The sequence below is a fragment of the Corapipo altera genome, unplaced genomic scaffold (assembly GCF_003945725.1).
Source record: "Corapipo altera isolate COAL_440 unplaced genomic scaffold, ASM394572v1 2, whole genome shotgun sequence".
In the NCBI taxonomy this organism is placed as follows: domain Eukaryota; kingdom Metazoa; phylum Chordata; class Aves; order Passeriformes; family Pipridae; genus Corapipo; species Corapipo altera.
Window position 1 is genome coordinate 1 of NW_020884890.1, and position 141,230 is coordinate 141,230.

The window sequence follows — 141,230 nt, forward strand, 5'->3', positions numbered from 1 at the left end:
TGTTACAGTACAGGGCTCTCTCCTTCAGGTCCTTCCCGTAGAGGTTGTACTTCATTGCTATGTAATTGGCAATGGCTCTGCTCTGCACCATCTTCATGCCATCAATCTCCACCATTGGCACTTGCTGAAAGAGCAGGGATCCATCTAGGGAAAAGGAGATAAGACAAGGAGACACTCAGTCTCAGAATGAGAACCATTGGGGGGGGGGGGTCAGGCAAAGTAACCACACATATTAACTTTTATTTAGAATCATTGAATCATTTAGGCTGGAAAAGACCCTTAAGATCGAGTCCAACTGTAAACCTAACACTGCCAAACTCCACAACTAAACCGTGTCCCCAGGTGCCACATTTACACACGGTGACTCAACCACTTCCCTGGCAAGCCTGTTCCCATGCTTGACAACTCTTTTGGTGGCAATCTTCCTCATTCCTACAAGAAGACAGGGAAAATGCTTACCATGAAACAACCATTTCTTAGCAGTATGTGACTAACTGAATATTACAGCAATCAACTTCTTGAAGATTCTTCAGATTTGAGCAAGCACCCAAATCCAGAACTTTTAGTTTTCATGCACTGAAAAAGACATGTGCGGCATGGCCCTAACTCAAATGATTTTTGTAGAGATTAATACAGATGAGAAGGACTGAAGGAGGTGATCCAGCAGTTTCTCTCATGCGTTGGTAAGTATTATGAAAATCTGGACAATTTAAGGACTTTTCAGCATATAATGCAAATATAAAAGCATACAATATCTTTGTCACTTCTATGCTGACTTTGCACAATGGCATCTCATCTGTACAGGCATGAGGTGGGGAATCACGAGGGTGTTCCATGAGATTCCTGCAAGACCCAAGTATCACTTGATGTGAGTCTGCAGAAGCCTTGACCTAGCAAAGAAGAAGCAAAAATACCTCCAGAAAGAGATCACCAGATCACAGGAGTGAGCGAGAATTTTTGCTTTATGGAATACTATTTCAGATCAGATAACTGAACAGCTCTGTCTGTCTTTGCATCAACTGTAAGGCAATCATGCAGAGAAACTCTCTGCTTTCCAGGGCGTATTTACATTTATGTTTGTGTCTCAAAATACTTTTTCAAAGGCAGCAGGTGTCAGCCATTATTCCTAAAGGAGAGCAGGACTGCACATGCCAACTCCAGCTCAGCCTTTTTTCAAAAGCCAAGGGAAGAGCCCAGACGTGTAATATGATTTGGAGGAAATGTGAATATCATGTTCACAGAGATGAAAGCTGAAGCTAGAAGATGAGTAGTTGCCTTGGGAAACAGGAATGCATCAGAGCTACAGGTTAAACTCAGAGATCTGGAACTCTGTTTTCATATGGATTATGAAACAACAACATCGTAGGCAACCTAAAATGGTAATGAATTTGAAGATGATGTGATGACAAAAACCTGTATTGTGATAGGACAGGAGGCAATGGACACAAACTGAATCAAAGGAGAGTCAGTCATCTGAACGTACAGAAAGGCTCTTTCACTGTGGGAAGTTACTGTGCATTGGCACAGGTTGCCAGAAAGCCTCCATCCTTGGAGATACTTAGAAGTGAGCTGGACATGGACTGGGCAAATGGTTTGTAGGTGGTGTTGCTTGAAGAGGGGAGGTGGCATAGATGATCTCAAGAGGTGCCTTCTGACCTCAGCCCTTCTGTGATTCAGTGAAGATTGAAGCAACTGGGTGGATGAGGCCACCTAACACACTGCAGTGTGTGTCTGTGATATATCATGCACGATCAAATCTAGATTTTCTTTTTAAGAGACTAAGACTTCTTACGTGTTCTCAGACAAATTATTATTATTATTATTGCTATTGTTGTTGTTGTTATCATTATCATTGTTAGTGTTATTATTAAATAGTGAAGGTATCTTACCCTTCTGTAGCTTTGTCAGATCATCCTTTTTTTCCAGAAAAGATTCTTCAAACTGCAAGAAATAGAGAAGAAAAGTTCAGTTGTTGTTCCATGTTTTAGCTGCTTCTTCATTTAGACAATGAAGGCACAACGAGCTGTGTTTGGGGCATTTTATTTTTTAAAAAATAAATAATATTCAAAAGCCTTCTGGCGCATTGGCCATCACCATGACAAAAACCTCACAGCTCACAAAAACTCACCGATCCCCACACTCCTCTCTGCTTCAATATCAGAAAGTCTTAGTGGCAAAAAAGAAAACTTTGATTTATAATAAAAAGTACCTTCTGGGGTAAGCTACATTGTAGTAGCAAAATTAGTCTTTTGCTATTTTGAACACTGAAATTTAACTGAAGGTCTTCAGAACTGGAAGTGCTCGACCCCTGGGATCAGAAGGTAAGAAGCCAGGTTCTGCTGCTGTCGTTTTAATTTTTTCTTTCACTAGCTACTGGGGATAGGCATTTGTGGTGCTACCAGTAGGCCTGGCACAAGATGCATAGAAGTGAGACTGGAACTTCCCCCTGTTTAGGGTAAGCTCATGGTCATTGTTGGCTTGGTCAGCAATGCACTAAATGCAGACCTTGAAGCTGCAGGTCAGTCACTCACATTTTTCATAGGGAATGTTAAAAGTACATATTTGTCACATGCTCTTGGTATAAGAAAACAGAGACAAACCTCAACCCCGGCTGCTGCCAGCAGCCACCGTATTGGTTCCATTCGGCCTCGTCCATTGAAGTAGTGCAGCTTGGGTTTCCCAGACATGTTTCCACGTGCCTGATAGTTTCTTCCTATTTGGAATAAAAAAATAAGTCTTGCAAACTAAAGATTCAGAATGCTGGTTTTGAGTCTCTCATTGGCTCTCAAAGTTGTCCTGTTTGAAACCAATGATTTATGGTTCAAGACTTTGGACTTACTAAAGGAGGTAGAGGTTAGAGTACATTGAGAGACTGCATTGTATCATCTTGCCTTAAAAATGTCTTTTATCCATGCAGGTTTGTTAAGCAGAACTCTGTAATAAGAGCCATTGTCCCCCTTCAGAGAACAAGCAAACCGAAACCATTTGCATCCAAAGTGTTCTACTCTGAGCAAAAAGCAGACTGTGCTTTCTGTTTATTTTGGCATTATCTCACCATACAGTTTACTGTTTAACCAGATACACAATATTCACTCAGCAATTGCTGTGCTTTCACCAGCAGCCATTATGCTCCATTATAAAGAGGCAGGAAGGAATATTTTTCCCTCTTGTAAGCATTCAATCTCTTTTACAACACTCCCTGCTCCGCTAATTTCTTTAGACAAGCCTCCGAAGACATAGAAATTAATTTTGTCTCTGGTAACATCACATCTGCCTTTACCACAGACAGAGCCAAAGGGCAATGCCTGTTTTGACAATTTCAACTTTGCTAGAATATAAAGCAGCAACAGTTTCTTGGCAGATCACCATCCCCCCCATTCAGAACCACGTGAGCACAGCAGCGGCAAACATGCAGACAGCACCTGGTGTATACCACTCTCACAGTTATTAACACTGTCTCAACAATTAAGCTAAAGCTTTAGCAGCAGCAAAGGGGAAATGGCTAAACCCCCACCATGTTCTCCTTTTAAATAACATATCAGCTTCTCTACAATAGGAAGAAGGAGATATAAGGAAATACTCCATATTTCTGAGATCTACATTTCTTTTTCTTCATTCTGTACACCTAGGAAGCAGCTGACTAATAATTTAACATTTCATGCATATAACCTTCACGTTAGTAAAAAAAGTACAAACAATCTGTAAAACCCATTCATGACTTCGTTTCAAATACAATAATTCCCTATGCTTCCCCAAAATCCAAAAAACTTACCTTGTCCACACTATAACTCACTCTAAGCTCTCAGTAGCTCTGCCTGGAGATTATATAGGTCTGTAGCCCCTCCCACAAAGAGAACTGCAAATGGTTCTCTGGGAATGGGAAATTCCTCTCTCTTAAGGAAGTAAAACCAATTAGGTCTGTTTAGTTACTTCTCACCTACAAAAAATAAATTCCTGACTCATGCTGACTATGTACAAATGTAAGATAGATGAGAGGTCATGATGAATGGGAACATCTGTTCCAGCACAAAATGGTATACTTCCTCTTTTCACCGCTTGGCAACCTGTTAGTTAAAAATAATTGTGATGGCCGAAAAGCTCACAAAGTTTAAAAGAAAACTGTTGTCCCAGTCAGACTTTCATTTTAATATTTCATGGGTTTGTACTTTTAACCAATTGCCGCTTTACAATATCAACTAATTCTGCTTGAATCCTTCATAAGCTTCTGTCCAGTGCTTAGTGATGGGGATATTCCTTCAGGACATTTCCACTGAATTTCACTCCTGCACATAGGAGAGGGTTTTTTTCTTTTTCTGTCCAAAATGTTTCCCAGAATTTGACTTGCTGAAAATGCTCACCAAAGACAACTGTAGGAGGCAGTGAACGAAGTACAGCATGAGAAGGCAAACTGCCCTCTGCACTCCTGATGCTTTTTTGTGACAACTGTATTGATTTCAAAAAGTCAATGCAGCATAAACTCCCGTGAACCATCCAGCCTATCTAGCTGGTTAATGCTGTTGTAGCCATTACCTGCAGTCAAGGTCAGCATCTCTATAAAATTCTGCTGAATTGCCCTGAGTGTAATTGCAAGCTGGGATATTTTTCCCCTGTTACACGTGCAAGTTGTATGAATTATAGTGTGTCAAATAAAAAACCTCAAGTTGTTTATAGTACAGGGGGCTCTCTTCTTCGGATCCTTCCTGTTCATGTACTTGGCTGCTTTGTAGCTGAAAATGATCCTCACCCCATCAGTCTCCACCACTGGTACCTGAGAGACCAATGTTGTCCATGGCTTGATGTAAAAATAAGCTTAACAATTTATTTAGAGCTAGAACCACAGGAGGATAAGGCATCCAAACAGTCACCACTGCAATGGACTGTCTTTCAGGAGATGCCTGGTCCCTGAATGGAACCCTCTGTACCCCATATGGCACAGAAGGAGAGCCAGGCTTCCCAGAAGGGCACTCCTCGCTGACAGCATATCCTGTATCCTCTGCCTTCTTGTTTGGGCTCCTTTCTTTCTTATGGTCCTCTGTCCCCTTCTTACATTTGGGGAGATTCTTCTCTCCAGCCTCCGAAAGCCTGCAGTGTGGCTGAGTCACCTCTGCAGAGGTGTCCATGCCACTGTGCATGTTCCATGGCACCTGCTGGCTTCCAGCTGCTGTTCCACAGAGCCCAGCTCTGCAGCCTGTGCTTTGGCACCATGGCCAGCCCTACAGGGGAGCCAGAGAGAGCCCCAGGCCTCTCTGCTCTGTGCAGCAGAACCCCATTCCTGGTATTGCTATGGAAGCACAAGCTGCACGTATTTTGTTTTCTGTTAACATCCAACTCAAAATAATTTGTTTGTATTTTATAAAGAAGCAGAACTCTGCATAGGAAGGTTTTCTTTGCTTGCTTGAAAAATAAGTGCTTTCCTCTCTAGCCTTCTTGGAGCGCTGAATTTTGCTGTTAGCAAAGTTTTTTTGAAGAGGAGCAGATCAAACTACACTGCTGGAAACAGTGTTTCCTGCGATTTTGGACTGAAATGACTTATGATGCAGAATCTCAGATAATGTGGAAGAAGGAAGCTTTTCCTGCGTAGACGTGTGCACCAAGGTGCATCTGGTAGCATTCCACAAACTCAAACTCACACTTAGGTAGCTTGGCTGGATTAATAATTTGTAGGCCTGGCCATAATGAACTCTAGAAGCAAAAAGTCTAGTACTGTCTGTCTCCTAATTTAGCAGGATTTTTGGAAATGTCCCTTCACTGTGCTTGTAAAGTATTTTGGAAAGCGCTCTTCTTCTGTTTTCTTCCTACCAGGTTCATTTTCCAATTTTTTTTTCTAATTTTCTTTTTTCTATGCTTACATCATGGCAATATTAAGCATCAGATTTGGTTACCAACATTGGTTGGAACAAAGTCTCCTTCTATGCAAATGTTTGTCTGCTGCATGAGGCCTCTTCACGAGGCCTCTTCACAAGGCTGTTATGGTGTGCTGTAAGTGTATGTAAGCCCTAATATTTTATTTGAAAGTCAATGGAACCTGAATTTCCGTTGCTGTCCTAAATGTGCAGAAAGAAACCACCTCTGCCTTACCTGGCTCTGCAAAACAGATTGCGTTGTTTCTTCCATTACACTTTGTTCAAGTGAATTTCTGGTAGAATCATACAAGGGGTTTGAAATAATTAATTTATGTGAAAAATAATCAATTTTGCAAGGAAAACATTGCAGAGATATCTTAAAAAGTCCAATTCACCCCAAGGCTTAAAGAGGTTATCTTTAAACAAGTCTACTTCTTTAAAAGATAAGTGATGCAGTGAGTCTTCTCTTCTTTAGCTCTTATTCTGAAGCTTATTTGCATGCAGAAAATATCTTCTCCAAGTTACATTCTGACAATACTAACACTGCATTGATCTTTTTTTGAAATTAATAAATTCCCTACCCTACAAATAGTTCTTTGCTTCCATATTTTGCCAAGCATTTGATATATCAATAAAGACAAAGCTGCTGTTACATTGCCAGAGTAATAGAATGCTTTATTTCTGGTTGGGGTTGTTTTGCTTTTTTAGCACTGTTTTTCACTACCACAATACTAATTTACTGAGATGGGGTTGATGTTTTGCCTTTCTTTTTCTTCCAGTATTCTGGGTCTCACCAAAGGTGACAAGGCTTTCATCTCTTAAAAACTTTCAACACAGTTTCTACGTAATGATCATCTGGTGGGGGTTTCCTTGGGCTACCAGGCTGCAGGAACTTCTTAATTGTAGGCATATTGCTCATTTTGGTTTTAAATGCCTAAAAATAATAAGAAAAACAGAGTAAGACAGAAATTCCAGCACACAGAAACATGATTTACACAGCACGGGGAGATGATCAGGTCATGATTTCCCTCTAGCTCCTGAATATATTCATGCTCAATAACAAAATTACCTGCAACTGAGGAAACTCAGACAGCACAGCAGGAATTTTCTCCTCCACTGCTAAAATTGCTTCAATTAGCTGAACATCTGCCCAGCTGAATTTGTTGCCCACGAGAAAGTCTTGGCCATGTTGTTTCAAAACCTGGAGAATACAGGAGAATATGGGCTGCAGATGAGAATGGGACATATGTTGCCTAGCAGCTAAGCCTCACAGCACAGCTGTAGACCTGAACAGCAATTATATCTGAAATTTCAGGGTGGAGTTTTCAGCTGGAAGCTGTGAGCCTAAATCAATTCTCTGTTGTTGGGGGGAAAAAATGAACTCTTGTTCTTTTCATGTTCTAGTACACAGACTACAAACTCTGGTCATTCAGTAATGAGGAATGATGATAGGCACTGGGAACAGAGACAAAATCATATGCTTAAGTAGCCTAATAAGAGTCATAGAGTTAGAAACAGGGATAATCGAGAAACTAAGAAGCAACTTAGAGAACTTATAAAACGGCCATTTATTTAATTTAAAGTTATGTCAAATGTTGATACCAGAAAGCAAATTTAGAAATGCAGAATTACAAAGCTAACCAAGAAAAATCCCTGCCTTTGGGAACAGGTTATTATGGTCATAAGAACTTCTATGATGTTAATCTTTTATTACTGTTTTCCATCAAAACTAGATGAATGTTATCAAAGTGGGAAATGTTGCCAGATGCATGAATCATATGGGTTTGGCTTGTTGGTTTTGGAACTGGGATGGGCAGAAATCTATGACTGGTTACTAAAGTACTCCTAATCTCTCTACCTAATTTATTTGCAAGGGATTTTTGCATTCTTCCAATGAAACTGTTCCAAATTAAATTAAGTATAGCAGAGAGATGTGCTCTAAACAACTAAAAGTATGGAACTATTCCTTCAAGGAAAAAAAATCATGCGTGCTTGCTTTTACTTCAGTGAAAAGTTTTGCTGTATAGCTGAGAACATATTGCTTTGTTTCCTTTGTACATGTTCAAATACCACAGCCCTGACAACACAAGCCAACAAACAGAGGAAAACATGCTGCTGTGGTTCCCCTTCTTTGAGATAGCCAAGAAAGCTGAGGATTTGGAACTGACCTGCAATACAGACAAGTTCTTATTTTAAACAAACTGTTTTATAATTTTAAATATAATATAAAAAACCACATCCTTGTTTTCACTTACCTTTTCAAAGACTGGAAAGTATCTGTTAGTTGCCTTCTCCTTAATTGAGTCAAGATTTTTCTCCTTTGCATCAGGTGGAGAGAAAGGAAACATCAAAATCATTTGCATCAGATCTGATATTCCTTCCACATACATGTCAATCCTATTGATCAGGAGAAGACAGTAGAAAAGAGCACAGAAGTTATTTTTTCTGTTTTCCAATTAACTAAGGCAACTTAGAGGAATTTTATACTACCAATATAGTGGCAATTTTCACAGCCAAAACTAAACACAAACTAAACCTAAATATTTTTCAAAAAGAATAAAAGCCTGCTTCTGTTTAGGAGCATTTCAGAAGCAGTTGTTAAAACTTATTGTGTTAGCTTTTCTCATACCTTTATACTGGATTTACAGGATAGAATTTGGTTTATATAATGTAGCTATCAAATAACAGATTGCTCATTAAGGGAAAGGCAGTGTTACATACAGGGCTCTCTCCTTCAAGTCTTTCCCATAGAGATTGTATTTCCCTGCTATGTAGCTGAGGATGGCTCTGGTCTGCACCATCTTCATTCCATCGATCTCAACCAGGGGCACTTGCTGGAACAGCAGGACTCCATCTAGGGTAGAGAGTTAGCCTGTTAGTTTCTCCTAGACTGCAAGCTGGACAGGAGAGCAAGAGACTGAGCACATTTCTCTTGCAGTGTAGGAGACCACTGATGTCTTGCCCTAACTGTAAAACTCCATGCAGTAAACTAACATTGTGGGAAAGATCAAATAGCCTGTATCACGCTTCTGTAGCTAGGTCATTGCACTGCAGCTGGGCCCTGGCTTTACAGCCTTACCAGAGCTTCACTGGCTTCTGGGAGCTGGCAGTGCCTGCTCCTTTGCACTTCTGGACCCTGCCTCATGCTGGCAGACAAAGCCTGAACCAGCATTTCAACCCAAGGAATAAGAGGAGAATAAAGATATATGTTAAATCTGAATTTAAAAAAAAAACAAACAACAATTATTTTGAATGTAGATCAATTCCCTGTCAGGAACAAGTGAGTAGAAAGAATGAGAGGGCTAGTACTGCAGCAACACCAAGCTTCTGGAACAAAGGAAGGGGTCAGGCAACTTTAAATATCATGAAGCTACAGATCTAGGGGCAGAGGCTGTGACAGCTGTTGGTGTTTTAAGTAAGTTTTGCATAGTCACTGCAGGACAAGAATTGGAGTGTCCCCATAGATTTTCATTATAGGTCTGGCCTCAGTGCCATTCCACAATTTAGGCCTATTTGAAAACATCTTTGTAATCCCATTTTCCACTGGTTCTGGTAGGAGCATTTTTCTGAGCCTTCAGTGAGGCATCTCTGAGAGCTAAGTTGACACAGAGATTTAGCATTGCAAAGTCAGTCTATTCTAGACGAGTATTCTGCTGGACTAATTTACTGTCTTTGGAGATACTCCCTCCTCCATGTACATACTAAGGGCATCCAGGGAATAATCCTGCCCTGTTAAAAAAAAAAAAAAAATCACAGCAAAACTCCAAATCCAAAGAGGCAAATGTCAATTTGCATTGCTCAGAGTTAATGACATCTTTTAATTGCTCAATTTTAATCTGTTTGGTGAATTCCTTCAGGTGTAAAGGTTCATTTTAACAGGCACATCTGTTTGATTTTTTCTCCACAGAGCTGTTAAAATACCTCACTAGGCTAGAATTAATAAGCCTTCTTCACTTGTTCTATATTATTAATTTAGAGTTTCAATTCAAAGAGTAGTTCTCTCTGCAGCAACAAATAGCTTGTATTTGTTTCTTGTAAACATTCACTGAAGAATCACGTGTCTTCATGTATTTCCAGAACACACCTCTGCATCTTAAAGAAGAAGCATTACTTGGTATCTATCTAGCAGAAGCAGTAGAATGAGAAAACTAACAGCGCTGCAAGGGTATTTTTCAACAGGAAGATGTGAAGTGAAAAATAAAATTTGACTTTCTGGCCCTTGACAAAAACTGATGCAACAAATGTGACTGAACTGAATACATGGTTTATTTCTTATCTACAGAAAAGAGGAATCCCTCTTAAAACCAGTAGTGGACTGCTTCTCCTCCCTTGTTTTGCAGTGAGGGTGAACCACTCTATATAATCACTGCATAGAATATATATATGCAGGATTAAAAGCAGTTTACCAGTAATTTCAGGGGTTGGATTGTGCTGTCCAAAGGTAGTCTGCGGAGCATACATAAAGAAGCAGTCACCTAGACCTACTATTTGCAACCAACCAGCAGAGCTTGTTGAGATCCAGGTAGCAACCTGGGCAACCTGTGGCTACACAGATTGCACCAGACTTGTCATTCTTCAGGGTACAGGTCTGACCAGGGCAAAGCTATTTAACACTCTCAGCCTCCAAAAGAGCTGTCTGTCTTCAAGCTGCCTGTTAGGGAGAGGTCCTGGCCCAGGCATCTTCCTGATATCGTGGGGACATTGCTTAGAGGATCATCAGCTGGTATGGACCAAAGTCACACCTGAACCAGCCTAATGATGTGGTGACATCTAAACACAGGATACCCTGACAAAAAGCGTGTTGGTAGGAAGAGAAAAAAAGATTAGAGGGAGAAGTAATGTGGAGTTATTTCCACTGAGTCCTGCCCTGCACAACTGGCAACATCCTGATCCCTTTATCAGGATGACTAATTTGTCTCTCGTCAACCCATTGTATTAAACCACACTTTTTTCCTTGTGTTCTCACCCTCTAAAGCTCAATATATAGATATAAAATGCTTGATCTTCTTTATAAAAACTTCCCTATCCATTTCATGACTATTTAATTTTTCTCCCTGGATATGAATAAGCTTGGATGCTGTATCCAGGATTGTATCACTCTGTCTAGATTACTAGTCCTAAGTAAAGTCCTAAGAAGGGCTTTCATTTGGGCTTTCAGTACCTGTGCTATCATATTTAGAGCTATAACTGGTTTCTTTACACTGCACTGCCCTTCCACATTGTCCAAGTCCCAGCCAACTGGACTGGCAAATTAAATTCTGATCTACTTGATACCACTTTTTTATTTTTGTTCATTTTAGCTCTACTGTCAGAATTTCTTTAAACACAGCTAATCCTTTCTGAGCTCAGCCTGAATGCCATCAAGTCCTCTTTTGAGTCTCCTGGTATGTCTTGGCAAGCTCAGCCTGCTGTGAGGTTTCTCTCATGTGTCTTGGGCAGCAGGTAAACTGTGGGGCATGTGCATTCTGTAATGCTCCTCACAGTCCCAACTCCTTCCCTGCCTTGGCAGCAGGGTTCTCTTCCAGGGTGGCTGTGGTGGGGTTCACAGCTGGATTTCATCTTACCAGATATCAAGGGCAGTGTCTGGGTGTATGCACTGGTGTTTAGGAACTGATCTCATCTCTCCCAAGGCTGACATGAAGTCTTTGCTGCTTTGACCATGTCAGGCTTTCCACAGGTCTCTCTGCTGGCTCCATGTTTTTATCTAGGGGAAGCTTCATATCTGAGGCTTGTTCTGCTTACAACTGTCACTAGGGTGTTCACACAGAGCCTACAGAAACAGAAACTGGTTTTCCTGGAGATTTTGGGGCCGTGTCAACCTTTCATTTAGAGGCTTATCTAACTGCATTCAGAATCAACACAGAGGTACATCTATACCCATCAACTCAACAACACCTCAGGCCAGCTGGCTTGCCACATCACTCTACTCCACCCTCTCTGCCTATAGAGTATAATGGTTACCTCTGAATGACATCTTGGAAATGGCCCTTGGTCTGAGACAACTCTCAAATGATGCCAGGAATTGCTTAGCAAGTGCTATTTGCCATGGACCAAAAATGTGCCAGGAACCATGCTAACGTTCAACAGCATAGATAATTAAGATGTATTAAATAGAAATGTTTGCCTGTTTAATGTACTGCAATAAAGACAGTCACAGAAGCTACGGCTTTTAGCTTACAGGAATTATATGGCACTGGAAATAACAGGTTATTCAAAACTAGTATTGCAGTACTCAAGGTGTGCACCTAGAAGTTTGCATTCATTTAAATAAACTATTTTTAAACCACAAATTTAGCTAAATTTGAGAAATATTTTCAGGGACTAAAACTCAGGTCTTGGGATTCTTACCTTTGATTAACTTGTCATATTGTTCTTTTGTTTGCAAAAAAACCTCTTCAAACTAAAAAGGAGAGAGAATAGTGTTACACTGCTGTATTTGAACACTTGTCTTCTCTAAGTGACTGCACATAACCATGCACAGAACACTGAGTCAAATAAAACATAATGGGCCAGATCTTCAACTGCTCTGTTTGAGCCCAGATGTCCTGAAGATCCCACGCACACCCTGACAGCTGATGGGGAGCAGAAGGGCCTGGCCACTTCTGCATCAGGGCACTGATTCAGAAATAACCTAAATGCAGGTAGAAACAGAGAGCAGGCATCTACAGGAACAAGGCAGGTTGGAGCCAATGCCAAGGAAAACACAAGGTAAATCAAATATTTCTAACCCCACCCCAGTCAACAACACTCTTCTATTAGACACACTGCAACTGCAAATTAATAAGACTGAGTTAAGGTAGTTTTGCATAGAAAAATCAGATTAAGCATAATGGGTCAAAATGGGGCTTTATTTAAAGGCCCTTCAGTAATTTCTTAAGGGTATTGATACTAACCCTAATAAACTCTAAGCTCAGCTGAGTTTGCATCCCAAGTATTAACCACCAAACAAAGTAGTTACAAAAATGCAGTCCCACTGGCCAAATGAATTTCACCACCCTCATGGAGCTGTTTATCCTCCACATCCATGTTAAAGTGTTCCTCAGTGAAGCCAGCTGGGAACACCAGTCTTTAACACTGTACCAAATGCAAACCCACCTCCACGCCAGCTGCCGCCAACAGCCATCGTATGGGCTCCATTCGCCCCCTTCCATTCAAGTAGGTAAGCCTGGGCTTCCCCGACATGCTGCTGCCCTCCTAGGTCCCTGAAAAAAATACTAAGCAGAAAGCAGTATCTCTTAAAACTGGTGTAAGCACCATTATTTTGAGGGGAGAGGGCACCTTTTATTCTCACTATGCCTGCTGAAGTTTAAACTTCATCTGCTTTAAAACATAAAATGAGAGATGGACTGATGACACCATACCACCTCTGTTAGGAAAGGAAAGATGCGTGAACCTGTAAAGCTTCCCCAGTGCTACTAGGGAGGTTTATTATGATTATAAGCAAACACAGACATGTTTAAACAAGCAGTATAAGTCCCTAGCTACAGGGGAAATCTTGCTGCATTTTAAGACAATTATACAAAGGCACTGAAAATCCTACTACATCCTCGGGCAGGTTACTCACCCTCATTGACATCATCCTCACTGAAAAGATGAAAAGAAGTTCAAGGAAAACATGTTTTACTGGTGTGCTGAACTTTATCTAGCTTTATTAGCCATATATGCATTTTGCAGCTTCAGTTGCATTCCACTTCTTTCCTCAAATAGGGGAAAATGAACTGTTAATATTCCTGTTATTCCATGAAACAGGATGAGCTTCCTTGGCAATCCAGGCAAGTCTGTCTCCTTGCTGCTTTTGGCAGCCTTGAGATGTCCCTCAAAGCCAAATCTGGAAGCGTTGGCTTCAGGTGCTCCCAAAAGTATTCCCCAGGGCTCGGGGAACCTGCGTGCCCAGGGAGCAGGCACATAGAGGCTGTCTGACACTTGCTGCAGCATCACTTCTCTCAGAGTGTGCAGCAGAGACAGTGTGTTTGTATTGAGCTGTTTCATATGTAGGGACAACCAGCTGGACTATCTGTGCTGACACTTCAGTATAAGTATTTCCAAATTCAGGCCTTCATTTCTCTGTACTTCATTGCCCTAATTACCAAAAGAACAGAACTAGCAGTCCCCTTCACAAAGATGTTTGTATCATACACTAATGTTTGGAAGAAAAAAAACCTTTAAAAGAGATATCCTAATCATGTCCTAATGGCTCAGAGTAGAATGCCTCAATTAAAAAATTAATTTTACAGATGACCCCAGGTTTCTCAGAGCTAAAGGCCAAAGCTGCAACGTTACATCTGCCACACTTTGCACCCACTTGACATTTCTCATTTGAATTGGGCTTGGTACACTCCAGTTTATGTTTTCTTCAAGTCATAGTGCTTTGTAAGTGTACTTAAAATAAAGTACATTTGGAACATATTTTGCCAATACTTGGTTTTAAAGAACAGGATCGAGAGTTCTCGCTTGAGCAATTTCAGTAGAACAGTCATGTTACTAGAATAACTAGGGATATTTTAGGTAATTTAGAAAATATAATCCAAATACACATTAAGGAAAAAAGCATAATGTTCTGTTTTAAAGTGTCAATAGCTGTTTCTAATTACGTTTACCTCTAAGACAGTGTTTTATTAATTTCTGCACGTTCTGTGACAAGCTTTCACTGTAGGGCAGTTTATCTACATAGTTCACAACCGCTAACTAATGCCTCTTTCATTATCATACTTCTCAGATACGCTGCATCCATACCACTTCAACACAAATTGCCCCAACTTGTAATGTGCAGAAACTTAGAGTAAATAAAACTTTTCTTTTAACTAAAAAAGCCAGTTACTGCAATACCAAGCATATGAAACTTAAACATCTTTGAAAAATTACCTATTACTTGCAGAACAAAAGTACAGGGAGTAAAAGGCCTTAGGTATCATTTTACATGAACAAGAAATTCTATGGGGCTTTAAATTATATGAGAAGAGCAAAGACAAACGGAGAATTAAAATCTGTCATCAGATTCTTTTTTCTTTTTTTAATTAAGAGTAACTCTGTTAGCTCCGAGTGGATTTTAGTTGTCTTAAGCTTCCAACACAGGAAAAAAAACCCCTTGTTTTTTGGTTAAAAGTCTCCTCAATCTCTAGATCAACTGAATGTATCTCCATTGACTATACAGGGACCTGACACTGGTAGCTCACATACAGGCAGCTACTTTCAGTTCATGGGTCTGGACCAGAGTATTGCCTGAGAGCTCGGTTTAGTTGCCCATTTCTATGTGACCACTGACTCTTGCGATTTTCTAAAGGTCAGCAGATACAACCCTTGACTTACTGGAAACCATGCAACTTTTTCTACTTTAAATCAGCAAACCTATTCATCCAGACTCTCGATGCCTTTTTGCATCTGGAGAAGTGTTCAGCTGGCATAGCCAAGGCTCCCTCAGGACTTCATTCAGACCTCCACTATTTTTCTAGTTTTAGTAAAAGACTTCCAGGATGAAGTGTTTAAAAAAGCTGATCCATTTTCGATAGAGTATGTTGATGCTTTATTAATAATGAAGCAATCTTGTATAGCTGTCACCCATTCCTTACTGTTTGTCTCAGCTGGAAAGGGTGTTTCCACTTAACTTACAACATTTATAAAAGGTAGAATATCTGGGTTATCTGCTAAATTCTTCAGCAAGAGGAGTAGCATTTATCTGAAAACCATGTTAAAATCATTCAAACTCTTCCAAAACCAGCTACTAAAAACAAACGCTTTTTAGGAGCTGTAGGATTCTGCCACCCCGGGTAAATCTTTCAAGCAAATAGCAAAACCCCTGATACCAATTATTATCCAAGATGATGGAGAACCATTCAATGGACAACTAACAAGGTAAAAACATTCAAGCTGATGAAGCAAGCTGCAATTTTCATAGACTACCAGACTATGCATAAGAAGGGTAAGGAATAGCCTCAAGGATGGTAACTAATGTTGAACCTTGCTACTCTTACTCCTTTCACCTGGGGAAGGAACTGCACATCACAATTGTGTAGTAACCACCCATGAAGCATAAAATGCTCAAGCTAATTGAACAGATGTGTTGTTTCTAAATTCTAATCTGGAACTGTTGGTGGATGGTCATATTATCTGAGTAGCAACTGGGTTATTGAATAACTGCTGTGAATGAAGCAGTGGAGGCTTCACCGCTCAGTCTGAGGCTGAGTGCACAAACAGCTGAATTATTTGCATTAACAAATGTCTATTAGCTGTACAAAGAAAATACTGTAAATGTTTATGGTGATTCTCAATGTGCATTTGGTGTATGCCATGCTACTGGGCAGTTATAGAAGCTGTGTGGGTTTATAACTTCTGATGGAAATAAAATATCAAATGCTTCACAAATTACTCAACTGTTAAAAGCTATAAAATTACCAGAGAAACTTACTATCATTTATCAGCCAGACCATACCAGTAGAAGGACAAAAGAAGATATAGAAAATGGTCTAAGAGATATTGCTGCTAAAGGCACAGCACCACAGCCCTATGAAATACTTGACTTACAAGTGGTCTGAGCTGGTGCTGTTTGCCCTTGAAAAGATATGTCTGACTACTCCTGCTGAAGAAATTGACTCTTGCAAAAGACAGAACCAATCAAAGTTTCACAGGGAATGTGGAGAACAGATGCGGAAAACCTTCCTATTTTACCTAAGCAATACCTGATTCTCACAGCAAAAATGCATCACAATACAGGGCATTCTGGGACTACTGCACTAGCACAGACACTGCTGAAGAATTGGTTCATGTCAGGAATTTGTGCTGCAGCCAAATAAATAACTGCATTTTGTATGCACTACCCTAATATCTAGCAAAGACCTCAACAAAAAATTTGACTATATACAAATGTTTTTATTGTTTTTGTATAAACTCTGTCTTTCTATCCTATTTCCTAGTGAGCCTTAAAAATACGCCTGTCCTGAATTTCTCTGGGCATGCATCTCAGGGATGCAAGAACAGTTTAAGAGGCCATGTCCTTCCAGAAACAGTAGTACCTGCATTCAGCATGAAGTGCCCTTTAGCCCTGGAGATGGGATCAAAGTCCAGTGGGCCATCTTTCCTGCTCAAACCCAGAAGAGATCAACACAGTCTCCTGCAAACTTTCACCCTCCCACACTTTGTCCCATCAGCAGTTTCATGGCTGCCTTGCTCAGCTCTGGACTGCACTGCAGGATTCATTTCCTGGTTAACACATGTCTTTTCTCTGGTATTCTCTCACCTACAGCTTTCAGCTGGTGAGTAACTATCAAGCCATGCTTAGTCTGTCTGGCACACAAACTGAAGAGAGCAGAAAATTTACATTACCCCAGCAAATTTGGAAGTAGCTTCACCTAAAATAATCACTCAAATGCTTTAAGAAAAAGGAATTTCTAAGTCAGTACTTACCTTCTGGCCTTAACTCAGTCTGCACTCAGCACAGGCAGGTTCCCCAGGGCTGTTTAAACTTTGCAGTTTGGGGGAGTTTCTGGTCATACCCAATTAGAGAGAAAAACTCCCAAATGCTTTTAAGCTTAAAGGCATATGGCTCTGAAAATTGACACCCGAGGCACACACTGTCTGTTTGCTGATTTGACTAGACGATAAAGGTAACCTCATAGTTTCTATGGTAGCCATCTGTTTGAACTGCTCTCTTGGAATTTTGGCAGCAGTTTCCCCAAATACAAGAGCAAGATGCTGTAACACTGAGAAAATTATAGATTTTTCTGGGTTATCTTTGGTGTATTTGAAGAAAAACCAGTGAAGTTTCTAGGTTTGTTTCACTACTCAGCAGTAACCCAGGTTTTTTATTTTCCGTGCTGTATGGCACAGAAAAGTTACCCAAAGTATGGGATAACAGTGCTTCATTACTTTGAAATATAGTATCAAGCTTACTTAGTGATAACTTGATATAAGCCATTTTTGTCACAACCTCACCCCATGTCTTAAGGCAATAGCATTAATTTTGGAAATTGCATGTGCATGGCTAATACTCAGAGATGAAATAAACTATAATTTTCTTACCCTGTTTCCATGAGAAGTAACTGTTTCAGCTCTTCTATCCATATTTCAGGTGAAAATACCAAAACTGAAAGTGGATACAAACAGATACAAGGGTGGCAGAGCAGAAGGAAATGGGATTTGGGTGCCAAAGATCAGGGTCTCTCCTCTAGCATAGACCCACATGTGATATTGGGCATCACTTTACACCCCTGCAGCAGACATCAGTGCAGCTAATCTGAAGATCTGTTCCCAGAACCCAGGCTGTTATCAAAATTATATTCATCTGTCTAAAGCCACAGCCCCTCACAATGGGGAATCTCAGGACAAAAGTCTCTAGGTAACTATCTTGGGGAAATCCTTCCAAAGCTGCTACTTTCTTTTTCTTCACAGCTGAAGTTTCCTTATGGTTTCTCTGCCTGGTAATTGCTGGCAGTCTCTTCTAAAGGATGCACTTTCAATAAAGGCTTCTTGCAAATTTGTAATTTATGTGCTTCAGAGGTTGATGGTGTCAGCAAAAAAACCTCTGTATGGTGCTTCTTTACACTTTGCCTAATTTTAACTCCCTCTCAAGTTCGTAATTTAATGAATAAAGCATAACATTAAATGCATGCTTTTGTATTTTCTGTGTCAAACCCACTTACCACCAGGTTACCCCACACAAAATTCCCGAGTACAGGTCAAAAGTCCAGCAGATGTCCAAAACAGTTTCTAGCAGGCAGCATGGGTACAGCACCCTATTTTGGAAGGTCTGAGTGTGGTGTCAATGCATGCCATAACACACTAGCTGGAAGCAGTGCCAGCCAGTGGTCCTTATATGCCTAAACCAGCAGTACAGATGGGGCTAAAGCAGGAATGGGGCCCATACAGGTATAGCTGATTAAGAAAGGAGCATTCATTCATACCTGTCTGTGATGGTAGTATTAAATCAAGATTAATCTATTCCTGCTTTTGAGGTCTTTGGTATCAGCACCTGAGTGAAAGAGCTGGTTCAGGAACAGTGACCACAGCAGAGCATGTGCGTGGCTGTTGTCACTTGGTCCCCTCTGCAGTCTCAGATGCTGACAATGGCAGCAAAAGGCTTGACGGCAAAGAAGAATGGGAGGAAGAGGTCCTTGATTTGAGGTTCAGGGATGAGTGGTCAAGCAAAAGCATTCTGACGCTTTTTGGATTTCCTGAACGTGTCCACACCCATCTTTGACTGTTGTTCCCCTTCTACACATTCCTGTTTGACAGAAAGACTTTCCCTCTTGTTTTTATTTTGCTTCCAGCACAGCCTTTCATAATGTAATTACAAAGCTCCTTTGCCATCTGAAGGTATCGTATCAATGAGGTTACTGCCATCTGCAACTTGAATAGCTGTTCTGAACCTCTAAAGCAGAAAAGAAAATAAGTTTATTTTATACATGATTTGTTAAGCCACACCCATGAGTTTTCAGGCAGCGGGCATGGGGCCCAGGTGTCACTTAAATGATATGGGGTTGGGCACAGCCATATTTGAAATAACCTGTATACCATGCCCTGGCATGTTAGGTTCCCACTGTGCTCTGTGGACACACTTCCTTGTGCTGTAGATGAGACCAGTACAAAGTCTTCTCGAAATGTGCCTACGTGCAACCCTCACAAACCACTAAGCATCTGGCTTGGGGGACCATGCCTGATTACAGCATCGTCTCAGGGGTAAGCACAGGGTACATCACTAACTGCCACTAAAGAATTAAACACAGGAAGGTAGGAGGATCTCCATGCTGCTTATTGCACTCCTAAACTGAAGTACACCACCACTGTGATAAAAGTAATTAGAGTCCACGTGAATAGTTAAAACAAGTCATGCATTACTTAAGCTTGGATTTGCTGCAAACTTGCAGTGAGTGCTCTGGTTCTGTTCAGCAAGTTTTACTGGCTGCCCAAAGACAAGGTTAACCAAGACTTGTCACCCTCACGCATATTTCTGTAAGCTCTTTGGCACTCAGCCAGTCCACTGGCACAGAAAAGTCTGATTTACACCCATTGTGCTGCTGGTGAGGGGAGGTTAAATGGAGAGCTGGTTTACAGAATGTTGTAATTTGGATTGTTTAATCTTTATTGATCGAAGTATCTCGGTATGGTCAAAGGGCTGATTTATCTAGGTACAAGATAGGCAAGAGCAAGGTCTCAAAGCCAATTGAAAAAATAACTTTAGTAGTACAAATTTCATTGTGAAATATTTATCTTAAATAGCTCATGTATTATAATGACTTCATATTTTGATCGAAACTTGTGTATGTTTCCTCTTTCTGGTCTTTGGTATGTTCTGAGAAACTTTCTAAGACTCTCAGTTTATGTGCATTGTTACAACTAAAACTACTACTAATCTAAACTCAGGTTTAAAGAATCTTTTTATTTTCAAAAGAAGATATAAAGAAGTAAAGCAGAAATTTCAGTCCTATTTTTGTCTGATGTTGACCAATTATAAAGCTGGACAACAATTTGGGGTTTTTTTCCAATTAAAAATACTTTTTACAATAAAATAATTACAAAAATTGACCATTTGAACAAATTTAAAATCAGCTTTCATCCTGTAAACTTTTTTTTTTTGCTTGTTCTGGTCCTTTTAAAGTAAAACCAGATTTATTTATACTTCTCAGACAAGAGAAATAGGTTTTATTGACCACAAGTCCATTTCTTCCCTTATAAAACACTTCTGTTTTCACTGAAGTTTTTTTTCCCTGGAATTCCTCAGAATTTTCAAAAGACTCCGTAACCCTAATACAGATTTCAGTATTAATATATCTTCAAAGACAAATATTCTTGCTGACGCCTGAAAATCTGTCTAATGCAGTTTTACACTTTTTTGAATGTCTTTTTAGTTGTTAAGAAAGACAATCTGGCTGCATTATAAGTTTGAGGCTTTATTCTTCGTCCTTGTCATCCCCGGATAAAAGGTGGAAAAAGGTGTGCAATGTTTACATTAACATACTTTTATTACACTTAGCACATTGATTTCTAAGGTACAGAAAAGAAGGCGCACAGGATCTACTTTTTATACTGTTACACACATTTTTTAAATTTACACACTCCTTTCAAACCTTTTAATAACACACTACTATTGTTAAATATATACCAGTATATATTCTATAAGTGGTGTTAGCTTAAAACAGTTTTCTCTATCTTATTTTTATCTTTAAGTGCAGGTACTCATCACAGGTATTCCTCCGCAGGAATTAGCAGTTTCTTTTCTCTCCTTCACAGGCTGCCCAAGGTCTTTTAGTGGATTCCTGTGTTATCTCAGAGGCCTCTGGCTGAGCCACTGCTTCAGGGCCTCTAACTGGAACACCTGTTTGGCTCCCTACATATTCTCTCCTTCCCTTAAACCCTCTTACACAGACCTGTCAGTATAAAAAAGAGTCAATGAAACAAGATTAGTGACACATTATTTATATAGCCTAGAAGTATCCCACCTTTAAGATGGTTTTTATTCACTGTTTGGTAGCATGTTCAAAATTATAAAATGAATGGGCTTTAATGACATTTATAAGTAACGATCTAACTGTGCATTTACCTTTCTTGCAGATAATGTAAAACAGTTTGTGAAATGTAACTTGGCTTCTTCTCTAATGATGTTTTCAGCATGAGACTCATTTGTTCATGTTGTACGTGCAAGACAGTACAAATCCAGAAGAACAAAAATCAAGGTTTAAGTCAGAAAAAGCGTTGAAAAATGACAGCAGATGGAACCTGGTTTCATTTCATGGTAAAAAAATCCGTTAATGCTACAGCTTGTTCATCTGGATTCATCATTGCTTTGTTGGCTGACAAGCTGGAGGAATTTCTTATTTGTGGCAATGTTGCTTACTCTTGCAAAGGGGAATTTGAATCTCCTGAGGAAGGGACTTTCACGAAGATGCCTCTGCATTTCGTGATATACCTGTGGTGACGCGAGTCTGGTCCCTGCTGGCAGTCCACAGGTGAGGCCTTCGCTTGGACCGAAGGAGAACCGAGGGGCTTGGAGACCCCCTTGTGTGTATTGAACAGAGATCCAGCTACAAGATTGAAAACAATGCAACTACTAAGAATAGGGGTGGAAAAAATTCTAATCATAAGCCAACAAAAGCCTGTTAAACCAGCTTCATCTGAAAATCACTCAGGGCTGATGTCAAGGAAGAAGGCGCTCTCCTAGAAGTAGATGGTACAGCCTCAGAGAAAAGTATGTGCAAGTCAGATGGTACAAGCCTACAAGGCAAGGTATAAAACCATACCATGATTAGTAGTGGGATAATCTGCCTTTCAGAATTTAATCTTTCTGCACTAGGGTGAAGTCAAGCTCTTTTTCTGTTACCAGAAAACATAACATTCCATTCCATTTCATCTTCTCTTGCATAATGTTTCCAGGTATGAGATTAAATAGTTCTGCTGCAGTGTAGAAATTGGTCTGAAATGGAAAGTAGTAGTTATAGGGCAAGCAATATAAACAAATCTGCAACATAACTAAATTCTGCATTAGGATTAAGTGATGCCTATAGCTAGGTAGCTCGTGGGTAAATATTAGAGCTGGACATGGAGTTACAACCACGAAAATTTGAAATTTTCACTGTACAGCAAGGTCACATTAGCTTTTTTGGATGCCAGTGCCATGCTGGGAGCTGGTATATGGCTAATATGCACCATGTCCTTCAGTTTCTCCTCCTCTGAGTTTCTGCTTCTCACATCAGTGGGAATTTAGGCAAACTGCATTTAACTAGACTAAATGCATCCTGTTTATTCATTCACAGCATACTGATTCCATTCACTGAATTTCAGCTTTCCTCCCTATAGTCCATTTCTCTCTTATCTTCTGTGAAATGTGCTATTTTTCGTTTTAGCCCTTTCATAAAAATGTGAAATAGTGAAGTGCCATGGATCTAATTGCTGTCTTCACCTACCTAAAACGTAGTTGCAGAGAGGCCAGGACCAGGCTTTCCTCAGAGGACCATAGTGAAAGTAGGAGAGACAACAGACACAGGCTGCAGGACAAGAAAATTCCAAGAGACGGCAACAAGGAAAGTTTCACAGGTCAAAGCCTGGAAGGGGCTGCTGGTGATATGTAAATATATGCCTTTCTCTGCCCTGCACTCCGAGGTGGCTTGCAGACCTGCTTCCAGGCAGAAGCTGAGAGGTTAAACATGCCTTCCAGATAAATTGCCATCTGGTGCTATTATCTATTTCTGCTGACTACAAAAGTAATCACAGTAAAAAAGTGGGCATCTGGTGTTTAGAGGATGGAAGTTACTTTACCAGGCTTCAGGTCCTTCAGGTCCTTCCCACGCAGGTGGTATTTTATGGGCTGTATGGCTGAGAATTGCTCCACGCTGCACCATTTCCATCCCGCCAGTGCCCACAGAGGGCACTTGCCGAAAGAGCAGAGCCCCACCTGGGGGCAGGAAAAGTAAGGTCAGGCTAATTCCATGCCCACAGCTCCTGCGGTGTTGAAATGGAGCCCGGGAACACGCCGAGGAGTAGCCTACGAATGAAAATTTCCCCTGCAGCAAATAGAAGAGTTTTTCTTAGGAGCAAGATTGAGGTTTAATGCAACTCCGAATTTCGGGTTCCGAGTGCAGCCTGCCGAGAACTCCTCTGCACCAGCAGTGCCCAGGCAGGGACCAGGTGTTCAGCTCCTACACACCTCCTCTGGAACGTGAACTTCCCCCTCCTGGACCTCAAAGCTGTGACCACCACACATGAGTAGCTCCAAGGCCACCAGCAGCTCCCAGTGATCACCACGACCCGTTTGGAAACCCGCTGAGAGACTTACAAGCTTATTTGTACCACATAAACCCAGACACTGATGTACGGGGTGTTGGCACCCCGGGGGCTGCAGCAAGGCTCTGTGAGGGAGCTCCGTGCCAGACACTGGTGATTCCACCTGGCTCCAACCCACCCACCGCAGGGCAGGGCTGAGCCCACAGTCGAGGTGGCGGCACCTCGGCAAAATGTGCTTAAGATGGGAGAAAACACTGCACGACAGTGTGAGGGAAAAACAGCCCTGTGAACATCAACAGGAGGTGGAAGCAGGGAGGTAGAAGAGTTGGTAACAAAGGAGGGAAGAAGTCTGGGAAGGAGTGGGAGGAAGGGGTTCAAGTCTTTGTTTCTCACCATGCAACTATATTAATTGGTAATTAATTAATTTTCCCCAGATCAAGTCTATTTTGCTTATGGTGGCAACTGGCAAGTGACAGTAAGCATAGGAATACCTGTCAAATGCCTGCTGTAAGTAGTGTTAGGAGCCCTCCAGTCAGTCAATCTGTCTAGTTTTCCCTGAATTTGGTATCTTGCTTTCTTTTGTTAGTGTTGCTATATGAAGGTGAGAAGAAGAGACACAAGAAGCATGCAGGAGACCTGCAAAATCCCTGTGAATAACTGATATTTCTTTTGCACCTTCAGAGGTGCTTGGATAGTAGAGTTCCATTGGAATTAATTGCAACCTACCAAAATATAAGCAAACACAATGTAGAATAATCTATAAAGATCCCATACAGTCATCAGAAACCATAACTTGTACTAAAGCCTATATCCTGTACTCAGTATTAAATCAATGAGAATTATCTCAGTGTTTTAACTTAAAATTAAGTTGCAACTCCACAGACAGAGAGTGTTTTAAATCAGAACAGGTTGTGTAGGATCACCACCTTTACCCCCACTAAACATAACTTGCCTGACTATCAGAACGATGCTGAAAAATATGTCTTACCTGAGCAAGGGTTGAGAACAAACCCAAGTCCTTCTTGGAAAATATATCAAAACTACCTGTCCAATGCCTAAGTCTTTGTGATAGTGAAAACAATTCCTGAGGTTATCATGCATTCTTAACTAATTTTGAGCCAGGAATTATTGGGCCAGCAACATCAAAAGACATAGGAGAAACAGCAACAAGTGTCTGTATATTTTACTTGCTTATTACTGTCTTGAAGGCTGGTAACAGAACTGAAGTGCTCTGATGTGTCCTGAAAGCATTACTGAAATCAGCTAACAACCTAAATAATTACTTCTAAAATGCTGTATCAGGACTCAAGGATGCTCAGTATGGGCATCTTTTACAAAAGACTTAGATCTAAGCTGATTTTGTCCCTAGTTTGCCCAGAATTTGGAACATCACAATTACAGTCTGTAGACCTGTCCCTCTGTACAGGGTAGAAACTAAACTGACAAACTGGTTTTGGAATATTAAAATAAGAAGTGCTACATTCTCAGACAGGGTCAACCCACAACACTGCATCACACCATGTAACCCTGCCATCATAGCATAAGCATAAATGGCTGTAGATGTTATAATGGAGAAGTACACACTAGCTCACAGACACTTTTAGGTGTCTTCATTTCAATCCAAATCAAGAAGATAAATAAAAAATAACACAATAGAGGTTCTCATCAACAATTTACTGAAATATCAGGAAATGACCCATCAATTGGACCAGACCTGGAGCATTACAGGGTATGTCTACCTCAGTGGTCTGGAACAGGAATATGTTTATAAAATGAGTTTCTTAAACTGTGCTTTGGCTCCCATCACAGTGTGATCTTGGAGTGTACCATCTGGATTCTTTCCAGATGAAATTAGACTGAAAAATGTGCTCCAAGAGTGTAGCATTAAACCTGCATTATATGGGAAAACTGTGGTTTAAACAGGTTTTAAAATGGCTTTTGGTGGTGTCTTTGCAAACACATGCTTCTTCTTCCCAGCACCCCCCTGTGTTATCCATGCAGGAATGTCCTGGGAAGGTGTCCTGAAGTGTCTCCCATTGGCCTTTGTTAACCTCTTCCTGTGATTGGGTGTTCCTGTAAGCCCCTTGAGACTTCTAATTGGTTACTCTGTGAATCCCCCTAAACCCTATAAATGTAACATCCCCCACAATAAACTCTCTCTTGCCTCCTCTCCACGCCCGGTGTCCTGTGACCTGTCTCCCTGCCGGCCATGGGGCCACGTGCGGGGGGGGGAGGGGGGAGCACCTCTCCCCTCCAGGCTCAGGGCCTGAAAAAGCCCTGGGATACCCCTGGAGTTTCCTTTCCCCATCCCTCAAAGCGTCGCAATGGTTCTTCAGATGGAGAAGGAACTAGAACTGGGCCAGCCTCACGCCGTGGATGGGGAAAGGAATCCAGACAAGAGTGCACAAATGCAGTGTAAATGGCATTCAGTCCACACAATCACTCTTGAGCTAGGCTGAAGTTAACCCTGTCCCAAACACATACAGAGCTGATGACAAGGCTTCAGTACCAATTGATCTTCTGCTCACACTCATTGCTGCTGTGCCATACCTTTACTAAAAAGGTATGACCATCAGCTCTTAGGCTTATCACCAGCAAGTACTGGTAGAGTCACTTCCTACAGCTTCTGCATCTTTGCTTGTGGAACTTTTGAACAGCATTTTACCATAACTTTTCTCATATTCTGAAAAAAAGTTTCACTTAGCAAAGGAATTAAGATCAACAACTACAGGGTCTTCCAAACTTTCGTATTAAACTAATCTGAGATTAAACCAAGGACTAAACTGCAATTGCAACTGACATTAGGAAGGCAGGTGACTGATAAGATACTGTAGATCAGTACAAACTTTGTATACCTGGCAATGAGGGAAAAGTGTCTGTAGTGCTGAAAACTTCAGTCACACTGAAGCTGAGGAGACTGATGAGCTTTCAGGTGGGCAACTTGTCCATCAAATATCCAATGAGTGTGCTCACTGCATTACAAAATATCAAGCAGCATCTTATTTCTCAACCCATAGCTAATGCAGGAATAAAATTGTGCCATTCAGGATTTAGCACAAGTCTTTTTATGTAAGTTGTGTCATTAATATAGAACTATAAATAACAGATACAAACCCCCAAGATAACATCCTGCAGAGCAGCTTTTCAAGGCATAAGTGCCATTTATTGAAGTGATTAAAAACACTTTAAATTCCTTTGTCTAGTTGTCTGTGGAAACCACAGACTTGAAAAAAAAAAAGGAAAAGAAACAATATTTTGAGTTTAGCTGGTACTAGGCCTTAGATAGGAACTATATCAGGTTTGTGTGATGGTTTACTACCTCTCCTTTACATCTCCACTCTTTTGTTTATTAACACAAACAAAATACACCTTTGCATGAGGCATTTGTGTTAACATATAAAATATAGAGAATTTATCTTCCAAGAAAAGTAAAAATTATGTTTGCAAGCCCCAACTTTCATTCATGAGACAACAGGACAATGTGACCACATAAAAAGTTTATTTGATTAGAAGAGATCCTCTAGATACAGTGGTTAAACAAAAATACCATTTGGCAATAAATTTATTTCCTAAGATAGTAATAAAATTGCAGCTTAATTATAAAGGCACAAGGCACAGGCAAGGCACTGATGTCCAGTAGAACTGGCAAGAGAAACTCCTCCCATCTCCTCCCTCCTACCTTCTTTAAAAAACACTTGTTTCATTTGCTGACAGTGATATTAAAAACAATAAAGGCATAAATTGGAAGCAATCATCATATAAAAATCTGATCTGGATCTCAGAAATCCTCAGCAGCAGCAGAACATGCTGAAAGCAGTCAGTCACTAGCTCACATTTCTCTCTTCTTCACTGCTACACACACCATGCTTGCTGCCATTTCACTTGCTTAAAATTAGCAGAAAACATCTCAGGATGAAGGAAGGAAAAAGCAGGCTACTATTAAAGTGTTATAAAATATACCTGCCTACTGTATTTTGTATGAGAGCACTAGACACTGCCCATAGAAAGGCCCTTTGCCTTCCTGTGCAGTGTAGCTGTCTGTGTGTGGCCTGGCCACTCTCTGACCCCGAGCACAGCTGTGGCTTGGCCCTGCACACTAATTCGCCTTCACATCATAGTACATGCGCAGAACTCTTCTCACAGTCTCCACGTATTTATCATCAGGAACAGGTTTCCTCTGGCTTCCTGGCTCTAGGAATTTCTTGATTGTGGGGATGCTGCTTATCCTTGCTTTAAATGCCTAGAAGGCAAACAGTAAGTATGTCGTATTTAAAGAACAGAAAGTAACACAAGAAAAAAACAATTTTACTGATTTGTGTAACATCCTTTAACAAGTTGTACATGGAGACAAGACCGGGAATACAGTTCTAGCAGTGGATGGATTTTAGTCCCCCTCACTTCAACCCTGTTATTTTCCACAGTAATAAATCAGCCCTCTCGGGATAAAGCAGAAACAGTTATCTGGGATTTCTGATGTGTATATTACTCAAATCAGTTCTTGTGATCCAGAAAATATTTTCTGCTTAAATGTATCACAGAACTGGTGAGGAGAGGAAAAAAAGGGAGGGTGCATTTCTTCAGATGTGTACAGGGCTTACTCTAGAAAATAACAGATTCTCTAGATGAAATATATTACAAGGCTCTTCCTAAAGCAAGAAGAATGAGACTACAATGAGAAGGTGACAAATGTTTCATGGAATTATCCACACATAACATACTTTGAAATATCATTTATCACATTTACAGACGTATGAGCATATTGTTAGTGCAAGGTACCTGTAACTGAGGAAAGCCTGAGAGCACATCTGACTTCTTCTCTTCTACCATTAAAATGGCTTCAAGAAGATGAACATCTGCCCAGCTAAAACTGTTACCAACAAGAAAGTCATGGTCTTTCAAAACCTAGAAATGTCACAGATGAAAATGTTCAGACCTGGACAGCCAGCTGGGGTTCGTGTTTCCAAAACTCACAGGCACACCTTTTTTGACCTTACTGTCTCCTCTTCTTTTCACCCTTCTGTCCCACTAGGTGGGGGGATGTGGGCCTAGTGCCTGCAATCACTTTTCCTTGTGCAGCTGTAATCTAGGATCCCAGGGTTTTTCTTACCTGTTGTTCCTTCCTATAGCCCTACGTAACCCTGTGTACTGGACTACAAGGTTAGATACCTTCTTGGTATTCACACCTTTCAAGTCTAATAAATCTTGAATTTTTCTGTATGCAGTTACAGCTTCAGTGGAAAAATAGAGAATGTAAGACATGATCAGCCTAAAACACTGGGGCTAAGATTTAACAAGCAGAATCTAGGGCAGAATGCGCTCTGACAGCCACTACAGGAGATGTGGCAAAGTGAAAAACTGTCTTCTTTTTAGTCTTTAAAACAGAGAAGCAGCTATTTCCGCCACATCATCCTGTCTGTGTGTACTAACTATCAGTGAGAGTATCTCTTGAGTCCCATCTCTCGAAGTATCAAACTTAGAAAAAGTATCAAGCTAGAAAAACACCAAGATTCCAGTATGGCTTAATCAGCAGGCTGAAGCAGATTCCAGTATGGCTTGAAGACAGCAGTGATAGCTGTGTATTGCTGTCAAAGTGTTAAACAAAGATGACAATTAGCACTGCTTTTGCAACGTGAGTTACTGAGGTGAGTTGACCCTGGCTGGACACCAGCTGTCCACCAAAGCCGCTCTATTGCTCTCCTCCTCAGCTGGGCATGGGAGAGAAAACATACTGAAAGGTCCCAATTTGTCTCATACTGCTCTGACCACCTCCTCGTCTCACCAGCCTGCAGACAGTATTATGTCCTGCTTTAAAGAACTGACACTTTTGTTTCTTCTGCCTTTTTTAAAATACCCAGTTTCCTATTGCTATCCCCCCCGAAAAATGTAAGAAAATAACCCTCCTACACACCTTTTCATATGCTGGGAAATATCTGCTTGTTGCCTTTTGAACAATAAAAGCACGTTGTTTCTCTTTATCCTCAGCTGATAAGAAAGGGAACATCAAAATGAAGCCCATAAGGTCATCAGTTCCTCCAACATACATATCAATCCTTGAAACCAAAGCATAGAAAATTAGAAGGCACCTCTACAAGAAGAATTTTATTAGATTTGTGTTATGAGAGTAAAAATTGAAATTCCCATTCCCCTCATGAAAATTATTTTGCAATTAAAACAAGTATGTTACAGTCTGAGTCTCACGTGTATTTGTAGTGTTGTTGGTCCTTTACTTGCTTCATTGGGCAGGATTAAGCAGGATTGTACAGAGGTTAAAAAAGAGTAAATCTGGTGTTACAGATCACTTCAGAATCACCGAAGAAATACACAGCACCATAAGAAGTCATCTACAATTGACTTAATCCTCTGGCTTCAGAGTTTCATCCGAAGTCCAAGTGGTGCCAAACAGATTAATAATAGGGTTGGAAGCCTGAAGCGTACCCGGTTCTGCTTCCAGCTAAATTATCAGTACAGTAGTTCTTCGGACTGTCCTTTTAACCCATTTTTCCAGAGCTGTGAGAGCAGTTTTGTACTGTAGACTAGACTCACATTTAAATTAAGTCCTCACGAATATGGATAAAGTATCTGGTAAAACTGTCTGATAAAATCTTTAACCATCCTTTATTGTAAAAGATTTGAGTTCCTGCTGTGTAATAAGGCTAATAATGGTTTTTTTTGTCAAACAACAGCGTCTCAACAAAGCCTCCTTAAGACTGAACAAGCTCTGAGCAATAAGAAGCTATCAGATATTCCTGCCAGGCTTAATGCATGTCAGCTTCTAGCCTGCATTTATCCAATCTTCCAAAACTGCTCTTATTCACTGCACCAGTACTTAAACCTGGAGGTACCCACAGCAAGTCTTCCTTGAAACAATGATGCTTCTTGCCTCCCTCCACCCCCTGCCATGGCCCACCCAAAACCAAATAAACAAATATTTTTCATTTATATTTGCTAATAAGACTCAGGAACAGGCTCCAGCCTAAATCTAAAACTCAATGGAAGAGAACTCTGCTTGAAGAAGGAGGTATATATGGAACGCAACCTACAGGAAATGATGGTTGGTAACAGCACAAAGAAGCTACAAGCTAAGACTGAGATTCTTGTCTGAATACTTATTCTTTTTTGTTACTTGCCAGAACCTGCTTCAGCCAATTCTTCCAATCATTTGCACCATGTAATAGCAGATTACTGTAAAGTTGCTGCTTTACAAGCTGACCTTCAGTTTTCCTTCATTTGAAAACCAGTAGGAAGTGGACATTTAAAATGCTACATATTGAGGTAGCCCAATCACGTTTTTTTTTCTTTACAGTCGCAACATCAAGACCTGGCTTTAATTTCACATGAAACCAATAGTTTTTTAATAGCTTTTAGCTGTTCTCTCCCCAGCTCCTGAGGACCTAAACAACACACTTTTTTAAGTGCAGTGGAACATCACACGGTCACAGATAATGTGAATGACAGATCTTATTTTGCAGCCAAAAGTTAAAAACTGTTTCTTTCCCAAGTTTGCTGTTTACAAAAGTAGTTCAGCATTTACATAGCCGTCACTTCTCGAATATTTGTGTCAGGCTATATTAACCTTTCACTAAAGCACAGTAAAACCCTGACTCAAATATTTTTATGTAAAAATGTTAGAAGAAATCAATGGTTCTGCATCTAACTGTGGCCTCTCAGGCTCACTGCAAGTTTTGTGTCACTGAGGCACACAGATGATTCTCTGTGTGTGCAAGTATGCAATTAATTCTAAATAGATCTGAGCTACTGTACTAAATTGAAGAACTGTTACATACAGGGCTCTTTCCTTCAGGTCCTTCCCGTAGAGGTTGTATTTCCCTGCTATGTAGCTGAGGATGGCTCTGGTCTGCACCATCCTCATCCCATCTATCTCCACCATGGGCACTTGCTGAAACAGCAGGGATCCACCTAAAAGGAAGACACACATTACTCAACTGATCTAGTAACTCCATGTCAGATTTCTTGCTGTCTTCAGAAGATTTGAACTTCTATGGTGAGCTTGCTGTGGGTAGTCATTGTATTAAAATGGAGTTCTTCCATGCACACAATAAATTACAGCGGTGCAGACGAATTAAACTGCAGAAACAATTACTGTGGATTAACATCTTTTCTTTAAAAAAATTTAACTGAATTTGCAGTCAGGTCTGGGTACAGCAGCTTTTATACTGAAATTGAATTACAGTGGAGACAATCATGCTAAACGTATCAGCTGAGTAAAAAGTGTCTGATTCTAAATAATGTAAAAAATTCTGTTCCCTTATTTGAATCCTATTTGACACAAATGTCAGATTCACAAATTTCTGTCTTATGGTGAGTATTTAAAAGTTAAATCAGGACATTCAATGAAATTTTAGGATACATTTTTTAAAGTTAGTTGAGCCCAGGGTAAGTTTGTGGGACCAGGTGGGACAGGTAGACAAATGGAGAACAAAAGAATCCAGAGCTGAGAAACCCTCCATGTTGGAAAGACATTAAATTTTCAATTGCATCTGTCTGCACAGGAAAAAAAATTAGCCTCTGCAGCTGCTTACACCTCTCATCTTTATTGTGGGGAAAAGAAAGTCCCACAAAGTCTTCAAAGACTTCATACATCTCCTCTAATGAAAGTCTGGTCACACTTTCCTTGAGACTCCATGTGGACTCACCTTGCAGGAGCTTCTCATATTGCTCTCGGGTTTCCAAAAACTCTTCTTCGAACTGACCAAAGGGAGTGAGGAAGGAGAAGTAAGTATCTTTTCACATTTCTAGAAAAGATAAGCTTTTAAAGCACCACAAAAGGAAGACATTATACATTATGGTTCCTTCCATTCCAGATATGGCTCTAAGGGAGAAAATACCAAGGACAGAAGTGCTGGTAAAATCTCTTGTGACCGTCATATTTGATAAATGCTGTTGAAGGCAACCCTAGCAGAAGAACAGGCAACAAGAACTGCAGTGAGGATGGTTTGTTTGGTATTGAAAAGGCCATCTGTGAAACTATGAACAGTACAGTCTAAACTATCCTTAAGATGCTCTCTGGAATGTGGAAAAAAAGCTCTGCTGTGGGATATTTAGATTTGGGAGCTAGACAGGAACAAATTCTTAGGAAGTTAAAGCTTTTACAAAATAATGTAATAGTTGTAAGCTCTGCAGGAAGTTTAGTACAGAAGCATGTTTAGTACACCTTAAGATGAATTACTCACAAGATGAGAAACAAAAAGATACAGAATTGCCTGTGATCAGAATGATGCAGTTATATTCAATATGGTTGAAGATGGCTGGTCCAATCAGTGCTACTTAAAGAGAAACTGAGTTCAAGATTAAGACACCAAAGTTAGACATTTAAATATACGTGTCTGCATGCTATGGTCAATGCAGAACATGGAGACTACAAAATTATTGATGTTACCAATCCCTAGATGCCTAGCTCAGTCAGCCTCTCTCATAATACCTGTGCCACTTATGTTAATAACTAAGACTTGCTATACTAGGTAAACCCCAGAAGATTAGGCCTACTAATACACTGCCAGTGTTTAACCATAGCAAGTGTGATCACAGTCTAGAACTCAAAACCCATGTTTCTGCTGATGAGAAGCTGGGAAAAGACTATCCCAAGATAAAATGTAGTAACTGGTACCTATCAACAGCTTTTTTTTAATTTGAAAAAAAAAAAAAACAACAACCAAAAATAAAAAGAGAAGAGAGAGGGACTTAAAACATAGGAACAAACAATGCAGGGAAGCAGCCAGCTGTGTCTTTTTTAAGGCCTTTAAACAAAGACTGGTGGTCTTTTTGAAAAACTTGTATTCCTCAGCTCAGTACAGGAGTAACTGTATGCATTGTAACAGCTTACTGTATAAAAGAGGACAGTCAAGGCAACTACTAGTCCTTTCTGTCCTCAAACTGAATTATCAGTTTATCACCAAGATAGATAGCAAATGAATAAGTAAACTATATGCCATCAAAAAAATATTTTCAAGTGGTGTCTTGCTTCTCTGTTTTACCCAAATATTTTTCTTCCTGCTCTGAGATTTCTAATCTCCCTATACGAGTCAGTTTACTCACTTTGTCCTGTTAAGCTTCATCTAAATGATGCAAGCAAGACACAATGTATTTTGTGCTACAGTTTACTGTTGAGGATGCAGCCAGTGGAGCGGAAAAACAAAATAAAAATCTCTGTGTGAGCATCCAACTGAAAACAGAAAGACTAGACAAAAGTACATTCACTGCTGTTTTACTTGGCACAGACAACACTTGTCAGGTCAGGAACACATCTATCAGCTCAGCAGCTCTGGGCAGTAAACAAATGCTTAATTAATGATTACACATTCTTATGTTAAGCAAGAAACTAGTTTACTGTGCTGCTGCTCAAGCCATGCTTTTGTGTGCCTGAGGTAAGAGTATTTAATTACACTGAATAGCCAATGCTCATTTACTACTGTGTCTTGGGATAGCTTTTCTTTTCTGCTAATAACCTGTGATCTCCCACAAAGGCAATCTTATTGATGTGCAGCTAAGATTTAAAAACACTAAAACAAACCTCGACCCCGGCTGCAGCTAACAACCAACGAATCGACTCCATCTTGCCTCTTCCATTGAAGTAGTAAAGTTTTGGTTTCCCAGACATGACTTCAAACTTCCTGTTACCTAAAAGAGTTATAAAATATAATCAGTTAATAATTACAAGAAAATCTTATGGCAGGTGGAATAATGGTTCACAGGTCACTCACACAACAAAAATTTAAGTTAATTTTTGGCAAAATATTTCAGCAGAGTTTCAGTCTAAAATGATTTGGTTTGACTGCTGTACAGTCAATTCAGACTATTTCATAGACTTTTCATCCTCCTGAAATACAGGAAAAGTAAGCATCAAGTTGCTAAGTAGGAGATAACTGAAAAAAATTAAAAGCCACCACTAAGAAAATCCTTAAAACTTTTAGGAAATATAAGTTTTAGCACTAGAGTTACACAATCACCACTGAAAGCCAAGTCTTGATCAAAGAGGAGAAGGGGCAGCACACAGGTTTTCTAAAACTAGCAGTCCTTGTATCAAAGAATGCTAAAAGTATCTAAACATTAATTCTACACATGCTTAGGGGAGTATGGAACTGTATTTTCAAGCCTCTACCTTTTCTTTCTAGCGGTGGTGATGCAGGGTAAGTACGCGATCCAGAATCAGTAGAAGAATGGCCTGTTTCTTCTGTAATAATCCAGATTAAAATACAGAGATTCAGTGTTGCACTACTGATCCTTCTACAGGTCACATTTCTTTCTATAAATAAACCCTGTTGCTAAGCAAAACTTTACAGATTTTTCAGTTGATTAAATCCACCGTGCTTTGCAAGCAGCATTTTAGTTTCTTTAATGTCTTCATAAATGAGGCTATTAACTGTTATTTTTTTAACAGACTAGTGTTTGGGTCTCAGCAGGAATTAGATTCCCCTGTAGAGCCATAAGCCAAGAGAGCAATCAGATGTTATCATACTGGCATTTCATGTGCAGCACTCCATAACAGCAAGTCCTTGCTGCAACTGAGAGCCTTTTTTCCTCTAGGGAGATTTCTTGTCACTTCAATCCACAGTTCAAGCAACACTGGAAAAGAGCTGGCATGCTAACAATAAACTCCAGTTTCCAATTTTCCAAGAGCTCCTTCATAAGCAGAGGGGAAAAAAAGCCTTGAGCAGGCAGGAGATGCATGTGATCTGCTTGTTAGCCAACAGGCAAGAAAAATATGAGACTGCATCACACCATGGGAATTCAAACAAGCCAGGCTATTTGGCCCATGTCTGTTTAGGGGCCTCCAACTGCTCTTAGGTAAGTCACTGGGAACAAAAACATTGCCAAGCAGTATCTATACTCCTAATAAATATAGTGGTTCATGAGAAACCGACAAAAAGACTGAAGTATCAATGTGAACTACGTGAAATAACAGAATTAAACAGGAGCTGCTTGTAATACAGCTAAATTCACGAAAGTAGAAAAAAAGCCAAAGGCGATTTTTAACTTGTAGTTTAAAAAATTAAATAAACAGAAGAGTCACTTTTCTTCAGTGCACCCTCCTGAGACCTCCTCCTAGCACGCCAGCAGGCAGGTCACAGGACATAAGCAAGTCACATATCGGTGAAGTAAAGGCAAATGGATGGTGAAGGCATAGGGGGTGCTTGTCATGTAAATACCCGGGGATCAACAAGCTTTGGAAAAAAACTGTAGCATTCTGGTTCCTGGGACTGAGCCTGCCCTGCAAAACTGGAAGAGACAGTCCAACTTGTGAACTGAAATCAGATGAAAAGAGCACTCCGGGGATGGGCAAAGCGCTTCTCCCTTCCCCGGTCTTCTCACTACAGGGAGGGAAAGCGACAATTTGCAGCCAGGAGCCACAATCGCAGTTACATTGCTGCCCATTCTCAGCCTTGCTCAACAGCAAAAGGGACTTGGGGAAAAAAGGATCTGAATTTACTCCTTTGTGATTTTTGAAGGCCATCTGGGCTAACAAAGGGAACAAGGGAACATAGATATCAGTGCAAGAAGCAATTGCTCCCACGCTAGCTACGGACCAGAAGGACATCAGTGAAGAGGCTCAGGGGACCAGCTGTTCCTAGCATGTCTCGCGGATTCAAGATCCCAGGGCCCGATTTTCCCTGCCTGCTTTCAGCCCCCGTCAGTCCACAGCGGCCGCTGTTCCACCCCGCACCTCGGAACACCAACCCGGGCCTATCTCTGCTCAGGTGCGACAGGCGGCACCCCCGGGCCATCGGCTCCCCCCCACACTGGGAACTAGCTCTGGGTACACTCGAGATGAAGAGCGGTCCGTGTTGTTACATAGGGAGCCATCGCGCTCCGCGACCGGGACCCGATCCACGGGTCAGGCACCGAGTGCCAACCTGAGCCGGGCACAGCCCCTTCGCCCCCCGCCTCTCCGGAGCCAAGCGAGCCAAGGGCCCCGGGGGATCGGGAGAAGAGAACTCCCAGCCCCACATTATTGACACACAGGACCAGAGCAGCGACCACACGCGAGCGCAGCACCGCGAGCGCACACGGCACCCACCTGCCCCCTCCGCAGCCGCCCGCGCCGGCCCCGCCCAGCGCCGCGTCACGGCCACGACACAAGCGAAAGCCAATTGGAAGCCAATAATCTGCATATTTCGCAAAGGCCTCTAGAAAGAAATATAACCCTCAAAAAAAATCGCTAATACTTTTTCACGCGTCTGTTTTGGAAGGTTTCGTCGATGCACAGCGCTGATTTCGGGGGTTGTGTCAAAGAATTTTCAGCCGCAGTAATACACCGTGACCTTAAGATGATCCGAAGTATTGAGGTATAAATACCGCTGTGCTAGCATACCGTTTCTGGATGTGAGGGCGATCTGGCTGCGACATCTGTCACCCCATTGATCGCCAGGGTTGATTCGGCTGATCTGGCTGGCTAGGCGGGTGTCCCCTTCCTCCCTCAACGCTCCATGTGCGTCCCTCCCGAAGCTGCGCGCTCGGTCGAAGAGGACGACCTCCCCGATAGAGACGGTACCGTTCATCGGTCAAGGGTATACGGTAGCTGCGCTCCCCTGCTAGAACCTCCAAACAAGCTCAAGGTCCATTTGTAGGAGAACGTAGGGTAGTCAAGCTTCCAAGACTGCAGACACATCCAAGTGAGGCGCTGCATGGGGCAGTTTGCCATTGTTTTGTGCTACCAAACTCTCAGAAAACTGCTCATAATCCCTACGTTTTGCTGCAGTGTGAGCACATTCAGGGGTTTATAATTTCCATTCAGCACTCCTCCAACTTCAATTCCCCAGTCACCTCTTAATCCATGAGCTCCTCACATTACACACACCAGTTAAAATGAGCATCTTCACTCTTATAAATGCACTTTTCACCTAGTTCTTCACCTGTTCAATTGATTTGCAGCCCACCTAAAGAGCTTACAAAAGGACTGGACTTGTAAATTATCAACAGCCTTCAGCTTCTACTGCCTTGAAAGCCAAACAGAGCAGAATGGAACAGAACGGAAAAGAGTAGAGTAGAATAGAGTGGAATAGAATAGAAAAGAATAGAATAAATTTCCCTTGGAAGGGACCCACAACGATCTAGTCCAACTGTTTGTCCTTCCAAGGTGTTATGCATATTCTGTTTTAATGCAGCCTTGCAGGTAGTTTCTGAGCAGCTGACATCCGAGGACTAAGCAATTAGCTTTACGTGGAGCTCAAAGGATATTGCAGAAATTACATGCACTCAAACCACGTGGCCAGTGAACTTGCAGTGCCCCTTGGCAAAGGTATCACAGAGAAGGTTTATTTAAAAAAAACCATCAATCAACACACAATTTAAAAACCAAAGAAACAAAAGGCAAACTGAAGTGCCTTTATTAAAAACTGAATAAAAGAGCAAGACTCAAGCCAGCAGTACTTCTTCAAGAGTAACTTTATTCTGGGCAGGACACTTGACACAGAAGGAGTGAAACAAACATTTAGAATGTTTCTGAACAAAAACACTGAATAAACAAGAACCATTACTTCTTCACTCACTTTGACAATTCTACCCCTTCCTTCCACGTTAAGTTCTAAAATATTCTTTCAGTATATACTTTTCTCCTCACATTATAGAACATCCTTCTCATATAAACAGCCATATTAGATACAGAAACACCATGGAGTGGGTTTTCTGGCATGGGTTTGGTTTTTTGGCTAACATCATGGCACTTACACAATACTTTTAGGAAAATCCGGATTACAGAGGTGAATGAATCCACTGTCAGACTCCTTTATTTCCAACAGTCATTATTATTATATATTATACCTAAGCCTGAGAAAACCTAAACAATACAATTCTAAAAACATTTTGCATAAAGATCCTGCTAAATATTAAAGCATAAAGTAGTAGGTTACATATCATAAATTCTCAGATATGCTGCTTGTCCAGATTTCGGTACAACAAGGACCTCCATCTTTTCCATATCTGTATTGCACACTGAGACAGCAGAATAGAATACATAAACTCAGTCAGCTCCATCCTGCTCAGAAAGAACTTTTCCAAATTTACTAGAAATTTGCTTAGTAAAGGATACAGGTGCTGCCATTATACTTAGCTAATTCTCTGTGCCACTAAGTTAAAACTGGCAGAATTGATGCTGAACATCAAGATTATTACCTTTTTTTCCAAAAATAAAGACTTTACCTTGCGAAAGGAGGAGATATGCCAAAATAAAAAAAGTACAACTTCTTTTTCTAATCTTTTTGTTGGACTGGTTAAAGCCTGAATGCTATAGTCAAAAAAATCACTGCAGGTCAGAGATTACAGGCCAAGTTCACAGATTCATCCTGTGTTATTTGAATCTCTGAGTTGTCCCCATCCTTAGTGGAGAGAGACAGGCACTTCCAGAGCACTAGTATGTTCTCAGGTGAGACAGATTTCTTTTGAGATGATTCTCACTCACCACAGGTCTAAAGAGTCAGCTCTTAACAAAGGAGCTCACACTTATGTATGATGAATCCAAGCCTCAGCAGCCTGTTCTCATGACTTGTTCATCTCTTTCTCCTACTTGTAGAAAGTAAATGTACAGACCAGACTGGTTAAATTGCCTACTTAAGTCTAGGGATACTTAGGGTAGGTTCAGGGTGTTCATTCTTGAGACAGAGATAAAATAAATTAAATTATATGTAGACATAAATACAGATATTATTTCCACCAAGAGAAACAACTATCTTTCCAGTTCTAACATAAATATACATATTTCCCTTTCCACTTACCCACAGACACCATCAGCATATGCTTTAGAAACTGAATGGCTGCTTTACTGCTAAGCATTGGCATCACTGCTTTGGGAGCAGTTAGGTATGGTTTGGAGTTATGCACTGGCTATGCATAACTTGCTGTGCACAGATAACAGAGTAGAGGGACACATAAGATGTCTTTGGCATGTGCAAGTCTTACATGCACACTTTTGCTCCCTCTTTGTCTTGTACTGTTTCACTGTGGACTGAGCTTGTAAAAGCAAACAGTAACTACTGCTCCCAGTGGTTCCCCCTATAGCACTGAGCCAGCACCCTACTCCAGGGTACAGTTTCCTTGAAATCCCATGGGAAGGGATCCTTGAATTCTCCATGGGAAGCACTGAAAAGGCCAGAATGCATTCTCAGTCTCCAGTCCACAGCAGCTGCCCCTTGAGCGTGCTGGCAGATCCCATGGAGAGGATCTCACTGACACGGGAACTGTTCAGTTCCCACAAAACAGCTGGATGCTGAGAACTGTACCTACTCTGATCCCTTTAGGTTGGATTTAAGTCTCATAAATAAAGAATCTGCCTTCACACAATGAGCTCAGAAAGATGAGAATTTCTGCACACTTCTGCAGGAAGATGCATCTTCTCGGCATACTTCAGCTTTGGCGGTTGCTCCAAAACACAGCTCTAAAAGAGGTTCTCCCACAGCACCAAACTCTTTACCTTCCTTTTGTGGAAGGAGGTGCAGGAAACAGCCAAATGCTGACTGTGATCTAAATGAATCTTCTGCTGGACTCTGGCACTCCTTTACAGATCAGAATTAAACCAGACTATGGGGCTATTTTCTTTTCTCTATAACCTGATATAACTCATACTCTCTTATAAACTGAATTAAACTGCTCTTCAAAGGGCTGTATCAGTTTCTGTGAAATCAACCAGAATTTTACATTTTCTTAACAGGACCAGATAAGGTCCCATTTTTCCCTGTAGAGCCTGCAGGCCTAATTTACAGAAGCTTACATATTCTTCACATTGTAAATGAAGATGTATTGTAGTGAAGAAGAACTGAGTAAGAACTTAAGTAAGCTTAAATGGACTTATTTCCACTGGATTGTTTTGGGTGGTTGTTCTTGGTTTGTTTTTCTTTTCCCAAAAGTGATTTAAGACAGTTGTGAAAAGTCAGCTGCATAGATATGTTTACTTAAACTCTGTTGCTGTTGTATCACTAATATTCTTTTTCTCTGAAAAAAGTTTCATAATTGTTAATACTGTCTTAAATATGTCTTTAGCTTTTATATTCACAACAAAAGAAAAAGAAGAAACAGAATCTGATTTTTCTCCTTAGAAATGATTAGAACATTTAAACGAATTTAACAGGGTAGATCCACATTCTGTTTCATAGTGAACAATGCCAAGGAGCAACTCTGAAGCAGGAAAAAAGAGCACTGTGTCAGAAAACAGATTTACAGAAGGGTATTTACCCTCCACCAAACAAGAAGATTCCCTAGATTTGGTAAATTTGGATAGCAGTCCAACAAAAACCTTTTAAAGGCAAAAATAAATTTAAAAAGAAAGTGCCTCCCACTGACTTTCAGCAGTCTCAGCGACTGCAAAGGAGAGTTTAGACTGTTAGTCACTCACTCCTCTAGCCAGTATGAAGCAAATGAATATAGGACAACAGAAGCATGGCATCAAGACATGGCATCACTGAAATTATACAGCTTCATTTAGCACATAAACTTCAGAAAATGTCTAATGAATGCCCCTTTCTCAGTACTTCTCTTCCACTGCAATATTGCACCGCTTTGCTTTTTTTATCCACTTCTATAAAAAAGTTCAACCTAATAAAAAAAAGTTACTTTTTTAAAAGTTCATTATAAAAATTTATTGTATAAAAATGCCAAATCCCCTAAGCCATATATACAAAATGTATCAGTTTTATGAAAATAACTGGACCCAATTATATAACAAAACATTTTTATACAAAAAGGTACAAGGCTGCATTCAAATTAATGCAATAAGTAAAAAACAACGCTTCAAAATGTCTCATTCATCGAAGATCTGTCTCTTTTAAATGTACAGGTATATAAAACAGTATCAAATTGTCTCACGTTGGCCACCATTTTATGGGCAACATGCACTGGTCAGAGAGCTTTTCCACAGTCACCGGTGAGCGCCGTACTTCGCAGACCAGTCAACGCGCCCATGGATCGGCTGAGCTGGTGGTGGGAGAGGCATTAACCTTGGGGAGCTTTTTGTGGGGGAACTGAAGGATGGCCATCCCAGATGGGGTCTGACTGACGTCAGAGAAGCAAAATCTAAAGGACGAAAGAAAATGATGTGAGATAAAGGTTCAGTGAGAGCTCCCACACTGAGCAGTAACTGGATGCAGGCCCAGATCCTTATTTCTTCATAAATAAGCCTCCTTTTTTATTAGAATTTGCTGATGTGAGACAGTAGTGGATCCAATGCCTTAAACCTTAGCAGACAAGGAGCATTTACATCACTGATTTGACAAGAATGAATTCTGTGCCAGTCAGTTGGTTCACACTAACCTCTAGGTCCCCCTGAAATATGCTGTAGATAAACCCAACTATTTAATAAACGAAATAAAAATAAACCACATTCTTCTCTATATGAAATTCTGCAAGGTTATAAACAATAGCTCCAGTTAAAGCAAAGATAATTAGCTCAGTGCTGCATACATACAGCATGGATTACGGAGCAAGGGACCAAGAGAACTTTGGTACTATACTCACCAGAAGATGGATCCACAACTGGTGTTATCTGAACCCTCTGCCCAGCAGAACCTACTTCCTTCTTCAGAAACGAAGGGATATAACCACTAGTTAGACCGCTTGATCCTATGGGCCCTGAAAGAAATGGCAAGGAACACCTGAGCTCAACACAATGGATCTCCCACATTATCAACAAAGCTGTGCACTGATGGGTCATGTTCAAGGCCAGGCCTGATCACGGACTGATGAAAACAAAAACTTAACTGAAGACACTAGAAATTCACAGCTCCTATATGTACCTGCATTCACGAAACTCTCAGCATCAGACTGCATTACAGATAAATGGCAAACAGGTACAAATTGTACCTGTCAGGGAGAACTGCAATTCTCCCTGACATCTCAGCCTTTTCAAGGTTTCTCAAAGTTCTCAAAACTTAGCATTTTACTTAGAATTATTTTGTTTGACTTTCACCAACTGTGTCCTATTAATATATTCACTCTTGATTTCTATGCAGTGAAATATGGGGCTCTGGTGCTACACAAAGGTCTTACTGAAGCCCAGTGAGAGCACAATTTAAAAATGTGGTACAGATTCACATTCCAAATTTGTAAAGCCAGCTACAAAACTTGTCCCTGAGATGAGCAGGAATAGATTTGACTGACCTGTCAAATGGATAAGCCAATGAAAATGGAACAACAATCTAGAGTCTAGAGTTGTAGCAGAGGGGGACACTAAACAAGTTAGCATGCACAGACCAGAGCCATTGCATATATGCCTATGATGTACTAGAGCAGTGGCAAAGCATATTGTGGGAAGTGATGGTAATAAATAAAAAAGGGAAAAATCTAACGATATCCTATGCAGCTACAAAAGCAGCAAAACTTGTATAATAGCCAGGAATGAAATATGTACTACGTATATAAAGGTTCTCATGTAGTTTAGCTATTTACAACGTCCTCCCATCTTGAATCTTTAAAGAACAATTTTTGATTTAATTACATCAGAAATTTTAAGTTTCTTATTTTTTTTAAACCAGAGTTTCTAAAGCCCCAAAATGTTTCTTTGGGCCAAGATTCAATACAAATTTTCTAAACCAAACATTTTCAAAATAAGTAGGGCACTGCAGAACTGTAACATCACATGAAAACCTGAAGCAAAGGTTTAGAAAAGAAATACATAGATACAATCTAGAAACATCAACATGTTTAAGTATATCTGGTAAAATCTAATGTAAAAATCTACAAATTAATTACTTCAAGTCAAACAACAGTGATTAAATACCTGAAATACCAAATGCCCAAAAAACCTGAAGAAGAAAAATTGAAGAGTTTTGCTTTTTTTCTGAATTTTTTAAGCTACAATTATTTCATTATTTTAAACAACATCAATTAAAAGACATGATCATAGATTTTCTTTGCTTTATTCATGTAACAAGAGTGGTGTGTATGGATTTAGACCAGATTCCTCCTCTATCGACAGTCATTTATGCACCAGCTGGGCTAAAATAATCTGGAAGCCAGAAAATATGACTTATGAAAACTGAAGAGGGAAACTGAAAGCAAGATTAAGTATTTCAAGCTGAACATACCTAAGCTGTCCAACCTTCTATGCATGAGGTACTTCAAAACCGACTTCTGGGGATTCAGTGAAAGAAATGACTATGTTTCAGTTTCAGGGAGTCTCCAAATCTAGGCAACAGTGCTCATAACTGATTTTATCAGAAAGAAAAGACAAGGTAGCAAGTACCTTTGGAGCTGACAGTGTTTTAGAAATGGGTGACCCCAAAATAAGCTGTAGGGAATTTCAAAGACACCACTTATTATCATTTCTCAGAGTGTTAAGGACAGCTTCTTACCTGAATTCATCCTGTTAATACTTCCTCCCAAACCAGAAGTTTTGCCAGACAAATCAGAACTGGGCCATGGATTAGATGGAACAGACTCTTTGTTTGAAGTGGAGACTATGCTATTTCTTGTGCTTATTCCTATTGCAAAAAATGCAAGATTATTATGCTGAAATCTCTGTAGCCACACAGGCTTGCATTCATTCCACCTGATGCACAATCTTACAGCAGATGTCCGGTTCAACTTAAACAAAACCTTCTCCCTCTCAGTAACTCTATGGGTTGCTTCCCATCCTCTCATCATACAGGAATGCTATGACTAGGCACAGGCCCTAATCCTGCAAACATCACAGTGTAAAAGTTCCACTAGCATCAATGGCTGCTTATATCCCAGGACAGGATCCTTACTTACATCAAGGTCACAAACATTCTCAAATCACAGAAGGTGAACCTTGCTAAGTAAATGAAATCTACGCTTCCTATAAAAGGCTAATGAGAAGATAACCTGAGAGCAAATAATGGCAATTCTATTTCTCATAGTACTGTACTCTTCTTTAGTGTCTCTACTGAAGCCACTGATTGTGCAAACAGTTTGTAGTAGGGTTCATATGTCACCTATTATTTGCATTTAATATACATCCTGTATTTAAACAGGGTATGTAACACACAAGGATGCACTCACAATTTATGATAAGGGAAAAGCAGACTTGGGATCAATGTGTTTTACAATCTCCTCTAGTAAAACAAGTTTTAGCTACCAAAACTGTACTTAAGTGAGCCAATTTGAAAGTCAGTTGTTTCAGGAAAAAAGACTGAGTTTGCAGTCACAATACCTTCTAGTTTACTTAATTAATTTTGTAGTGTTAGTACAACAAGTGAATGAATAGCTAACACTGCCTTTATAAATAGAAATTACAAAAAGGAATACACTTATACACACCTCATTTTAACTACAGGCAGACATGTCTGCCTCCTGTACTTCATCCCACCCCAGCGCTGGTCTCAGTATAGCAGAGGTTATCATGAAGACAGGCATGTAATTCTCTATAGAGACATGGACCTACATTCTATTTAACTCCAAGCTACAGCAAAGCATATTCCCACTATTAGCCTGTTGTTCATGGTATTATACACTCATGACATAAATGTACAGGACTTTATTTTCCAGTGTAAAAGACCGGTCACATCCTTTACAGGGAAACAGAATAATTTGGTATCAATGACCACTTCATACTGCTCTTGGAATTACAGGAAGAAAAAGAAAGAAGTATGTTTTACTAACCAGGTAGGTACCTAGAATGTCTCAAGTAGTGTTGCTTTGCAGCAGAAACTCGCAATGTGGGAGTGTCCTGCCGTGAAAGGGTTGCATGGGAAGTTCGTGCACTGGCACCAGAGCCTACAGCATCCAAAGGCTTCAGGTCCAAAATGCTTTCAAATCTATAATTCAAAAATTGCTACACTTAGTCCAATTTTTATACTACATGTTTATCCACAGTTGGCCTTCTCAACTCCATCCCATCTCCACGAATCATCTCCTTATACTGTGTTTGCTACACTACAAACACACAGACAACAGGGAATATTTTCAGCCATACAAGTGCCCCTGAAAATCAGATTTGTGTTTCTAGTTCCCTTATATTCTGTTTTTAAAGTTTTTTTATAAATCACTCAGTTGGTTTTTCTCTACTCTGTACAGTCCATGGAAACTGCAGCTTGGAGTCCTCCAAAACAGTTTATATGCATGGAGTATGTCAAAATGGTCCACAAGTGAAATATAAAGTATATATTCAAAGACTAACTTGGGGAGACTTAAACCAAGCATCATTTTCAGTGGGAAACAAAAAAGAACATGGAATTGTACAGATATATGTTTCTAGATCCATAGAAAGCATGAAGAGCGACATTACTAAGAAAGAGGAAAAGACTAAAGAAATAGACCAAATAGTACATGGACATAAAAAAACCCCTTACCTACAAAGAGTTTCATCATTCTGCCTCTTCTTGTTTTTCAAGTCCATTCTTATGATGGAAGAGCTGAAATCAAGGTCTTCCAAGTCATCCCAGTCTTCGGAACTCTTCACTGTCCTAGCAAGATGTCCCCATCTTCGCCTAGGTTTTGGTTTAAGGTCACCATTTATATTCTCAGCTCCAGTACATGTTTTCTGTTATAAAGATTGAAAAGAAACAAACCCACGCGCTTAGAGCATAAACCAGGTGACAGGAACAAAGAGGACTTTTTTTTTCTCAGTAGTAGAGCTGTAACAATGCAATCCTCATCTTTCATTAAACATGCTAAGAACACATTATGTAGACCATATTATTACTTATCTTCTGCATTTCATCCTGTAATAAAGTATCTTGAACTGACAGAAGAAGAAATTCCTTGGGTCTCAAATCCAATTCTATTTATATTTCAATATGCACCTCCCAAACAACGCCCTTACGCTCAATCTTTACTTCTAGACCCATGCTGGGAGTACAAAACTACATGCACATTTAGGTTTCCACAAGCCTGTGTCTAGACATTTATAAAATGTACTTCTCTTGCAGGACAGCATAGGTACAAATTTGTGTCTCTTCAGTCATTTATGCTCACCAGTACATTTCAACTTCGTGCGACTCGTGGCCAGTGCAGACCCTATTTATGGCCAATCTCTCAGCAGCATTTGCTCTCATCATCTGTCTTAAGAATCCAGTCTCCTCACACAGCCAACAGAAAGGGTTCTTATGCTGAAAGAAGAATCTGCTGTTTTCTATGTCCAGCGTAGTCCAAAATGACTATTAATCCCAGTCAATAAACTGGATGCCTTAAATGGATGAAGGCAATAGCCCCCTCCCCCTCATTTCAATGCTATTTACTTCAATACTTTTCTCTCTGGCATCAATCCCCTTAATAGTTTGAACACTGTACTTCTTTTTTACTCATATGAAATCATAGTGTCATCCTTTAAGTGGTGCTCTAGAACAAAGGAAAGCATAAAATGGCTCTGAAATGAGATATCAGCTTCCTTGTTTTATAGCAACTGATTTATATGTCAACAGACTTCCAGTTTCTAGCATAAAGTTGTAATTATTTTTTATTCCCGCTCACTGTCCTTTTAGTAAAAGTACAAGAATGCTGAAAGTGAACCAGAAAAAGAAACATAATTAGGAATAATCAGGCAACATATCAGGAAGCTTATCTTACGCTAGATGGACCTTTACCTGCTGAGGAACCTTATTGTGAATTGCAGGCAGAAGAACCTGGTTAGATTTGTCCTCCTGTAAGTAGTTACTGTGTTCAGTCCCAGAGTTGTCTCTCTTATATGGGTACACTGAGTGCTGAGAAGATTGGCTTTGTTGAAAAGGCCTTGATGAAATTCGGGCATGAGGTTTCGGTGGGGGCTGTACTGGAGGGACAGGCTTAATATGCAGAGATGATTTATTATGCAGTTCCTTTTGTTTTCCCAGTTCCTGAACACCCAGGGCATGCCCAACCTGGAAGTATGGGTATCGAAGTGCCTATAAAGTAATAAAAAACCAAAGTTTTTAATTTACGCCAGTTCTATCTCTCAGTTGAAATTTAGATTCCTTTTCTTCTAGGGTAGAAAAGAGCAGAAGACCCATCTCTTAGCACCAGATTCTAGAGAGCACAATCCACTTCAGAAAAATGATGCAATACTAGAAAAGTTTCCACAGATACCAAGTTATCAAATCCTCTGTGGACTTGTACAAAAGGCAAAGGTTCTGCAGAAGTAAGATACTTAACCAGGTATATGGCATGTTAAGGCATGTTTCATTATGTGCTGTCTCTTCATGTCTGTGTGCATGCACACGTGCAAACACACACACCATCGTCACAGATTCAGCCAGCAAAACTCTAATGGCCCCAGAGACATCCCATCTCTTCCATCCCCCAGTTCCAAGACTGAATTGAGTGAAAGAAACATAACCTTTATGAAAAGTTGCCAAAAGATGTGTTGGTAAAAATATTTTTATCCTGCCTTACAAGTAATTAAGGAGTTGTTAGTAAAGGCAAGTGATCTCTGCCTATCTTGCTGTTTCAGGTCTTCCCTTCCCAAAGACCTCTCACTACAAAAAACTTCTAAAAGCTCAGATTACTCACCATTTGCATGTTATTGTAAAACATTTGTTACTGCTCTTAATATAGGATTTTGTGCTTTTCATTACTTTTGAGAGTTCTTAATCTACTTCATTTTTTTAACTGCTTTAATTAGCTTTAAAGCTTTTAATTACAATTTATACTGAAGGTCTAATTGAATCACAAAGGTTCAGCTACGGTCCTGTTGAAGTCAAGTCAGATTTGTATCCAGAATCACATCTGTTTTTCAAAAGGTGCCCTGCTTATTTAATTAGTTGGTTATTACCACAACAGTACTGGTGTCTGAAAGCAGTGGCTACCACCACCATCACCACCATCTGGTGCATGTGCAATACTGATGACCTGGGCAATGCTTACGTTCAGGACGTTGGGACACATCTGCAGTGCACTTGAGTGGAGAGTGTCCAGCAAAAGCCAGCCTTATCCAGACAGCACTGGGCTGGATGAACAGGGTGAGGTGGACTGAAAGCTGGTTGAATGGCCAAGCCCAGAGAGTGGTGATCAGTGGAACAAAGTCTGGTTGGAGGCCAGGAGGTATCAGTGTATCCCAGAGGTTCAATATTGGGGCAAATACCGATCAACACCTCCATTAATGATGTTGATGGTGGCGCAGAGTGCACCCTCAGCAAGTCTGCTGATGACACAAAACTGGAAGGAGTGGCTGATACGCAAGATGGTCATGCTGCCATCTGTCAGGACTTCAACGGGCTGGAGAAACAGGCTGACAGGAACTTCAAGTTAACAAAGGTAAATGCCAAGTTCTGCACCTGGGAAGGAATAATCCCATTCGCCAGTACATGCTGGAATCAAACACCTGGAAAGCACCTTTGCAGAAAGGACCTGGTAGACACCAAGTTGAACATGGGCCTTGCTGCAAATAAGGCTAACAGTATCCTGGGCTGCATGAGCAGGAGTGTTGCCAGCAGGCTGAGAGTGGTGATCCTTCCCCTCTGCTCAGCACAGGTGATGCTGTGCCTGGAGTGCTGTGTCCAGTTTTGGGCTCCCCAGCAGAAGAGTGAGATGGACATAATGGAGAGAGTCCAGCGAAGGGCCACAAAGGTGATTAAGGGACTGGAGCATCTCACATATGAGGAAAGACTGAGAGAGTTGGGACAGTTCAGCCTGGAGAAGAGAAGGCTCATGGGGATCTTAACAAAGTATGCAAAACCTCAAAGATGCAAAGAAGATGGAGCAAGTCTTTTCTCAGGTTTGTGCCTATCGTCACTCAGGGGTGCCCAGTGACGATAGGCACAAACTGAAACACAGGACACTCCCTCTGAACATCAAGAAACAGTTTTTTACTGTGAGGGTGACTGAGCACTGGCACAGGTTGCCTAAGGCAAGGGGGTTGGATCAGATTCCTGTGATTCTGCAGTATGTATCAATAGCAATGAAGAACAGCATCAGAGCCTTCAGCCATATACCCTCCCTTCACTCTGCTGCTATTCAGTGACTCAATAATACTTAATTCAGGTGTACTTACACATCCTGCAGTCACACCTTTGATCACTGAGCACACACCCCAAGCACTTAAGTTGCGTGCTAAGGCTGATTACTCTCTTTTAATTACCAACCTTTGCCTTGCAAATTGTTCTTGGCTTCTGCTCTTCTCCCTTCTAAGAACTGCAGCCCCAAGCAACTGCTAAATGACTGTCTGTATACAGTGCCTTGCAGCGAAAGGAAACATCACATGCACATGTAAGAAAAAGAAAACAAAATCAAACCTGACTAGCTGTTGGTCGCTTTTTGGGGTCCCACTGCAACATGTCTCTCATGAGCTGCACTGCTTCACTGCTTGCATTAGGTATGAGAGTTTTTAGGTTGTTAGGTACACACTGAGGCCAGCGAAAATTCATGGAAGCTGAAAGTTGGTAGCCTTCAGGCCAGTCGTTCTGGAAGAATGAGATTTCCAGTCACAGAAAAAGTTCAGCTGTAAAATATCAGTGCTTAAGCATACCAGCATATATTCTCCTATCAGTAAAAGACTGTGACAGCTTCCTCTAGACTGTATTGAAGATTTCACTGGGAATCCTCACCACAAACCTCTAGTGAGAGGTAAGTCTTGCTTTACACCTGACCAAGCCAAGGATGCAAATGGAATCAGGAGATAGGAGTCTTGCCATGATTCCAATTTTTAGCCTCTTAAACCACAGGTTTATATGCAATGTACAAGACAAAATGAAATTTCCACCTAATGAAAGCAGTCTAAAGACTTTGTTCAGGGCTCTATTTCTCCTCTTCTAAATGTCAGGTTTTATAGCATAATTAAATAATGCTTATTACACAGAAAATGAGTTTTAATTTAGTTTACTGTGTCTGAGATCAATACCATAAATTAGCAGTAAGCAGGAAAATTTATTACTTTTATGCTTACTGCTACTGTGCCATTCTGCACTGTAGAACAGCTCTAGTACTATTGCAGTGTGGAATGTCACTTTAGCTACCTTCTTTGGCGTCCCCAAGACTTGGCAAATTTTGAATATAGTATCAATTTCACTGGCACCCGGAAAGAGAGGCCTCAAGGTGTAAACTTCTGCCATTATGCAACCAACAGCCCAAATATCTATTGGAGAACTATAGCTGGTGGATCTCAGAAGGACTTCAGGAGCCCTGTACCTGTAAGAGAAGGAAAAGAAGAAACAAATCCCATCAATGCAATTCAAACAGACATACATGAAACCACTCACCTCATCATTCTTTGTTGTTAAGAGCAAACATCCCTTAAAAAGCTCCTATCCTATATGTATGACTTTATTTTTTTTTAATTAAAACCTACATAAACTCCTGTAAGCTCTCTTCTGCCTGACATGCAGCAATCCCAGCATCTCATCTACCTTACCACTTCCCTCTTTGTTCCTGTACTGCTGCCCTCTGTAAACTGTCTTGCACTAACTGAAGCTTTTCGAATTATGCCAAGCCTAAATAAAAGTTTCATAAAGAGGAGGCATCAAAAGTGGTATTACAATCAGCACAAATTCAATACTGTACTATAAAAGGGTTGATTGCAAGTTCCCACAATGTAGGTGAGTACTAGCACTTACCATCTTGTGGATACATAATCGGTGTATGGAGGTCTAGATCGGATTTCTCGGGCTAAACCAAAGTCTGCTATTTTCACAAGTTCTGGTCCCATGCAAAGCAGGTTTTCAGGTTTCAAGTCTCTGTGAAAGAACCCTAAAATTCAAATGAAATACTGATGTGATTGCAATGTCACCCACTGCTATATCCTTTATTTTCCACCTGGATTGTTTTGCTTTAGTTCTTAGCTTTGAAGCAGGAATAGCAACACATAGAGATCAAAGTCTTATGTGGTCAACAGAGCTGGTCAGTACAATGGTTATTCAGTCTCACTGTGAAGAACCAGTATACACAAGTTGACTATCTTAAAACAATTCAGAGCATTCAGTCAAGACAGTTCCCTTTCAAGTGACACTTCCTTAACATAAAAAAATTTACACCATTTAATGTTAGTTTCATTCTAACTGAAAACTGTCCAATGAAGATATCAATACATTATATAAAATGGTATTTTAAACAGAAGACAAATTAAAACAAGGGTTTTTTTCACTTTGAATTTCTTTTTAAATCTGAGAACATAACAATCTACAAGCACTCAGCTATTCATCATCCTATCAGAGGATCTCAGTGGGTTTTTTTTAGTACTCCCTGCATTCAGCAAAACCTGATCACAAATGAGCATTTGGCAAGAGCTCTTCCAATACAAATAAGAGACCAGGACTAGAATATCACTGACTTCTGCCTCTGAAATTTGCTTCCACTATTAGCCTTGTGCTTCTTTCTTACAGGCCTCTCCTCTGAGACCACCATTTTCTATACACAGCTCCCTTTGTAGTACCTTAGCAGAGCTCTACAACCTCATTTTCAGAGACCCTCCAATATGCTTATTTTTCCCATGGCTTTGAATATGCTCCTACAGAGAATTCGCATGGGATGTGTCTACATTGCCCAGTATAACTATATTAAGTTTTGTTTGTTAGAGTAATGTATGATAGCATTGAATACACAGTGCTGTAGATATCTACTAACAAGCAGACTGTGTCCTTCCTATGGATATTAGGTAGATGTTCTGGTGCCAGCTAGAACTACTGCCTCTTTAGGGAAGGTACCAGACAGAGCAATCAAGGCTGTGCTTGGCATTTAGTACAATCACTTCTGTATTTGCTGCACAGACATGCAATGCACTGACAGAATGCTTGTGAGGTAATTCAATTCATGGCAAACTTGTAAAAAGAGCAATCAATTGTGTATTCAAATATGAATGGATGTTTAAGAGTTTGTATAGATAAAGAACATAAAACGTTTATTTGACAGGCATTTCTATGCCATACAGGAGCAGAACAGAGACATATGGAAAGGGAAAAAAAGTTCATGTGATTTTTTTGAAAACTGTGGCAGAGAGAGAGTCTTGGGACCCCCATTCTTACACTGTCAGCCACAAGACCATCAAGACCATCCTATCAGGCTTGCCATGCATTTACAGATGTTTTTAACTATGGATTTGCAACATCTTGGTAGAAATACCAGTCTAGTGTGTAGCAGGTCTGTGAACAAAAAAGGTATTCTGAAAGGTTGTGATCCATTTGACAATTTATTAAAAAAGATGGATTAGATTTTTGCAAATCAATCACAGTATTTTTCTATTTTTACATATTATATATCTCACTGGAATAGACTGGAATTTATAGTTTGGTTTCAGAAGAGTATCCAAGTGCCACTAAATGAGTGAAAAAAGCTATCAGATTGAAAATTTTTTGCAAAACAGAGTTAAATGTGTTCTTCAAGAGAAGTGAAATGCTGGTCCTACAAGCCTTTCACTTCCAGGACTTTGGCCATTGATGTTAGCTCTCTTCTGATAAACCAGAGAGCTGCCCAGCAACAGACGCTACAGTGTATTTAGCAGGCAGAATTGCAGAAGTCAGCAAAACATGGTGAGGAAGCTATCAATAAAATAAGGGGTTAATTTCAGGGTTTTTTTATTAGCAAAGTGGGTCTTGTTACTACTGGCTGGTACACCAGCTACAGCTTTTATCATTATTGTAAAAATTAGTTGGAATGCCATGCAACAAAAGCTGTTTGTCACTCAGACTTTATTACTTTAAGCGCATCTTACAGAGAACATGTGTTTTATTTGGTATCTGTCTGTAGTTTGAGAAAAGAGTAACTTCTCCTTTATTCTCAATCTCAGGGGGCCTCTAAATCTATCACAAAATGTGTCCATTAACATCAGACGAGTTTGAGAGTGACCAGCTGTCAGTCTGAGAAAGCAGAAACCCACAGAAAAGGAACTGAGCAAACCTCCAGACGAAATTATCAGGCAACTATAAAATAGAGATATTCTCAGTAATCTGAACCTCTCATATAGTGCCATTCTTTTGATCATTCCTGTTCCTAAAGTTAATACTTTAATTGTTAGTGTATTCATTAAAATACTTCCATAAACACTATAAGTCTCTAATTCAAAATGTTTACAGGTAAAACATAACCTACCATGCTTATGGATAAATGCAAGCCCTTGCAGGATCTGATACATAATATTCCTAACTGTAGACTCAGGGAACAGTTTGTTTCTGTGGAATAAAAGGGAAGAAGTAAATATTAATGACTGAAGTATCTTATGCTATGAACCAAAGATAAAAGGTAACAATGACAATAAAACTGCTAGATATATTTTAAGCACTCTCATGTAGTTTATTTCTCCATCAGAATTTATACATATTTGCAGAGCTGCCAAATGATATTATACTAAGACTGTATATCATGTTAAGGCTATGAGGTACACTGAAAATCAGGATGCAGTTGGCTTTCTAGGCTGCAAGAACACATTGCAGGGTCATACTTAGGCCTCATCCACCCACACCCACAAGTCCTTCTCTGGGCTGCTCTCAATTCTTTCCCTGCCCAGCCTTGTGCTTGTATTTTACTTCATGACAGGTACAGGTCATGAGGCACACTCCTCAAGACAGCATGGATTCATGTTAATTTAGTGCTTTTCATGCACAGTTTCTTCCAGCCTCTCATCTAGAGCATATATATACAGCACGTACTTTTGACTTTCCTTTGTTGTTATCTAATAGCCGATTTGCTACTTCTTTCTCTTATCTGAGAAAAACAGTCTCATCGGCTATTGCTGAAAACCAGAGGCTCTCCTCCTCATAATACTCAGGTGGGAAGATCAGCCACGACAGGCGGTTTAATGTGAGATCCCTTACCAAGATGGAATTGGTAAGACGGACTGATCAGGAGCTCTGTACCAGCACATGGGGATGGTCTGGGGTGGAAATCAGTGACAATTTCATTCAGAAAGCCTAACAGTAAATGAAGAAGACAGCCTGAGCCTTATTCAATTTCCTGAGCTCGGTTCCTCTCAAATAAAACCTGACTATCACATATTTCAGAAGCAAGATCAGCTACTAGAGATTTTCATATTTGCCCTTCTTTTTTAATTACAGCAGAAAGCCTTACATCCTCTACAGTCCCTTCAAGCAAGACTAAGAATTAGTCTGGCAATTTAACTAAGAATTAAGCAAATAAATCACATTCCAAAAGTTTGAGTTATACAATGTCTAACAAGTCCAAGCCCTAGCTAAACTGTAGAGAATATTATGCAGAACACACTTTCTGAAACATCTGCCCTTTTTGTTTTCAGAAGGAGACAGGATATCAAGCACTTCTAAGAAATTCCTAAAGATAATTGGTTTCTGTGTTAAACACTTGAACTATTTCCTCAAAGTTCATTATATCATATAATTAAAAATTAGCATCCATATACAACCTAATTTAATTCAAGTTGTTCTACACCTGTGCATGCATAGTAGGTATTTCTATGCTTAAAAAAGTATTTTATGCAATATTCACAGAGATATGTTACAACAATAACCTTACTTTGTTAAATCAAGGAAGATCACTGTCATCTACCAGGCTGATAACTATGGTCCACAGAGAGAAAATGGCCTCCTCAGAGAATAAGTCAAAACAGGGAACTGTTTTGCCCCCAGTTATCCTCTGGAGGATGTTACCATGGCCCAAAGGCTAGAATTAAGACTTTATTAATCCTCCAGCAAATACAAAAAAGCTAGATTTTATTCAGAATGCTGACAAATTAAATGGGCTGTCTGTGGACATGTCAGCTTAAACTGCAAGGAAAATCCAAAATTTGATCCCTCTGGATTACTTTTTCAACCTCTTTTCATTTATTAATTTATTTGACAAAGCCATAGAAGAAAGGTGGTGAAACCACTCTGTTACAGAAAAAGCATGGTTGGAGTACCTATGTAGAAATCAGAAGTTCTAGGTTCAATGCTTCCTCAGTGTGAGGGCTGTTAAAAGCCCACAGTTCCTAACTCTCAAAAGAGCACCCTACTTACCTGCCAGGCTAATCTGGGAAGAGACATTGGAAACTCTCATTAAACTGGATGGGATATGCTCAAAGGTGACAGCCACAGCTCCTACTGCAGCATGCAGCTTTAAGCCACAGTGATCTAACCCTCAACAAATGATCCAAAGTCCTTTCAACAGTAAAAGGGGTGCTAAAAGTACATTACACAAGTAATATATCAGGAATGGGTGATGCTGCTACCTACCTTTCTTTCATCAACTGATAAAGATTTTCCTTCATGTATTCAAACACAAAATACAGATGATCATTTTCCCTGATAACTTCTTTCAGCTTTACTACATTGGCGTGGTTTAATTTCTTCAAAGACTAAAAAAAGACAAACAGGATTTTACAGGGGTCTTAATCTAATGACAAAAAAACCCCCACCTTATTTCACTGATGCAGAAGAATTGACTTCAATATTTTAAATAATCAGACAGCTCTGAGAACAAGAACCAGATCTACAAGTATTACAGATACATATACAGTCTACATATTAATTTAATGCTCTGCTCATTCAAAAGCCAGCTATCTGGTATCACTGCAGGCACCAAAACAAATGCATTTTCTCTGTAAGTAACTTCCTACTGGCAGAATTAACACTCTCCTTGCACCTGCACTGACAATAGCCAGGTTAGAATCAAGACTAAATACAACCTTGGAAAGTCCTCCTTGGTATTGTGGATTAACCCTAGTGGGCAGCTGAACTTTTTCATCCCCCCCAAATGGGATGGGGAAGATAACTGGAAGGGCAGAAAGTGAGACAACTCATGGGTTGAGATAGACAGTGTAACAGGTAAAGCAAAAGCTGAGCATGCAAGCAAAGCAAAATAAGGAATTAATTCACTGCTTGCCATGGGCAGGCAGGGGCTCAGCCACATCCAGGAGAGCAGGGCTCCATCGCGTGTAACGGTGACTTGGGAAATCAAACAGCAGCACTCTGAACGTTTCCCTCTTCTCCTTCCCCCAGCTTTTGCTGCTGAGCACAATGGCACATGGGATGTCCCTTTGGTCGGTTGGGTTCAAGTGTCCTGGTTGTGTTCCCTCCCACCCTTTTGCCTAGCTTCAGCCTACTTGCTGGCACGAAAGCATGAAAAGCAGAGAAGGCCTGAGGTTGTGCAATCACTGCTCAGCAATAACTAAAACATACATGTGTTGCCAAGACTGTTTTGGTCACAAATCCAAAACACAGACCCATACAAGCTGCTATGAAGAAAATTAACTCTACCCCAGCCAAAACTAGCAAATGTGGATCTTCATTCTCCCTTCTTCTTAGATTTTCAGTGTATTCAACATTCATTTTTGCTGCAGCAACACAGTACCAATACGTGGTACTGTAAGAAAAGTGACCTAAGTTTTCTGCATGTTTTCAACAGTGGACTAGAAATTAAGGAAGTCCCTAAAGTTTTGCTGGTATCAGAATTTCATGTTAAATGTCTGCCCTCAAGCCAACTATAGAAAAACAACTGCATGTACCAAAGTTAATGCTGAAAAGGGCATGTGTTCTCAAGCTCTGCAAAACAAACATCAATCAGCTCCTGGTGTTGTGACAGGAACACTCGCACTCACACACTGCTCACTGCAAGGAGGAGGCAGCTCTCCACAACCAAATGATTTTCTGTAGAACTACAGAAATTTAATAAGCATTTTTATAAGACTTAAACAAATGCAGACTCAGGAATCAGAACTGCAACGTCAAACGCCACAGTTTATGTTGGGGGGAGTTTTTGATAAACAGGAAGAATTTGATGTTATCCCAAAATGTTACGAGGATCATGTAATTTGAAATCAACCATTGAACTAAACAAGTACCTTAACCTCTCGAAGGTTCATGCATTCCTCCCAGGAATAAAACTTTCTCTTCATTCTACAATAGCAAAGGACAAAATAACAATTAATGCACAGTCAACATCAGCTTGTCTTAGACCTGTAAGTCTCACTGCATCTTAATAATTCAGTTCTTCCATCAAAGTATAAGGTGTTAGCTCCTTTGTCAAAAAACTTCACAAGGTACACTTGAATAGAATTACTAGAATACACACTCAAATAGAATTACACTTGAATAGTAATTACTGTTACAGAGGATTGCCTTTTTCTGTATGTATATATCTATATCTATATATCTTGCTGAAAATAATTGAGAGCCTTCGACAAGTCAGGGCATGCTATTTTTCTTTCCAGTATACAATGTGGTGGAGTAGAGTCTGACTGCAAAAAGAATGAGGGTAGTTACAACAGTTACGAACAACTCAAAGGACAGTTTTGAAACAAATCAGATGAAGATCCAACCACTTCAGTGGGTTTCCAATTTTATCATACTCTCCTTGCTCCTCTTCTCTATATTTTGATTTTCTCTGTAATTTTAATACCTTTCCCCTCTAAGCTCTATTTCCTGTGTATTTTCTGTGTATTTTCTGTGTCCACTGCTCCCCATGTTTCTCCCTCCCTTGCAAGGTGCATCTATCATCCGGACTGCTTTTCAAATTCTGCCTTCCCTTTCAAGCTTATAAGCAATTCTGCTCTAACAGAAACAAACTGTGTGGCAGATTTGCTTTCTCCTAAGACAGAATATAACCCTGAACATATGATTTGCGTGTAACGTATGGTCTTGTCTGTTCATACACATTTTGATTACAACTCAGTTCTTTTAAATGAAAATCTACACTTTAGGACCAGCAGGAGAAAGGTTCACACATACACACACAGAAGAGCTCAGATTAAAACTTAGAAAAATATTCAACTGCTTAGAGTGTGGATTTCAGATGGAGTTAGGCATCCTTTGAGTCTTTTCCAGGTTTACAAATAATTCAGTATTACTTAATATTGTACCAAGTTTCCAGTTTTAAATCAGTTCTTAGAATAGTTTAAGAACTACAAGCCCTTCATGTCATGAAGGAGTCTGAATTATTTTTTTGTTAAGCAGTGTTTCTGCAATTACTATCTTGTATGTTCAGCCACCAGTCCACTTCTGTTCTTAATAATGGCCTGGCATTAACATGTAAACTAACAAAATACCATCTTCTGGTTTGTTCTGAATTTTCTGAGAATGTCCCACATTGCAAAATGAAAATGAAAGGTGCCTCTGACAAGGTTTGATACAGGAAAAATACTCTTAATACAGAGGATTTAGAAAAGTTGATAAAGCCAGCTATTGACTGTTCATACAAAACAGCATTGTAATGAAAGCTCTTTCAATAAGTATGACTCTGGGTCGCGGTCGGTATTTCAGGAAGGTGCCTGCAATTCTTTACAGCTGCCTCTTACCACAGCTAGGACAAATAAGCCATTTACAAACTAGGATCCCTGCTGAAGCAGCAAAGAAAATTAAATTAATTTCTCAAGGAAGTTCAAGAAAATTTTAAGATGAACAGATGTAATAGCATATAACGATACAGATAATGGACAATGAGATCCATTGTGTTCATTATCATTGCAGTATTAACATTACCTTGAAAATTAAACCATGAAATGTATGATCCACATAAGCAGCAGCAAAGAGGCTGCAGATTCCAAAGCAGCATTGCAGAATACTGTAAATAATATACAAAATACAAGTTTGGCTGCACATAATAGCTGAGCACTATTATGAGCCTATATATCTCACCCTCTTTGCCTTCTGCTGGGGCTTTGGAGGATTCAAGGAACTTGAGTTTTGCATGCTGCCCCAATACAACTCCATATACAAAAGCTGCACTGAAATGTGAAGTACTCGATCCAGCATGACCAAGTTGACGTGGACCTAGAAAGGAAAAACCTGGACTATCCACAGTTAAGTAACGTATGAAAATACTTACTTTTTAATGGCTATTAGCTCTCCAGATTCAATGCTTCTCCCTAGGAGGACAGAGCCGTAGGTCCCATCACCAAGCTGTCTGATAGTTGTGTACCTATTCATGATGAGGATACTTTAGCTGCAACTGCATTTCAGTCCTTAGTGTTTCTTGTGTTTCTCCTTCGACTGTAACCAGTTCTTTCTGTGGCAGCATAAATATAGAGGACTCAGGACAGTGTGAACAGTTGCAGGGATCATGTTTTCAAGACTTAGCCTTCGGTCTGAAAGCACAGAACATAATCCATTTGATTTCTGTACCCTTCCAAGATTGCTTGTTTGCAGACTCCACCCTCCTCCAAGAGACAGTCCTTGTTAGCTATACACAAACACTCGCCATGGTTTCTCACCAGAAAAGGCCAGCCAGCACCTTGACATAACGAGCTGTGTTCCCCAAAGCCAGTCTTATGGTACTAAGGTACATATGGTACTAAGGCACTAAAGGTACTTTACAGCAAGCTTGTAGGCAGCCCTAATGTGATCCACTATTACTAAAAGCAGAGGATAAAGTGTCACAACTTGGAGAAAATAGTCTGGTATCGGAAAAAAAAAAAAGCAGCTTTACAGTATGATAAGAGGGAATCTGTTCTAGACAAACTATCAGACATGTAAGTCACCATCTCACAAGTCATACTGCCAGCAGTTTAACCAGTTTCCTGACTTTCCATAAGATCCTATGCTAGAGGGTCCAGACATATGTATTCCCTTAAATAAAGTGTTCAGAGGAAGAGTATTATATTCATGTCAGGTAAGACCAAATGTATTTCACTCCAGTAGCCCTACGTCTGAATCAGTCTGTAGAAGTAGTGGTTACATCAAATTATCTATTGGATTTCTTGTCCTGGCATTTCATGAACCAAAAAAAACATAGAAGAGTTTGAGTCAGATGGGACTTTAAAAGATAATCTAGTTCCAACACCCCTGCCATGGGCAGGGACACCTTCCAGTATCCTAGTTGCTCAAAGCCCCATCCAGCCTGGCCTTGAACCCTTCCAGGGAGAGGGTATCCACAGCTTCTCTCCTCCTCGTTTAATGTAACTGTTGCTGATATTTCCTATACTACAGTTTAGAACAAATGCCATCTATTCTATGTAAATTAACCACACATTTGGAATCAAAAAGAATTCCCCTGCAATGCGGGTTTTGTCCCTGCATTCTCTTTTTCTCCATCTCTAAGAAGGCAGCAATATTCATGGCCGATGACTTCTGCCTTCTGTATTTTAAGTAAGTTTTCACAATTTTTTTTTGTAGCAGCCTTATATCTCTCCTCCATTTTACCTTATTTCACAAAGCCACATTATGATTTTAAAAGTAATAGGTTTATGTTGCTGGAATTCTTAACTGACATCAGTACAGAGCCACAATCCTATAGATGCAAGATGTTTTCAGTCTTCTAAGCCTATTAGCCTCACTAATACTGATACAGGGGAAAAAATTAGAAATACGATGTTAATACACCTTTTGACAATTTTACACATTGTGTATGAAAAAGAAACAGCATGTCTCTATCTCAGACACTGTGTGGTGTCTCAGACAAGCAGGAGGAATTTCTGTCTAGCAGAACCTGTTTCTCTCCATACACTACCAGAGAAAACTACAACTGAGCACCCTAGAGACATAATCCCACATTTTGTACTGCTTGCCAAGGAACACAGAGCCTGTCTGTAAGAAAGGCACTTTGGGGTACCACTTTCTTTTCGGCTGGTTTTCAGGCTGTGCACCTGTATAGCATAAAGCCATGTTTAGGCAATGGTCTGCATCCAGGTTAAAAAGCTGGTCAGCTGACCAGCTCCAGCTGGTCAATGACTGGATGACAACTCAGAAGCCTTTGCTCCTGAGCCTTTATTCAGATCCTCAGCAAAAAATTTCCAACGACGACAAAGCCTAGCATGTTCTCCTTAGTCAGCAAAGGCAATAGTTATTAATAGCCAAACAAATACTATTATATAGTAATTTCAAATCAACACGGATGGGACTTGTGGACTTTTCAGCACATATTCCCCTAATGACAGAGTTCTGAAATTGTAATCATAACAGATATGATGGCTTACAATTCAGAGAACATTATGCTGTCCCTGGCCTACCATTCACATATCCCTTCCAGGGGACTGCGAGTGAAGAGCAAAGGAGCACCTTGGGTTTGATAACTACAGTAAACCTAAATATGCATAACACTACTAGCACATGATATTGCTTGTAATAATCACCAACGGCTTTCATGCATAGATTGTTTGTCTGATATCTCTTGAACAGATAAAGTGGCAAACGTAATTGCCTATTCCTTACTGAGGATACTAATTGAAGCTCCTTTCCATGGCCACCAATTTTCACAGAACTTGTAAGAAATTATCTCTGTGAATCCAGCTCTGGTGTCAAATGTGACCAAAACAGTCAAATTAATTGAAGTATTTTTGAGGCATAAAGGAGAGGCAAAGATCCCAGAGAGGAAAAACCAATCTGTCAGAGATTTCAGTGAGGAATGCATGTTAAAGCCAGGATGCACAGAAGTTAACATAGCTCCTATGGAAGCACAAATCCACCTATACAACCCCCCCCCCCGAACAAAACCTAAATAAAGTCTTCTTTGGTTAACTGAATAATCACATTTCTTGTTGAGCTTAATAGCAAAGTTGTTGCACTGAAATCACTGTGAAGGGAATGAATCTCTAACAGTTTGCACAGCTACAACATGTATAATCTAGTCTAGATTCCAGTATAGAACTACTATTATGCAAATTCACATCATTACAGGATATAAACTGCAAAAATATCTTGGAGTGTGTTGATACTAAAGAGTAAAATGTAAAAACCTTTATTTTCACCATATTGTAACACCATGTTCAGACTGTACCTCAACTTTCTTCCCCGCAGAAATCAGCCAGCAAAGCCCCTTTACCAGCAAGCCTAATTCAATGTATCGAGACCTCCTTCTGACTCTATGTACAACTCAAACTTATGATTTCGTTAAAGTACCCTTTAAATAAGCATCCGCTCCTGTTTGAAGGGCTAAAGCGCCGAGAACTGAAAGCGAAACTGTCTCACTCTGCCACAGCTGAGAAACACAAACAGTAAACAATCATCATGTGTCTTTTTAAACTTGTCCAGTGCTCTGGCAATAACCCGAAGGCGTTACTAGCAGGATGCACAGAGAAAGGCGCGGCTCGAGCAGGATGCACAGAGAAAGGCGCGGCTCAAAGCCGCGGGTGTCCATCGGTGCGGTCCCAGCGGCTGCCGTGTTTGTTAGAGAGCTCTGGGGGTGCCCCATGAGCTGCACACGCAGGCGGGAGCCGCGGGCGGCATCAGCCCGGAGGCAGACGCGCGATGACGGGAAGGCGAGCGGTGGCTCCGGCCCAGTCTCGGCTCCGGCCCGGCCTCCGCGCTGCGGCGGCGCCCGATCCCCCGCTCCCGTCCCTCGCCGTGCGGGAACGCGGGTCCCCGGCCCCGCCATGCCCGTGCCCGGCGGGACTCACCGCGGGCGCGTCTCCCTGCTGCGGCCCAGCCCGGTCTGCGGAGAGGCCCCGAATGGCGGCGCCGCGGCCCCGCCGCTCCGCGGAGCAGCTGCGGCCCAGGGCGGCCCTCGCTCGGCCCATGGAGCGGGCCCGGCCCGGCCCCCCGCGCCCCCGGCCCGGCCCGGCCCCCGCCCGGAGGGGCTCCCCGCGGGGGGACAGCGGCGCACGACTGCCGGGCCGGACCCCGCGCAGAGGGGGCGGCGCTGAGCTGGGTTTTAACGAAATTAAGTAACAACAAGCAAACCAAAACATCTCTGGAGCATCTCTCTTACGAGGAGAGACTGCGGGAGCTGGACCTGATTTATCTGGAGAAGCCAAGACTTGGAGGGGGTCTCTTTATTGCATATAAATATCTCAAAAGGGGGTGCCAAGAGGACGGTGCCAGTGCTGCCCAGCGACAGGACGAGGAGCAATGGCCATAAACTAAAACACAGGAAGTTTCACCTCAACATAAGGAAGAACTTTGCACTGAGAGTGGCAGAGCACTGGAACAGGCTGCCCAGGGAGGTCGTGGAGTCTCCCCCTCTGGAGACTTTCAAAACCCACCTGGACACGTTCCTGTGTCACCTGCTCTAGGTGATCCTACCTTCAAAGTGGGGTTGGTCTGGATGATCTCCAGAGGTCCCTTCCAACCCTAACAATTCTGTGATTCTGTGAAAACAAAACCCAGACAAACAAAAACATGGGGCTGATGACCAGCCTCTCTGACATCCCTGAGAGAAGCTTAAATAACAAAACTGGAACACAGAAATACCAGATTGTGAACAAATGGGAAGAATATCAACAATTTAAGTGCTGCTGGAGGGCCTGAGTCTTCCTCACCTGAGCACCAGCAGGTCTCCCTGGCTCTGACAGGGTCAGAAGACATAGTGGAAGGGGGGCAGAAAAAGGGAAACAAGGAACAAAAAATTGGCCTCAAGCACTTCGTTATCAGAACTGACTGTAATAGTGATTCGGCAAGTCTTATCTTCTTTTTACACTTCATCATTTAGTTTTGACAAGTAAAGCATAAAGTTCTTTCCCAGGGTTTGCAAAGACAGGGTGAGCTGGCACTGTAATTCAGGAGCACAGCATTTGACAATTTGTTAAAAAAGATGTGGGGAAAAACAAAGCTCTGGATGCTGCACGCCTAACCCCTCCATCTAATCAGAGGCTAGTCTTTATATTTACATGAATAAATAATAAGAAGGAGAGTTAAATTCTCTCCTACAGACAGGCATGACTCTCAGAGAAGCCTGGAGGACCAGTGTACACTTACTCACAAGAGATTTCTGTTTTAAGCCACCCCTGTTACATCCCACGTGCACAACCATGTATTAGCATCCAACCAGTGACAGCTGTAGGACATTATTTTTCTGTTTTTAGAGGTAGGGTTTCTTCATTCCCAAAAGAATGATTTGGGTTGGAAAGGACCTTAAAGATAATCTCTTTCCAACCCGCCTGCAGGGACACCTTCCAGTAGACCAGGTTGCTCAGACCCACATACAACCCGGCCTTGAGCACTTCCAGGGATGGAGCATCCACAGCTTCTCTGTGCCTCACCACCCTCACATTAAAGGATTTTTTTCTAATATCTAATACTTAATATCTAAGAAGAGGCACACCAAGGCAGGAGAAAAGCAGCTTTGACTACAACCTCAAACAAGCAGCAGCACTAATGATAACCAGTTGTAGCCTTGATCACCCCATCTCAAAACCTCAAGCACTGTTGCTGTGCTATCTCATCTGTTCACACAGGGCCTGCCATCGTGACAGTAGCACCCAGTGCCCTCTGCTGCCCACCACCCCCCACCCGGCAGCCAGGGATCGGCACTGGCCTGTCAGGCAGCTCCCCCGCCCCTCACACTCTCTTCTCCGCAGAGCAGCTCTACAGGCACCTGGATCTGAAACCCACTGCTGGTGCCAGCTCCCACAGCCCTTGCATCCCCATTCCCTGCTCCCGCTGCCCGAAGGAACCCGAGTGCTCACCTGCCCCTCCAGAGCAGACACACACTTCTCCCTCCTCCTCCTGAAAACACTCAGGGCAGCTGATAAGCACAGAGGTTCACAGGTCTTACACAAAGACCCATACACATCGTTTTCTTCTAGAACAAAAAGACTTTAAGAAAAATACGCTTTAAGAAAAATAGGTTTAGTCCTATTTTAGAAAACCTGACGAAGTATGTGCTGACAGCAGGTGGTAACTGTGCTCACAGAGCTGGACGGGCAAAGGGCAGGGGCCACGAGATTCAAAGGCCTCGGCACCACTGTCTTCTCCACGGCGGCACTGAGCGCTCGCTCGTTACCCTGTCAGTAATCCGCCTGTGACAGGGCCCTGGTCTGACCGCGGTCACGGCGGAAATCGCGGTTCCCAGACATCACCGCCTTCCCTCGGCTCCCGCCCCTGGGATCCCGCCTGCTGGGATCGCCGCCCGCGGGACTACAGCTCCCGGCAGACTCTGCTCCGCCGTCCTTCCTTCCCCCGGGGTGCCGTCGCGGACTACACTCCCCAGCAGGCCTTGCGCGCCCCGCCCGGGCAGCAGAGGCGGTGCGAGCCGCGGTGCGCGCTGGGGCAGGGAGTCCTCGCGGTGCCGTGTCGTAGCGCCCCGCGCGGGAGGCGGCGCTCTGACCTGGCGGGTTCGCCCGGGCCGTGTCCCGCCGCTCCCGCCGCCGGCCCTGCTCGCCGGGAAGATGGCTGCCGTCCGCAGGGCCCGCAGGGACTCCCGCTGCGTGGTGCGCTTCTCCGACCGAGAACTCTGCTAAGGGCCCCCCGCGGGCAGGGAGGACACACGGACCGAGCGGGGGGGCAGGGCCCCCGGGACGGGACAGCGCCGCCCGAGCGTCGGCAGCATGGTGAGCGGGCCCGGGCGGCGGGGGCTCGGCCGCCGTGGAGGGGCGGCCGGGCGGGACCGGGACACGGCGGGTGTGCCCAGGAGCGGCCCCTTGGGACGAGCCGCTGCCAGGCAGCCCTGCCTTGCCCGCCCGCGGGCACCGAGTGATGCCTGTGGGAAGCGTGCCGTAATCCCACCCCGCCACAGGGAGACACGGCCGCCTCCTGCAGAGGATACTGGGCTGATGAGTGGGACTGCTCGGTTCGAGAGCGACAGAGCTCTCCCCTAGGAACACCCAAGAAATCACTGTGTCATTACAGAAAGCGTGCCCTACCTTTTCCTTCTCTCAAAAATCTGGTGGCACACAGTCACTCTGTAATTTAAAGGGCTCTGTCGGCCGGGCACTCCAGTTATCTAAGTTTGTCTTTTAACGTATCAGAAATACTGCTTGGTTCAGTATTGCTTTTTTGACTGCATCTCAATATGGATTCAAGTATCCATGATGAGAACTCGATTATTTAAAGTTAAACTATTTATATCACACAGGGGCAATTAAAACGACTCACCACTACGATTAAAATTCTTATTTTTAAACACAGTGTTGCTTCTAACACATTGACAGAAAAATGTCAACATTCTGCTTTATTTTTTGTATAAACCCAAGCAGAATGTTAGCTGACGGTCACTTTGTCGTACCTGCTCCTCCCTGAGTTCTGTTCAGTTTACACATAGCCCTGTTCAGCTGGTGACACTCAGCTTCAAACTGTTTCTGATCTTGGCTTTCTTTATTTTGCTGAAACAGAGATCAGAACTATTAAAGGACCTGACATGACAGATAGTTTAGTTAGCAGTTGTTGTACTCTGAGGAAATCAACATGCAATTACTGATTGCAAAACACAACTAAACTGTGCAGATAAACTAGTTTTGCATTTGGTAAATGATTTCTAAAGCTTTGCAAGCAAATGAAAATCGAATCTACTCAGCCGACTTCTTTTTTTACAGGTCGCAGTCTTAATTCAGGTGCTTACTTTTGACATGTTGACCTTTTGGTGGCTTGACAGACTACCACTTTTCTCATGGAAAATTAGTCAAGCTGATCAGTACACTCAATGATGTCTTGCTTTCTATCAGGATAAAGTCACTGTTTCGTGTGACAGCTGACTTGTAGCAGGAGTGAGGTCAGCAGCATAGAGATGAACAGTCTGGATTAATCTACTAAGTAACAGTTACAGTACAGTGTTCTGTGAGTTTTAGAAACTATAACTACAATTTAAGTATTGTCAGAGTAGGGACAAGGAGCCAATTTTTACACATTACAGTGTGCTTTAGGTGTTGATCTCATGATCTGCCTCCTACTGAAGGTCCTTGCTTCAGCTTGTCCTAGCAAAACCTTAGGGTTTCAGCAGATCAAATAAATAGTGGAAGGGTTGTTAATAGAGATCAGATTTACAGTCCAGTTAAGTGTGCAGTAGCAATGTGAATTAATTGCTTTACTGGTAAATTTAGAGGGTTGACCGCTTAGGCTTCTTCTGCTGAGAGAAGACAGACCTTTGATATGGGAGACTTCAGATCACACATGAATGCAGTATAGAGGAGGTAATGACAAAAGTTAAAGCTTTAGTTGTAATCAACTTCATGATGTTTTTTGACAGCTTTTAGATGGTAGGCTAGGTCTTCATAGAATTTTTGTTTGAATTGAGGTTTAGGTTTTAAAGAGCATCAAATGACATTTTGAATGCAGTTGGTCCAGAACCACATCTGACTGTGAGTCAGATGTGAAGAAGTAGGGCAGTTGAACAGAGATAACGGGAGGAAAATCAAGAGTTTAACAGATTTCATAGTGAAACCTGTGAACATGAGGTAAACTTCTTAAGTAATTTTAACTGTTACTCTGAAATTTGTTTGTTTACAGACTCCATGAGTTAAAGGTTTTAGTGGGCGTGCCTTTATGCATAAGCAGATAATGTGTTGATTTAGTTTGGAAATTGCTAGTTTCTGCATTTTGCAGATAAAACCAGGCTTATTTTGCCCAGACTTGAAAGCTGATTGAACATAATTCAGCAGCAAACCAGAAGGCTTGCACTCTGTGGAGACAGAATCAGGCCTGATTTCTGTCAGCCCAGTGCCCTGGTAACGCACTTAGAGACATCCGTTTCAGTGTTAGCTCATCCCTGGGCTATCTCTGCTTGCCCAACATAGACGTATTTCCTGGATGCTAAAATAATGTGGTAGGACTGCTGTAACTCGTAGGACATTAACTGCCTGCAATTCAATTCTGGAATCAAAGCCCATGAAAATTCCAAGTTATTTACTCCTTGCTCAGATTTAATGCTGCTAGTGCTTTGGAGTATTCTGACTCACTTGTTTTCTCTACTGGGAAATTAAAAATGTACAGCCTTAAAGTGAGAATGTAGAAACAGATACAATGTCTGTTTAACCGACCAACCCTGTCTGCATTATCAATTGTAAACAATAAATTGACTGAGACATCAGTTAGTTTTACAGATGAGAAGCCAGTAAGTTTGTGGTTGTTGGGGAAACTGAAGGCATGGTACACCTGAGCTTTAGGGAGGTGCTTGCCACCAAGACAAAGAGATTAAATGTTGCCTTCCCATCAAGTTTGCCAATATTCTGTAGTTTGATCAAAACTTCTAGATGGTATAAGAAAAATTTATAAATTTTCAGAATATAAGAATGCTTTGATTTCTGCACTTTGACTGTGCAGGAGATAGAGATTTCTTTTCAAGAGCTCGGTAGAACCTCACTAACAGAATGTCTCTTTGAAGTCTGAGCACTATCTACAATAGGAAGGAGTGGGAAACAAAACTTTGGTAAGTAGTTGTGATAATGTCAGGTTTGCCTTCTTGTAATCTCACTTTGCATTATGTACTTCCAGAACTATAGATGTGAATTTCAGTGCAGAATGGTAGAAAAACTGGTTTGCTTCAGCTGCAGGAAGAACCTTAAACAAATGTCTTAGTCGAGTTTTTGTGGTTTTTTTTTCCTTACTGACATTTTGCTACTGTTGTCATTGTAGTGGCTTGTCACTGATACCTAGAATTAGTTTTCCTTTGTTTTAGTAAATACTACATAAATCTTAGTATAATGAGAATTCATTTGCATCTTTTTAAGTTTTCCTCTTAAACTAATTGTCTTAATTCCCTCTGTAGAGCCCTGTTCAGTCAAAGGTCTTATTTAAGGTCTTATTTGTTTAACCTGTCTCACAGCAGAAATGTAAATAAAACCAGCTGCCAAGCTCTCACACTAGTTTTTTATTTTATTTTCCAGTACATTTCTTGTTTAGTTTCATGTGTGTATTTTGAAATTACCCATATTGTCCCATAGTTTTCATGAAGTATCTAGTGTTACTCAAAGCACTGGTCTTTTGTGCTTTTGTAAATATTAAACAAATCAAAACTGGTTTTCTTTAAAGTGAGAAGATAGTGATTAAATTTTAATTTCTTGTATGAAGCACCTACTGTTTAATACTGAAGCTTTGGTTCTGTGCTTTGACATAGACACTGACTGTATTTATTCAGGTATGATGCCAGTGTACTGATGCATGGAAGTCTTCAAGTGATACATAAGTAGTCTGTGTTGGATTAAGGTGTTTAGAATGCAAACCCTACCTTCATGGAATTAATAGGGAAGTGCAATCAATACTAGTAGTTTTAGAATCAAGTTTTACCATCAAAAGGGGAGTATGCTAATTTTTTGTTTTTAACGTGTGACCATGACAGTTGGGCTTTGTGAATGTGCTGTAGGGACTTGTGCAGATTCTATAATCACATTTGACTGCTCTCTACTAGGCAGAAGCTGAAGAAGATTGTCACACTGATTTGGTGAGAACCGATGACAATGACAGATCTGGTGAAGCAAATCTTCAGGTATGTCTCTCATGCTAATGTTTTTTTACAAACATAGTACTGCTGTTACTTCATCACTTATCTTCATTTAGTTACCACAAATTTGTTGATCTGAAAAATGCTTAATCTGTCTGTCCCTCCAAGAGTGAGATAGATAAATTTTGCATTGTGTTCCAAGCATCAAATTCAGTCTTCAGTTATCCATGTAGATGAAAAGAAAGTTTGTGACAGATTTGGAATTTCTTTGAAGAACTATAGAAATTGGACAACACTTTGTGTATGGATGAAATTCCAGTTTGTCACTCTCTCCTGGCCCAGAAAGCTGATAACAGCAGTCTAATAGAAAAGTGCATTTTCTTACAATACTAGATTTCTGTGTAGTTGCTCCACAGAAGTCGTGATGATTGTAGGAGATATATAAAATATAACTTAAAGGATGCTAAAAAAAATGCATGACAAGAATTATAACTTGTCTTTTTTTTCCTCAAAGTATAGTCCTTTTTAAAAGAGAAAGGAGTAAGGCCTTATTTGTATTCTGTATAAACGACCCCCTTAATTATTAGGCTTAGTATGCTTGTGTACAGAAAATTGGGTTTTCTACATTTTAGTTTCAAGAGCTAATTGATTTCTTGCTTAAGATAATTCTGCATAAACAAGAACAAACACCATGTCTAGAAAGAACACTTTTCTATAGAATCTAAGGTTGTAACCATAGTACTAACAACGACTTCTTCAAATACCATCGTTTTTCTTCTGGGGTGAACAGTCCAGAAAAAAGCACTTATTGAATGAGACCGAACAAGTACTTGTGCACTTGTTTTAATTTACTGTGAAACAATTGCTAACTCTCTATGTCAGAATTCACTGAAGCCATCTAAGACTTGGAAATGTAAAGCATAATTTTGAAATTCTTTTTTGTGTTTGTACTTTATAATTTCTCTTCAGAATACGTACTGTCTGAGTATGTGATACTAAGTCATAGTTAATCATGTTTTTTAGGCAGAGCTCCAGATGTTCAGAGCTCAGTGGATGTTTGAGCTTGCCCCAGGTGTGAGTTCTAGTGGGTTGGAACCTCTGCCATGCAGAGCATCTTCAAGAGGACCTGGAGTAAAGTCTGTAGATGCCAGAGGGAAACAGGAGATAGCAAAAGAGGAAAAGGTACAGAAAAATAGATGTATAATTCTGAGATTTTATTCGTGTGTAACTGTTGCAGTGTAACTATCCTAAAAGCTAATACTGCATTAAACCTAGTGAAACAACAGAGGTCATTACCCTCTTGTCTCCATACAAATGTCTTCCATAATCCTACAGTGGTTTATCTTGTTTTCATATTTGGCTTTGTGTCACCTTAACAGTCTACTTTCTGAAAGACTGCAGGTAAGGAATGAGCAGCTGGAATGTGGATAGTTTGTTGATTGTGAATTTCAGTTATAATAGCATGTGAATATGTCTTCTTATGGAATTATTTTATTATCTCCTTCATAGGGTACAGTAGGTAAGATAAAAATAGTTCTAAGTCAAGGGACATTGCACTTGTATTTATAAGGAATTTAAGAAATGTTCTGTGTAATTTATTGTGCAGGCAAAAGAACTTTTCCTGAAGGCAGTGGAAGAAGAACGAAATGGGGCTCTTTACGAAGGTAACACAGAAGTTTACAATGAACACCCTTGTTTTAGAGGAATCTAACACCCTCTGATTTATGTGCAAATCTGCATGATGCCAGTGAATTTAAACTACAGGCTAATAGCAATATGAGAGCTCAGTTATTCAGATAAACAAACAAACATGCTTTAAAAGGGACCATCATATCACAGTTCTAAAGTTGAGGTGAAGCTAGAGTGAAATCAAGGAAAGAATTTCTGGCTTTCAGACAAAACAACAGTATCTTGAAATCTTGCAATTTAATGAAGCCCTGGATTGCTTCTTCATATAGATTGCTTATGTGACTTCTGTAAGGTAAAATTAGCATAATAATTAATCAAAGCAAATATACTATACTATAAGTTCACAGCTTTTGCATTCCACTGTGAACAGAACTACTTAATCCATGGAATTCTTTGTTGTTTGGTTGTGGGGTTATTTATGGGGTTTTTTTGAGGAGGATATGATGGTTTTTTGGTTTGGTTGCTTGGTTCGTTTTATTTCGTGGGTCTTTTTTTTCTTTGAGTTTTTTTGATGACTACAACGCGTTAAGATAGCTCCTTTAAGAATTCCTAAAGTGAGTGTTTAAATCTGGTAGTCTTATGAGGCTTGCCATAAATATTTAAGGTGCTTAACTTGCTTACCCTCTTGCTATCAGCACTAGTAGAAATGGAAACTCAAAGTTTTCTTTTTCATATTTAGTTTTCAGAATATATAGAATAAGAAGCTTACCCAACTGCCAAGGCCTGTAGGTCAGTAGTGGAGATACCAGTTTTCTATTTCTTTCCTGTGAAAAAGAAAAACAGAACTTAACTTGCCATCCTGCTCATCCACTGCAGGTTTTGGCCACTGTGTTTAAAGTGCAGGGGCAAAAACAGTTTATATGTGCAAGTGTGAGAGTACTCTGGAAGCTCCTGAACTCAGCCACCTGCTGAATACAAAATTTCCTCTCCACCATAGGAGATTTCCTTCTCTTGCAAGGGGATTCTGATTGTTGTTTTATATCTCAAATAAACAGAGAGAAATATGAGTCCTCTGTAGGTAATAACATGAGTTGTCTCAGTTTCTAATTTATTACATGTTTTTACAGGGAAAAATTACATTAGGCAAATATATGTTGAGTGTGGGATTAAATGCACAGTAAAAAAGTACATCAGAACTAGAAATCTGACATGTAATCTACCATTTAGGAAATCATGCAGTAGATTGTGAAGGTTCTTTCTGAGTGAATTAAAAAAAAAAGTGAGGAAAGCAGTCTATTTAAAGATTGTGTATGTAAAATAAAAGCTATAGCTTCATCAGCTTGAGTGCACTCCTTGTATGTTAAACATAGTGGAAAAGAAGTATCAAGAGTGGCATTCACAAAGGTGTTCCAGGCATCTGGATTGCATGAGTATGAATCCATCTTTCTCAATTGAATTAGATTTGAGATTTAAAGAAGCTAAACTGAACTGTTTCTACACATATGTCTATATGAGACCTTAGAGACATGGTCCTATACCAGACACAGATATATTACCAAGCACGTGTTGGGACATCTGTTTTCAGACCAGACTTTTATTTGCTGACCTGGCCCAGGTCACCAGAATCCTAGTTGCATTTCAACCTGCTTCTGAAATCTGCTGATAACTGACGTTTGTGAGACAGTTATGTGCAGCAGCTTATTCTTGCTTAAGTACAGTCCAGGTCTTGTCTGCAAGATTAAATGCTAAAGTTGAGATTGATCTCTCTTTAGCTGGCTGCTGGTATTCCTCATCCTCAGCAGCCAAAGGATACTACTTGTCAGTCACTGGTCCTGACATGAACTCAAGGAAATAGGAACACTTACTAGCCCCAAACTCAGGTTTCTTAGACTCCTTAGACAAATTTTGAGCTTCACACTCACTGATATTTTATTTGAGTTTTGGTTTTTAAGAGTCAAAACTGTGGAAGAATTGCCCTCTGATCTTGGTGTCACGATGTGGGAATACAAAGAGACATATAAATACATGATCTTAAAATTGATATTAAAAAAGATTGAATGTGTGTGCAGCAAATTCATTTAAATTAAGAAGGATTCACAGAGTTGACACAGAAGAAAGACATACTGCAGCTTAAATAAGTTTCTTGCCACAGGGTGATTTTCCTGAACCTCTTTCTCTACTCAGTTTTGTAGGATCTTTGGAATGTTAAAGGCAGAATTACTTTCTCTGTGTGCAAGAATAGTGTGCAAAACCCAATCTGTCAGTTTGTCCTTCACACCCCATAGTCGTGTGGCAAGGCTGCTTTCCTCACCCTCAGCATTTTCAGTGGCTTGCTTCTGTGCCTTCTTTAGTTCCAAGGGGTTTACCATAGGGAAGTTGACTTGTTTTGCATTAGTTGTTGAAGTTTTAAAATTACAACAATATTTTATTGATCTTTCTCACTTATGTAATGCTGTATATGTCTGAATGCCTGTACTATACCAGGAACATCGTGTACCTGCATAATTTTTATCTTTCATGTTCCTCATGGTTACTTACAAATATACTGCCTAAAATCTTTATGATGTGTTGAGAAAGCTTTGTCAGTTCTGGGCCACAAACAACATCAGGACTTTGTAACATTTTAATGTAAAATTTTGTACTCCATAGTTGAATTTGTAGTAAAGTAAATTTGTAAAAGCTGAAGCACACATGAGATAGCTGTTTATTCTGAAAAAGTATATGTCATTTTTAGTTTTGAAAATAGGTGCTTAATGTTTCTCTCTTCTGTATTTAATTTAAACCTAAACAGTTTAGACTAAGATTTCTCAGACAAAGGCATTTTCCACCTTTTTAGTGCTTTTAGCTGAAGCCATCTCTCTGAAAACAATCTTCTGATAAGCTAGTATGGGCATCAGATATGTTTAAACATCAAACCTTTATTTCCAGCCATCAAGTTTTATCGTCTAGCCATGCAGCTTGTACCTGATATAGAGTTTAAGATCACCTATACACGGTCCCCAGATGGTGATGGAGTTGGAAAGAGGTGGTAAGTATCAAAATTTACTAATCAAGTGCATAGGAGTATTGAAACATGATGCTTTGTTTCTGAAGCATATCAGTAGTCTACTCTGATATGCAGTTTTAAGCCTCTTAATATCTGGAAAACTTACCTCCTCTCAGTTGGGTGGACTGCTTCACAGAAAGTTAACAGATGCATTAGTCCAAGGAAGACTTCTCTACATTGTCCTTCAAGGACAGTAATAGGCTTGTGAAAGGATTACAAATAGTTATTTTGTTACTTAAAAAAGGAAAAAAAATCAGTCGCTTTATTTTGATTTTTGATTTTCAGATTTAGGATCATCTACAGAGTTGTAGATGGCAAAAATATTAATCAGTGAAAGCATCGTACTGTGGAATAAGCATCTTAATAAAGCAAGGGAATGATTCACTGTTCCTGTGCTGAGTAACTAAATGAGAGTGTTTTCAATAAGTAAAGCAATACATTTAGAAGCTCAAAGACAGTAATCTGAGTAGTCTAGTCTTTCACCATTACAAGCATCAGAATACCCCTAGCCTCAATTCACTGGATGTGGAACATCTTAAAGTTGGCCTAAATTGAGTCCAAGACTTGTGTTTTGCGGGCAGAATTCAGGTTAGTGCCAAACCCCCTGTTATAGCTCACATAACCTAGTGAAGACAAGCTTATGGAACAGAGCTTCCCAATTCATTGCTCTCTCAACAGCCATGGACGCTGCTGATAGCTACAAGAAATCAAGAGTTTTAAAATGGAGAATAAAAAAGGAAAGTACAACCATATCCCTGTGATATTACTAGTTCAGTCTTGTTGCCCTAGGGCAATACAGCTCCAGTGCAGCAGTTGACTCAATTCAAAAGAGTGGAAGATGAGCTAAGTGCTTTATTTACATCTCTTACTTTAGTGTCTGAATGGGCTGCTGGCATGAAATCTTTGCTGTGCATTTGTGTGCTAGGAAAACTACTGGATGGTACACTACAGTAATGTAAAAATCTTGGTTTTCTTAGGATTATTTTTTTACTTCAACATCATTTTCTCTGCTCTATTAAGACTCTCTCACAACAAGGTGGGAAAGAGTGTTGATCTGCTGGAGGGTAGGAGGGATCTACAGAGGGAGCTGGATCTGCAGAGGGAGCTGGACAGTCTGGATCGGTGGGCTGAGGCCAGTTGTATGAGGTTCAACAAAGTGAAGTGCTGGGTCCTGCACCTGGATCACAACAACCCTGGGCAGCACTACAGGCTGGGGGCAGGGTGGCTGGAAAGCTGCCTGACGAAAGAGGACCTGGGGGTGCTGATCGACACCCATCTGAACATGAGCCAGCAGTGTGTCCAGGTGGCCAGGAAGGCCAATGGCATCCTGGCCTGTATCAAAAACAGTGTGACCAGCAGGTCCAGGGCAGTTATCATCCCTCTGTACTTTGCACTGGTGAGGCCACACCTTGAGTATTTTGTCCAGTTCTGGGCCCCTCACTACAAGAAAGACATGGAGGCGCTGGAGCATGTCCAGAGAAGGGCAGTGAGACTGGTGAACGGTCTGGAACACAGCTCTTGTGAGTTGTGGCTGAGGGAGCTGGAGAAAAGGAGGCTCAAGTGAGACCTTATTGCTCTTTACCTGAAAGGAGGTTGTAGCAAAGTGGGGGTTGGTCTCTTCTCCCAAATAATAGGCAATAGGACAGGAAGAAATGGCTTCAGGGTGTACCAGGGGAGGTTTAGATTGGATGTTAGAGAAATTCTGTGTCTTCACAGAAAGGGTTGTCAAACACTGGAACAGGCTGCTCAGGGAACTGTTTGAGTCACCGTCCCTGAAGGTATTTAAAAGATGTGTAGATGTGGCACTTAGGGCCACGGTTTAATGCTGGACTTGGCAGTGCAGGCTTAATGATTGGACTCACTGATCTTGGAGGTCCTTTCCAACCTAAATGATGCTATGAATTTTTATTCAGTTTTTTAAATGTTGCTGAATTGTTCCCAGCACTACATGACAGTGAGGGAAAACCAACCAGTACTCTCAATTGTTGTTTGAAAAGCAGTATTTGTAGAGAAGATGTGTTTTTTCAAGAGATTCTAGTTGTGGTGGTTTGGCTTTCTGAAGGACTGTTGTAGGTGTTTCATATGAACCTGATGAGAAAAAACATTACACAATTACATTTGAAAAAACAGTCTACAGTGCAGCTTGTACGTACTGGGACTGACCATCATATTCATCAAAATAAAGGAAGGTATGTTCAGTGCAACATCTTGCTGTAGCCTTAGTTATGACAGGCCCAAACATAATTGTGTTCTTTGTTATACTTTGAAACCCATTGGTAGGTCTGCTAGTTCCTTGCTTATATTCTCAGCTCATTCTATTGAGCTTGTTTAGAGTAGAATTGAATAGTATTAAAAAGTGACTGGAAGATCTCTTAACTGCCTGTTTACAGAACAGGTAAAAATGTAGTTTTCCTTCATTACTGTTCAATAAACCCACTGAAGATAACTCTTCAGTGAATAATGCAAGAGTAAAAAATAATCCTGAATTGCTTTCAATATCTGACATTGTGACAAGGATTACAAAATAGAGCTTTTCATTAATGACACTTTATCTCCTGCATATACCATATCTTAGACAAAGTGAAAGATGAGATTTGTTTTTTCATGAGGTCAAGAAATTCTTCAGTGACACCAACAAAAAAGGTGAGCTGTGAACTCTCAAATCCAGAAAGAAACTGGGATGGGAATTAAATGAAAAAAACCCAGTTGTTATTGTCAGGGGGATACCAGCAAAGTATAAATGAATTTGATAATATTGCAGTAGTTGTTTTATTGTATGATGAAATGAGATGAGATTGCTTTAAAAACATACAGGAAACAACTCTATTGAATAAGAGTAAGGCAATGGATTGATGCCAAGATGAGGACATCTGTTGGTGTGTTTTGTCCAATATCACAGTATTGGCATTCCCCCTTTTCTAGTATTGAGGATAACAAAGAGGATGACAAAATGGCTGATCTTCTGTCGGATTTCCAGCAGCAGTTAACTCTTCAGGAGTCTTCAGTCAAACTTTGTCAGCCTGAGGTTGATGTCAGCCAGACCCATATCTCAGGTATGATTTAAAATACACTGTAAGAGTTCAGAGGCAGAATTTATAGAGATGTTTCACTCTATTAAAACATATGTCTTCTTCATTCAAAAGTGACCTTTAAAGAAATTCACACACTATCTCTTTATTTAATTTTATAGTTAGATATAAGGAAAAAAAGATCATCAACTAGCTAAACAGATCTTATTCTCATTTTTCCATGTAGTACTACTACTGAGTAGAAGGTTCAGGATCAGAGTCATACTGTAATGTAGCAACTTGTAGGAACAGTCTTGCTGAAGTAAGCAAATTCCAGTTTTCTTTCCAGTTTTTTTGGTTTGGTTTGCAAATATTTATTACAATTTTTAAGTAAGAGACAATTGTTCTGTGAAGAATATGCATCTTTGCATTTCCTGTTTTTATCTGATTCTGTAGATTTTTGCAACAAATATGTTTTCAAGTTCAGCAAGACTATATAAAAAAACTAGAAAGTCTTTTGAAGGTTAATGATTGTCAGTGCTCTAGTTCTAGGACAGTTTTCCTGAGATTTCCTAATGAGATCTAAATTGTAGAGAGTGTATATAAGCTATGAACTCTCTTAAAAACAGATGCCTCTAAAGCATGTGTATTTTGCGTCCTGAATTGTCAGTTGCTCTTGGAAATCTTGATCTAATCTCCTCTGTTCTGGTTAAGGAAAGAAAATAAAGTAAAATGAAGCAAGGTGTTCATGGATGTCACAGTAGTACAATAGTCACAGACCTCAGCAGCCCAAGGAAAAATTAGGCAATACAAAGCAATGTATCTGGCTGAATTGATATCCTGTGTTCCATATTACCTTTTATTGACAGGACAGGATCAGACCTTTGCTATGTAACTGACATGCTGAATATATTTACTTCCCCTCCCCTGGACAATTTTTTATAGTTATTTTTTTTCTTTCTACAAGTAAAGCTTAGGACCAAGGTCGCATTCTTCACCAGAAATACTATAATGTTTTTCCCTTAGGATGTGCTCAGTGTCTGAAGCAAAGTGTCTTAACAACCTCTAGTTTACTAGAAACTTAGAAACATGGATGCTAAGACAGATAATCAAAGGTGTGGATATTTGTAGTCCATACCAATGTTTTATCTAATCATCTCACCATAATGCAGTTTCAGTTCTTGATTTTTGTTCCTTTGTTATGTGACTTCTTTCTAATGTAAAGTGACTAAAGATATTTTTTTTTTGTTCTGTGGCATCTGGCTACAATGTGAAAAATTAGGATATTTTTATGGAAAGTAAAAGCCAAATCTGGAATTACAGATCTCTTATTGATGTACAGGTTGCCATCTAACAAGGATTCCTTTTCTCTTTGCAGCCTTGCCTATGGAAGTACTTATGTACATTTTCCGATGGGTGGTTTCAAGTGACCTGGATCTAAGATCATTGGAGCAATTATCTCTTGTTTGTCGTGGATTTTACATTTGTGCCAGGTATTGCAGATAATGTATCTAGAGTGAAGCTTCTCCTTGTGCCAAGTGTGTCCTGCTTTTCCTTCCCATGGACATTTTCATGTTATACTCCTCACAGTGCTAATCAGCTTTTGAATACACCACTAAATAGTATGTTAGATAGATGACTTCACTGTAAATAAAAAACGCAGCAGAAAGTCTTACTTACTCTACCTCGTTTGTATGTTAGAGTTGCAGGTCTGCTGCAATATTGTGGTTCTGCACTTGGCTGAAAATGGCATCGTGTTCTTGAATTTCACTGGAAAGAGGAAATGGCTTTCAAATACTCCAGGATTAAGTAAATAGGTCAATGATTTTAAATTATGAGTTATTCTTGTTGAAGAAAGTTTCTTTCAGCTGCATCCAAACTAAATTATAGAGTGTGTTACTTTGATATATGAAAGCTAAACAAGATTTATAGGGAAGTTACGGGGTTTGTATTTTTCTCATTTTCACTAGAGATCCTGAAATCTGGCATCAAGTCTGTTTGAAAATATGGGGCAGGAGCTGCAATAAACTTGTTCCATATGCCTCCTGGAGGGAAATGTTTTTGGAGAGGCCTCGTGTTCGATTTGATGGTAAGCTGTACTTTTGGAAATAGTTGTAACTGTCTATGTGACAGAAGCAATTAGGTGGGTTTTGATGCCTAAAGGAACTGAGGAAAAAAAACTCCAAAGCAATTTAGTTGGAGATGAGATAAGAAAAGGATTTAATTTGGTTACAAGATGCGCGCCACCTCTGTCTCAGATGTTCCAATTTTATAAGACTCTCCATCCAGTCATTGATTTTATCCACCCCCCAGCCTTTGCCCTGATCCACCCCCGATCCGCCCCTTGGGAATTGGGGCTGGGGTCTTTTTGAGACCACCTCTTCATCAATCTTCATCTTCTTCAGAGCACAAAGGGCACACATTCACCCAGTTTTTGACTGTACTTTTGCGGTTTAGGCCAAAGTACAAGTGTTCTCTAAACAGAATAGGCCTACCTTGATAAGAGACTAAACATTTCTGATGGAATTCAGGGGATATTGATATGGGGAATTGGGGTAAAAGGGTTGGACAATGCGTGTAGTTTCTATGCTAAGGGTAACTGAATAAATGCTGCTGCTTCTAAATCTACTTCTACTATATAACTACTTGTAAAACCTATAAAAATTAGAAAAATCAAAAAAACAGATGGACCTTAGGGCATCAGTTTGATGCTTATGACGTCGTTAGACCTAAGCTGAATTTATTTGTGCATTTGAATTTGTAGAATATCTGCAAAGAGAAAGGAAAGGTGCGATGGATGATAACAAGAACTTTCATGTATTTAAGTAACAAAAGTATACTCAAAATTTTTAGATTATTGGTATTTTATCTTAAATATTTTATGTTCTTAATTTTTGTTCATACACTTAAATCTTCCTTTTCTCTAGGTGTCTATGTCAGCAAGACAAAATACATACGTCAAGGAGAACAATCTCTTGATGGTTTCTATAGAGCATGGCACCAAGTGGAATATTACAGGTAGAGCTGTTGTACAATGAGTGAGTGAAATGTTTCTCTCTTAAGTTCTTTATATCCAGGCCTTGATATCACAGACACTAATAATTCTGTAAAACTGAATGGAACTGCTACAGTGTGTAAAACTGTGTGTATTTTTTGACAATAGGTTTTAAGAAATAGGATTTAGTATTAGAATAGAAATTACAGAAGTAGAAATGAGCTTAGAAACACATTTCATCCTCAGTTATCCCATGTCATGCTTAAACAGTAACAACAGTAGTACTCTGCTATAGATTTCTTTCCCCAAACCACTTGTGCTTTACATTTCTGATATAATACATGACACAGTTCAGGCTGGAAACTGTTCATAGAAATTTTGTGCCTGTTGCTACAGTCTCACAAACATCAACACAGTATCTGAGTAGTGTAAAAATTGATCAGATCACAGAATCTGAAAAAGTCCATATGACATTGTCCATTCTGTACTGGTACCGTAACTAGGGTTGTGTTGCATTGGTCTCAGTTGATGCTAGGAATGGAGAAACTTAATTGACGTTAGTTTTGATGCTAGGATAGCTGCCTTGCTTTGATGGAGGTGACAAAACTTCTGAACTTCTCCTCTCTTTCACAGCTCTTCATAACTTGATCTTTTAATCTTCAAAACTCTCTTTTGATTTCTGAGGTGGTGGATTCTCCATCCCTGGAGGTTTTTAAGATGAGACTTGATGTGGCACTTAGTGCCATGGTCTAGTAACCGCGGTGGTAGTGGATCAAGGGTTGGACTTGATGATCTCAGAGGTCTTTTCCAACCTGGCTGATTCTATGATTCTATGATCTCTTTTTCTGTTATATGTGAAGAAATGTGGTTTTGAGTGCTCTTACCAGTTAAGGTAACATCCAGTGAATTTAAAAGCAATCAAACAAACAAAACCAAAAGCAAAATGATATGTTTTCTAGATTTGTATTGTGTAATTATATTTTTGCAGGTATTTGAGATTCTTTCCAGATGGTCAAGTTATGATGCTAACAACTCCTGAAGATCCTCAATCTATAGTTCCTCGCTTACGGACTAAAAACACAAGGTTATTGACATAAAGTATTTGGCTCTACAATTTTCATTTTGCTTTACCTAGCAATTTCTGTTTACTTTTGTCTCAGATTCCATATTTTGACTTAGCAAAACAAGAGTAAAAATACATCATTTATGTTGTGTTATAGAACTACAGGAGTCTTTCTGCTGTGCCTTTTGCAACCAGCCATGCCTATCTCGTATTGGCCTTTTTAGCCACCAACGCGCTTGCAACAAACGTGGGTAGAGCCCTTCCCAAATCTTTGTTCATGAAGCCCAGCCATGACAGAACTACAAAAAATGTTGACCTTTGCGCAAAGATATCTTTCTTTCTGGTGGCCTGATATTGTCATTAGATTTCCTTTGTGGGTTATGTGATTTTAAATTTTTAAGGGAAGTAGATGGAAGCATACATGCTATTAACTTGATGGTTTTAGAATTCTTTTAAAGACACTGTATTGTTACTGACTGCTTTTTCACACTTCCTTGACCAAAGGGAAATGAAGATTTTGATGAGATATGACTAAGTTATTGCTTCTTGATGTTTGCACATAAAAATGTAGAAAATCATTTGCAACTTCAGAACAGATTTGAGCTCTTCACCAGAAATCTGAAAATACTTAGCAGTAGGCCAGATAGAACCAACTAACTTATCTTTACTGTCCTGTTTAGGAAAATTAGAAGCAACTTCACAAAATGTTATCATCGTTTAGTATCATTGATGTACCTGGCACTTTACTAAATGGAAATAAGAAATAGTTTCCTTAATTATGATATGCAGTCAGTCTTTATTTCATTGCTGATATTTGTATTATAAGTACTTCACTCTTTTGAAACACAGGATATTTTTATGTCCTTGACATTATTGTCCTTTTAACCTTCCAGAACGGATGCAATCTTGCTTGGTCATTATCGCCTTTCCCAGGAAACAGACAATCAAACCAAAGTATTTGCTGTAATAATGAAGAAAAAGGAAGAGGTAGGTAAAAAAATAGAGGAGAAATAGGTGAACAAGGGGGCTTTTTAATAACTTTTTCTCAGACTGAATATTTTACAGGACCCAAAGATTTGCATTACACCAAAACATTAAATATTACTTTGATTTTTTAAACTGTTTAAAAATAAAATGTAAATAAACATGGTGATCTCTCTCATATTTTTTTCCCCAAATCTGTAGTCTTCTATTCAGGCAAATAGATACCATGTTCATATTTGAACAATGGTTCTTCCCCCTGAGGCTTAATTGCCATGTGTGGTGCTATTAGGTGTCAACATTGTTAACAGAAAGGAAGGATGAAGGAGGTCATTTTTGAGATCAGGTTTGACTGTGTGCAGTCAGGTTCCACAGCATTAAATAAAACTAGGTAAGCAGTACTTGTTAATTGAATTCTGAATGATTTGGTCAACTCATTTAAATCACAAACTTTTCTAATTACTAAAGTGCCTGTCAAGAGAAATTTGTGAGGAGGTAGAAGTGTTACAATGAATTTGCACTTTCCGGGTGGCATCTTCCATGCTTGAATTGCTTTCTGTGAAAAATTCTTCCATCATTAACATCTACTTTGTGTATTTTCAAGGAATACCAGTACTTAGTTTTAAGTATGAGAGTTTAACAATCTGGCCTTGCAGTTATTAGGCCTCAGGATAAATAGTTGCACAGTGTTCTTTGTAGGTCATGAAACTTCTTATTTCTCTGTACAGAAACCAGTTGACTACCACAAATACAGGTATTTCCGCCGGGTTCCTGCGCAAGAAACAGATCACAGTTTTCATGTAGGACTACAGTTGTGCTCCAGTGGGCGCCAGACGTTCAACAAACTTGTGTGGATACATCATTCTTGTCACATAACCTACAGGTGAGTAAATGGAGAACAAGAGCCAAGAAGGATACTTATATGTAGAAATACATGTGATCTTTTTCAGTGATTTGTTCAGTACTAAGTAGAGAAGATGTAAAGATGCTGAGATTCAAGCAGCTTTAACAAAATATCCTGAAAACAGTAGCTGGTCCAAATTCGATATATCATAATGAACTCTTACATTAAGAAATCTCAAGATTTTAGTAACCTGGTCTAATGATAATGGGAAGTTTCCTAATTAATAGTACTGCAGTATTTTAGCCTTTTAAAGGATTTATGCACAGTTGATTTCAGAATTGCATCAGGGTTGAATGACTTAGTGTGTGTGCTACTGAAGCTCCACACTGAAGGGGTATGTTTTCCACTGTGCATGTGCAATCTAGAGATGTCTGCACTCATCATGTGAGAACTGTAATGTTTGCAAACTATAGAATTCAGCAGTGCAGAGTATGGGCTTGTGACCAGCTGTTCTGATCACTCACCAGGCAAGAGCCAAGACCACTGCTCTTGCACCTAATGCTCTGAACTGCTGGCAAGTTGGCTCTCCAGATGTTTGATGTTGGGTGGATTTAGGCCTTGTCTTCCAATGTTCTTAATCTCTATATTCAGTATTTTTATAGGGACATAGCTCAGCTGTTGAGCTGTGAGAATATAAAATCTAGGAAATAAACTGCTGGTGGTTGGAAGTATAGGTAACTTCCTTGAACAGAAAAATTGTTTTTACAAAAACCAATATTGTCTTACCTAATCTATGAAGAAGTGGAAATATTGTAGACATTCTTTTCAGCATGAAGTTTCTGTACTGCTCAGGTTGTGCTCTAGCTCTCAGTATGGTGGTGCCCTTTGGAAACTAGAATAAAGATGAGTATAAAACACAGCTAAGATGATGTATGCTTGTCATTGATGTTCAGAAATACTTGAGTTCCTTTTAAAGTTTTGTAAACATGCAAGTTTTACTGTCACTTTGTATTCAAATTCAGGGTTCTAAGTGAAACAAATGAAAGGGGATTTTTTTACTTCAATGTTGATATGACTTGAGTGTCATCCTGCATTGTTTCAAGTGTTGGAGCTAATAATAAGAGTGGAAAGGGAAAGTGGTTTCTTTGATATGAAAGTAGAAGTGAATTCTATATAATGTGATTCAACCAACATTCAAATGCTTTCAGAACAAGGCAGTACAAAAGGCGCTTCATTCCATCTCTAGTTTGGTGCACACACTGTACTGTGGAACACGATTGCATTATTGAGGGACTTAAACAGCAACTTGTGTCTGATTTAACTTCTAAAATGCTCTTTGCAGATCGACTGGTGAGACAGCTGTTACTACTTTCGACATTGACAAAATGTACACCCCTTTGTTCTTTGCACGAGTGAAGAGTTTTACTGCATTTTCAGAAAAGCCGCTCTAAGAAACACCTTCTCCTCTCACAACTTCTGCATGAGTAAAAGGTTGTAGCTAATAAGCACTTAAGTTATAAATGTGTATATATTTTGAACATTTTAAAATTCTGGGTAATTTTATGAAGGCAGTTTGTTCTATTTGATTATGAATGGCAGGGATTTTGTTTTCAGATCAAACTTAGGAGTATTAAACATCTTTTATTTGTGAGAAGAATTTGATAACAAAGTTCTGTTTTGTTGTGTTGGTTTGGGATTTTTTTAAACAGATTTTATAAATCAGTCTGCTTAAAATGTGAGTCTTCATCTGTCTAGATATTTGATTTGTTCAAATGGAATCATAGGAAAATCTCACTGTCCATGGGACAGTGTGTATGGTCTCTGGTGAAGGCTTGAAATGTGAAGGGGAGAAAGTTGTCATCTGTTAAACTGCGTGACTTAAAAGAACTTCAAATAAATGTTTTCTTTAAATTAAACTTCTTTTGTTTGCCTTTAAGATCTGGCATTTTGTCAACATCAACCTTAAGGAAAATCAGACAAGGGAAAGCAAGCACGAGGTATAAAATTTATCTGCAGAGGTACATCCCCACCAATGCAGTGGTGTCAGTTGGTTATGAATGTAATTTGGTCTTGGTAGAAGTTCAGTGGAGCCTGCCTTCTCTGCAGGATGTGTGTGGAGGGGAGAGGGATGTGGGCAGTGAGTTGTTCCCTTGTACTGTAGGATAATTTTGCAGGTATGCAGCCCTGCTCGGGAAGTGTCACAGTGCAAGGGTGAAATGCTGGTGCATTTGGTCAAGTTTGAATGCACAGGTAAGCAGGGCTCACTTGGACATGACTGTGATGTGTTATAACCCTTCATCTAACCTCGCTACAGATGCTGTAAACCCTTTGAGCATTTGTTGTACTAAGGTAAATTTTGAGGCTGCTGTAGATGTTCAAGTGCTGTGTACTGCTAATCATGAAGTGTACCTTGAGGTTTGGGGCAGGTGCTGTATGCTGCTTCTCCTGCATATATCGCTTGGGGGTGTAGTGCAGACATTGTAATGCTGCTTATTATGTGTGTATCTTGGATTCTGGAAGAACTGAAGCTTTTTAGTGTACTTTTTTTTAAGCCATTTTGCATAATTTACCTTTGATCATCTTGTTTCAAAATACTGACCTGGACTTGAGGACTAAAATGTGAAAGCTGTGGAAAGAACTATACTTGTTCTATAATTAATAAAGTGTATCTTTGCAAGGAGCTACGTGATTAAAAATACATCAATAAATCATGATTTTGAACATGCAATCCTACTGGCAATTTCTTATTTTCCCAAGAAATCATTATTTTTGTATGGTTAATGGTGATTAGTTAGGAGCTACCATGCATAAATTACATGCTAGGCAAGACTGATGGGTAGAATTAACCTCTTAATGACTTTTTATTACACTACTTACAGGTTATCTGAGGAAAGTAGAGTAGTTTTCAGGTACATGAGTTCTGAATGAGGATGTGTATATCTGAAACTTCATGAGTTTTCTCCCTAGTGTAACAAGGCTCTGCCTACAACCCTGTGTCCTTTGACCGCAGTTGCACTATTACTTCGTACACAATATTTAATAAGGAGTGTATTGTGTTCTCACTGCTGAAAGGAAAAACAACTGCTTAGAGTATCAGCTTCATGTTTTGAAATATTGCCAAGTTTGTAAACAGGGAAGATGTTAATTACCTACACTTTTGTTGAGGGTGAAAGATGCAGATTGGATTCTGCCTGCTGAGAAATGCCAAAAGTTTTGCCATAAGAGTCAGAAGGTGGTACTGATTATTAGTTGAGGTACAGTTTTTTCCAGTAACCAAGTTGGATGTCATACAGGAGCCTTTGAATTCAGAGTTCTTTTCATACTACAATTTAGTTGCTTCTTCTGACCTTTTGTTTTTTCTTGCCTTGGGCATGTGTTTGAAATAGTGTGGGTGTAAAGGAAAAGCTAGCTAGTTACAAATTGAGATGTTGCTTCAACAGAAGTCTCAAGCAATGATTATTTTGAGATTATATGAAATACCGCTTCACCAAGAAAATTATGTGAGCCTTCTATCTGTGAGACTGAGCTATGATGAATATGCTTGTTCCTCTCCATTTAGAAAGTCAAGCTTTTTACCTTTTAAAATAGTTTATCAGCAGATACTACTACTGTTTGTTTGTGTCCAACTATTAACATACTACTTGTTTCAGCAAAGAATTGGTGACTAGTTGCTTTTCCTTCATTCTGTCTAGTGTTTTTCAGTAGTCCAAGGCTATAGTAACTAGAGGCTCTATGTTCTTATAATTTATTTTTATTGTCCTATTTATTCTCATATAATGACTTAAGTTGGTATAACTAGTTTACTGCTGGGAAATCGTCCTTTACTAATCATTAGTAATTTGAATAAAACAATAAAGTGTACACCTATGGAGTCCTTTTTCCCCAGGCTTTACTGAAGGGAGTTGCGACAAGTTGCCTTATAAAAATGCAAGGAGAGCTACAAGAGGTAACAGAAACATGGTTCTCAGAGCTGTAGATCTCTTCTATGTATTTGGTTAAAGACAGCACAGTGCACAGGTTTGTGGACAGAAGATGCTCAGGTGATCAAATGTTATGGTGATTTGTCTCAGTCTAATTAGAGATTAGCACCAGTTAAACCTTTGTGTGTAATGTGGGCTGTAGGTGACTAACTGCAGAGCCCTGAGGAAAGGACCAGCAGGCAGACATTTTCCAGCTGCTAGTTCAGCTTCTAATTCACTCGATAACCCTAGCTAAGCTGGTCACAATTTCAAAAACATGTGGTGTTTGCACAAGGTTTTTTGTTTAAAGAAAGAGAACAGTAGAGTTGGGTTTAGTTTTTTTTAATTGAAAAGAATTCCTTTGGAATGTGTGCCAGTATATTTGGAAACTTTTGTTGACGTTAAAATGGATGAACTACTGAGGTGCATTGCCATTTTTTCTACTGTCCAAGATGAGAAAAACATAAAAGCTTACATACATTTGCAAAACAGTTTGGATTTCAGAATGGATGTTACATGTTACTTAGTATTAATAGCAGCTGTAAAGAAATCAAAGACTTCCATTTGATAGTCAGTCTGGATTCAACCTTTGTCCGTTACGCTAAGACTAGCAGCTTGCTTATTAAAATGGCTTGCATAATTGTTTGCTTAAAAGGAACAATTAGGGCTTTGCTTCGCCTCTGTCCCGTCCAGAGTCTGGTTCCTGAGTCCTTAAAATAATTGCTAGAACCAGAAGTCCTATATAATGTTGACTGAAGCAAAGGATTTGGAAGAGGAACTAGTCTGCAATTGAATGGAACTTCTGGGGATGTATAAAAGTGGTATTCTCTCCCAGCTAAAACTGCTTTCAGCTCTGGCAGTGTAGGCCACTTGAAAGGGTCCATGTGCACCATGGCAATGTGTACCTATCATTCAAGACAGTAAGAGGTGTTAAAATTACATAGAACTGTAGAATATCCCAACTTGGAAGGGACACACAAGGATCACTGGTATCCAGCTCCTGGCCCCGCGTAATACCATCCCCAGGAGTCACATCATGAGCCTGAGAGTGAGTATCATCCAAATGCCTCTTGAACTCTGTCAGGCTTGGTGCTGTAACCACTTCCCTGGGGAGCCTGTTCCAGCACCCAGCCACCCTCTGGGTTAAGTATAGTGTGATTTTATGGAACACATGTTCAGCATATGAATAGAAAAAAAACCCCATGAAACATGACTGCTTCTGAAGACATGAAACAGTCCTGCATTTTTTGGGATTGACAGCCTTCCTTGGCAATTGAAAGCTTTTTGACATATTTTGAAGATACCTGTTGCACATTCATTAATTTAGCCTTGGAATGCTTTATGAGAAATAGCTGGATATGGTCCAGAACTAAGAAAAGTAAGACTAATAAATCCTGCCAAATGAAATTATTCTTTAATGTGGAAGTCCAAGATGAGTAGATATTTTTTCCACACATTTTATTTCTGAAGGAATGAATTTTCTCTTGAGAAGATACTTGCAAACGCTGTGATCCCGGCATGTTTCCATATTCAATGTACACACTAAGTAAATTTATTTTAATTAATTCAATAGGAATTGATTTTTTTTTCATTTTGTCTTATTTTCTTCCGGAGATAGTGCTAACCCTGCAGGTTGTTGCATCTCAGTACTGATGAGGAGCTTTGGGATGCAGCTTCCTGATGCGTTTACTGGTGCCGGTGTGCACTGTCGCTGTTCGGCCATGAGGTGGCATGCCACGGTTTGAAGTGTTCCTTTGTACTTCATAAACGAAGTATATGTATTTTTCCCTACAACTTATTTAATATTTGTGAACATATCAGGAAAAATAGAGGAAATGGACCAAGCAATTTTTGCACATTACATTTAGCCTGCCAGGCATTCATCTCCTTTGGTTTCTGTGCTGGTAAGACATCCACAATAACACAACTGAACAGGACTAAACAGAAAGGCCAGTTCTTCAAAGAGATTTTAAGTATCTGAATGACAGAATCATGGCCTCCAAATGCGATCCGAGCCAGCCAATATGTGAAGTGGGAACATCCTTACGAAGGAGGATGCACTGAAAAGAAGTGTGTTTAACCACTGCCACTTGGAGAGTGTATGTTCCCCAAAGCAGGGGTCGTCATTTCAGTTCCTTCTCTGCTCTGAAGGTTTCTGTTCAGAGTGCAAGTTTACTGGGGAAAGGCTGGTGGCCCTAGCCAGGACCGAGAGTTATGCTTTTGGGGGTGTTTGGACATCCTGTCCTGCAGTATGTGCAAATAATTTCTTTGTTGTAGAACAGCTTTAATATCTTCCCCAGAAACCCTGTAAAACTGGCAAACGTGGATGCGAATGGGGTACCTCAGCTAGAGCACAGAGGGGAGCCCATGAGCTGAAGGTGTGTTTACCTTCTGTGCAGATCTTCCCCGAAGTTTGATGTTGCATCACCTGCTGTCTTTGGGGAGCAAAAAGAAATAATCCTTTCTCATATTTTTAAGAAGATGCTGTAGGGGTTTCTCACTGGAAGGGGCATTCAGGCAACTCCTTTCTATCTATGCTGATAAGAAATTGGGTTTATGTCTGGTACTTCACACTTCAGTGTCTATTAACCTGGTTTGGCCAGGTAAGATATATTTATAGGGGCATTAAGTTTTATTAGCTCTCTGTAAAGGTCCAAAACTATTTGATCCCAATTCGGGGGTAGAAACTGGAATCTATTGAACACGTGAAACGCAATGTAAGGGTCTCGAGGGTAGGACATGTTAATAAGGAGGACGAGTTATGTTAACCAGGGGAGGGATTATGTTAACTAGGGGATTACACAATTGATTAACGTTTCCCATAACAAGGATTACATGTGAGGGGAAGATGGTTAAGATTTCCTTATCCAGGATTACATGGGGGGGGGAGAAACAAAGAGGTTTCAAGTGGTCTGATAACATCATCACAAAGTCTTTCCATATCCTGCTACAGGAGACAGGCCAATCAACATGGTTGAATATCAATAGGTCTCATCAGGTCCTCAGAATAAGGAGTTTCTCCCAGCTCCCGCTGTCCACAGCCTGCTGCATAATCCTAGCAGTTCCTTTTCTGCTGATACCCGAGTTTTCGGATTGCTACAGCTCTCAGTTGTATACTTAAAGAAAAAAAGTACAAAATATTGGTCCCTTTCCTCCTTTTTTCTCTAGAGCCCAGTTTCCTTGCCGTCTGACTTGAACTGTGTTCACAAAACCAACTGATTTTTACTTTTAAGTCAATTGGGGAAGCAGACACCTCAGGGCTGGTGGGGAATGGGACTCAGGGGTTTAGTGTAGAGGAAAAGACAAATCTCGTAAAGGAAATTTGATAAATATGTATGTAAGTAATAATCAGAATCAGTTTTCATTAAGTGTATATGTATCAGGGGCTTTAAGGTTTTTTTCCTAGTTGCAGTTCCCAATGGCTGTGGCCTTCCCACACCTCACTGATTTTTTTGGGGTGTGTGGGGATACCTAAGGAAAAGATTATTCCTGTTATTCAGCCTTCAAGAAGACCTTTGAAATTCAGGGTACTTACCACAACTTCTGTACTTTGAATCAATAAAAAGGTCTTTACTTTGTTTTGTATAATTTGACACCTACCTTAAAAGACAAACGGGAAGATAGTGGGTTGGTTCAGTTCTGCCTGGAAATTTAATCACATGGAGAAGAAAACACTGAGTACCCTTAAACTCACCTTGAGTACGCATATTAGTAATTGACAGTGTCTAGTCAGATGGTGATTTGGAAAGTAAAGTCTGAGAACAATAAACCTACAGATATTAAAGTCAGCTGCATTTCCCAGTGGTAATAAAGCGGGAAGATTGTGGGGGGCTAACTTTCATAGAAGCTGACACCACAGTTGCCAGCAATTTTGTTTGGAACCTGCTCCCTCTTTAAGAAAGTGTGCCTTTTTAAACATTTCACGTAAAAAGCTACCAAAGTCTGTAGAACCTGAAAAACTACCACAAAAAGTAATCTGATGACAAGATGAATATTTGTCTGGGTATGTGCAAGGCAGTGAATCAAGTTTTTCTTCTTTCTTCTTCAAAGACTCAGAGTCTTTTATGAGACCAAAATCATACAGTGTATTGTCAGCATCTCATTACCATTCACAGGAATTAAAAAAAATAAGAATGGAGTGCAGTGTTGATCATCTGGTGATCACTGAGCTTCAACACAGCAGCATTCCTGATAATTTTATCCTAAAATTGCAATTCAGCTTCTCATCGGGCCTTGAAGATGGTTTGATATAGAACAATTGTAGCCTAAATTTAAACTTACGGCATCTAAACAGAGAAAAGACTACTGCTATTCCAGGTTTACTGTCAAGCCTGAGTTAAGGTTTTCCAAGAGACCTCAGGGAACAAGCTGCTGTGCTCTCCTTCAATTCAGTGCTCTTTGCCCTGCTGTAGTACCTCAGGACTACCAAAATACAGAGGCATTAGAGTGATGAAAGTTTGAAAATGTGGACAAAAGTAGGAATCTGCAAGTTTTCCAGGAACCCTTATGTGCAGAGGATGCCTACTGGTTTGGGCAGTGTGCAAATGGCTAAATGGAGGGTGGACTGAAGTACAGTGATGCAAACTATATCTTTCTGTGTTACCTGCCCTGTGGTTGGAGCAGCCACACAGTTGTGGGGACAGCACAGATAGTGGGGCTCACACTCATGCAAGAATTTGGGCTGTGTTTGGGAGGATACTGGCTGACCCGTCTCCTTGGCACTGGCCCTACGTCTTCGTCATGAGGTTAATGATGGAGAACCTGGCCAGGCAATCCTAACTGTAGCTGTGCCCAAACCACACGCGTTTCACATAGAAGTGAGGTTGGCATGCACAGAAGTGTGTGTGAGCTTAAGTTTTCTCTCATTTTGAAGCTCAGGCCTGGGAGTAGGCTTGATGCCTTGGAACAGGCAAGAGTTAAAAAATCCCCAAAAAACAGGACTCTTACTCCCCTGCTATAAATCTGCATTGGTCAACAGGACTAGGATGGTAGGCTGGGACAACAGCTGGTAAAGTTATAGTAATCATGGAGACAAAGAGAGTATTTTGATGAAAAAAGACCACATTTTGTAGTTTACCTGGATAACAGCAACTGCCTGCAGGAGCAAATGTGCTGCCTCACCCTGCAGTGAACCAGCATCAAAGCCTGCCTGACTTGGGATTCCAAGCCCTATTACAGCTACAGGTTAGCTGTAATTTTTATAGGATTATTTAGATTGGAAAAGACCTTGAAGAAGATGGAGTCCAAGCATTAACCCAGCACTGCCAAATCCACCCCTAAACCATGTCTGTAAGTGACACATGTACATGTCTTTTAAATGCCTCCAGGGATAGTGATAGAACCACTTCCCTGGGCAGCCTCTTCCAGTGCCTGATAACCCTTTCTGTGAAGACATTTTTCCTATTGTCCAGTCTAAACCTCTCCTGGCACAACTTGCGGTCATTTGCTCTCATCCTGTCATTCGTTACTTGGGAGAAGAGACCAACCCCCACGTCATTATAACCTCTTTCAGGTAGTTGTAGAGAGCAAGAAGATCTCCCCTCAGCCTCCTCTTCTCCAGGCTAAGCAACCCTAGCACTCTTAGCTGCTTTGTTGCCCTTCTCTGGGCATGCCCCAGCACCTCAATGCCTTTCTTGTATGAGGGGCCCAAAACTGAACACAGTACTTGAGGTACGGCTTCAACAGTGCTGAGTACAGAGGAATGATCTCTGCCCTGGTCCTGCTGGCTACGTTATTTCTGATACAGGCCAGGATTCCACTGGCCACCTTGGCCACCAGGACACACCGCTGGCTTAGGTTCAGCTGTTGTTCACCAGCACCCTCAACTCCTTTTCTGTCAGGCAGTTTTCCAGCCACTCTGTCCCCAGCCTGTAGTGATGCCTGGGGCTGTTGTGACCCAAGTGCAGGACCCGGCACTTGGTGTTGTTGAACCTCATATAATTGGCCTCAGTCCATCAATCCAGCCTGTTCAGATCCCTCTATGAAACCCTTTGGCCAGTTCCCTAACAAAATGAAGTATTAAGCAGTCATCTTGTCAAGCCTGACAGTTTCTGCCAATAACCTTTGCACTCGCTGACCAGTTTCCAGATAGATTTGGCGGATATACCAAAAATTCAGTTGTACCAAGTTCCGACAGGTTTGATGAAAGTACACAGTGGGTGAAAAGAGACACTTGTAGTATCTCCATGGAGAGAAAGCTTGCCATATGTAATCTATTTTCAGTTTTTATATCATCACAAGTAATTTTTATAGTACTTTAATAGTTTTTTATACTGTTTCATTATTAGAACCCAAAGAACTCACAAGGGAGAGTGGCAGAGGACTCTTTGATCTGTTTGTTCATCCTGTATTCACCCACCCCAAGGCCAGACATTCATTCTTTTTTCTCCTGCTCTCCTCCTGCCCCCCGACTTTCCTCTGAGTGCAGGAATAAGTGGTCTTCAGTAATACCGTGTGTACAGCCTTATCCTACTGTCTCCAGCCTCTCAGACCAGAATCCTATTCCTTTCTGTAGGGAATCAGGAAAGTCTACGGGGAATGACCATGGACCACCCCTTCTTTGCCCTGAAATGTACTGCTGCTTCTATTATCAGCTTGGAGGGCCCTGCCTCCAGGGATCCTACTCTGCCCACAACCACTGCTGACTGGGCTGAAGATCGTGGTTACCTCCTGTCTTTGCTATGACTTGAACAGAGGAAGTCTGGATGTTTGGCAAACAGCTTTGCATGACACCAAATGTTTACAGTATCCACAGACATCAGGTTGGTCACAGCTGTTCATGTGGTATATGTAACTCATTGCTGTAGGTGCCAGAGTCCAGAGTAAGGCTGGGATGCCACCAGCTCACCTTGCCACCCACAGGTACCAGTGGAGAGGCTACAAACATGAGGACAGCAGCATGTTGTTGCCCTTCCACTCTCCACCTGGTGTTTGGGACAGGGGAAGGCCACACCAGCTGGTCCCTGCCATGTCCTGGCAGGAATGTTCTGCTGGAGGTAAAGGGCTGAGGGACCTGATCCTGACACAGACATTTGCTATCTCCCCTAAAAGCAAGAGGGATTCCCAGTCGCCATATGACTTTGGCCTTTACTTAACAGTTTCCACCTGTCATGGAAACCAGCGAGCAAAGAAGTCACTCTTGTGCTGTGATTTGTATTATTTATGACTATCTGTCTTCAGAAGAACAAATAGATTGGGCAACCTTTGGTAACAGAAGACTTAAACCACATCACTAGTGATAAAATAACCAAATGACGTGAAATTCAAATCTTGACACAACTGATTTGGAGAAATGAAAAACACTTGTTTGATAGAGGCCCTCCAAGGCAGTTTTGCTTCCTTGGTTACTAAGTGGAAACAGAAGAAATGAGCTCAGAGTGAAAAGCTGGCCAAAGACCTTCCTGGTTTGCCCTGTCCTCTAAGAGACTATCGGTGCCGTACAGGAAATCATCTCATGTTGCTCACAGAAATCAAATAATCCAACAAGGAGAGCAAAGGATGCTTGTGTCATTCAGATTGATGATGATGCTGTCTGCAGGGCCACAAAGGCTGTGTCCTGCTGCCCCAGGGTGTTCCTCATATGCCAGACTTCTGGATGACTTTCCAGATGTGCCGCACTGTACCCAGGTAATTCAAGCAGCAGCATCTGGAGACTGCAACTGTCTGGTATGAGAACAGCTATGGCTGATCCTCAGTGTTCCCAGAATCACAGCGTAGCTGAGGTTTCAGTCCACCTCACTGTCCACTTAACAAGGCCATACATCATCAGCTTGTCTGTGAGGATGTTTTGGAAGACTGTGCTGAAAGCCTGGCTGAAGTCAAGATAAAATACATCACTGCTCCTCCCTCATGCCAAGACACTCATCTTATTGTAGAAGGCTCTGAGGTTGGTTAAGCACAATTTTCTCTTCATAAATCCATTCTGACTGCTCTTGATCACTTTTTAGTCTTCCATGTGTTTGCAAAGAGTTTTCAAGAAGATTTTTTTCCATCACCTCTGCAAAGTTTGAGGTGGCACTGGCCAGTCTAGTTCCCCAGATCTTCCTTCCTGTTCTCCTTGATGACAGAAGTGACATTACTTTCTTCACACTCACCCAATCACCATGATTTTTCAAGGATTATTGCGAATGGCCTCACAGTAACACCTGCCAGCTTCCCATCAGGGCCCATGGACTTACATATGTTGGGTTTGTTAAAGTGTTCCCTAATCTGTTTCTCCTGCATTGATGGTGAGTCCTCCTTGCTTCAGGAGGTGAGCAGTGTTGGTGAAGTTCACCTTGTGAAAGACAGAAACACTTTAGTATCTGGAGACTGCAGCAGCTCAGAGAAGAAGAGACACTGTACTGAATCAGGACCAGCCTGCATAGATTGCATGAGTCAGGTCCAAACTGCTTCAGGTGCACAATTTTAATATCCTATTCATGCTCTACTTTGATTACTGATTGCATCTATTTTTACTCTGACACCAGCAGACTTCCTTCTTTTTTCATTCTTAAATAAACTGTGCCACCTTCCCATCCTCCTCGGCCTCCCCTGAGTCCCCATGCCAGACTTGTAAAGCCTGTTCCTGGCACAGACAAACAGTATCCCTGCTGAGATTCACCACAGTGGCCACTTCTACATATTGTCTGCAATGAAGTAAAACACTAACTCCTTGACCATAATTATTAAAAAGCCCCAAATTACTACCTTGATGGGAAGCAGAGCAAAAGTGCCAGGATTACCAGGCACACAGATTAGTAAACATCCCAAATGCCACAAGGAAAGAAAAACTCTCTACAATGACTCAGGATGTATCCCCTAAGGCTTCCTTAGCTGCAGTTCTTTCTACCACCAGCAGTTTGACACACTTTTTTTTTTCATTTAAAAGTACAGGGAATGTGTTTAGTACCAGATTTTAGAAAATAGTCCATAGCCTTGCTGGTCTGTCAAAAGGGCAGGAGCTTTTTACAATCCTTTTCCCATGCAAAGGCAGTGACTCTGGGGAGATGAAGGCCAGAAGAAACACAAGGTATGTTGCAAGGCCGGAGAGATGGGGGTCAAATCCCTGTTCCGCCTTTCTCATCTCCCCATTGGTGTGACTGATACAGAAACATTTCCCTTTCTCAAATGGATATTCTCAGGATAAATATACTAAAAAATGGAGGTGCTGCCTTGTATTATTGAGATAGTTCCTTATTATAATATGTCTAGATTTTACCTTAAAATGCTGCATGAATAAAAAAAAAAACAACAAATATAAAAGCTATGTTTCTGTAAGATACAGTCTGGCTAATGTATAATTCTGAGGAACATTGCTGTAGCTCTCTGATGGCCTCAGAAGAGCCCTTATATAGAAATATACTTGCTTTGGAGCAAGCACAGAGATTACTCCCAGAGAATTAGCTTTAAATACTGAGGCTGGTGCTTTCAGAGCTAAGACCTTGCAAAAGTAGTGTAGGTCATGTAGTGCCATGTATGGATATTTGTGTTAGCTTTGGCAGTAGATACAGCCACCAGAAACACCAATAAGCCAGAACAAACCATCTTGCCTGTGTAATCATCCACACCCTCACCTCCTTGCATATCTGCTGCCTGCCTAAAGCTCTGCTGCAGCTGTGCCTTGCACAGCAGACATTTCTGCAGCAGAGAATAAGGTTATAGGGTTATCTATGGATGGATCCTCACAGATCAATCGGAGTTTCTTCATGAAACTACTCTGAATAAACACAGTGTTCAGTATATTTTCTTAAAATAGAGGATAATGCATCCAGTACTCTTTCACCTCTGATTCTCCCATTCTCCTCTGCTCTCATGACACTCTACTCAGAGTGCTGTGTCCAGGTCTGGGCCCCCCAACACAAGGAAGACGTGGATCTGCTGGAACAAGTCCTGAGGAAGCCACTACACTGATCACAGGCCTGGAACACCTCTCCTATGAAGACAGGCTGAGAGAGTTGGGGATGTTCAGCCTGGAGGAGGCTCTGGGATGACCTTAGAGCACCTTCCAGTTCCTAAAGGGGGCCTACAAGAAGGTTGGAGGGGGACTTTTTACAAGGGCATGTAGTGAGTGATAGGATAAGGGGGAATGGTCTTAAGCTTAAGGAGGGTAGGTTTAGATTAGATATTAGGAAGAAATTCTTTAATATAAGGGTGGTGAGGCACTGGAACAGGTTGCCTGGAGAGGTTGAACAACTCCCATCCCTGGAGGTGTTCAAGACCAGCCTGGGTAGGGCTCTGAGTAACCTGGTCTAGCGGGAGGTGTCCCTGCGCATGGCAGGGGGGTTGGAGCCAGATGATCTTCCAGGTCCCTTCCAACCAAAACCATTCTATGATTCTTATCAGCCCAGTTGGGCACAGTACCTTACAGCTGGTTAAAAGAGGCTTAAATCAATGACATATATATGTTTCTTTTCACGTATCTCAAACACATTGCAAAAATTTAGTGTTGTGAAGGTCAGAGATGGGATTGGTATCTTTGTATTTTGAGCTAAACAGATATAAATTTGCTGTTATATTGACGCACTGTGCCGAATGTACCTAAAGTAGAAGGAGTTGCTGCCAGCATAGAAGTCACTGCAAAAACGTGGAAAGGTCAAAATGACCCAGCTTATAAATCTGGAAAGCCTTTCTGTGTTTAACCATAGAAAAATCATAAAATCTTAGTTTCCTCCTTTTTAAAAATTAATAACCTGGTCCTTCTTGAGCCTGAAATGTGTTTATTTTGGAAACATAGTTGGTGTGATGAACGCTGCATGAACAGGGACTCAGTGTCTCCTCACATTGTGGGACTGTCCCGGTTGCACAGAGTTACAAGCATGGAAACTGCAAGAAGGCACGGCCCTTCTATGGCAGGTAGCTACTGAGTGGAGCCGTGACCGCAGGAATAGCTTTCATTTTGGAAACCTTTTGATTCAGACTTCAAGGCAAACCAACAAAAAGCTTCTTGCTTCTCAGGCAGGAAGAAAGGTTGGTAGTAACTTTCTTTTAGGGAGGTTTGGTAGTAATAGTCCTTTAAGAAGCCTGTGAAACTTAGTAACTACCCATCTTCAAAAACTTGAAGAAATGATTGATCTGCAGGAAAGAAAATCAGACATGAGGAAAAAATGCTAACAGCTGGGATTGGAACAGTGAAGCCATGGAACAGGTTATGGGATTGGTTATCAAATCCCTTTTGCTGGAAGTTTTTAAAAACAGAGGAAGGGCTTGGTGGGTGTAAAGGGAACAGATATACTTTGGTGTTGGAGCACTGTCCAAGGAGACTGTATGGTACTATTGCTGAGAGAGAGGTGGTGCTGGCAGTATTGCAGCAGAGAAGCAAGGAATTCAGAGGAGAGGCAAGATGAGACAGAGCCGATGGCAGCAGGCAGCATGCCCTGTGTGGTCCCTCACTGGTGTGACTGGTTTGGCAGTTCCAGAGGAATCTCAGCTATGGGAGATGAAGCCCGAGGGGCCCTGTCTGTCCTTAATCCTGCAGTTTACCTCCCAAAGCACAAGTGCTTATGGCTCCTCTTGATTTTACTTTTTCTGTCTTAGAGGGGGAGGTTGTTAGAAACCTTGATCAAAGTTTCCTTCTCCTAGTTACTGATCTGAAGAATCATTATAAAACACACAAAGTTTGGAATCAGTGTGAGAGTAACTCATGACTAAAAAAAAGTTTAGTGAATTGACCTTTACATACAATAGCACACTGTTACTTTGTGATCTACATTTAGATTTTTTTCCACATAAAACAAATCACTATGCATCCTCTGTTTCACATATTGCAATAAACATTTTTGAAACACTCTATGAATACAACTTGTTCTTGTCTTTTAAGTGTCTCTGAACTACACCCTTCACCAGGAGAGTGGTTTCCCTAGTAACTAATATATTTCAAAGTCTTAAAAAAAAAAAAATCTAAAAAAATTAAAATGAGAGAAAAAGCAAAAAGACTGAACACGAGATACACCACAATCTGAGGTAATGTGAAGCTTTTATTGCCACTTGTTTTGTAATACTGTCTGCCCAGATTCATCCCAATGAAAGGTTTATTTTGCCTCAGATTTCTGGGGCTTGACTTGCTCCACAGGCAGGGCAGGGCATGGTTACGACTGGCAGCTGGGCAGACCCTGAGATGAGGCTCTCTACCTTCGGTGGTTAAAGGAACCAGCCATGAAATGCCATACATGACATCCCTCAGCTCTTCCTTGCAGAGGTGGCATGGGGATGTGCGTAAGTCCTTCCTTCTTCAGGGGGTAGGTGGCCCCTAAAACCCAGTCCAGAGAGTCATGAAGGAAAGTCATGCAGACATCAATTATGGGAAAAGGTGAAGGAATCTTTGCCAAAGATCTCTGAGCTGGCCACTAAGTTCAGGCAAGAAAATTCATATTTGGCACCCTACTTTTTTTAAAGAAATGTAGGGAACTGATAGGTCCTGCTAAAATACAGCTTATGGTAGTGGTCAGAAAAGGAACGGCTGCTGGAGGATTTGTTACAGTCTCCAATAAAAGAAACAAAAAGTGGCTGGAAAAAGCAGCAAGGCAATATATATTGAAAATATACGTATACGAAACTGGGTCTAACCCTGCAGAGGGGGACTTAGGGATAATGGTGTATTGGACATGATCTGTCAGTGTGCACATGCAGCCCAGAAAGCCAACTGTATCCTGGACTGCATCAAAAGAAGTGTGACCAGCAGGTCAAGGGAGGGGATTCTCACATCTACACTGCTCTCATGAGATTCCATGTGAAGTTCTGCATCCAGCTCTGGGGTCCCCAGCACAGGAAGGAGAGGACCTGCCAGAAAGGGCCCAGAGGAGGGCCATAAAATTGATCAAAGACAGGGCTAGAGCACTTCTCCCATGAAAACAGGCTCAGAAAGTTGGGGTTGTTCAACCGAGAGAAAAGCAGGTTTGGAGTAGACCTCACTATGGCCTTTCAGCGTGAGGAGAGTTTATTAGAAAGACAGAGAAAGACTTTTTACCAAGGCCTGTAGTGATAGGACAAGCAACAATTGTTTTAAACTGAAAGAGGGTTCAAGGAGGAAATATTTTTATGAGGATGGTGAGGCACTGGAACAGGTTGCCCAGAGCAGTTGTGGATGCCCCATCCCTGGGAATGTTCAAGGCCAGGCTGGATGGGGCTTTGAACAGCCTGGTCTAGTAAAGGATGTCCCTGCCCATGGGAAGGGGGGTTGGTCTGGATGATTTCTGAAGGTCCCTTCCAAGCCAAAAACATTGTGTTATGATTCTATACAACATGTGTGCAAGGTTGGTGCAGTGGAGGGACTTAGATCACTTCGTGAAGAAGCTGGAAGAGTGCAGAAGGTTATACATGACAGCTGTGGTCCTTGAGGTTATTCATCTGCACCTTCCACAGTCCCACAGCTTGAACAAACTATGTATTGAGGAGGGCTGAAATGCTACCAGACCAGAATGGCAGTGAGGCAGTTTGTAAGAAGATCTGATACCTTTTATTAGATCAGTGATATAGTGGGGAAGAATATAACAGTTTAAAAAAGAGGAACAAAGACAAGCCTTCAGGTATGAGAGTCCCTCCTGGGGTCTCCAAGAGGAGCTAAAGCAGAAATTGGTGTGGTAGCACTTTCACAACCATTTTGCAACAGGGATGGAGAATTGGGCCCTTTGCCAGAGGAGGGGTGAGCAGAGACATTTACACCTGGTCACCGTAATGGGTACAGGTTAAAAACCATGTCATTGTGGCAGTAGTTGAGACCCACCTGGGGCCCTCCCTCGCTCATGTCTCCTTCACTTCCCCTCAAAGGTGCTGAGAGCTGGTGATGGGGCTGTGCCCCACTCACACTGGAGCAGGGGCCACTCTGAAGTGCAGGGTAGGGTGGCAGAGAGAGGCAGCTGCTGCTGTAGGTCAGCAGGGATTTCTCTCCACAGGATCCATCTCCCAGAGGACCAGTGTTAAGCCTGAAGGAGCCATGGCCACCCTTTGTCACAGGCAGGACATGCTGGGTGCTGAAGTGGGCGCAGTGCTGGTGGGAAGGGGCTGTGCAGGGGACAGCAGGGCCACCGCACAACCTCTCGGCACTGGGGATCCTCCCAAGGGATGGGCTTCGGCTCCAGGTCAATGCCTCTCCAGAGCCCTCCTCCTCCCCAGCTGCCCTTGGGTACAGCAGCTGCCCAGAGCAGCTGCTCAGCATTGGCTCCTGGGAGCTTTTGCTTAAATGTCCCCTGAAATTAGCAGGTACCACGTAAGCATCCGGCTTGGAAAGAAGCAAAGGCAATGCTTCTGGCATCGGCATTGCACCTGTCAGAGACTTGGGAAAGCAAGGCATAGGTTAGTAAAACAAGGTGTAGTCTATCAACCCTCCTCTGTGAGACCTTCACAAGTGCACTCAATTAATACAGGTAACGAAGCAGACGGTGTAGCAGAGCCTCCTTGTAGGGGAGTGACCATGGGCTTTAGGGGCAAACCAAACAGGGCTCTCAGCTCACAGATTTGGAGTTGTTTCCTCAGGTTTTGCCCAAAGCCTGTTTTACACTGAAAGAATTGTTTAGACCTTGCGTTCACAGCCCTTGGGATCCACTGCCAGCATATACTGAAGAAGGACCTAAAAATGCAATTATGCTAATACACTTGACACCACAGAATTATTTTTTTTCTGTGGAGTTTGGAAAAGCTAGGTATATGATTTTTAAAAACTGTTTGTTTTGAAGTGATCTTTTCACTACAATAATATTATGTGTCTCTTTTCAAGACTCTATTTCTAACTAATAAATTTTCCTATCTTTACATTTTTTTATCCTGCAAACAGAAATTTCATTCAGGGATGGATCAGCACACCAGAATTATTCTTCTGGGTCCTTTGTTCTAGATATTTCACAACTTCTTTAACTGCCCTAATTATTGGTTTATAATTGTGCAAACTTCAATTCCTTTCAGAACACTCATTTGTGCTATCATTCCTGATGAGTACTTGAAGGTCTTTCTTCTTTATAATTCTGCTTTTTCATGCATTTAATTATAGTGATTTTTCTGACTGCAAAGTAGCAAACCTTTCTGCTGTTCTCCACTCACTGAGAAGAAATGCCAACAATCTGGTATAAGACCCAGCCCACCTTTAACAAAAGACCCATTGATGCCACAGAGAGAACATCCTATATATCACTTGCTCTATTTTGGGCCCATCTCATACCTTTTTCTAAAGTTCTCCTTCCTGGTCTCTTGTGAGCACATTAAAATTTAATCCCTTCAGAATACATTTTTGCAGATTGAGCGACACAGGCTCTCTGTGTGAAATCAGATTCCTGAATTAGTTGTATCACAGCCAGTTTTGGCAGAACACAGATATGATGAGTTATTCCCAAGGAAAACCTGCTGAAGATCCATGAACTGGAAAGCCAGTTGACAGTAAATAATATAACCTGACCATTTCAAACCTGGGAAAACCCAAGGGGAATAAGCAGAGGTGGAGGGGTGTGCTCACTTTTCCACAGCACCTTCTCCATGTCAGTGGAGAAGCTTGGGACACATGTCCCAAGAGACGTGTGGAGAAAACCTGACTTCCTCCTGTCTGTCCAAGGATGTGGCAGTGCCTCCTGCACCTGAGGGTGTCCTCACAGCCCTTGATGGTCTGCAGGTGGCCAAATCCTGCTCAGGGGCAGCTGTCCTGCAGGAGAGCATTTCTCTCCCTGATGGACATTAAGTCTGTGAATAAAGTGATCCAGGCTTGCTACTGAAGTTAACTGGGTTTTCTTAAGTAACGGCTGGGGGACTAGGGGAAGAAGTAAGGATTTCTGATTTTGCCTTGTTAATGATAAGGGGTTTTTGTCAAGATACCATACACAGTATATAACAGGCATATCCTTTAGGTAATGCTATATATTGTATTCTATAATAAAATCCTTTTTCACAGAAACACAGAATGGGTCAGGTTGGAAAGGACCACAGCGGTTTATCTGGTCCAACCTCCCTGCTTGAGCGGGGTCATCGTAGAGCCCATTGCACAGAACTGCATCCAGACAGTTCTTGAATATCTCCAGTGAGGGAGACTCCATGACCTCTCTGAGCAATCTGTTCCAGTGCATGGTCACTGCACAGTAAAGAAGTTCTTCCTCATGTTCCAGTGCAATGTCCTGTGCATCAGTTTCTGCCCATTGCCTCTTGTCCTATTGTTTGACACCACTGAGAGGAGCCTGGCTCCATCCTGTTGACACCTCCTCTTCAAATACTTGTAGACATTGATGAGGTCCCCTCTCATTTATCTCTTCTCAAGGGTGAACAGGCCCAACTCCCTCAGCCTGTCCTTGTAAGAGGGATGTTCCACTCCCCTAATCATCTTTGTTGCCCTCAATGGACTCAGAGAATAAACAGTTTGTGTCTCTATGTATGTGTACAGGCACACAAACACAAATCTTCCTCCTGAGTTCAGGTGTTGCCCAAAGTATTTCCCAATTTTCAAGTGTTTATTTGTTACAATTTTCTCATAAGTTGGTGCGATCAATACTATAAGTTAAATCCAATAAAAACCTGCTAATGTTCTCTTCAGTGTCAATACTGATTAGATTAAATATCTACTTACTTTATTCATAGATTTCTTTGCAATTAATTTTATTTATGGGGAGTACTAACAAAGGACTTGCATTTAAAATAGGAAAGAGCTGATGCTCTAAAGCTATGTCCATACTGCTAAATTAAATGAAACTGAGGACTGTCATTGGTAACAAGGACCAAAAAGCATGGCCTGTTGGTGTCCAGACTACATCCTGGCCTTGGGCAACTTCTGGACCTGAAGTGAAACGGACATGCAAGGGCTGTGTTGCAGTTCACCAAGGACTGTTTTTCACAGCATCAGCTTGAGGTTCTTAATTGTCCATGTCTTGTAGCATGATGGCACATAGCAGCACAGGTAGGTTCAAAGCCAGTATGTGTACATACACTGTGTACAGTGAAGGGACCAAAACCTGATTCAACCTTGTCCAAAATTCTGCTAGGAAATGGTCTCTGGCACCTACTGTCCTCCTGACCTATGCTAGAGCATTTTGTCTGTGAGCACGAGTTAGCACTGACCAAATCCACATCAGGGACCACATGAATAGTGGTATGACTGAGCCTGCCCTCCAGCCCTGCTTTGTTTACCAGTACAGATGTAATCTCCTGCTGTCAGTCAGACCCAAATTGGCTCCAGAGAGGGGGCACTAGCAGTGGATAGCAGTGCTGAGGAAGTCATGCTGCTCAGGACAGCCCTCATCCTTCTTGGCCTGATCATGGGGAGGCAGAATGTGGAGATGTAAAGCCTACTACCACGCAGACCTAAAGTCCAGGTAGCCTCCACCATGCCTTGAACCACAGATTTTTGATCCCAAAATTTCATTGATCAATAACAAGAGTTACCTCAATCTCCTGTATTCTTTTTAATCTTATAGAAGATGCAGAAAAAGATGTCTGTGCTTTGTGGATTGATCTTCTTGCTTCTGCTTCTAGTTTTGTTTCTGGACGTGGATGGTCATGAGCTCCTTTGGACTTTAGAAAGTAATTATGATATGTTAAAGTTAGAAACAACCTTGTTATTAATCTTAAGAGAGCAAAATTTGTAGCACAGACCAAAACCACACTTCTGGCCTAATTTAATGCCTTATATTTGATATGAATTATTTAATGCAATCTTAGGTAACAAACATCTCAGATGAAGTGGGATGGGGTAAAAATTCTCTGAAATCATAAAACCAGTGGACCACATTTATGTGTAGAAGACACTCCTCATACTAGAGCCCCAGCTGAAGCTACGAGGTCTTCCGCAGCTTGGCTAGAGTGTCCCTGTGGTTATTTCCATTCTTCTCACACTTTAGACATGTTTATCAGCATGTTAATTTCCATTAGCTTCCATAGAGAATTAATTTTATTTAGCCTGCACACAAGTGAAAGATGAAAGCAGGAGACAGTTCAGTGGTTATGGTAGTAAACTAGGACTAAAACTTCCAGAAATAGTGTCCATTATTTAAACACTTGCATACAGTCTTTTTCAGATATAAGTTACATATAAAGCACAGATGGCATTTTCCATAGACAATTCCTTGGGTACAACCATTTAGTGCTCCAAGATAGCCTCATGCTTATGCATGGTGCCTTATAGAAGAGAAGAGATAACATGGTATTTCTGGCTTTCTGAGGATTTGCTGGTTCCTATGTACCTGAGGCAAAATGCTTCAAAATCAACAGATTTTCTCAGGAGCCTAAATAAAAAAATACACTATGCTGTAAAATCATAACAGTATAGGCTAATTTAGGCTGGAAACAGACCTCTGGAGGTCTAGCTCAACCTCCTGCTCAGGCAGGACTAACTTCAGAGTTAGATCAGGTTGCTTATGACTTTGTGAAAATCTTTCTCCTTACAGTCATTTGACCTTGTCACATTCAATGACCCTTACTTGCTGGAACAAAAAGAATTCCTTAATAAAACTTACAAAAACAGTCTTTAAAATTAACTTGCATAATGTTAGGTCATTTTATACCAACCTGAAAAAATATAAATTGGCCTTCATGCCTCCAGAAGTTGGTAACTGGGTAACCACCATGGCCTCGACAGGAAAGGAGTCTCAGTGGTCCATTGCAGTTTGGACAGCATTTCCCTGGAGCAAAGATAGTGGGAAACATTTTCTATACCACAGCAATCAGATGAATCTCATGTGACACAATGGCTCATTGGTGGTGGATTGCCACTTTGGTTTGGGGCTCAGAAACTACACTGAGAAAAACTACGCAAAAAACTTTCAAACGTAAGCAAAAGTCAATATAAACAAACTAATAATTGCCTTTATTCTGCCCATTATTAAATATAACTGTCTATAATTGTTTCTATTACAGATTTATTGCAATTTTATAATTTATTATCACAGTCAGTTTTAGTGTTTTTCTCTTGTCAGTGTTTGGAACGTCATATGTGTTCTTGTCTTGACTTTTCTAGAAGACATCATTACAGCCTCAATGAGTGCATGAGCAATACCTTTCTTTGGTCAAAATGTACATCAGATCCAGAAATCAGTATGTGCTAGTTCTATTGAGCAATCACAATTGTTTGAAATGGTCTCATTAAAAAAAGTGCGTGTGGCTCATGTTCTCTATTTGCATTGTCTTGTGCCAGTGCTGTGACTGTGAGGCCAGTTTTCCAGTCATCATGGTTTATGAGCAACTTCTTTCCTGTAAGACTTGCCTCCTGAGTTACTCCTGGGTCAGTGCAATAATGAAGTCAGCACTCAAGTCGACAAGAACAGCACAGCAGGAAGCTGCCTGCACTGCACAGCTTTCTCAGCAGCCTCTCTCATGGGCCTAAGAGGAATGCCTAACTAATAGAGATGAAAAAAGTATTAGGGGGAAAAAAATAAAAGAAACAATCAGACAACTACTCCTCAACAGTAAGAAATGTAAAATGCATTGTTCCAAATCAAGAGTTGCATTGGAATATAAGGAATGGCAGAAAGAAGGCTGGATAATCCAAAGAGTATACAATACTTGGATTTATGTTGTGTTCACTTATGAACTGCCCATATAATGAACGGCTGTGTTCATACTCACGCTGTTGTTTTTGCCTGGCTTTATCACATATCGCTGGTCTTAGGTAGATCTTCCTTCCATCTGAAGTCGAGCAGTCGTTGCCACAAACCACCACCCCAAGGCAGGACTTTTTTAAGATGCGAGAGTTGTGGTTGTTGGTGTTTCTCATTGCCCAGCTGCTATGGTGCCTCTGAGCATTTTTATCCTCTGAGCTATAGATATGTTTTACATAGGAATCTGGCCATTCTTGAAACCAGTCTATCTGTCTTACATCCTGTGGAAAGACCAAAGCAAGCCATGTTTTAGGCTGGGGAAGAGAAGAGCTTGTGCAAGAGCCAAGCAGAGCTGGTCCCCTGCTGGCTGTCCTCTAGCCGGGGTAACTCCAGCACCCCACCAGGTGATGCTGGTTGTCAGGAGGGAAGACAGAAAAAGCACAGTTCCCTGTGGCTCCCCACAAGCCCCAGAGCACCAGGAAGGCCTGGCCAGGATGTTGTTCTCACTCACTCATGGGTCCAGCTCAGTGCAGGACCTCCTTTGGAGAGGAAGGTGAGGTGCTTGATGGAAATAGCAGATACTTTCCTTGTAGGCAGCTGTCACTGCCTGGTTAACTTCTGTTAGCTTTCATGGCAGAGATCCTGCTCTGCCTTTCAGTCAGTTCAAAGCAGTGCTACGCTGAATCATTTGGTTTGATTTGGCTCAATTCGCTGGAAAAGGGGCAAAAACTGAGTCACACTGAGACTATGTCCAAATTTGTAAGTTTTCAGTTCATTTTGGCCTAATTGCCATGAACGACTTGCACAGGGATTTTTTTGAAGTCCAAAACAAAGAAACCTGACATCCTGGTCAGGTTTGATTTCCACTGCTAAAATGATTGAAAAACCAAAGGACAGCACAATACGGAATAATAAAAATAAAATTGGAAAAAAACCCCAAAGGACCAAACACACATCATCTCAGTGGGTACAGTCAACACAGCAAAACGCAGTAAGCCATAAAGCACCTAACATACCTGCTGTTGGTTTTGAGGGAAAAGGTCTTGTAAGGAGTAGAAAAGCTTAGTAGGAATTTCCTTTAAATTGCTAATCCCAGCCCCTGAAATCCATGACAGCATAAAGAATATCAGTTGACTCCCATCAACTCCCATGTTCTCCTGGTAGCCACTGGATAGTGTAGGAAAGGGTGTCAAGGAAGCCTCCAGACTGAAATGCAGGTGAAGGTGACCTTGAGGTGAAGGTCAGGGAAGGAGACATTTTGGAACATGGAGGCTTTGGGCAAAAAGCGCTGGTATAGTATGGAAGAGGCTGGGATCCAGCAAGAAGACAGGTTTGGAAGGTGAAAGGCAGATCTGGACGCTGAAGGACAGCAGCAGGAGAAATCTGGCAGAAACATGCTGAGGTGAGGGACAGGGAGGTGGTATTGGTGTGCAGGGGGTGTGGGCTTTCACTGAAGAGCATGGTTGAAACTTTTAGATAAGTGAACTAGAAAAGGACAGAGGGAGGGGAAGATCACTATTCTGCCTCAGCAGATCTCTGCAAACACTAAGCAAGGTTATCCTACGTGCTCATGAAAAACTGTTGCCCTCACGAGGGAAGAGAGCTTGTCTGCCTGGAGCCCAATTTGAAGTGAGACTGAGCACCCACAGTTCCAAGGCAGTTGTGGGTGCTGTGTTCCCTTCTCATAAAGTACTACCCAGGGCAAAAAACCAAGTTCTGGACATCTCTGATTGAATGCCCACAGTAGAAGCTAACTTTTTTCCCTCTGCTTTCTATGCACCTCATCCACCACTGGGCTAGAAAAAGCAATGTATCTTCATCATTGCTATTTTTCATGCATCAACAGCTCTTTCAATAATACTTTTTTAAGGAAAAATGCCTGGATATGTCAATATTTTCTAGCTTTTCAGTAAAACACTGCCCCATACCTCAAGGTGACAAAGAGAGTAAAGGCAACGAGGCATAGGTGACTGAGAAAGCACTTAAGATCAGTAGTGGAGATGACTGATCAGAACAAAATAAAATTCTAATCACAGACACATACCTGGGGAAGTTTGATGTCATTGATATCCCAACTTGTCTTTTCTCCATGTTGGGAAGCAGAGTTTTCCTGCTCCACAGCAGCTTCATCTGAACCTTTCAGCATTTTTGAATTCCTTCCCAAAGTTAGTGCAAAAGTCTCTCCTGGCTGCTTTTGAAGTTGCCTGGCTGTCAGCACTCTCAAGCAGTTTACAACCAGGAAGCTGTTTCCTGAAGCTAAATGATACAGAGGCTGCTCATTAAAGATAAAAATCAGTGTTCTTCTGCCAGAAAAACTTGTTCCATTAAAAGTTTTGTAAGCCAGCAAGGCAGTGGAAAATATAGCTTAGAGATAACCTGTGATGTTACAGACACATCAATTGCAGCACACAAATTGTGCCTGTGTCATCTGTTTTGCTTTGCTCGATCTTCTGTCATACCAAGTTTATAGTCATGTAACTCTGCTCACAGGCTCTTTGAACATCTGATTCAACTCTGGTTTAATATTTCTGGGGCCAAACTGATTGAACAGCTCAGTAGCTGTTAAGGGGTCTTTGAGTTGCTGCTTACCCATTAGATATTTGGTGCAATGCATGTGACAAAAGCAAGCAACAAGAGGGGTCTGCTTCATCACTTCAGATGAAGTAGTGCTCAACCATTTAACATATTGTTAGCATCTCTGAGAGATTACCAACTGCATGAGAGAAGTATAGAAAAGGAGGTTGGGCTACCTGCATTTTCCTATCTCAATAGCAGATCGAAATAAAAAAAAACCACCAAGGTTTGTTAAAACCAACAAGTTTTGCCTGAAGTCTTATAAGGCAAGTGGCTGCCCTATTCTGAATTTCAGTACCAGCCAAGCTTAATAACCTGTTGTGCTGGTTTTGTCCAGATAGAGTTAATTTTCTTCAGAATGTCTAGTATGGGGGCTGTGTTTTTGATCTGTGCTGAACACGGGGCTGATAATATAGTGATGGTTTTGGTTTTGATCCTCGGGGATCCCATGCATGAAAAATTTTGTTCCTTTTGCTAAGGAGAGAAAAGGCAACTCAATTTTCTTTTCCTGGAAACTGGAAAAGTTTCAGTATTTTTAGTGTGGTTATTGTAGTTATGCCACTTAAGGATTTATTAAGGACTACTGAGTAGTGACAGAAGTAAAATCTACTTGACGTGATTCTATTTCATAGACTTTATTAAGAATAATTTATTTTATTGTTGTTTCTTGGTCCTTGGAAAGTTATTTAGCTAGTCCTTAGTTGACCTATTTATAAAATACCTGTGATCTGTCATATTATCACCTCTAAAGGAAGAGTTTGTGGATATTTGCAGAACACTTGAAACATTTGGCTGTATGGTGCTCTGTTAGCATAGTCAGAGCCCCACTGCCACACGTTGTGGCCCAGACTGTAGCAGTGAGGGAGAAAGAAGCAAAACACCCTCCATGGAAAAAAACCCCCACAGAGGGGTGCCTGGTAGTCAGCACCAGTGTGTTCAGGAATACGAACTGAGGCCAGTTCTGGAGGGCAGCTAACAGGTTCAAATGAGATTTTACACCAGAGGAGAAGGGAACATATCCACTCAGAAATATTAACAGCTTTAAGAAACATCAGGTGTTCATGTATTTTCATATTGTGCTACAACGAAGATGGAGATAGTAAAGTCAGGACAAACAAAATATGAGCTGCACTAGTAAACTAGTTGAATTTGCTAAGCAAATGACCCTTGACTACTTGTGCTCTAAAACATGAAATGATTTGATACACAATCCAAAATTATAGTCTCATTGCTTTTAACAATACTTTTCAAAATGAGATGAGTTAGAAATTGATTTTTAATTTTCTTCATTAGAGAAAATGGAGTGTTTCTTCTTTATACAATATTGATAGAGATAAAACAATAATTAAATATTACTATAAAGATTAATGGAAGATACAGATTAATGTATAATAGCACACACACATACAAAAATGAAGTTAGAGAGAATCATACATATTTAGCTACTTGAAAGCAAAGGATGAAATAGTAGCAAAAATTTGAGCACTAATTGAAGGATGATGTGGCATATCAAATTTATGATTGTTATTTATGTATCTTTAATTATTACTAAAATGTAGCAGCTTTATAACTTCTTAAGTTTGAAATATAGTTTTCTCTCCCCTCTCTTCCCCCCTCCTAAAATACAGAAGGGTGTAGAGGGAGCAGGAAGTGATTCTCATTTAACTGCCAAAGAGCCCAGGAACACAGAGTGAAAGTAATTGGTAAATTCAAAAACGAGGCAAAGAAATGTATTTTTTGATCACTATATAATTATATTGGTTTGTCTAATGAAGATTATTTCCTTCTCCCTACAAGCCTTGCACTTATTTCTTTAGACTCTTATGCTACAGCATTACTACTAGTGTTGGTCTAGTATGTCATGAAGGTTTAACACTAGACAAGACAAAATGAAAAACATAGGAAAGAAACAATACCTGAAGATCTGCTACTTAATCTGTATAATATCTGAAATACGTTATAATACATTTAGAAATACATTTAGAACGAGATATTAAGCCTTGTATTTTATGACTTTTGAAAATTTTTAACTAGCAAGGATTAGGAAGATTTCTTCTATTTTCCTTAGAAGTACTTGGTGTTGACCATTTAGAAAAAGGACTATGAATTTTTAAAAGAAATTATGTATATTACCAATTTGCATGAGTTTACAAGTTAAATTAATTCAATATAATCTGCAAGCTCTTGTTTGGAAGAACAGTCTGGCAGACTATAACCACAGATAGATGTCAGAAGTTCTTCAGCAGCCATCTACAAAGAGAACAAGGACTGGAAAAAATCCCAGAGCTGTAAAAAGCTTCTTGCATTCAGGCTCCCACTCTGGAGAGGGCTGTGCAAACCCTGCAGAGCAGCACTGAGGAAAGCAGCTGTTGCTGCAAGGGTTGCCCTCCGCTGTCTGGCTGCCCAGCTCTGCTGAAGGACAGTGGTTGGCACCAGGAACACGTGGATATCACCTGTCACAGAGCAGTCAGGCTCTTTTCTTGTATTTTTCTACCACCACATAAAGAACGTGCTTTTGTCAGTGCTCCCATCAGTCTTCCTTTTGCTCTTTGGTGTCATCTTCAAGCAATGACAACCTCAAACTCATCTCGGGTGCAGTCAGCAGACCTTTACATGAGCTGAGTTACCTGTCCTGCCAACAGCCTATATTGCACTATCTTCCATTGCTGCTTTGTGCCCTGCCTTCAAGTGCATGATTTTCCCTAACACTGAAAGTTCCTCCCTCCTAGTGGGAGCTCTCCTGCCTCTCCTCCACTGCAGGTGTTTGCCTTTGCATGCTTCTTGTCCTTCTTTGGTCTCACTTTCATTACTGCTGAGTTTCATCGTGCAGCACCGCAGGAACCAAGGAACAAGCATGTTTGGATGACAAGTCTCGTATACCAAGGTGCTACTGATACTCCTTGAAATCTCCAATTTAGCCTGGTTTTTTGTTGTGTTTTTTTTTTTTTTCCCCAAAAAAATATTCTGTAAACTTAAAAGTAACAATTTTATCTTCCAGTTCAATCTTGCTATTTGATAAACGTAAGCAGTAGGATGAAGCAACATGATTATCTCCCAGATGTGGAGCATAAATGCACTACAAATAGACACATAATTTGTAATGAGGAGATAGATTCTACCTGTGGAAAAAAGCACGGGGGTGTTGCTCATTTTCTGGAGACAAACTTTTGTTCCCAGGTTCCCCTGATGTATCCTCAAGTTGGCTACCCCTGTATTCAACAACATTTGAAATGCTTATGCTGTCTTCACCATTCAGTATCCAATAGTGAAAGTTTCTGCCTTGTGGTCTGGCTCTTTGAAAGAAAGATGGACATATTTGGAAATGGAAGTACTTTTAAATCCTTGGTTGGTTTTGTTTATCCTTTGTTTCTCTTTAATTCTTTTCTCAAAACTGGCCCTTGAGATTAGAACCGGCTGATAATCTCATACTTTTGTTCAGTTACCATATTTCTGAATTCTGGACTGCTCTAGATAAGAAGTCAGTTGCAGGTCGTGTAGTTCTAGCTTTGCTGCTCCAGTCACACTCATTGAACAATTTTTTAAAAAATGCTTTTATTTAAAAATTTTGTTTCCTACCTTTTCCAGATATCCTCTTTCTAGAGTGCTGTCTCAAGTGACATATTCTGCAGGGTTCTCTGATGGTCACTTCATGTAAGACAGACACATCTACACCATAGATTATAAACCAGACAGATTAGCAGAGAATTCACCTCAGAGCTCAAACACTGATGAATGTCTTGGACTCTTTTTTATCAGGCTACAAATATGTAGCTTGCATCACCCTTGCCCTCATGGGGTTAGGTCACCACTCAGTACAGCTGCTCAGGGTGGTTCTGCCAGACCACTTGGGAGGTGCTGTGTGTTGCCTGCTGGTGTTGCACAGACCAGAGATGCACATTGTAGCACCTTAATAAGGGGATTTTTCAAATCTTACTGTTGACATGGTAATTTCTTGAACTGCTCTTACTGAACAGCTTTCAATTATCTCAGCTTTTCCTCTGTGTCAGCTAAACAGTCACTCAGCTGCAATATTCTCATTTTTCATTTTCTATTTACTTCCCTGGCTATTTACAGCTGAGAGATGCACTTGGGGGCATGATTTGTCAGAGGCTCTGCCACCTGAACCTCATGTCCACCCACTCATATCGCATAGTGTAAATATCTCTGCCAGGCCTCTCAGTCCCTCTTCTTGAGGAAACTGATGTTCCTCCACTTGTACATTATCTCCCAAGCAGTGTTCTCAGCTGGTAGCCTGGTAGTTGAATGACTTACTATTGAACAGAATGCTATCAATAATCCTTTGAAAGCTCCTTTTTTTTTTTTTCCTCTCTCCAGGGCAGTGTTTTAGCATCAACTGCTATGAACGTATCTTTTTCTTCCATGTAAAGAACATAGTTCCAAGTGAAAGGTTTGGGACCTGAGCTCTTTTTAATCACCTGTTTGGATGCTTGAGTGTATGCAAATACATATTTACTTTATTCCTTGGCGGTTCTTTATTAAAGCTACAAGATGTAATGCTTTGGCAGTGAAGTCTAGCTTTTCATTCACTTTATTGATCTCTTTAATTTTTTTCTCTTAACATATCAGACACTTTGCAAAGCATGCGGGTTTGATCCCCGTATGGGCCATTCCCTTAAGGTTTGGATTTGAAGATCCTGGTAGGTACCTTCCAACTCAGAATATTTTGTGATTCTGTGATCTTCTTGACTGTATAAACCAGATATATTGGTGGATTTTTGGTTTTGGCTTTGTGTTTATGTGGCTTTATTTGTTTGTTTGTTTTTTCACTGAGATCATAAATTCAAATGCTTTCACTGAAATCACTGGCTTTCATGGATTATCTAAAATTTTAGTTGGAATGCTTTTTATGGGTCATATCCTTAACTATTACAATCTCTTAGTGACAGTATTATGATATAATTTAAAAATTACATTAGTTTATGGCCATTCTGCTTTCTTATTTTGCTAGTTTTCAAAGCCTAGTGCATTCACTTTTTTTGTTTCTTGATCTGCCATTCCACTCCTCACCTTGCTTTTGCATCTGGTGCAAATACATTTAATTTTGCAATTCTGCCTGGCACAAACATCGCATGCATGCAAAATCCCATCTCATGGATTGACACTTGCTCTTCTCTTCCTTGCAATTCTGTAATTTCACCTGTTGTGATTTAAAGAATGTGTAATTGCTAAATGAGTTGTCTTTCATGTCCATCTGCTCCACGGCAGGAATTTGGTATATCACTATGATTATCGTTTTCGTTGTTCCCACTCTCTTGTTGCAATATGCATTCTAATTTTTGTGTTGTAGGAGCTGCCTCATTTCTGATACCTCTGACAGCATGTGCTGCTTTTCTCCATGGTCAAGTGGAGTATCATATCTACTGAATCCATCCTCAGCTGCAGGTAATTCCAGAATAAATTCCTATCAGTTAATCATGCCCTAACTTCAGACCAGCCACTGTTTCTGGTATAATCAGCTGCTGGGGAAATCCTATATGTGTTCCCCTTTCTATAGACTACATTATCTCACAGATTCAAGTGTTCAGGGAGAATTATAAAACTAACTAGTTTGGTCTGCCATACTTTCAAGAACGAGAGGAATTTTCCCACAGCCTGGGCAACTCCCATGGTGTGGGAGAAACTGAGTTTTGTTCTGGTTGCTTACTTTGCAACAGGGCATAGCTTGCTTTACTCCTGAGAAATCATAGCTGTTTTTCCCATCGGACTGGGCTTAGTATCCAAGGGATTGGTGGAAATTTTAAGTGACACAAGATCAGACCTTTTACAGTTTGGGGAGTGCTAGATTATGCTTGATTATCTTTTCGATTCCAGGTGCTATCTCTGTTGCTTTAGGAGAGAGGAATCCCAGCTATAAGCCTAGGCTTGGCAGTCTGGTATAGCTTCCTGAGGTTGTTTCTGTCACACCTTGGAATTCCCTACATGCCATTGGCCTCTTCTACTGCAACCCAACAAAAGTTGCTCCAGTATCCTTTTTACAAACATTTTCTCCTTCGTCTTCATAGCAGTTCCCAGCAACTATTTCTGTAGGTACTCAGCAAAACTTGTGAAGGCCAGCTGCACTTCTGCCTTATGGGAACTGGAAACAAGCCAGATCCAGACAGATATGTCCACCCACATGGGCAGTCCCTGACAGTACTGATCAGGTGATAATTATTGCCTCTTTCTTTGTCAACATTATGGCCAACATGATCTTTTCTCATTCAATATCCATCTATCACATTAGTGCACTTCTAAGCTGTCTCTTTCTCAAGACTGGCTTGAAAAAAATCTGCTTTTTTGTAAGTTCTGCCTGTCCTTGCTATTGTATCTACCCCAGGAGCAGGGGGCCCAACTGAGTTTCTCAGTCTTCTGAGCTGGTGTCTGATACCCACCATATCCCTATAGGAAGGAATTCACTCCCACAGTTTGTTTCCCTCTACAAAAGGCCTGTGAACCCTCCCTGTATTTTCTCCTGGTTCTAGCTGTGGTAGCTACTTTGCAGCATGGGTTCATATTAGGACACCTGTAACTCCAATCATGTAATCCAATGGCACAAGACAACACCTTGTTCTCTAAAAATCCACTGCAGCTAAGGTCCTCACATGCTAACAGATGAATTTCCTAGAAGTGGTGACAGCAGCATTGTTCCTCATGTCCCTTGCCCTGCTTTCTTTCTTCACTCACACTCACCTATCCCCCAGCTAGCTGGAAAGTGCACAGTACAGTGTCCACAATAACTACAGCTTTTCCAAGTTGTTTTTACATTTAAAATAATAGGCAGCAAAACTAGTAGCTTAGAATGGCTGCTTTGTTCTTTAGCTCTGAGGCTGACCTCCCCTCTTTTGCCTTGATTGAGTCATATTTGCAGAATGAGTGACTAACATGTCAGGCACTCCTGCAACCTGAACCCCAAGGTTGTCTAGGTATGTCTCCAATAAAGCAAGGTAGCTAGTTAGGTACTGGAAGCTGTGCAGCTGCATTACCAGGTTGCTGTGCCAAGGTTACTTAGCTCTGCTGGCTGTAGTTTTTCTGTCTGGTGCTACATTATGACAGGAGAATTTCTTTCTGTCTTTCTGCTCAGTTTGACGAGTGTCAGACCAGCCTTGCTATAAAAGCCCACCCACATGAGTGGCATGGTATTGCAGGTTGTTCTGTCTGCTCCGAACAAACCACTGCCCCCTCGGAAGATGGACTCTGTGTCTGAAACAAGATACAGTACAGTTTTCAGCATATCTAATAACACGGTGCAGCAATTTTCAGGTAATTTGATGACACACTCCAGTGACTGCCTACGTAGGCACTGTCATGCTGTGGCACAAACTGCAGCAGGAGTTTGATAAGTACCACTGGGTTGCCTTACACATCCTACTGCTATCAGCACAGAAGGACAAGCCTGTCTTTCACTTTCTCTGCATTTTGCTTGTCCATTTGTCCTTCATGAAGATGAAGCCCAGCAGCTTTTTCTGCACAGACTGTTACTGAACTAAAGCCTTCAGACTTGTATCTGTGACAGCAGCGAGGGAGGGCACTGTGCAGCATGGTCCTGGTCCCACAGAGCCAGGGACATTGCTACTGGCACTAACATAGGACAGCAGAGATCTAGGACAGAAGCTATGGCACAGTGTGCATTGACCAAATGCAAGCTGTCATCAACTTTCCTGAAATCTCAAACCTTGGCACCAGTTCCCCTCTTTGGGGTCACCAGGAGCAGGAAGACAATGAATGAGAGGTGACAGCAGACAGGGAACCTGCGCATTTGGGCAGAAGCCTGTAGGTACACCCACGGTCTGGGTATGGCAGGAAGTCTTACTGATTATGTGGTATTATTTATATATATTAACCTTATGGAAACAATGGACCCATAGTGCTGTACAGCTCACTACAAAGCACTGATACCAAAATAATTTTACTGCTGTTTTCTGAATTACCTTTCTTCTAGTTGGATTTTAGCTAGGTGCTTCTTTGGGGATCATCTAATTTTATGGCAAAAAGCCATTTTTATTGTTGTTGATAAACAAGTGAAAATTGCTTTTTACACCCTTCTCCCTTCCCAATTACTTTCAAGGCTGCTAGATAGAAGTTCTTGCAAAGTGATAAAGACAAAGAAAGTCAGGATGTTCTTGTCTGTTCCTTCCACAGAATGTGCATGACTCTAATTCACCTTGAAAAAGGCAGCAAATTAATCTGGAAAGCTCCATATGAGAAATTACAACTTCAAGAGTGCTTCTAAAATAGTGGTGTCCTAGTGCTCTAGTGGGTAGCAGTTTTCATACCTTCTTCAAAAGCTTGTGCCTGCACTCTGGTCAGAAACAAATTTTCACTACTCCCTCTTCACCAGGTGAACCCTCTCTCCTTTCCACGTGGATTGACTACAGTTTAGTCCTCTGGCTTTGCAAATGATGATTTGCATTCTTAGCTGCTGTTCACCCACTTCATTTTGCTGACCTTCCTCCTCATGTAAAATGTAAAATACTTGAAATATATAAGTTTTAAGTAGATACAGGCAAGAGATGCTCTTATAAATTACCTTGCACATAAAGATGATGTTTTCTAATCTTGGTGTTACTGTGCATATTTGGGGGAACATAAGATTTCTATCATATATTGACCCTTAAGGCAGTTGAATCACAGAAATTAGTCCCAAGAAGTTTTTGTATAGAAAACCAGAAAAAAGCAACATGAAGAAAAGGCCCATACTGGCTACTGGCATAAAAACTTGGTCACACAGCTTCTCTGAGCCACACGTGGAAAGTGAGGACTGGAATTGGGTATTGGGTCTTTAGTGGGTGACCATCCCAGAGGTGGAGACTGCTGCTGTCAGCAACAGCTGAGCACACCAAGGCTTTTTTTTAAGCCACGAAACTCATTTATATATAAGGAACTCGTGGAGAGGGGCTTTTCAGCCATGACAGCAATCACTACGACATCTATTAGTCACATAACAGCAGGAAAAAAAAAAGGCAAAAACATGTAACTTCTTGGAACGCAAAATTTAAGTGGTTACGCATTCAGGGAAAGCTGCCTCTTTCACTCCCATTCAGCAAATTGTTCAAAAGGAAAAAAAAACTTGAATCAGTCATCTCATTCAGAACAAACATCTTCTTAAGGCAAATAAGAAAATAAATGGCTGGATTTGGGATAAACATCCACTGTTAATATCATACCCACCATGTTACACAACACTGAGGGAAAACAGAGAACAAGATGGGAAAGGACTTTGTGCAGGTGCAAGATGCGCAACATGCCCTTACACTTTGCTCTGGTCCATTTTCTATCACTGTCTTTGACAACCTATGGAGATTGTTCACAAGGTAAAATTACTTCCAACCACCTTCGAACCCTTCCTTGGCTAAGCAGCCCCTGTAAGGATCTCTGGTTAAAATGCTGGGGAGCAGTCGGCTGCCTGTGTCAGTATTCCTGCTTTCCTTAATTTCTTTATATTGTACCTTTGTTAGTATGAAACCAGAGCTTTACAGTATGTAGTCTACAGGCAGCAAAAAACTTGGACTGACTTTCAGGATCTTGAGAAATCAGCAGTTTCCACAGAGATGGCACAGAGGGCCCTACAGTGCTAGAAGTCCTCCAGCATAACTTCAGAAATCACCGTGTCACCTAAGCTGCGTAAAGGGCAAACTCCCATTTGAATTGAGTGGGAACTGGAAGCAACAATCCCTAACCACAAGTTTGAAAGGGATGTGTTTAAGGTGCTCAAATTGTTTTGTGGACAGACACTGTCTGCTTGTTCTGGATGTTACTTGCTCCAGTTTCATATGCTGTGCCTTCATATTTAGCACAGATACATGAAATTTAAAAAATGTTCCAGAATTGTAAAGCTGGGAGTAACAAGCTTTGAAAGCCACCTAAACTCACTGCTTGTCTGAATTGCTTCTTTCTAGTCCAAGCTCTGTGCAGTTTGTACCCAAATACACAGTGTTTTTCCAGTTTTGACTTAAGGTGGATTTTTATTTTTCTAGAGGAAAGTACTCTATAGTGACCTTAATAAATAAGGAATGGACATTTATGTTACAAAAGGTCTCAAAAATACACTGGAAAATAAACACTACACAGCTAAAATAAGCTTTATACTCCTCAGTGGTAATTGATTACCAGCCCTAAAATGATTGGAAAATCTCAAGAATAACTTGCCAACTATTTTCAGAGAGCTGAAATGGGCTTTGTGTGCTGAGATCATTAAAGAGACCAAGAAAAAAGTATTCAGTGCAGTTTCCCATCTATTAGGTTACTTTGCCTCTTCAGCAGTCTCCAGAGAAAGCCTCTGGCTGCTTCTTAAGGTCACTGAATCATTTCACTATAATAAATGATCTCGCTAGCTGAAAATGTTGGAGAGGCTCCCTGTGCCTCCATGTTGCTGTATCAGTGAGTCACTTCAATCCCTGTGCTCATGGGTGAGCATGCACCACACCCAACCTGCTGGCTGCCCGGGCCATTTTGTTTTCTTTGTCTTCCTTCGTGTGCTTTTACTTTCATAACCACATTAAACTGATAGAGATCTGTGTATTTTACAGTCTGTGGGCAGAATGAGAAGAGACCAAAAAAAAAGGCAAAACCCCACTACACGTGATTCAGGCTCCCTGATCTCGGGGAGTCTTTGCCACTTGGAGGCAATTACAGGAAGGAGTCAGCAGTGTTCCCTCAGGGCTGTGACAGAGCAGGAGGACAAAGTGTCCCAGGGCAGGAACAAAGCTGTCTTCCGCACCACTTGAAGCTTGGAAACAGCAAGTGTTGACAGTCAGGACTGAAAGGTGTGCCAGTTTAAGAGTGGTTGACATGCATGGTTTAGCAGTCCGTGTAATCAGTAACAGAAGGAATTGTAGGTCCCATCAGCCATGATCCTGTCACAAAGAGTGACAATATCTCCCAGCTGTGATTCAACAGAGCATGGATGAAGACCAACAAATCTCTGATAAATGCCTTTATTTCCCTCAATAGGAGATAGCAGGCTGTTTCCTTGGAGAAACAAATTCCAAAAAAACATTATCTGTAAGCCCTAGTCAACATTTTCTTCTGTTATCCCCAAGTTTGCAAGACATTTCTCTTCCAGCTTTGTTTTCTATTTCATCTTTATAACTTGCCTTTCTGTAGAGCTCAGTCCTCTATTAGACTGAATCCTTGTAGGACATGGGAACAAATAAGCACCACTGGGTTACTAATGGGGTAGTTCAGTAGTGCTGGTTACAAACCAAGCTACCTCTCAGTCACTCTCAGAGTTCATCTATGCAAAGTTCATATGCTACAAAACTGTCACTGGCTTTCCACTGCAGCAACTCCCATTTGGGCGTGTTTGGCTTGGGCTGAGTCCAAGGTACTGCATTCCACTTTTTTGGAGTAGCAATGTTATCGCAGTTGCTTCCCCCCATAAACTAGACCTCAGATGTCTGTCTTCTCTGGCTCTCGGCACTGCCACAATCACAGAATAATTTGGGATAAAGGGTCCCTCTGGAGATCACCCACCTCACAGCAAGGCTAACTTCAAAGTTGCAGCAGGATGCTCAGGATCCAATCAGTTGAACATCTCCATATGGAGATCCCACAGCCTCTCTAGAAAGCCTGTGCCAGAGTTTACTCTCATTGTGAAGGATTTATTTCCTTACATTTAATCCTCCCTTGCTGCAACTTATGCATTTGTTCTTTCATTGTACCTCTTGATCTTCTGCTGTGCCCCTCCAAGGAGATTCTATTCCTCCTCCTCCTTATCACCCTCAGGCAGCTGAAGACAGCAGTGAGTTGTCCCCTCCACTTTACTCTGCAGCTCCTGAATCTCAATGCCCTCTGGTAGACAGAGGACTTAGAAATACAGGCATCCTCGAAAAGTGAGGACAATTGAGATTTCAGACATCTTAAGTACAAACAAGCTGCTCCCAAATATCTCAAATTGCCCAGTGGAGCTGGGTATACAGCCTCACTCAATTAAAAGTTAAAGATGGGATGCTGCCTGTACATATTGCAGTCTCATGCTGCTAAAGACCCAGGTATGATTTGATCTGGGATCTTCAGTTTCAAAGGACAAAAGAGTCAAGCCAGAGCGTCCTCTAATTTTGCATCTTGCAGACCTCTTCATTTCCCCAACAGATTACATTATTTTTAGAATGTGTTCAGTGTCCTTATGACCTGGTTTTTTCACATTATACCAGGAATGATTAACGTATAACCTTTCCCTTGAGAGGAACCTGCATCTCAACAGTCAGCAAAGTTATTACAGTTCTGCAACAAAAATGTACTTCTGGTCTAATCATAAATATGTTTCTGATCATTATTTTGAGAAAATGTTGCCTCACTGAAGTGATTTGATCTTTTAGCAGTGACAGGGCTTGTTTTCATTTGCTTTAGTATGACAAATATCAAACAGGCTTCTGGACACTTAAGACTGTGTGTTTTCTTTTAATTTATGTTTTACTACTGCTTGTAGGAGAGTATTTTTGTGTTGTGTTTCTCTATAGATCACTTTGACAGAAATGGAGATGTATTTTTTCCGTGGGGAACCCCCCCCATATTTTCAACAAAATAACTGAAAAATATCAACTAAAATAAAGAGCAAGGAAACGTTGTCTTTAAGCCTCAGTGACACCTGGCGTTCAGGCCACGGATATGGTATTCCCTAGGGGAGGGGTTCCCAGGGAACTTGTCAGACCATTGCAGTAAGTGCATCTGAAGGGACAGTATATTAATGCAGTAGCATCATGGAGGAGAGAGAGTGAAAACACGCCCCCAAATACTGGCCATCTTCACTTCCCCAGGGGCTGAGCCAGCCAAACATAGTGCTGAGGATGGGCCCAGGAAGATCAATGGGACTGAGGGAAGGAGGAAGACCAGCAATCCTTTTCCTTCCTCTTCCATTGCCCCCATACTCCACCATATTTCAATTTCCCCCCAGAATTAGTCTCAGCTTGTGCTGAGCTCCTATTGCCCAGGACAGAGGCCAGCTGCCAGGAGAGAGGTGTTCCACACAACCAACATCTAGCCAAACTGCACTGTCCTAAAGGCATCAAGGGTTAATATGTGACACTATTTTCAACAGCAGTATTGGGATGCTATTTGTGGTGCTCTGATGACAACCTATTTCTCCCTCTATAGATATTTAAATGATTCTGCTCAACAAGAGCCATCAAGACTGGAGACAAGGGTTATAAAATGCACAAGAGCTTTTAGTAAAGAAAACATTACCAGGTAGCTACGTCCAGAAGCTGCTCCTAGCAAACAGCAACATCAGTGAATGGGTTGGAAGTCCAGCACCAGATTTCTGTAAAGATAAGATGAAGAGAGCAGCATGATTGCCAGTAGAACTGGTAATCATTTGACCCAGACTAACATCCTGAGAAACAAAACCATGCCTAGATGGTGGATGTGGCCATTTGACATAACGCCAAAGAAAGAATGGAGTAAAGACAGAGAACACATTTCTTAGTGCTGCTTGAAGGAAACCTACCCATCAAGCCTGAGCTGTGGCTGCTCTGCAGAGAGGAGGGATGGTTTTGGGTGTCCATCAAACACCTACTGCTGAGAGGGACAGTAACTGCAGCCAATCAGAATTCTGATCTGGTGGTGTGTTCTCACCTGTGCAGAATCTCCTCTGCCTTGCTGAAAATGAGAGCAATTCAGTTCTCCAGTTTCTTTTCCTGCCCCTCTTCTCAAAACTGCCATGAGAGTATCCTTCTTTCTTGCCTGCTAGAGTCTCTCATTAGCTTTTTCTTCTAGCAATCTGTGTGTGTTCTTCTTACTGTGAATGTTTTCCTCTGAACTGTGTTTCCTCATTTTTTCCTAACTAGCTGCTTGTTATTCTGAGGTGTCAGAGCAAGGAGGATGCTTTCTTCTGTAATATAGAGGAGCTGCTGTCCTAGCACCTCTTCCAAGGCTAGACATTTTGGGGTTTGCTCACCTAAATTTATCTAGTATAAAGCACGATAGATACTGAATGCTATTAAATAATTACCAGCCATTTGTATGTGCTGGACAGGTGATGATGTATTATGTTAATAACACTTACAGGCTAAGCTTTAATGTAAAAATAGATTTGATTTGAGATTTTGGCTGAATTTGCGTGTTTATCTTTTTTCTTCCCTACTTAAACAGATAAATTCACCTCTACCTATAAAAAGCTCTGAAACAGTCCTGGGTATCAGGATACACAGATCTGCGTTCTGATCATTAAAAAAAAAAAAGAGCTCTTGCTTTTCCCCAAAAGCCAACATTCCCAAGGTTATTTGTGCAATCAAGGTCAGGTGCATCATAAAAGCTGTTATGTAGATATGCTTGCTTTTAATCTCCTCCTCCTTTATGACCCCTGTTTCCACACTAGGAAATGCTCTTGATTACAGAGTCTTTGCAGCTGTGAAATAAAAGACAACATGAGACAACATGCTGGTTTATTCTTCTGCTATTCAAAATCAATTATACTCTGTTCATCTGTGCTACTACTAGAAACTATTGTGCAGATGTTTCCAATATAAGTCAGGAGCTCTGTTTAATACCTACCTTTCTGCCCCATCTTCCTCTTTTAAGAAGGGGCTAAACATGGTCTTTGAAGAACATATTACAGTGCAATTGCAAGTAAAAAGTCTCTGACTGTGAAATCTGTATCATGATATAAATATTGATCTACCATCCTCGCCTGTAGTAAATGCTGTCATATTTGCCACCGGTGTCAGCTCCAGTTTTCTATGAAATCCTCCTGGTTCCAGGGTGTCGGCAGCAGCAGCCTGTCCCCAGCTGTCACCTCACAGGTGCCGCCAGGAGAGGGCACCGGCTCACAGTGCATCCCCTCGGGTGCGCAGCCCCCAATTATCCCCCCACCCGGCTTTTGGTCCTGGGTGCTCACCGTACCTATCGGGACTCACAGCCACCTCCTGTGCTTCTCCCTCTCAGCCGGAAAGGGACATCAGTTCTGGGTTTAACCAGACCTGACTATTGGAGGATTTGGTTTAAAATCCCAGTGCTTGTTTACACCATTCTTAAACCTCCTTAAAATCATCTGCCCAAGAGGTAAGTCACCTCTGCAGATGCTGCTCAGAGCTGCTTTCCAATTTTGAGGCCAAAAGGCAAAACTGAACATAGTTGTGTTTGGGTTTTTTGTTTGTTTTGTTTCGTTTTAGTATTCTTCTGCCAGGGTGGGGTGGACGGGTTTTGATTGTGAGAGAATTGAGGGAGAGGTATTTGTTCTGTTGGTTTTGGGACTTTTTTACTTGTACTTCATAAAGTAAAATCTCACACTGACTATCATTTTTATTGGCCAGATGGAGTCAGATAGTTGGCCCCATACTTTTGCAGGTTTCTGAAACCCTGTATGTTGCTCCTTTCTGACCGAAAGAGTTAGTTTTTAATTATTCCAATTTTCCTGTTTTGCAAGGCAAATACTGCATATTGAAAAAATGCTGAGAAACTAAGCAGAGCATCCATCACCAAATTACCAGGTCTGGTTTCAGGAGTTCCCACGCATTTCAAAATCTACTTGTACAGCTTTATAACAGCAGGACTGTGCAGCAATTCTTCCAGTCTACTTCACATGGAAACCAGAGTCAGATGTAAAGATGACTTCTTAGCTCTATATTTAAACTTCTGAGAACAGAAGGGTCTTTTTCATGATGATTTGCAAAAATCTGTACAATTTTAAAAGGAAACACAGCTGATAATAGTTAGCTGATAATAGTTATGCCATCTGTATGCATGGGAGGTATTTCCTGGTCTTTTCGGCAAACTCATCACTATTCTACTGAGCAAAAGTGCATTTGCATCTAAGATGTCTCAAGTCCCTACTAGGTCAGCACACCAAGAGCTGCTCTCACACTCCCTTCCAACCCCAAGTGCTGTGGGAAGCAAAGCAAGTTGATAAATTAACAGAAGATCTTTCAGAGGCAATCCTTTCTAAATATACAGAAAGGTGTTAGACCTAGAAGGGCCCTGAAGCACTGAGATCCATTGATTTTAAAGGAAGCAAGGCAATTAAGTAACTGCATAGGCTGCAGATTTCTCTTTTGGCTTTTTAATTTTATTTTCAAAAAGCTCCTATTTCTGCTTAGTGAGCTGAGATTCTGATTTCCTACAACAGCTGGTAAAATTGAATTAGTAGCATTTAGTAAACATTTGGCTTCCAGTGGCAGACAGAACAGTTGATGAAGACATTTCCCGCTTGCTAAATGGGATGGAGACACTGTGTGTCTAATCAATTACAGGAATACCACAATACCTTGCTTCAGTATGCGTGGAAGAAATTTCATTTGGCTTCACTTTAAATACTTTTACCAGGTAAATTATCACCACATAGCATTAGCTCTGGAGCTGGCTAATCCTAGTGGAAACACTGTGAATATCCACTTAGACAAGTCTGAAGCAGTAAAAGTGCAATTGTGCCACAGGAGTTGTCCATTCCCCATTACACCAGCTCAGGAGCAGCAAATGCACAGGTGTAGACAACTCATATGGGATTGCATTTTTATGTTAACAGATTCAGTTCCCTTGAAGTTTCACCTGTTTCCAAATGAAATGCAAACAGTGCAATTTTCCATTTCTTGCTGTTGTATGGCTGGACCATCCCTGTTTGAAAAGCTAGGGCTCCACCTGCCTCTGAAGGGTGTGAGGCAATTCCTCTCATGAGGAAATTCAGGGCCTTTCTGCTGAACATGGGCTTTCTTCACACACTCTGCCACTGCTTTACCTTCCCGCAGCAAACAGGAGGTTCCTCCACTGCCTTTAAAAACTTTCCAAGAATTACAGGCCAGATTCCTGGAAAATGTGTTGCTTTAACATGTATTAGACTTGAAAAAAACAAGATAAATTCTTTTTAAAGAGTGATTGCTTCACTCCAGGGGGACCTATTTTCCCAGACTACAAGAGTTCCAGCTGTATCAGGATTTTAGGCCTTCTGGTGCCGTGGTATCTCATGGCCTTTGGTAGACCTTCCTTATCATCAAGGAAACTGCCTTCTGCCCAAACTGTTGGATTTGTAAGCAGACAAAGTGCCCAGGTGGTGTGGGGTGACCTTGGCCACCTGCCAGATGGCCACTCAGCTGCTGATCTCCCTCCTCCTCAACAGGATTGGGAGAGGAAATAAGATGAAAAGCTTGAGGTCCGAGATAAAGACAGGAAGGTCACTCAGCAATAATCATCATGGCCAAAACAGGTTCTAGGAAAAATAATTTACTTCCAGTTAAAATAGAATTGAACAAATAGAACTGAGATACAAAGACAAAAACCAAAACACCTCCTTCCAAGGCTGTTTCACTGATCCCTCTACCTTCCCCCTGCTCCAAGTAGTGTGGAGGTGGTTGTGGTCAGTCCATAGCAGCTCCTCTCTGCTCCTTCCTACTCATGCTCCAGCGTGGGTCCTTCCCATGGGCTGAAATCCCTTGGGATAAACTTGCTCCTGTGTGGGCTCTCCATAAGCTGCACTTCCTTCAGAGCACGTCCACTCGCTCCACCATGCAGTCATCCATGGGCTGCAGTGTGGATATCTGCTTTGATGTGGTCTCCTCCACAGACTGCAGGGGAATCGGCTCTGGCACCCAGATCACCTCCTCCCCATCCTTCCTCTCCCACCTTGGTGTCTGCAGGGGTGTTTCTCACACTTTTGTCCTCACTCCTCTCTCTGCTGAGCAGTGTTTTGCCCTTTCTTAAATATACTTGCAAAAAGGCACCAACATCTGCTTTTTGTCAGAATGCAGAGCAGGACACACTGTGGTCCTACAAGCTTTAGAAGAGGCCAGTGCCTCATTTTCAAGCAATCCCCCAGACCTTCACACTACACGTGACAAAAATGCTCCAGAGCCATATTGCACTAACAAAGGCCCTCTCCCTATTTCTAGCCTAGGTTGACTCTTGGGTAGTTTATACCCATTTGTTTTGTGTCACACACTTAAAATAGCTCATTTTCCTTCGTGCTGTCTGCTGTCATGATGTCTGTGTTGGGTGCGACTACATTCCTTCTCATTCCTTCCTGGTCTTGCTAAATACCCATTTTGCAGGACTTCTCCATTTCTCTGACTGCCCCCCTAACTCTTCTGTACAGTGCATCTTTTAGAAGCAGTTTTTTTGAGAACAGGTGTATTCCTCAAAAGGAAGTCCCACCAGAGCCTCATCCTCATTCTCCCACTCTAGCACATTCCTCCTTCTACTAGAAATGGACTGATTAACAAATAAGACTTCCCTCCCTTTTTTTTTTCATAGTAGCAGCTATAAGTTGTTGAACAGATGGTTCTCAAATATCTTTTTTTTCTCTCCTCTTCAGTTATGTCCAAATAAAACTCCAGTGGAAGCAGCTGAAATTCTGTTACTTGTGCCTAAGGGGGATTTACACTAGTCCCATCTCTTACTCCAGCCATCAAGGTCATGTGGTTGTTGCTGTGGGGTTTGTAATCTTCCCTGGCAGTCACAGTGCTTCCTAAAGTCATCTCCAAATATCACTACAAATAGTCTTGCTCTTCATACCAGGTTCTGTCTTAAAACATTTATAATGGGTTCTGTTCAGGCTGAAAGCATTGAGACAAACCAACTGCTCATCAGTTTGACCTTGCTTGTCCATAGATCCTGTGGCTGGTCACCACACCCTCTAGTTTAGATAGTAATTTCCAAGATTAAAAATACAACCTATTCCAGATGGATGGAAGATTTATTTCCTTTATCTACATGGTATTTTTTATTAAAAACCAATATAGGTAAGTCAGGTGTGATTATTTCCAGAAAAGCTGCGTTATATTTTCTCCCATTTAATTTTTCCTTCCTTATACTCAACCATTCTTCCCATTTATTCTGAAACCTTTCATCATACTGAAATCAGACTATAAAGTCTACCAGCTACCACTTATTACATTCTTCCTACAGAAAATATAGTATCTACATTATATATCCTTGAAACATAAAACATGTAACTCTTCTTTCCTCCTCTCCACATCCCAGTTTGACTGATTTAAACAAAAGACACTTATTTTTCAAACTGGACCTTTGTTGCTCTTTTCTCCCATTTCTGTTTGAGATGATTTTAGCAGCTTTGACTTAAAATCTAATGCCTCAACTACTGTCATGTCATGGGAACTCAGCTTCCCCTGCTCATCCAAATGTGCTGTACTGAAACTTGAGAAACATTTGGACCCCTTTGTGTATATCCATCTATTTAAATTAAATGGATTAAAAATTGAAAATTGAATTCAAGTTTGCTTTATAAGCCAGTTCTTGAAACATCCTGATGATTACAACTTATCAACTTTGTTGGTTCAGTAATTCTTGGCAGGAGGATGATAGTGACAATGTAAGTTAAATTTCTGTACTGATACAACTCTGAGCCACATTTCTCTAACAAGACATCTCTATCTATATTTTATCATCTCCTGCACTGCCTTAAGGGGATTCCCAGCAGAACCCCCAGTCAAAGTAATTTGGCCTCCAATTTTATTTATACTTTTCTTCAGCATCCAGCTTATTTTTACATCCCTTTTTTGAATAACGCATACCTTTTAACAATATACATTCCAGTCTCATACAAGAGACACACATTTTATCAACTTAGACCTCAATACAGCTACCACATAAGAAGCAACCCCCAGAACAGTTCTCCATTAGATCTGGGGCTTTGGGGGTTTCTTTGCCCCAGTTTTGATGGTAGATGTCCTATCAGAAGCTCCAACGCTTACTTAGCATCTGCCTTGCATCAAATAAAATACACAATCAACTGCAAAGACTTCTAGAGTTCTCTCTGCTTTTCTTCTTCCTGCCAAGTCAGGAATCCAAGTGCCTGAGTGATCCTGGCCCCAGGGGTGGCTCACACATCTGTGACACAGCACTTGGGGTCTTCACACCAGGACCACCCTAGGAAAAGCTGTGTTCTGGGCCTTTAAGCTTATCTATCCCATTCACAGCTTAACAAAAGCTTAACACTTCTCTCTCCATCACTCAGGCTGTAGGGCCCAAGTGCAGGGAGGGATTTGGTCAGCTCATGAGCTGCACAAGATCTTAACCTAACAGTTTGAAGCTTGGTCATTCTCCCTGGAAATAGCTACTGAACTATCACATTCTCCTCAGCCAACTTTATGTGAAACTTTTTCAACCCCTTTCGCAGCAGTTGGTCTTTTTTCATCTCTCCAGCCTTTACAACACAGAAAGTCCTTTCTGAGGACTCTTTCATAATCCCAAGCACCAATCACACCTGTTATCTGCTAGGAAAATTGCAGGTGATCAGGGAATGGAGGTAATCCAAAGGCTTTTACTAATTCCAGGTCAGGTAATGCACTGGAAGCTCAGTCAGGTGACCAAGGTTCCTGCCTGGTCCATCAGTAATGGTAAGGTGATGTCTGATCTAACCCACACAGACCTATCTCAGACACTTTTTTCAGTTGCTGCTGAGAGTGTAGAAGAGTAGCCAAGAGCCATAGTCTTTTCTGTGCAGGTGTGAACACTACTGATGCTATAATTGTTCCCAAGATCACACCTCCTGCCAGTTTTGGCCAAAGTCAGTGGGTCTACATGGTGCAAAACAATGATAAAGCCATCACGTTTTACCACTGACCTTGAAGGGGAGATTTGGAGGCAGCAGCCCAGTCCCCTCTGGCACACTGGGGAAGGCCAGGTTGGTGCTGTGGCTTCTGCCTTCCAGATCTTTCCTCTAGATTTGGCTTATCATCCAAAGAACTGCACCTTACTGAACCTCGCTTAGAAAAACACTCAATTTCAAAGCTGAATTGGCATGTGAAGAAGAGGAAACTGTCTTAGCAACCATCTCAGGCATTCAGAGCACCCTCCCAGAGGAGACCAGCATAGCATGAAACCTCTGAGCTCTTCATATGAAGTGTAAAACCCATTTCCCTGATCTACAGTTCTTGTTTTAAGAACCTGCAAGTGAGAAGGAAACACCTACGTAAGTAGTTCTGTTTTACCAAGTCCATCACCAGCCTATCTGAGAGTGTTGTGATGTCCTGATTAAACACTCAAATTGGAGACGGCTCCAAAACCATCACTTAAGGGCAAGGGGAGCTATAATGAAATTGCAAAAACACTCCCATTCTAGAGAGAAGTATTATTCCCATTTTATAGACAGGACAGCTGAGGCAGGAAGTCTCTTTTAGACACATCAAGCTTTGCACCTGGCACTCATCATCTTGGAACTATTCGGGCTGCTCTGCATTCAGTGAGTCAGTAATCCCAGTGGGAGGCTTAATCCATCACATAGACCAGTATTTCTACAGCGAGGCAAGGGAACAGTGTTCAGTAACAGCCAAGGGTTTCTGTAAAGAATTTGTTACCAAATCTGTGGTACAGTAAATGTTTCTGAATATCTGCAGCTGTTCTTCCATCCTGGTGGCCCCTCCTTGGCCTGACACAGGATGGGGCAATGCATTAAATCTGTATAAACCCACAGAATTCAGGCAGAGATCATCAAAAGTGTTTTAATGATTAAACCATGTCAAACATTAACAATGAAGTATATTCAGACGAGCCAAGGGTTTATTTCTAGCACATTTAGACAGTCTATTTTGAACATTATAGCTGCTGTACTGAGCTATGTAAAGACTCTGCAAACCAGTACCTAGAAATGAAGACACAAGCACAAGCTTTGATAATGTAAACATAAAAGACACTTCTCCTTCAAAACAAGGAATGAAAACCCACAAGGCTAGTAGAACTTATTAATTCCTTAAGAGATGTGCAAAAATTTTAAAAAAGATTTAAAAACAATTAAACATGTTAAAACTGGCATTTATATAAATATAAAAAAAAATAGTTAAACTTGAGCAATGACCAGCAGAATGTCTTGCACAATTCAGTTTTTCAGAGCTTAATGAATAAAATACTCATAAGCCAAACTCCACCGTGGCAGATAGCGGAACACCAGCAACAGATACTGGCTTTGCAACTTACTCCTCATATGTGCAAGGCAAGATTTTAAAAGAAGGAGTAACTTTAACCAGCACTCAAACCAAATCCTCAGATAACAAGCCAAAACATTACCAGTGATATACACAACTCACATTACAGAAACAGACATTTCCAGCACATTTCAGTAACATTTAAAAAACATCAGTATGACTCAAACTGTTTAAACTTGCTTGTTTGGGAAAAAAACCACCTTTGTGTTAGGCACATTTTAAAAGTGAACATATGCTACATGAAGAACAGTTCAGATACCAACTTAAATACAGACAATTCCATCAGAAAAACATCTTTCTGTCTCCTCTTTTAAATACGCCTTTGGATATGTCACAGACTTAAACAGTAGCTGCTAAAATGTGGATATGGCTATGGTAATAACACTTGAAACTCTGCCAGTTTCATATTAAAAACCACTCTTCATTTAGCATTTAAGAATTCTCAGAAATAAGAAAGGAAAAAAAAAAGGAAAAAAAAGTGAAAAGAATAGATGGGTCCACCCTGTATATGCTCTAAACCTTAGAGACAATATTTAATCTTACTGGACTGTGTAAGCGCCAATTACTTTTACATCAGTGACATACTTCAAATAAAAAAATAAGATCTATTAAAAAGGTAAAATAATTTTTCCATCTGGTTTGTGACTGTTTAGTCAAAGCCAAATATACAAAACTAAATGTGCCATTTCCAATTTCACTGTATCGCGTAAGAGATACGTAACATTGTGTATCACATACAGAACAGTAAAATGATCAATGGATTCTTCTAAGTGACTTTTTAATAAAAAGTCAGTCAACTGAAAAGTTGAAACCCTAATTTTTAAACCAGTAATAAGCTTTGGGCCCTGCTTTTTAATTTAAGGCATGTGTGTTTATCTACTGAAACCAGCATCATACAAATTACCTCTACAATCACATGCATGATCTATTGTAAAAAAAAAAATGGAGGTTTAGATTACAGTGTTTTCAAATTGTGAATCATAATTCAGCACCTATCATATTGACTAGTAAGGCAACAGCAGTGTTGGATAATATGGTAATACTCCCTTCCACAGTCTATAGCAGGGTCAGTGACAGCCCAGAATTATTTTTAAACTTTAACCTACTTTTATGTTCTGTATACAGTTTCTAGGGTGTTTGCACTGGTTAAGTCCTACATAAATCACACTATTCTAGGCAGGAATAGTTACAGTAGCCATTAGAGTATTAGTGCACAACTCTCATTGTGCTTACAATCAGATGATTTTGTTGTTGGGGTTATCAAAATGGTTTTTCAGTTTGGTCTTCAATCCTTCCTTTGTTTCCTTTGTTTCACATTGTTCTCAAGGGAAGAAAAGCTGTTTGTGTACCCGTTTGCAGTGGCCATAGAGCCGTTCTGATACTCTTTCCTCCTCGAGGATGCCTTCTTGTTGTAAGTCTAGAATATAGGGAAAGACACATGGTTTTGCTTAATTAGATATAAATAACCACTTCCTCAGAGTAACTCTAGAAACTTGCATTCATCATTTTTAAAGACCTTGTGCCGGTGGTAGAGTCTAACAAGCTCTACCACTTCTTGTGTATGAAACTATACTATGCCTTTCATTCATCACAGCAAGAGAATTAGTTCACTTGAAAAGAAAAACGTTTGGCAGTATGATGCTAGTGTTATGTTAATAGTAAATTAGAAACAAGAGAAGTGAATTTATGAGCAGACTACAGGACAAGAATATACTCAAAACAAGTAGTGAGGAAGGAGGTTTGAGGCACTGCAGGTGACAGTATGTTGAACAAAGCCAGAACAAGTAGTAGGTAAACAAGAACAATGAGGGAAGTTAGAGATAGAAATGTGAAAGAAATTTCCACTGGCCAACATGAGAATCACAAAACTAACAGGATACAAGGGACTCTGTCTAAACAAATTAGAGAAAAAATATATATTAATTAGTTTTTTCAGAGGGGCTCAGTTGCCTGACAAGAGCACATTTCCCAGAATTTCTGTGTGTGAAAGGAAGTTAAATGGTTAAAAGTTAAAATGTGAGTAAAATTGATGAAGAAAGTTGAGTAATATTTGGAATATACTATAATGTTTACTCAGCATGTTCAGATGCAGCAAGAGATAGGACTCATCAGACTGATTTTAAGAAGTAGCAAAAGATCAGATGGGAAAGCCGGCAGTGTTTCCCTCCATGAATCGTTCTTACCAGAACCACAATGCTCAAATCTCTCAAAAGACATTTAAAACATAACAGAGTTTGCTTGTTTGGGGACAGCAGGCTGTGCTGGTTTGATTTGCTGAAGATGGGTGCATCTTTGTACAGAGCCCGATTATGAACTGCTCAGAACAACACATACCAGGTCTGGATCTGTTCAGACATGAAATCAGCTTTGTAGAAACATAACACTAATTTTCCATAGGAAAATTCCAAAATACAAACAAATGCCTGTAAAGGTGAACCAGAACCAGATATTTCTATGCTGGGAATTTAAGATGTTTCCCTGGATATAAAACAAGAATTTCTCCTTGTCAAAGCAGTAATGAACAATTCCTTCAGGTGCTTCACAGGTTCACATGCTATTGGTTTATTTCAGAGTGGAAAGCTGCTTCTTACATAAAGCTCTTCCTCTCCCTATCTGCAGGTAAAATTGCACTAGTAAGCCACTTTTGTGTGCTTACTCTGCTTACTGAAATTACTAATCATTCTGAATTGCAGATACAAAACACCAGAAGATCTGGAAGTGGAGAGCAGATCAACAAGTGCAATACTTTAAGAACCACGTGCATGTTAGTGGAAGATAGCGAAAGGCCATTTCAAGCGTATCTTTCTGTAAACAGCTTTCCATAGAGATACTGCCAGCAGAATGCTAGAAAGAGTTGACAAATATTACTTTTACCTGAATATAGAAATTTGTGAAGAGGATAATCAAAGAAATCATATAAGAAATCTGAAAATACAGCCACCCCTGAGGAAATGCACATGGCCAAACAACACCACAGCTGGTCTGGAAGATTGTCAGGACGAACTGAATCTGGGGAGAGAAAAAAAAAACAAGAGAAATGGAGCACATTAATGGAAGAAGGGAAAAAAACATTAGGGACAAAGATCTCAACAGGTATTTCTAAATCAAGTAAAAGATACATAATATTGTGTGTTTAACAAGTTTATCTTCTCTGTAAACCTGAGTTAGCAGACATTCAGGTTGTGGTATTCTGTTCTTTAAGCCTGTTTATTTTATTTGTATTGTTCCATTTCAGAACAGTAGAGTAAGTAATGTAGAATTGACTTATAGATATCCTAAGGAACAAGACCACCTTCTTCCTAGTGACAGCTCAGTGGGGTTTGACTCTACCATCCTAAAGAAGTAGATCTGCATCTCACTGCCTCAGTTGCAGAAGATTTGGGTCACTTGGTCTACACACAGACAGTGCAATTCTCTCCCACACACAGAACTGTCTGGCATATGGCTGCAGTGGAAGAAATATTGTGGTAAAACGCTGCAGGGAAGCTGGGGAGTCAGGAAGGAGGATTTGGATCCAGTTATCTACAATTATCTCTTTTGGAAAAACAGAGTTTGGGCTTAAGTTTTGCTGAGGGCCTTAAGCAAAATTCATCCTTACATGAAGGCTACCAGATTAGGGAATGTTTATTTAAAAAGGGAAATACTGTTCGTTCTGCTCTGCTATTTTGCAGCTCTAACAGCTATGCATGAAGAGCAGGCAAGGAAGTGAAAGCAGCTTTGACAATAGCCAGGGGAGCAACTGAAGCACTGAGACACTGCACTCTGTAGCACTTGAACCACCAGGATGAAGAATAGAGCCTAAATCTGGAAGGAAAAACAAAAACAAACCCCAAACCAAGGCAACTGCCCCATCCCTCCCAGGAACAAAATGAGCCCACAGCTACAACACTTGGCCATCCTTCAGAAAGGAGAGAATAAAGTCGTTAAGAATCAACACTTGAATTGCTGGCAGCAAATGTTATTAATCATCACCAGAAATATTATTAAAACTATTCACAACTCTGAGAGGGTGCTAAGGGAGGATGGGTGGGGGGAAGATAACAGAAAAGTCTATCTCTAGGCTTCAGTTTCCTCCCCTACAAAATGGGGAAAACACAACACCAATGCATATTTCCTTGTGGTGTTCTGACATGTTGTACACATGAAAACCTGGTTCTCGTGCAGTACCACTACAACAAGTGCCATGGTGCTTAATTGCACTGCTCTTTTCACCTCCAGTACACAGCATTCAGGCTTCGTCACTGTACACATGGGAAACAGTGAGCCCAACACAGAACTACAAGACAAAAAAAATCTGCCCATTTAAAGTGCAGAAAGAGAGCAGAAATACTGAATAGTTTTTAATAAGCCATTTGCAACTGCATGCAAAAGTGAGACAGAAAAGGCATTGTCCCACAGGACTAGAATGGGCTTGTTAGTTATGGACTGCGCTCAGTTTCTGGTCTGTCATTAGCCTGACCAACCAAGCACAGGGGAGAGCACATTAGCTCAAGGGGCCTTGGAAGAAAAACTTTTCCCTCCTCCCTGGCTACTGAGTCCCAGAAAACCCAGCACCACAACTCCCAAATACATCTAGCCATACAACATGGTGAGGTGAAGACCCCACAGATCTCAGCACTGATTCATGTACACCATCAGTCCCCAGCTCCCCACAGTCCTGAAAACAGGGCAAATTGACGTGCAGGAACTGGATTTCTAAGGTGATTTAAGCACTACAGGATGCAGAAGGTACTAGCCCTCATTATCCCTTCTTCTATCCTCTTCCAAAATTTCCTAACTCAGTAAAGATAAAAAGACCTCATCACCAATACAAGAGCCTGCTGAAGCACTGAAGAGCAAATCACTCACCAGCTGCCCCTGAGTGATGTACTTCTTCCACCACAGATAAGGACGCATTGCTGGAACAGCAGACAGTCCGTAGTAGGAGTACATGAGGACATGGATAAAGCTGTTCAGTGTGGCACCAAAGTAAGCTAAAAAAAGGGCAAGGGAAAAAGAAAGTACACTGCATTATCAGGAAGGAACATGCTGTTTCATGGAACCTACAAAAATAACAAGTTCAAAATGTTACTATTTAAAATATGATTTCTCTTAGAAGAAAAGCAAGAAGGTTTGGTTTTTTTCCACTTTGATTTTTATTCTGCTCACCCAACACAGTAGCTGAGTTGCTTTGCAGTTGTGCACTTTATACCAGTCTTCTGGTTTGTTTCCTCCACTCTTTTGCACATCTACATTATGGTTTCTCAAAAAACTGAGGAAGCTGATAAAAAGGAGGCACACTCACATACCCACGAATTGACAACTTCACCCATCTACTTTTAGGCTTATTTCATTCTTTCCAGGCAGGAGCCTATTTTGTCATTTATAGCCAAAACCAACAGACACCTTCAGAAACTTCAAGTTAGCCATTTTATTGGTCCTTGTTTACAGCACCTTTAGTCATTAAAAAAAACTTTTAGCTTAACATTGAACTGCACAGAACTGTGATGACCAAGCAGAACAAAAAGCTTGGAAGAAGAAAAACAGATGACTAGAAGTAGCACAAAAGTATTTTCAAGACCACACAAACACAAGATAAGCTCTTAAGTGTCTGCATTTTTGACTGCTATATAAACAGGGACTGACTTCCTTGGAGGAGAATATGTTTCCAGATGCACACTTTTTATAAGTTCAGCATTACTCACTGTTATGCTGACAACACAAAACAAATACCAGTTTCTATGTTGTTTGGCTCAGAGAGCAGACTCCTGAGGAACGCGGCCTCTTGGTCTGCACTGCCAGTGGTTCACATCCATTGGATTTGAAAAGGTTCCTCTTGGAGGGAGTGTTCAACAGTTAGTATCTATAAACTGCACATCTGAACCACAACTAAGTAATGCTAATGCAGTTAGGAAACTAGATGCCAACTAAACACAATGAAAGTGGAGAATCAAAGCCTTATTGCCAGAGGTTAGCAGGATTTAGACAAGAGAGACATGGAAATCTTCAACTTAAAATGCATTCAGTCATGTTCATTAGTGCTCAGGGAATATGATTTTAATTGAAATATTTTGTTATGGCTAGTGGTATAATGAGATTAAATTAAGAAATTAACATCTCAAGTGAACTTGACAGATACAAGGACAAGAGTCACTATTAGTCATCTTGCAGCTGAAATAAGCTTCTGGTCCTGACTTCAAAAAGAGTATTGTTTCTTTAGAGAGTCTGCAACTACAACAAAAACAGAGAGAGCAAGGTTGACAAGATATCCGACCTGGGCTACTGTAGCTCCTAAAGGCCACACTGCCACACAAATTCTTCAAACTACACAGACATTCCTTTTCTAGATGCTGTGCTGGCAGCTTAAGTCCTGCAACTATCTGCAATAGTTGCAATTCAGCAAAGCAGTTTAATATGGGACAGAACAAATCCTGCAGCTGAAGGACCAGAGATGTTTGGTTTGACCAAAAGAAAACCAAAATGAAGCCCGTGTTGCAGATGTTCCCCACCATAACCCAGTACTTACAGTGACCACAAGGCACCCAGTTCATAACAAACCACCAGATGTTCAGCATCGTTGCATGGTGGTAGACATGCAGAACAGTGATCTGATGATTATTTTTCCTCAAAATGAAAAAGAAGGTATCCATGAACTCAATGAGTTTGGAGAAATAGTACCACCAGAGGACACGTATGATCTAGAAAGGAGGAAACAAGTTTTAGAAGCATTGCACATTGTGGGGGCTTTCAACCCTTCTGCTACCTAAGTAATTAAAATCCAGATTCTGTCCTGCACTACTTGGACTGATGACACTGCTAGGATCTTCTGTAATGCTTCTGACTCAGGTCTCTCTGTAGGAGATCCAGGTACAAACCCATAGCTACAGCTGAAAACAGGATGACAAAGACTGTTTTATGAGGCTGCTGCTGTGCACCTGGAGTGTCCTGGGATAAACAAAATATTTCATGAGAGCTGGTGCTACAGTGCTCTCTGTACAGGAGAGGTCAGAAGTGTGACCAGAAGAAATCATCATCACATCTCAGAAAGGGAAGGGGAGTCACAGCACACAGTAGTTGGACAGAGTCTGAAGACCAGATCCTTGTTTTTTGACCTGGGAACACTTGAAAATTTACACATAATTACTTACCAAAATACCAACCATGAATATATTGTATGATTATTGTAATATTAACTATTATGCTTGACAGTGCACTGTCCATTGTACTGCAAAAGGAGGGAAAAAAGCATATAGTTCAAGCAAAATCTGCATAATCAATACTGCTATGATCTTCACTTACACTAAAGTAGACAATTTGAAATGTTATCAGCTCTAAGTCTCATTTACGGTACCTTCATATCAGCTTCTCCTCCACTGTGCGTATCCTGACAGAAGAAATTGTATCCTCCTTCCAACACTCCTGTCACCAGCTGAGCAAATGAAAAAAATAAAATGTTATTTGGGGAGAAGGCTGAACCCCATGGCACCTATAAACCTCCACTGCAGCTCTGCCCAGACATCTGGTGTTGAGAGATTCATGGGCACAAATGTGGCACCACGTTGAATTCAACTTCCAAGTAGTGATCCAATCATAGTAGAGGGTGATTTAACAAATTCTTCCTATTTGTGTATACTAGAATAAAAATAGGAGGTAGCATCTTATGCTCACTTATCCCACACAGATTCTCAAGAAATCCCCTTCTGGGCTGATGATCTCATTGCAGGAGAAAGTAAACGATCAAAGTGAAGTAGATATATTTTTCTTCTGATTATTTTTGGAAATAAAAAGTTATATTTTTAAGAAATTTTATACAGAGAGATGTCACTATAATTTTTTAGCCCATATAACAGAGCTAATCTTCACCTTTGCTATCTTTAACAGCTGACAATGGATGTTTCACTGCATTGTGATTCTTCAAGATCTTTCTGAGCAATTCACTCATGCCAAGCACATTACATCCTTCCCAGTATAAATGACTTCCTCTGCAGGATATGCCACTGCCTGCCTGACTTCCTGGTATAACACCTCAAACATAACGGAATTATTTTTAATAAGAGTAACGACCAGCTATTAGTCATGAGGTGCCTGCTGCAGTGGGGCTGGCTGAAATCTACAGAGAAGCAAGATGCAAGCTGGATGTTCACATCTCAACCTTTCATGGGTGGGAGATGGAGGGACAGGTTGAGGGTGGAATGAGAGGAGGGAGCAGGTGGAAGGACATGAGCAAGCTCCCTTTAATATCTCAGCAGAAGGGACCACTGGACATTTTTCATAAAGATGTTTTTCCTCTTGTGAATAGAATGAAGAGAGGAGTAACAACTTTAGATGACTCCTAAATGAAAAAAAGAATTGCTAGGTATCTCCAAAAAAACATTTGAAAGGCACAAGCAAGTTGTCCGGTTTTGGCCTTAGCTATTCTCCTGCAGGATAAAAAACATCTTTGCAAAGCTACTTTGGAACCGCCTTGTACCATAAGTCATTTTAAATGATCACTTGATTAAAGGACTACAAAAGCTGGTATGACTAAATGCTGCTCAGAACTGTGAATAGGAAGCTAATTTTAAAAGGTACAATAAAGATTATCACTTAAATGATCTACCTTTCCCTAATGTTATTTCTTTCATGCTTCATTTTCCCCCTAAATTAGCTTTTAAAATACCCAGTTAGCCCAGGTCATTATTTTTGACCTTCTGAGATAGAATTATTACCCCTGTTTAGGGGGAGAAAAATTACATCTAATTATATCATAACATATAGACTTGGAATTATCTCCTATATCAGAGATAAATCAACAGCACCCAGCCACAGCAAGAGCAGGGCAGCCATGCACATCAACAACCCAGGCAGTTTCTGGACCCAACCAGCAAAGAGAAGGCAGCCATGGAAGGAATCCTCTTCCAGCCATAAGGCAGGCATGGCTGTGCAAAGGACATCAGTTTAAGAGTGGTACCTTGCTAAAGGACCAGCTACATCCTGGAACAAGCTTTGCACCAAGCCACTGTCAGGGCACTGAGGGAAAGAGTGTGGCCTTGCAAGTGCCCACCAGTCCCTCAGACAGAAGACCACCACATTGTGCTGTGATTGTGTTGTTAAGAACTTACAGATGTTTTCATACGGTTCAAGGAAATGCTACGAATAGAAGGATAATCACAATGTTTATATTGTAATTAATCCAAACAGCATCCATCACTAATGCTGCACTCCATAAACTTCTTCCAAGTAAAGGGAGCACAGTGAAACCCAAAGAGCTTTTCCGGCAAACAATACAGGTTCACCACCAAAAGTGTAATGCAACCACAGGTGTCAGCAGGGATCCCACCTCTTTGAAAGGAATTGCATCAGTGTGGCTATAGGCAGTAGCTTCAGCTAAACCCGAATACTCCCTTGTTTCCAAAAGAACATATTATAAGCTAGGAGCTGAAAAACTCTCACAGCCATGGGGGTTTAAAAGACAGAAGCAAAGCAGCATTTGTAGAAAGTGCTAACATCTTTTATCATATCAACAGTCAGTACAGTTACAAAAATAACTTAATCCTCCCTTTGCAGAAGGAACTAATAGGTAAAAAGCTGCTACTGCTGCCCACAAACTGCTCGTGCTGCCCATAAACCTCAGTCAGTGCAACATGCAACATGTAAATAATCCTTTTCCCCAGTTACCCAGCAGCTCCTTTGCCTGGCACCACTATTTCTTGAACCCACAATACTTGCAGCACATGCTGCAAGGTTCAAAATGCAAAACCAGTGGGTTGCTCTGAGACCTGATAACGAGTGGCTCCCAGATGGCTCCATTATGCACAGCCCCAGGGAGCTGCTTACCTGCCACCACAGAAACAATAAAGAGATTGCCAGCTAGTGCATTCAAGTCCTTGCTCATGCTTGTTCTGGTCTGCTCCCTGGACGGCCATAATTTCCAAGCCCTTCTTACAGCCCCTGTACAGCAGGTCTGAAACATGCCCAGCAACAGACTGGTGGCTCCTCAGCCAACCCAGCCTTGAAACAACCTTTCCCTGCCTGCTGGCCCTAGGAAGTCCTTCATCTCCAGGTTGGCAGGAGCCCAGGCTTGCTAATGGCACTGCTGATGCACAACCGCAAGCACATCTTCTCTCGAGAAACTGACCTGTCCAGAAAAGGCCAACTATAACTATTTTCACCAGAGTACATGGTTTCTAAACAGCATAAAAAGAGACACCTCCTTCATAAGCCAATTAAAATGGCACTCAAAGTCAATGTTAAGTCCCTCAGCTCAGAGGAAAACCCTGCAGCTCAAGGTCGCTTTTATGCTCAAGCAACTTACACTTCCTTCCCCTGCACTGAAATTTTCTTTTTTCATATGGCTTTCATTTTGTAATTCCATTGCTGAATTCTTTAAAACACTGTGGCACGTGCTATTTCTATCAACTCTGCTATCAAAATAAACCAGCACACCAACACCAGCACACCAACACCAGCACACCAACACCAGCACACCAACACCAGCACACCAACACCAGCACACCA

The 141,230-nt window shown here is 40.9% G+C and overlaps 7 protein-coding genes across 13 annotated transcripts in view; 1 reads left to right on the plus strand and 6 right to left on the minus strand.

The window, feature by feature from the left end:
- Positions 1-6: 6 nt before the first annotated feature.
- Positions 7-3,903, minus strand: LOC113947870 (glutathione S-transferase A3-like; the record flags this gene model as incomplete). Its single annotated transcript, XM_027644977.1, has 4 exons — positions 3,773-3,903; positions 2,601-2,713; positions 1,890-1,941; positions 7-144 (listed from the first exon to the last, which is right to left on the minus strand). Coding segments are annotated over exons 2-4 (277 nt in total), but the record flags the coding sequence as incomplete, so codon positions are not given.
- A 2,589-nt stretch (positions 3,904-6,492) lies between these two features.
- Positions 6,493-17,370, minus strand: LOC113947869 (glutathione S-transferase A4-like). Its single transcript, XM_027644975.1, has 7 exons — positions 17,241-17,370; positions 12,939-13,057; positions 12,192-12,243; positions 8,565-8,697; positions 8,099-8,240; positions 6,913-7,044; positions 6,493-6,777 (listed from the first exon to the last, which is right to left on the minus strand). The coding sequence occupies exons 2-7, from the start codon at positions 13,023-13,025 to the stop codon at positions 6,655-6,657; spliced, it is 669 nt and encodes a 222-aa protein (XP_027500776.1). The 5' UTR covers positions 13,026-13,057; positions 17,241-17,370; the 3' UTR covers positions 6,493-6,654.
- Positions 17,371-27,026: 9,656 nt separating this feature from the next.
- LOC113947873 (glutathione S-transferase 3) lies at positions 27,027-36,691 on the minus strand. Of its 2 annotated transcripts, XM_027644985.1 has the most exons (8): positions 36,583-36,691; positions 34,666-34,737; positions 34,078-34,184; positions 32,204-32,255; positions 31,334-31,466; positions 29,458-29,599; positions 28,326-28,451; positions 27,027-27,789 (listed from the first exon to the last, which is right to left on the minus strand). In XM_027644985.1, exons 1-8 carry the CDS (start codon positions 36,674-36,676, stop codon positions 27,646-27,648), a joined length of 870 nt encoding a protein of 289 aa, XP_027500786.1. In that variant the 5' UTR covers positions 36,677-36,691; the 3' UTR covers positions 27,027-27,645. The 2 variants fall into 2 exon arrangements, with proteins under 2 accessions (XP_027500786.1, XP_027500788.1); XM_027644987.1 differs by lacking the exon at positions 34,666-34,737.
- Positions 36,692-37,931: 1,240 nt separating this feature from the next.
- Positions 37,932-65,086, minus strand: ICK (intestinal cell kinase). 6 transcript variants are annotated; one of them, XM_027644981.1, is made up of 14 exons: positions 64,633-65,086; positions 59,121-59,300; positions 57,139-57,193; positions 55,532-55,653; positions 53,439-53,518; positions 50,972-51,104; positions 50,375-50,546; positions 49,655-49,822; positions 47,033-47,329; positions 45,800-45,990; positions 45,111-45,265; positions 43,841-43,969; positions 42,006-42,119; positions 37,932-41,564 (listed from the first exon to the last, which is right to left on the minus strand). In XM_027644981.1, exons 2-14 carry the CDS (start codon positions 59,219-59,221, stop codon positions 41,410-41,412), a joined length of 1,872 nt encoding a protein of 623 aa, XP_027500782.1. In that variant the 5' UTR covers positions 59,222-59,300; positions 64,633-65,086; the 3' UTR covers positions 37,932-41,409. The 6 variants fall into 6 exon arrangements, with proteins under 6 accessions (XP_027500782.1, XP_027500781.1, XP_027500779.1 ...); XM_027644980.1 differs by having other exon boundaries at positions 59,121-59,379; XM_027644978.1 differs by lacking the exon at positions 64,633-65,086 and adding an exon at positions 62,626-62,750 and having other exon boundaries at positions 59,121-59,379.
- A 90-nt stretch (positions 65,087-65,176) lies between these two features.
- On the plus strand, positions 65,177-85,611 carry FBXO9 (F-box protein 9). Its single transcript, XM_027644984.1, has 13 exons — positions 65,177-65,496; positions 69,285-69,362; positions 70,341-70,499; positions 70,924-70,981; positions 73,875-73,974; positions 76,915-77,045; positions 78,379-78,493; positions 78,971-79,089; positions 79,928-80,018; positions 80,984-81,079; positions 81,952-82,045; positions 82,768-82,922; positions 84,226-85,611. Exons 1-13 carry the CDS (start codon positions 65,494-65,496, stop codon positions 84,332-84,334), a joined length of 1,308 nt encoding a protein of 435 aa, XP_027500785.1. The 5' UTR covers positions 65,177-65,493; the 3' UTR covers positions 84,335-85,611.
- Positions 85,612-100,484: 14,873 nt separating this feature from the next.
- GCM1 (glial cells missing transcription factor 1) lies at positions 100,485-108,463 on the minus strand. The gene is made up of 5 exons (XM_027645041.1): positions 108,362-108,463; positions 106,346-106,598; positions 105,290-105,402; positions 104,168-104,296; positions 100,485-101,090 (listed from the first exon to the last, which is right to left on the minus strand). The coding sequence occupies exons 1-5, from the start codon at positions 108,461-108,463 to the stop codon at positions 100,485-100,487; spliced, it is 1,203 nt and encodes a 400-aa protein (XP_027500842.1).
- Positions 108,464-130,256: 21,793 nt separating this feature from the next.
- The window catches only part of ELOVL5 (ELOVL fatty acid elongase 5), a 37,356-nt gene continuing 26,382 nt past the window's right edge, over positions 130,257-141,230 (minus strand). The window contains exons 4-8 of the mRNA XM_027644731.1: positions 138,085-138,162; positions 137,260-137,431; positions 135,603-135,727; positions 133,629-133,763; positions 130,257-132,171 (exon numbers count right to left, since the gene is read on the minus strand). Coding sequence (XP_027500532.1) covers positions 132,040-132,171; positions 133,629-133,763; positions 135,603-135,727; positions 137,260-137,431; positions 138,085-138,162 — 642 coding nt within the window. The 3' untranslated portion in view covers positions 130,257-132,039. The remainder of the gene's footprint in view (positions 132,172-133,628; positions 133,764-135,602; positions 135,728-137,259; positions 137,432-138,084; positions 138,163-141,230) is intronic.

Excerpts from the sequence above, each read along its gene's own strand:
- LOC113947869 (XM_027644975.1), bottom strand. The coding sequence starts at position 13,025 with ATGTCGGGGAAGCCCAGGCTTACCTACTTGAATGGAAGGGGGCGAATG. Across the intron at positions 12,244-12,938 it reads TGGCGGCAGCTGGCGTGGAG|TTTGAAGAGGTTTTTTTGCA; the intron begins GTGGGTTTGCAT and ends TCTCCTTTTTAG. Across the intron at positions 6,778-6,912 it reads CTGAGTTTCCTCAGTTGCAG|GCATTTAAAACCAAAATGAG; the intron begins GTAATTTTGTTA and ends TATTATTTTTAG.
- LOC113947873 (XM_027644985.1), bottom strand. The coding sequence starts at position 36,676 with ATGCAGATTATTGGCTTCCAATTGGCTTTCGCTTGTGTCGTGGCCGTG. Across the intron at positions 34,738-36,582 it reads GGCGGCTGCGGAGGGGGCAG|AAGAAACAGGCCATTCTTCT; the intron begins GTGGGTGCCGTG and ends GGATTATTACAG. Across the intron at positions 32,256-34,077 it reads TAGCTGCAGCCGGGGTCGAG|TTCGAAGAAGAGTTTTTGGA; the intron begins GTTTGTTTTAGT and ends CCCTTTGGTCAG.
- ICK (XM_027644981.1), bottom strand. The coding sequence starts at position 59,221 with ATGAATAGGTACACAACTATCAGACAGCTTGGTGATGGGACCTACGGC. Across the intron at positions 50,547-50,971 it reads GATTATGTATCCACAAGATG|GTACAGGGCTCCTGAAGTCC; the intron begins GTAAGTGCTAGT and ends CTTCTCTTACAG. Across the intron at positions 49,823-50,374 it reads TCTTGGGGACGCCAAAGAAG|AACGACTGGCCTGAAGGCTA; the intron begins GTAGCTAAAGTG and ends TCATTCTTCCAG.
- FBXO9 (XM_027644984.1), top strand. Across the intron at positions 70,982-73,874 it reads AAATGGGGCTCTTTACGAAG|CCATCAAGTTTTATCGTCTA; the intron begins GTAACACAGAAG and ends CTTTATTTCCAG. Across the intron at positions 80,019-80,983 it reads CACCAAGTGGAATATTACAG|GTATTTGAGATTCTTTCCAG; the intron begins GTAGAGCTGTTG and ends ATATTTTTGCAG.
- GCM1 (XM_027645041.1), bottom strand. The coding sequence starts at position 108,463 with ATGCTGAAAGGTTCAGATGAAGCTGCTGTGGAGCAGGAAAACTCTGCT. Across the intron at positions 106,599-108,361 it reads ATGACATCAAACTTCCCCAG|GATGTAAGACAGATAGACTG; the intron begins GTATGTGTCTGT and ends GTCTTTCCACAG. Across the intron at positions 101,091-104,167 it reads AAAGAATACAGGAGATTGAG|TCTCTGACAGGTGCAATGCC; the intron begins GTAACTCTTGTT and ends TGCTTTCCCAAG.